Source organism: Schistocerca gregaria, chromosome 1 (genome assembly GCF_023897955.1).
Source record: "Schistocerca gregaria isolate iqSchGreg1 chromosome 1, iqSchGreg1.2, whole genome shotgun sequence".
Lineage (NCBI taxonomy): Eukaryota > Metazoa > Arthropoda > Insecta > Orthoptera > Acrididae > Schistocerca > Schistocerca gregaria.
Window position 1 is genome coordinate 1,108,485,240 of NC_064920.1, and position 121,896 is coordinate 1,108,607,135.

The 121,896-nt window shown below is 43.6% G+C and overlaps 1 protein-coding gene across 2 annotated transcripts; it reads left to right on the plus strand.

Annotated features, from left to right (window-relative positions):
- Positions 1-34,770: 34,770 nt before the first annotated feature.
- LOC126283252 (hornerin-like) lies at positions 34,771-110,824 on the plus strand. 2 transcript variants are annotated; one of them, XM_049982257.1, is made up of 5 exons: positions 34,771-35,008; positions 82,596-83,721; positions 91,237-91,508; positions 98,671-98,823; positions 108,362-110,824. In XM_049982257.1, exons 1-5 carry the CDS (start codon positions 34,961-34,963, stop codon positions 108,539-108,541), a joined length of 1,779 nt encoding a protein of 592 aa, XP_049838214.1. In that variant the 5' UTR covers positions 34,771-34,960; the 3' UTR covers positions 108,542-110,824. The 2 variants fall into 2 exon arrangements, with proteins under 2 accessions (XP_049838214.1, XP_049838215.1); XM_049982258.1 differs by having other exon boundaries at positions 34,945-35,008; positions 82,596-82,896.
- Positions 110,825-121,896: the final 11,072 nt, after the last annotated feature.

The following is a 121,896-nucleotide window of genomic DNA, read 5'->3' on the forward strand; positions in this document are numbered from 1 at the left end:
AGTACAAGAACCAAAAGGAAACAATAAGATTGGATACCAAGAATTAAGTGCTCCGAATAGAAAAGGTGTAAGAGAGGAATCCAGTCGTTCACCCCACCATTCAACCTGTACATTGAAGAAAGATTGAAGAATGGGATTAAAATTGAGGATGAAAGGATATCGATGATAAGACTCTCTGATGAGGTTGCTATCCTCACAGACAGTGGAGAAGAATTACAGGATAAGACGAATGGCAGTCTAATGAGCTCGGAATATTGCTGAGAGTGAATAGAAGAAAGACGAAAGTATTGAGAAGCAGCAGCAATGATAATAGCGAGAAACTTAACGTCGAAACGGGTGATCACGAAGAAGGCGAAATTTAAGATACTCTTCTGTCTTGAAAGCAAAGGACACGCGACATACGAAGCTAGGAACACATAAAAAGCAGACTAGGACAGGCAAATAAGGCATTCCTGGTGAAGAGAAGTCTACTGGCGTAAAATACAGGCCTTAATTTGAGGAAGAAATTTTTGATATCGTATGTGTGGAGCACAGCATTGTATGATACTGAATATTGGACTGTGGAGAAAGCTGGAACAGAGGAGAATGGAAGAGTCTGAGATGTGGTGCTACAGAAGAATATTGTAAATCAGGTGGGCTGATAAGGAATGATGAGGTTCTCCGTAGAATTGGCGAAGGACGGAACATATGGCAAATACTGAGAAGAAAAAGGGACAGGATGATGGGACGTGTTGCGGCGTAAAAAAATAACCTCCTTGATACTACAGGGAGCTGTAGAGAAAGACAGAGATTGGAATACATCCAGCAAATAATTGAGGACACGAGATGCAAGCGCTACACTAAGATGAGGCCGCTGGGAACAGTTTTTTCCCCTATCAGATGTAGAAAACTTACAGCATTGTTCCAGAGATTTAGTAGCAATTATTTATTATTTACACGAATTGGCCAACGAAGGACCGCGTTACAAATTATATTCATGTTCACTTTTTTCTTTCTCTTTCCTCTGGCTGCTCTTCTGTCTGCTGCCATTTTTCCATATGTTCAGCTGTTAGTTTCCTGTTGGTCTTTGGTTTTGGAGCCTCCTGAAAAACCTCGAATTCACTTATTGCCTTTCTGTTTTTGTCGCTATTCACTGCTTCCATTTCTGTAAGTCCAAGTTCACCGAGGTCTTTCTTTATTCCTTGCAACTAAGAGTTGGGTATTTTCCTCTGTTGAATTATACTGAAGATTTTCTTCGTTAATCTGCCATCATCCATTCTCACCAGATGAGCAAAGAACATCAGCCTTCTCTTCCTCATTTCCGTTGAGACAGGTTTAATAAATTAGTAGATCTTCTCACCATCTTCGCTCATTTTTCACCAATTTTTTTGTGTCCACCAAGAATCTTCCTCAGAATTACTCTTTCCTTCTTTTCGAGCTCATCTACTAGTCCTTTGTTCTTGAGGGAGAGTGTTTCTGCTGCATATTGAACTTCTGTTCTCGTCACTATATTGTAGTGTAATAACTTTGCATTTCGAGATAGGCATTTTTTGTTGTACAGCTTTTGTGTTGAAATGTGTGGCCTCCTAAGTTTAGCTACTCGAAGTTTGACAGCTTATTTTTCTATGCCAGTATCCGTTATCGTTTCTCCAAATTATTTAAAGTGTTTGCTCCTTTCGATACATCCAATAATTGTGTGCAATTCTTTGATTTCCTTTTATTTATGGACATGAATTTAGTTTTTCTTGTGATATCTGTAAATCAAATTTAGCTGCATGCTTTGCTAAGATTTCTATTTGTTTCATTGCATCTGCTATATTTGTGGATAGGAGAGCAATATCATCTGCAAAAGCTAGTGCGTGTATCGTAAGGCCTTTAACTGATCCTCCAAAAGAAATTCCCTTTATTTTTTATTATGTGTATTTCTCCAATGCCTCCCTCATAATCTTTTCCAAAGTGATGTTGAACAGAATTGGGGAAAGTCCATCCCCTCGTCTCAAGCCCGTTTGGATTTTAAAAGATTTTCCATTCTTACCTCATCGAATGGTTTTATACTCTTCATCCAACATTCATTCTGGAGCGTTATTATTGTCGTTATTATCTATCTGTGTTTGTAATTCATTTCTTTAAACACCATTTTGAAAAACATGGAACGCTTGGGCAATTTTGGTACTTGCTGTGCCACCTGCCATCTGCTGTCTCATATGGCATTTTTTGTGGGTGTGTGTGTGTGCGTGTGTGTGTGTCATATGTTTATTCTTGCGTTGGACGAACTTCGTAGTTACAACTGCTAAATCTCACTGTTTTAAGTTTCTACGGCATATGATCAGTTTGGATTCCGTAGAAATATTGGAACACGTGAGGCAACACTAACCCTACGACTTATCTTAGAAGCTAGATTAAGAAAAGGCAAACGTACGTTTGTAGCATTTGTAGACTGAGAGAAAGCTTTTGACACTGTTGACTGGAATACTCTCTTTCAAATCCTGAAGGTGGCAGGGGTAAAATACAGGGAGCGAAAGGCTATTTACAGTTTGTACAGAAACCAAATGGCAGTTATAAGAGTCGAGGGGTATGAAAGGGAAGCAGTGGTTGGGAAGGGAGTGACACAGGGTTGTAGCTTATCCCCGATGTTATTCAATCTGTATATTGAGCAAGAAATAAAGGAAACAAAAGAAAAGTTCTGAGTAGGTATTACAATCCATGGAAGAGCAGTTGAACGGAATGGGCAGTGTCTTGATAGGAGGATATAAGATGAACATCAACAAAACCAAAACGAGGATAATAGAATGTAGTCGAATTAAGTCGGGTGATGCTGAGGGAATTAGATTAGTAAAGGAGTTTTGCTATGTGGGGAGCAAAATAACTGATGATGGTCGAAGTAGAGAGGATATAAAATATAGACTGGCAATGGCAAGGAAAGCGTTTCTGAAGAAGAGAAATTTGTTAACATCGAGTATAGATTTAAGTGTCAGGAAGTCCTTTCTGAAAGTATTTGTATGGAGTGTAGCCAAGTACGGAAGTGAAACATGGTCAATAAATAGTTTGGACAAGAAGAGAATAGAAGCTTTCGAAATTTGGTGCTGCAGATGAATGCTGAAGATTAGTTTGGTAGATCACATAACTAATAAGGAGGTATTGAATAGAGTTGGGGAGAAGAGGAGTTTGTGGCACAACTTGACTAGAAGAAGTGATCGGTTGGTAGGACATGTTCTGAGGCATCAAGGGATCACCAATTTAGTATTGGAAGGAGCGAGGAGGGTAAAGACTGTAGAGGGGGACCAAGAGATGAGTACACTAAGCAGATTCAGAAGGATGTAGACTGCAGTACGTACTGGGAGATGAAGAAGCTTGCACAGGATAGAGTAGCATGGAGAGCTGCATGAAACCAGTCTCAGGACTGAAGACCACAACAACAACAACAAGAACGGCATATGAAGGTTCGGTATCATGATTGTCTTACACGAATATGGTAGAACAGGATTTAGTTTACAGCCATAAAACTTCTTGTGACTTTGTGTTTCCTCTTTCTCATTTTTAATCCAGTATTAATTTTTAATCCAGTATTAATCTTTAATACATTAAATGAATTCGCTATTTCGAATAAGGACAACGATCAGCTGTAGAACGGAACGACGACAATGAAAACTTACCGAGACTCGAACCCGCACTTCCCCCTTATCGCGAGCAGTCGCCTTACTATTCGGCTATCCGTTCACGGCTCACAACCAGACCCAATCATCCACATTTTGTACAACATGCGTCTAGTACCTGTACGCTTACATCCACTATATATATATTCCCGAACATGTCAGACGTACTTGAAAGCTGCTTGCCTTGTATCAGCAAATACACACACTGAAGCGCCAAAGAAACTGGTATAGCCATGCGTATTCAAATAGAGGCATATGTAAACAGGCAGAATACGGCGCTGCGGTCATATAAGACAACAGGTGCCTGGCGCAGTTGTTAGATCGGTTACTGCTGCTACAATGGCAGGTTATCAAGATTTAAGTGAGTTTGAACGTGGCGTTATATTCGGCGCACGAGCGATGGGACACAGCATGTCCGAGGTGGTGACGAAGTGGGGACTTCAACCTACGACCATTTCACGAGTGTACCGTGAATATCAGGGTTCCTGGTAAAACATCAAATCTCCGGCATCGCTGAGGCCGGAAAAAGATGTTGCAAGGATAGGACCAACGACGACTGAAGAGAATCGTTGAACGTGACAGAAGTACAACCCTTCCCCAAATTGCTGCAGATTTCAGTGCTGGGCCATCAACGAATGTCAGCGTGCGAACCATCCAACGAAACATCATCGATATGGGATTTCGGAGCCGAAGGCCCACTCTTGGACCCTTGATGACTACACGACACAAGGTTGACGCCTCGCCTGGGCCCATCAACATCGACACTGGTCTGTTGATGACTGGCAACATGTTGCCTGATCGGACGAGTTTCGTTTCAAATTACATCGTGAGGATGGCCGTGTGTGGGTATGCAGACAACCTCGTGAAACCATGGTTGCTGCATGTCAGCAGGGGGCTGCTCCAACTGGTGGAGGCTCTGTAATGGTGTGGGGCATGTGCAGTTCGAATTATATGAGGCACCATATATGTCTAGATTCGACTCTGACAGGTGACACGTACGTAAGCATTCTGTCTGATTACCTGCATCCATTCATGTCCATTGTGCATTCCGACGGACTTCGGCAAATCCAGCAGACAATGCGACACGCCACACGTCCAGAATTGCTACAGAGTGGCTCCAGTTTAAACACTTCCGCTGACCACCATACTCGTCAGACACGAACATTATTGAGCATACCGGGGATGCCTTGCAACGTACTCGCCAGAAGAGATCTCCATCCTTCGTACTCTTATAGATTCATGGACAGCCCTACAGGATTCATGATGTCAGTTCCTTCCAGCATTACTTCAGACATTAGTCGAGTCCCTGCCAAGTGTTGGTCGCGGGGGCACTACTCGATATTACGCAGGTGTACCAGTTTCTTTGGCTCTTCAGTGTACTATATTTCAGTCCCTGTGTTATTCTGATTACGATGCAAAGTTCCTTTGGATATGCATGCGACCACAGCCGTTAAGAAGTATATTAAATGAATTCGCACCTACGAATAAGGAAGACCATCATCTGTAGAACCGAACAACGACAGTGAAAACTTGTGCCGGACCCGTTTTCGAACCCGGACTTTCCTCTTATAGCGAGCGATCGCTTTACCATTCGGCTGTCCGTGTACGCCTCATGGCCAGACTCAAATCTCCATACGTCGTCAACCATGCGTCTACGATCTGTACTCGTACAAGTTTCCATTGTCGTCGTAAATTCATTTAACGTTATTTCATAACGGCTAAGGTCACCGCAGTGCCTGTTCCTACTTTGCATCGTAATCAGAATAACACAGGCCCTGCAATATCGTACTTATTTAATACCTCGTGAGCTTGATTTACTCTACATATTAGTCTCGTTTCGCGTTTACGCCCGATCAGTATCTTATTCACATTCGCTACCGCTGCCCAAAATTTATCCATTAACATATCAGAGAGTGGAAGTGTACAGTCTGCTAGTATTTTCATCTAGTGCCTCACTCAGTATTTTTGCCGTCAGCGTCAGTGGTCACGCACTGAGATCAGTCAATTCGACAGTAATTTTTAAAAAAAGAAAAAAAATTCTCTCTTGCTCACACGTTCTCACGTCCTTCAAGTGGTGAAAGTGAGACGGCAAGCGTTTCCGACCGCTCCAAATACCAAAGCGCTTGCTAAATCGATAATCATGTCTTGACCGTTCCTAAGACTAACTTTTCCATGTGTCAGAGCGTCTACTTCAGCTTTTTAATTCATTAATACATGAGACAAAATCATTTTCAGCTCGACAGTTTGCTTTACAAACAACATGAACCATCTAGTTTGCAATCGTAAGTACGTGATTGGCTGAAAAGGGAAGTGAAACTAAAACTGGTCTAGCGACCCAGATGAGGACGAGGCTGAAGTTTAAGAAAATCGTCCGAAAGAACCGACGTGGTAGAATATGGGATAGTGAAGTACTGAGGAAATATGAGACGCATTTGAATTAACCATGGATAAGGACACTGCGATAAGGAATATCACTATAGGAAGTTCTGTTGAAGGGGAGTGTAAAGCTCTAAAATGGGCAATTACAAATGTTGGACAGTCGGAGATAGGTACAAGGAAGTTAACTCCGAAAACACCTTGTGTAACAGAATAAGAAACACTTCAACTGATAGACGATTGAAGGAAGTTCAAAAATGTTCATGAAAGACAGGAATTAAGCAGCACAAATTGCTTAGGAATGAAATAAATAGGAAGTGCGAGGCAGGTAAGGCGAAATGGCTGCAGTAAAAAGTGAAAAAATCGAAAAAGACATGATCGTTGGAAGGAATGACTCAGCATATACAAAAATGGAAAGAAACTTCAGTGAAATAATATGCAAGGATGATAACAGTAAGAGTCCAACAGCAATTCAACCGTTGAACGCAATGAAAGAACGGATAAGTAGAAAGAGTAGACTGGAGGCCCCTATTGAGCGGAAGGACTTGGCTGACGACTCGATAGAAGAAGAAACCGGAGCCGATAAGGAATACACAAGGGATCCAGTATTAGAGACCGAATTTAAGAGAGACCTTGAAGACTTCAGATCAGCCGAACCAGAAGGGATGGATAAGATTCATTCAGAATTTATGAAATCATTGGAGGGACGCAACCAAACAATAATTCAAGTTAGTGTGTAGAACCTATGACACTGGTGACATACCATCTGTCTTTCGGTAAAATATCGTCCATACAATTCCGAAGATATCAAGGGCAGATAGGCACGAAAACTATTGCACATTCAGTTTAACATCTCCTGCATCCCCCCAAGATAGTGGCATGAATAACGTACAGAAGAATGTAAAAGAAAGCTGACGATCTATTAGATGACGATCAGTTTATCTTTAGGAAAGATAAAGGCACCAGAAAGGCAGTACTGTTTTGCGCTTGACAAGGGAAGCAAGTGCCTCTTCCTACTTTGCATCGTAATCAGAATAACACAGACCCTGCAATATCGTACTTATTTAATACCTCGTTAGCTTGATTTACTCTACATATTAGTCTCGTTTCGCGTTGACGCCCGATCAGTATCTTATTCACATTCACATTCGCTACCGATGCCCAAAATTTATCCATTAACGTATCAGAGAGTGGAAGTGTACAGTCTGCTAGTATTAATACATGAGACAAAATTATTTTCAGCTCGGCGGTTTGCTTAACAAACAACATGAACCGTCTAGTTTGCAATCGTAAGTAAGTGATTGGCTGAAAAGGGAAGTGAAATTAAAACTGGTCTAGCGACCCAGATGAAAATTTTGGCACGCAGACATAACTCTTATCTAGTCAGTCACAGAGTTCCAGCACAAATGAGATAATAATTACCACAATGTATAACCAGATGGAAAAGAGTGTCCTTCACTAACTGCAGTATTGCAATAATATTAGCTTCTCTGGTGTGTGACGGTACGTCACATAAATGGACATTTGGAGAAAGGGAAAAGAAGTGTTTGCTATGCGGCGTGTGAACCATAAATTATCGAAAAACTAAGTATGTCTGCGCGATGTATAACAAATAGTAAAAATTGTAAATTATTATTATGCAAACACAAATATCGATGCAATTATAATCTCTGTGGAACATAGGCCATGAAGATCAGAGACAATGCTTTGATTCAATTCTCTCTCCTGTTTTTGTTTTGTGTAGAGGTAGGGCGCCATTGTAGCGCTGGATAATATTTAATGTAAGTTTCGTTGTAATTGTTATTAGAAAGTGTGTATTATTGACTTAGTTGTCACCTCTCATGATAGCAACCATTAATTGTAAGTAACAAAGTTTTTACAGAACTTCGTAGTGCAGGCATCTCATCTCCCCTAGCAGGACTTAGTCGGCCATCACGCTGACTGTATATTTAATTAAAATTTCATGTCATAATATCAAATGCAAATGCGAGAGACTTCTCAATTTTGATCTTTCATTAATTTCAAACTTAAAAAGAGTAGTGACAGATTTCATTTACTAAACTTCGCAGCACTGAATGAGTTCAGTATATTTCATGTTGGCCGCTTAACAGCCGATGAGATTCTTTCCAGTTTTGCCTTACAAATAATGAACAAGAAATATTGAAAACCATTCCATTCAATAAGCTCCGCAATATCTCAGTTAATCTTTGTGACATTTGGTACATAAATAACCAGTAGCCCCTGAGACCCATATTAATAATTACAGTTTGCGTAGGAATACGAATATTTTCTTTTCTAAATAGCAGAGCTCACGCAAACTATTTATTAGAAGGCGGTGAGTTGCGTGTTGTGTTTAAAAAATACTATATCGTACGTACTTCGGGGCAGCCGATGTCCGTAAGAGTGTTATCGCGGTATAAGTTAATTAAAAGTCTCAGGCTAGCACACAATATTTAAAGGCACCCCAAACAAAATCATAAAATATAATAATAAAAATAAAAATATATAACTATTCCGTGATACGGGACCCCACATCCATACGTACAGTTATACCGTGATTGGTGGTGCTATTGTATTTAACTTTGTACATGTGTGTTGGTAAAAGTAAAGTTCCGCGTCATGTCCCTAGACAGGCCAGCCGGGTCCGACGACCGCCATGTCATCCTCTGCTACTGGCGTCATCGGAAGTAGTATGAAGGGTCGTGCGGTCAGCACACCGCTCTACCGGTCGTTGCCGAGTTTCCTGATCTTGGAACAGCTACTAATCGGTCAAGTAGCTCCTCAGTTGGCCTCACGACCCTGAGTGCATCCGGTTCCAGTCCTCTCACCCAGGAAAGATCCCTGTATGAATGCTGTAATTCGCAAGTACACCTACTGTGCTCGGTTGGCTTTATATATATTTAACACATGAAGTAACAGATACCAGCACCTCCTGCTCTATCTGGTGGTACCCAGCAAAAAGGGAAAATAATTTTTGGTGGTACCCGGCAAACAGGAAAATTGTTTTTGTAAATTCTTGCAAGAAAGGATAACTATGAACTGAATAATAAGGCTGCGGTTTCGTCTTTTTGCCATGATTTATCTGACGATACATAGTCTCAGGCAACTGCCGTTCCAGATATGACAAGTACAGGGTACACTATAAATTATTTAAAAGTCTTTTCAATTATTTATTAGTCAAACTCTTTTACTTTAGCTGATGAATATTACTAGGCGAGAAGGAACGGAATGAGAACGCAATACGGCACTTGTATCTTTTTTCATCAATGAGAATTTCGGACTACCTGGAATAAAAGAAATGTGGGAATTTAAAATGGCCAAAATTACTTTTATAATATTTTTCGGTGACCAGCGAGCCGTGTCCGAACGTGACAGAGATTCATATTTCGAGGCTCAATTTCAAATGCACTGTTTGTTACGTTGTCTGGCGCATTATTTTTCTTTCAGCTCATAATGCTGTATCTTCAGTGAGATTTCCAATTTTATTTTGGTGATTGACATAAAACTGGCTATTGTCTTTTGTATATCCTCTGATAATGACGACACAAGAGAGTAGCTAGTTTCACTTATGGCAGAAAATTAAATTTAAAAAAAATGAGGAAAATCTGGAAAATGTTTTGTGAAATGATTTGTCTAAAAGCAAGAAATAAAATAGATTATGACGGGTCTTTGAATAATGCTCGATATCATGTACAGCTATTCGAACACTGAAGCAAAAATGTGGTTGAAATTGTTTTGCGTACTTAAATATTAAAAACAATAAGCAACGAACCATAGCGACTGGTACTTTCATACGTCAGTTAAGTAGAAAGAGCACTAAGTACAGTCCGCATTTTGCTTGGAACTGTTCTGTAATTTACGGTTCCAGTTTATTCAATTTATTGTTATTATTAAATGAATACGGATCAAGAGAAAGCAAATGATGGGTCGATAGGGAATTTAAGAATTAACTTAGAATTTTAAAGAGTGCTAAGGGGTATTGGCCTAGTGGAAATTTTCTTAACTACCCTGATGACTTTCAAGCGATTAAATCTTTTCCAGATTGAATTTTTTCCACTCTGTACTAGTGTTGCGCTGATATGAAACTTCCTGCTACTTTAAAAATGCCTGCAGTACCAGCATTCGAAGCTAGGACTTTTGTCTTTCGCTGCCTAGTGCTCTGCCCACTTAGGTACCCGAGCACGATTCACGACCCGCCTTCTTCACAGCTTTAATTCCGCCAGTACCTCGTCTCCTACCTTCCGAATCTCACAGAAACTCTCCCAGATACCTTGCTGGAACAGCACTCCTGGAAGAAAGGATATTGCGGAGACATGGTTTAGCCACAGATTGAGAGGATTGTTTCCAGAACGAATTTGCACTTTGCAGGGGAGTGTGTGTTGATATAAAACTTTCAGGCAGATGAAAACTGTGTGCGCCGGACCGATACTCGCGTGAAAGTGCTCTACCGACTTCTTTTGTGCTTCTTTTATTTGGGCCTCTCATTTCCCCTTTTAGCTCATCCGTTAGCTGTCGTTTCCATTCTACGGCTAGCCTTTTTGCTTTGCTATTTCTTTGTATAATGTAAAATTGTAAATAAATGTCTTCTTCTGTGAAACTAAGGAATTCGTCCTGAATCATTTCCTGTACTGCTAAAGCTAAGTCTTCTGAAAACTGAAATCTCTTCTTGGAAACAATTGAACTTCTTCATGGAAAACCCTGTAAACTCTTTTTGGAAATAAAGTTCAATAAAACTTTTCTTGAAAACCAATGAAAACTGATGTTGAATGCGCAAAAACCTCTTCCTGTAATAAAATAATCAATCCACTTCTTAAAGCAACAATAGGAGTGTTTCATGAAAATGAGTAAATCTACTTCAAAAAACAATATCATTCACCTCAAAGGACGATGAGTTTCCTGTATGAGGTTTGAGGGAGACTCCGGGGGGGGGGGGGGGGGGGGGGCTGGCGCCAGCTGGTATTATGATTGTAACTTTTTCTAGAGCCTCGATTTTTTCCTGACGTAGTTTTCTATAAACATCTAGAAAAAGTCTTTCAGTTGTGCCTCGCTTTTTTTCTAACAAATTTTTCTGAATTGAATACACTGCTTGACAAAAACGTAAAGTGTCCAGGAGAGTGGTCGGATGTCACCGTAACTACTCACAAGCATCAACCATCGGCGGATATTTAAGCAACATGCTGTTGTAGAGTTCTTTTGTTTCGAGACAGAGATACTAACGAATATTCACCTGAGATTGGAGAGGGCGTATTGCGATGACATTGTTCATCGCAGTGCAGTTAATCGTCGGCCAAGCAGATTTCCTGGTGAAAGTGGCCACGCCATTGCTGAGGGCCTCCAGTGGCATGCACCGAACACAGCGCAGATTCTTGACAGCGTGCAGCGTATTCACAGTCTGATTTTAGCTGAGAAACGCATTACAGTGAACGAACTGTCAGTCCGAGTGGGAATAGCCGAAGCGAGCGTGTACAGAATACTGAGACAGTTGAAGTTGAAAAAGGTTTGCGTCAGGTAGGTTCCCAGAATGTTGACTAATGCACACAAGGAAACGCGGGAGACGGTGTGCACCGGGGTTTTTGGAAGAGTAAGAGAATTCTGGAGACGACTTGCTCGCGAGAATTTTGTCAGGAGATGAAAGCTGACTGCATCATTAAAAGGTGGTCGATGGAGCAGCATACACACACTTCGAAGAAAACCAAATCCAAACTTGCGCCTTCATTAAGAAAAGTGAGGCTACATTTTTTTCTATGAAACTATGTGGTTCCAGACATTCTCAGTCTCAAACATCTATGCGTTATACGCAGACTGAAGTGACGAATGAATATTTGTGCCTATACCAAGATTCGAACCCAGGTCTCCTGCTCATTACACTGTCACGCTAACAACTACGCCACCCTGGCACATTGGTTTTACACAACTGTACGGACTGCCTTAGCACGCCTCCCTACTTAATCCAAACTCCCGCTAACGCTTCAGTCCACTTGGTATTCCCCCTGAACTCGAATAGCTAGTAGACTGAGGCGTGAATTTGGATCGCATATGCGTAGTTCGCAGGAGACATGGGTTCAAATCCCGGCCTTGGTAAAAAATTTCATTTGTCAATCCAGTCTGCGTACATACATCGTAGTTGTCTTTTATTTTCACCAGAGGAGGGCTGTAGCTTGTGGACGTTATCCTGTACGCACCCGCCAATAGTTCTGACGCTACGCACCAACCTTTACAAAACTCCATGCTCGAATGTGTCGGGCTCGACAATATAGGGAAATACACAGAGTTTTACTGGTGCATGATAACGACCGGCCATATTTCAGTGAGAAAACCACAACTGATATCACTAAGCTTGGGTGGACAACAATGAAACAACAACCCTACAGCCCAGATCTGGCACCATGCCGTTGCCAACTTTTCGGTAAATTGAAGGAATCGCTTCGTGGAACGAGATTTGAAGATGAGGATTCCCTTATGAAGGCTGCTAAACTGTGATTTTGACGTGTTCGTTCTGCCTTCTACCGTGGAGGTGTACGTGCCTTAGTTCCGTGGCGGCTTAAGGCAGTTGGATGAAGATTTTGTTGGCAAACAACATTTTGTCTCTCAACAAACAACAGCATTTTCTCTCTCAACAATCTATAAATAAACTGCATAAGTTTCAAAGGTATATAAAATAAATCGAATGTTTACAAACTATTGTTTGTTTCTTTTGGAGTATTCCTCATACACCTTGTAGGAGCACCATCGACATTTCGAGAGGCGCCTCCTCCGTACCGTTTGTTTATTATAATACTAGCTACTAAGTAGTGGAAAGTTTTTTGGTGTGTGTACTTCTGAAGTTTGTACGAATGGCTACTCGGAAAGTAAGGTCCGATCGATTGCGAAATGGAAACCACTGTGAAAATCAGATATACCTTCTAGCTACTTCTCTACATAGCCGCCGCTCCGACTAAGACGTTTTTGTAGCGTTGTACCAACTTTCCAATACCTTCACCAGAGAAGCCAACCGCCTGTGCTTTCCAATTCTCTATGGTAGTATACAGCACGTTGTCTGTGCCAAAATGTCTTCATAGCAGGTGGTTCATGGAAGTAGAGATGAAACTTTGGGGGAGCCAATTACGGACTGTATTGTGGTTGATCAAATTCGAGGGTGGTTTGAAAAGTTCTCGGAACAGAATAGAAAAAAAGTCGTTACATCACTGCAACGTTTTTTTTGTTTTGTTTTTCTATGTTATCTCCTTGTAGATTAATGTACTTGGCCCAACGATGTTCCAATTCCTTGATCCCATCTCGAAAATGAGCCTGCAAAATACTTGTCAACTCCAGCTATCAATTCTCTGTTTGAAATGAATCTTCATCCACCAGAAAAAATTTCAGTTTTGGGATGTGATGTAAGTCCGACGGAGCCATATAAGGTGAATAGCGCGGGTGTGGCCACAATTCATACCTTAGTTCGCGTAATTTTGCCACGGCGACGGCACATATGTGCGGGCGCGCATTTTCTTAGTAGAAGATGACTGTCTTCCTTGCCAAACCCGGCCTTTTTTCGCCTACCTTTTGTTGCAATTTGTCCAGGAGGTTAGCATAGTTTTCTCCAGTAATTGTTTGCCCAGTGGCGAGATAATCTACAAACAGAACCCCTACGCATCCCAGAACACTTTCCTTTCTTTGGTGCGGAGAATCAGTATGTTTCCACTGCTTTGATTGTTGTTTCGTCTCTGAGTTATAGTAGTGCACCCAAGTTTCATTTGTGGTCACAAACCGGCGCAAAAAATCTTGTTCGTTTCTCCTAAAATGGGTCAAACATTGTTCCGACATGTCCATTCTCATGCCTTTTTGATCCAGTGTCAAGAGTCGCGACATCCATTTTCCACATATTTTTTTCATTTCTAATTCTTAGGTTAAAAATTGATTTATCCTTTCAGATGACATCTGGCAAGCGTGAGCAATTCCATGCACTTTCAATTGGCGATCCTCCATGACCATTTTGTGCACTTTTGCAATGATTTCTGGAGTAGTGACACATCTTTGGCGACCGTTGTGCGGATCACTATTTAAGTTCTCCCGACCAAATTTAAATTCATTTGTCCACTTGACAACAGTTGAACATGAAGGAGCAGAGTCCCCCAGTTTATTCTGGAAATCGGCATGAATGTCCTTTGTTTTCATAACTTTCTTTACGAAGTACTTAATCAGTGCTCGAATCTCGATTTTTTTCCATCTTCGCGAATCAGTATGCGAGAACAATAACAGAGCCACGTCACCGCCGCAACTCTGTTCCAAGAGCACTGACGTGGCACGTGTTTATAGGCAACAGTCCAATGAATATTACGTGAACAACTCGTTGCGCTAGCGCTGATCTTCCGTGGTGATACCGAGAACTTTTCAAACCACCCTCGTACTTCCCATCGACAACGCTGCAGGAGCATCTTCATTACCCCCGCAATTTCGGCCGAGAATCGTCATGAAGAAGGAAACGTGTGACAGTTATGTTATGTAAGCTGCGTGACATCAGGCGAAATCTCTCACCAGGCCCTCATACTTGGCAGGAGACACTGTCTATCTTGACATTTTTATGTGTTCGCTGTGCGCTCGGAACTGACAAAACGAATGTGAGGCTATCGACGGGCGTACTGTAGACACTCTTCATCACATCTGTGCAAAGCTTCATCGACTTTTCACTGTGGTTTTCATTTCGCGACCGATCGGACCTCACTTTCCCAGTTGCTCTTGTATGTCGAAAGGTGTAGAAAATTGGAAATTTGTGTAAGGTCTTATGGTACCAAACTGCTGAGGTCATCGATCCATAAGCTTATGCACTACTTAATCTAACTTAAACTAACTTACACTAAGGACAACACACACACACCCATGCCCGAGGGAGGACTCGAACCTCCGACGGAGGGAGCCGCGCGAACCGTGACAAGAGGCCAAAGACCACGCATGGCTACCTCGCGCGGCAAAGGCGTAGACTTACGTTTATTAACGGATCAGTCTCGATGTACATCGTGTCTCGAGTGCAGACTGTGATGGAGTCACTTCTCATACAGCTCCAGGCAGCGCTGGCATTGATCGCATAGGTTGGGCCTGTTACCAATGGATATCGAAGGGGGGAGTGGGTGTGGAGGGGCGGACGTGGCTACTACCAGCACCTTCCACGTGCCTTCGATCGTTCAACGGTTATGTTTAGCCCTATTAATGACCGCGATAAGGTTGATCCCTCACTCGTGGTCGAAGACATCGTAAGTTTTCTTATAAAAAGGTTTCGGGCTCTATCTGTGACTGGTAATGATCGTTAGAGAATTGCAGTCGTTTGCGCGCAAGCTCCGGAGATTCACAGAGGATGGAATTATTGGTGGTTACGTGTTCCAGTATTAGGCGCGTCATGGGATATGGCTGCCAAGAAGAGTGACAACTGCAACCAACTGTAGGTGGTCGCACATGTCGCTACCAACGATATGTTGAGATCTACGTCCTGTTCATTTTATTTGGCATTATCTCGAGACTCCCCTAATAATAACGTAGACGGCTCCCCCCGTCGGAGGTTCGAATCCTCCCTCGGGCATGGGTGTGTGTGTTGTCCTTAGCTTAAGTTAGTTTACGTTACATTAAGTAGTGTGTAAGCTAAGGGACCGATGACCTCAGGAGTTTGGTCCCATAAGACTTTACCACAAATTTCCAATAACGTAGATTCCCAAATCCGCATCTTACTAACCTTGTAGTCGTTTGTTGTTCAGGACTGCAGGTCTGCGGCTTTTTACTCGTATGAGCACTGTGAAACTCAATTAAAGAATCACCCTTTGTCTCCCACCGCAACGCCTATGTTTGAAATGTGGGTCAATGGTGCCTACAAATTGCTTCTGTAATGGCGCAAAAGCGTGGCGCCCTGCATCTCATCCCCGGGCTTGGAGATGATTCAGTGAGGTTGTGAGAAAAAGGCCAGAGCTCAGAAGTTCACGTGAGCTGCAGATTTTCTTAATGATGTTATATTGGCACCAAATTTCACCAAAACTCTGCCCAACGCCATCGCGAACGTGTCACACTATAGGAAAGTCGTCACATTTCCTCTTACCCACATTCCACCTCTACTCTTGATGCCGCCGCGATGAAGGTCATAACCGCGACTCCCAGCATTAGAACCACGTGGTTTTCGAATAAGTGTCCAAGGACAACGTTTCAGACACAGCGCCGGTCAGAATCGACACGAAAAGGCCTTGGAAGGGGTTAAATAAAACCACCCTTTCCTTTGAGGCGTTGATTCTCACGTTTCACAGTCGAAAGCGACAGTTGCTGAGAATATTGCATCCCGGACAATTCGACCTTTCTGTAAGGACATCGTGGGGGCTTCAAAAGCACTGAACATGATCTGACCCCTTTTAACTGTTGCGCGATCGGCCGGCCGCGGTGGTCGAGCGGTTCTAGGCGCCTCAGTCCGGAACTGCGCGACTGCTACGGTCGCAGGTACTAATCCTGCCTCGGGCATGGATGTGTGTGATGTCCTTAGGTTAGTTAGGTTTAAGTAGTTCTAAGTTCTAGGGGACTGATGACCTCAGAAGTTAAGTACCATAGTGCTCAGAGCCATTTGAACCATTAAAGCGAGAACGCAGTTTTTGCTCTGCTGTACAGGGTGGAACCACTAGGGACCTCCTCCCCCAAATCACCCAACCAGCCAACCAACAAAAACGTCGACGGCTGCTTTCTACATCTACATTTATACTCCTTAAGTCATCCAGTGGTGTGTGGCGGAGGGCACTTTACGTGCCACTGTCATTACCTCCCTTTCCTGATCCAGTCGCGTATGGTTCGCGGGAAGAACGACTGCCGGAAAGCATCCGTGCGCGCTCGAATATCTCTAATTTTACATTCGTGATCTCCTCGGGAGATATAAGTAGGGGGAAGCAATATATTCGTACCCCATCCACAAACGCATCCTCTCGAAACCTGGGCAGCAAGCTACACCGCGATGCAGACCGCCTCTCTTGCACAGTCTGCGAGTTTTTTAAACATCTCCGTGACGCTATCACGCTTCCCAAATAACCCTGTGACGAAACGCACTGCTCTTCTTTGGATCTTCTCTATCTCCTCCGTCAATCCGACCTGGTACGGATCCCACACTGATGAGCAATACTCAAGTATAGGTCGAACGAGTGTGTTGTAAGCCACCTCCTTTGTTGACGGACTACATTTTCTAAGGACTCTCCCAGTTAATCTCAGCCTGGCACCCGCCTTACCAACAATTAATTTTATATGATCATTGCACTTCAAATCGTTCCGTACGCATACTCCCAGATATTTTGCAGAAGTAACTGCTACCAGTGTTTGTTCCGCCATCATATAATCATACAATAAAGGATGCTTCTTTCTATGTATTCGAAATACATTACATTTGTCAATGTTAAGGGTCAGTTGCCACTCCCTGCACTAAGTGCCTATCCACTGCAGATCTTCCTACATTTCGCTGCAATTTTCTAATGCTGCAACTTCCCTGTATACTACAGCATCATCCGCGAAAAGCCGCATGGAGCTTCCGACACTATCAACTAGGACATTTATATATATTGTGAAAAGCAATGGTCCCATAACACTTGCCGGCCGCGGTGGTCTAGCGGTTCTAGGCGCTCAGTTCGGAACCGCGCGACTGCTACGGTCGCAGGTTCGAATCCTGCCTCGGGCATGGATGTGTGTGATGTCCTTAGATTAGTTAGGTTTAAGTAGTTCTAAGTTCTAAGGGACTGATGACCTCAGAAGTTAAGTCCCATAGTGCTCAGAGCCATTTGAACCATTTTTTTTGAACCCATATCACTTCCCTGTGGCACGCCAGAGGTTTTTTTAAAGTCTGTAGTCGTTGAGGAGAATTGTGCTGAAATTTGGTGCCCCCTTACATTTCACATGACTTCTGAGCTTGACCTTTTTCTCGCAAGCTAGCTGTTCATATTATCGCCGACCCCGACTATGACGTCGCAGGCCGCCACATTTTTGCACCATTACCAAGGCGGTTGGCAGGCAACTTCGAGCACGATTTCAAAGTTATGCGTCGCAATGGAAGACAATTATGCGAAACAGTTATCTTTTAATTGTGTTACACAGTGCGTGTTTATGGTGATCTTTTAACTTTATAAATGAAGAATAATAACTTTAAATCTTCTTCATTCGCGGCAAAAATAGTGCAGCACCGTCTTGTAAACACACGCACGCCTGTCGTCTGCTCAAATATCTGCCAAGACTGTGATCACGACAACCGCCAAAACCAGAGCTACCCGCCAAAAACGCTCTCACTCTCTAGAGCTGACGACGCTGCTTATATTCTAATGGCTTGTGATGTTATTCCCATGGCGTCAGACAAGTCTATCGTCAGAATTTCGATATGTCCTAATATTCAAATTAAGCAAAGTGTAAATTTCAGTTGTGTTGATGGCCAATAGTACAGGTAGTTCAGTCCACCAACATGAAGTTGGAAAACACTCGCCAGTTGCCGGTCCCGTTCGCATGTAAATCGAAGGCGTCGGCTGTAATCAGTGGTAAGAGAATCCGATTGTTTTGAGAAATTGCTCAGAAAAGTTTGCATAAAATTTCATAAATAAGATACTTCGAGTGCATCCATAAAGGACTTTTTATTATTCAGTTAAGTCATTGTGTTCAAACATTTCTAGAGCAACAACATATTTTTAAAATCATAAGTTCTGCCCAAAATTTTGTTCTTTAAAATACGACAATGGGCACATAACATTGTTTACTTGCAAACTGACAGCACTTTACATGAGTTGCCATTGCCTTACCACTGTTTAGTTGCTGCACGAGTGAACGAAACATTAGTGTGAAACCTCTCAAAGATACAAATTTAAAAATTCAGAATTGTTTCAGAGTATGGTACTAAGATTTGAATTACCAGGTTTTGAAATAATGAAGTAGAGCATAACAAATCCAAAAAGAATCTGTGATATTAAGGACAACCCTTAATATTTCTGCCATCACAATGTGAAGCAAACTCACGTAAACTATGGTAAGGGACTCAACATTGCTACATTGCTTAAAGAAGGATTGAAAGTCTCCCGATTAGTGACAACGTTTGAAGCGTATTTGCGTTCAGGAACATGTACAGCATCTTTATTTGAGTCGTTTCTCAGAATCGAAGTATATTGACTTCCTGATTTGATTGAAATACGGCAATTTCTTCGGAAATTTTCAAAATTACGGTGAGAAGTGGTCTCGTAGCAGGCTTTGTGAATATGTTGACAGAAGACATCACCCATAAAACCTCTTATGTCATAGCGAAAAATGTGGTTCTGGCTTCCAAACATGTTGGTAAATCTGGGTCTAATTTCTTAAAAAAAAAACGAAAACCTGCACAACACGAAGAAAGCTTCCAAGATGCTACTGCAGGCGGGTGTAAAAATGAATGTGCGCAACGGAGCGGAAAATTCTGAACGCGAAAATCAAGATTTGGCTGTATCTGACTACCCCCTGAAGCAGATCTTAGCATTGTGATATTTTCTCCTTTTTGCTCTTTAACATATAAATTACAACATGAACTTAAATGAATGGTTAAGGGAACTAGTAACTACAAAATGATAAATGTTGTTTGTGCTTATACGTTTATTGTAGATTAAAATCCCTTTATATATTACAAATGTTTATATATCAATGTCCAGTGGACGTAAAGAGATACAAATTAATTTCGTAACTAATGTGATTGATCAAACTGCCCAAATCCGCCCCTTTTCATGGCTACGCGATCTAATATAAGTAGCGCGAGATGACTGACATCAAATATGTGTCAAACACTAGAAGACAATACTTTCGAAGATGAACTACAGTGGTGTGCAACCTCAGTGGAAATACAACTTACGTGATCACAGCTGTTTAGCTTTATAACCCTAATAAGCAGAAGCAATTAGCAATATCACCGTATGTACTGCGTCTAGTGTGTCCGAGTGATGGTTCTCGTACACGTCTGTGGCGATGGAAGATCTCCAGCCACAAAATAAAAAAACTCTTTCAAACACTAGGACGGCAGAAGGCGGTCCTCTGACTACTACACTCTAATACTCTCTTCTCCTCTCTGTGTTCTACAGACGAGAAATGCCAACTCCCAGCCACAAGGACGGAATTCAGATAACGTCTTAACGTGAGTATAGACAGAAGAAGAGCTCTCATTCACTGTACGCTGCGTGCTCAACGACGAAACCTTACCCAGAGGCGAAGTCCAGTATCGTTTAAGTCCGCAACAGTACAGTGCCTAACCGTTCTAACTATAAAATCTCCTGAGAGCAAAGACAGCAAGTCCGTCTGTACACAACAAAAGCTAATACTGAGCGACCGTCAAAAAACGGTGCTCAAAACGGAAGACTACTTTCTCTCCACCGCTGGCTTCCCAGCAAAGCTCGGATCCCCTCCCTCGTAACTGCAGAAAGCGAATCATATTCTCGAAACCATGGAGTATTCTCCCTCTCTCCAGATTCTTCGGAGCACCTACCAACCATATTTTAGTCTTTTATCGTCCGGCGTGGAAAGTTTGCGAGGAAATAGCTAACCCCGTTAATTAGAAATACATACAATGGTACGTTTCTCAGAGTAAAAATCCGCATACGTAACCCAGCCTGAGTGATTTCCGAGGTAACGCTTCCTTGTTCCTCTCTGCTGCGTCCAAGTTTTTCAGAGTTTCTGGTTTTCCTATTGGCCTAGCTACAATACTGGCCAGCCGCCACTCTATCGTGCTTCAGCGCTCAGGTGCCCAGATCGTCCGTTTTGGGCTACTTCCTGCTTTTAGCAGGACCAACACACCTGTACGGGCTTTTCCACCCAGGGCCTGGGTAACGCCTGCCTTTTCATTTCCACTGGCGTTCCAACCTCTGCTAGTCTAGGCAATCATTCATTACGCCGTTTTGACAGCAAAGACAATACATCACCTTTCATGCAGTAAGCGTTAGAAATTATTTACAAGGTGTACATGACAATGTCAGTCTTCCTTAAATATTCATATATATGATGTGCAACCTATCAAATAACACCTAATACCGGTTTTAAATCACGGCAAGGTATGTAGATGAGTGCTTGTAAGGTGCGAAATTATAGCCGCCTTACAGGCTGATAAAGTAAATACACGCGTAAGTTTATTGACACGCCGGCCGGAGTGGCCGAGCGGCTCTAGGCGCTACAGTCTGGAACTGCACGACCGCTTCGGTCGCAGCTCGAATTCTGCCTCGGGCATGGATGTGTGTGATGTTCTTACGTTAGTTAGGTTTAAGTAGTGCTAAGTTCTAGGGGACTGCTGACCTCAGAAGTTAAGTCCCATAGTGCTCAGAGCCATTTCATTGACATTTGTTCCGTTTTGCAACTAAATGAAAGGCAGTTTTGTTTGTATGCCATTAGCGTTTCACTTCTTTTTCTTATAAAGTATCTTCAGTCGCCCTATAACATGTTATTTTTACTGTATAATAAATGAATTACATAATAGTTACAAATTTGTTACTATATGTATTACGTTTTCCCTTGTTACTCCCTCTTTTTTAAGGTTAGGAACAACTTCTGCAGCGCGATTTTCATGGGGTTAAATTATCATTTGGTGTTACTTACGGTTTGTGATATTGATCAACGTGTGTCGTCCTGGAGATGTATTTAATCGTTCTGTATATTCCAGATGGCCGATTTTCGGCGCTTTTTTTTCTATGACATTTATTTCAACATTTCGCATCCACTTTTCACTGTGTGCTGAATGTGTGTGTTAACAGTATGTAGTGTTGTGAACTGTCGCTGTTCATCTTTTGTTTGTGTTGTGTAAGTGATGTTTGATATTTCTTCATTGTGTGTGTGTGTGTGTGTGTGTGTGTGTGTGACGGAGAGAGACCGACCGAGGGTGAGAGAAAGAGGCGAGGGAGGGAGACGAGAAAATTAATTATTTAGTCTTGTTGTGGTTTAGATTTCTGTTAGTTATTGTTTTAGTGGCGAACATATTCAGTGAGTTATTGCTTGTATTGATTTGGTCATTAATTACTTTCTTTTAACAAACAGGAATGTAAAACATAGCCAGACTAAATAATTAAGTACTCCTCTCTCCCTTGTTCTCTCTCTCACACACGCAAACATACACATACATACACACACATACACATACACACACACACACACACATATCAAATCACAGACACAACTCACGCAAAAGACGAAAGATAACCACACAGCGACAATTGGCAACACTACACAATGTGAGAACACACACAGTCAATGCACAGCGAAAAGTGCATGTGAAATGTTGAAACAAATGTGGGCGAAAAAACGCCGAAAATCGGCCATCTGGAGCATAGCGACCGTGTAAATATATATGTCCAGGACGACACAAGCGTCTAAAGATGCTTCATAAATAAAAGAAGCGAAACGCGTTTGGCAAAAAACAAACTGCCTTACATTCAGTTACAAGGACGAAACATAATTCCTTGAATTTTGAAGCAACTAAGGAACGACGTAAATCGAAAAATAGACGATAAATATAAGTAAATAGATGAATATGAAAACGGGAGATTTTGTGTACCGACCGAATGTGTCTGTTATGTTACGTCAGAACAACATTTACTAGGTGGAATTAGAGCTATGACGAACAAAGCAGCTATCTGAAGAAACCGATTTGCAGTAGATCGATTGGTTACAGTCTACCTCGCATTTTCGGAAAAGCGTGGCACGTTGAAGGGAACCATATCACAAGAGTGTCGCTTCGTAGCACAAGAGATTATCTCTGGTCACTGGTGGCTTTGATGTGGTAAGGACAGTCAGTCGTGCAAAATGAATATAGAGCTCACCGTCTGCAGCATAGCTGACAGGACCAGTTGCGAACATTCAATACAGAGCCTAGTGGTCGGTCTGGCTCAGTGGCTCAGACTGTTCTGTGAAAGTGCAGGCCGCAGATTCTTGACTTGATGGAGGGGTGTCGGGATCACGTTGACAGATCAGAGGTCCACTACACACAGCAGGCACAAGGGGAGCTGTGTGGACACTACAGAGCTGCTTTTAACGTTAGCAGTCCATCTTCAGGCCACGAGTGGCCTACTGGGACCATCCGACCGCCGTGTCATCCTCAGCGGAGGATGCGGATAGGAGGGGCGTGGGTCAGCACAGCGCTCTCCCGGTCGTTATGATGGTATTCTTTGACCGTAGCCGCTACTATTCGGTCGAGTAGCTCCTCAATTGGCATCAAGAGGCCGAGTGCACCCCGAAAAATGGCAACAGTGCATGGCGCGTAGATGGTCACCCATCCAAGTGCCGGTCACGCCCAACAGCGCTTAACGTCGGTGATCTCACGGAAACCGGTGTATCCACTACGGCAAGTCCGATTAAGGTTAGAGGGTCTCGTAAAAATGCAAACAGTGGTACATTCATGAAGGGAGCATCTTTAAACATTGGTCATGAAATATCGAGGGAGACTTAGAAAACTTCGTTAGCGGAGTTGTAAATTGGTAAATAATCAACGCTTCAAGCGCTCGAAGAAAACACTGAAAAAAATTGTTATAAGTATTGGCCGGAGATAAGTTGAGCCGAACTTTCTACACAGGACCTAACGGTGTACAGATAGGATGACTAAATTCAGCTGGTGGTGTCATGTTCGTTGGCGTTAGTAATTTATCTTCTAGTAAAAGTAAATAGTTACCGTGAGTTACTATGAGTTGAAGCCATTGCTGCCATGATATAGTTAATGATATAGTTACTGAATGGTTAAAGGAAAATTGGAGTCTCATTCCGAATAATTGTAATAATTATAGTTTAGGGTGGTTTCAGTCTACCCTCCATATGTTGGCGAAAATTTATATGTAAAGAGCGTGATAGCCATAAAACATTGACAGATACTGTACTAAATGCTTTTTTCCGGGAACTGTTTTAAGCAGTTAGTTCAGAGACTCACACGAAGTCCGGTAGCCAGACGCAAAGCATCCTCTTCCAGCACACATTTACAGTTCCCATAAACATTGGTACTAAGTAATGGCCGCAAAAGGAATTGATATCACACAGTGATATGTGACAGAAATTTCACATACTTAGAAGCAAGCAGTAGAAGACATTCTCTCAGAACAACTGGGAAACTTGGCAGATCATGACAAAACTGTTTCATCTGGTATACAGCGTATATGAGACAAGCGAAATATAATCAGATTTCAAGAACAAACAAATAATTCCAATTCCAAGGAAGGCACGTATTGACACGTGTGAAAATTAGCGAACCATCGGTTTAATAAGTCATTGCTGCAAAATACTGACCTGTATTATTTACAGAAGAATGGTAAAGCTTGTAGAAAGCAGTTAGGGTTCCAGAGAAATGTGGGGCCACGCGAGGAGATGCTGACTCTAGACGTATCTTAGAAGATAGGTTCAAGAAAGACAAACCTCCGTTACTAACATTTGTTGATATCGAGAAAGTTCTTTGCCATGAAAGACCAGACTGCAGTAATAAAGAGTCAAAGGACATGAAAGAAAAGCAGTGGGTGTAGTCCAACCCCGATGTTATTCAATCTTTACAATGAGCAAGCTCTATAGGAAACTAAAGAATAATCCGGAAAGGGAATTTAAATAAAGAAAGGAAATACACTACTATCCATTAAAATTGCTACACCACGAAGATGACGTGCTACAGACGCAAAATTTAATCGACAGGAAGAAGATACAGTGATATGCAAATGATTAGCTTTTCAGAGCATTCACATAAGGTTGGCGCCAGTGACGACACCTACAACGTGCTGACATGAGCAAAGTTTCCAACCGATTTCTCATACACAAATAGCAGTTGACCGGCGTTGCCTGGTGAAACACTGTCGTGATGCCTCGTGTAAGGAGGAGAAATGCGTATCATCACGTTTCCGACTTTGATAGAGATGGATTGTAGCCTATTGCGATTGCGGTTTATCGTATCGCGACATTTCTGCTCGCGTTGGTCGAGATCCAATGACAGTTAGCAGAATATGGAATCGGTGGGTTCAGAAGGGTAATACGGAACACCGTGATGGATTCCAACGGCCTCGTATCACTAGCAGTCAGGTGACAGGCATCTTATCCGCATGGCTGTAAGTATCGTGCAGCCACGTCTCGACCCCTGAGTCAACAGATGGGGACGTTTCCAAGACAACAACCATCTGCACGAACAATTCGACGACGTTTGCAGCAGCATGGACTATCAGCTCGGAGACCACAGCTGCGGTTACCCTTGACGCTGCGTCACAGACAGGAGCGCCTGCGATGGTGTACTCAACGACGAACCTGGGTGCACGAATGGCAAAACGTCATATTTTCGGATAAATCTAGGTTCTGTTTACAGCATCATGATGGTCGCATCCGTGTTTGGCGACATCGCGGTGAACGCACATTGGAAGCGTGTATTCGTCATCGCCATACTGGCGTATCAGCCGGCGTGATGGTATGGGATGCCATTGGTTACACGTCTCGGTTACCTCTTGTTCGCATTGACGGCACTTTGAACAGTGGACGTTACATTTCACATGTGTTACGACCAGTGGCTCTACCGTTCATTCTATCCCTGCGAAACCCTAGATTTCAGCAGGATAGTGCACGACCGCATGTTGCGGTCCTGTACGGGCCTTTCTGGATACAGAAAACGTTCAACTGCTGGCGTGGCCAGCACATTCTCCAAATCTCTCACCAACTGAAAACGTCACAATATGCCAGTCGCTACTCTTGATGAACTGTGGTATCGTGTTGAAGCTGCATGGGCAGCTGGACCTGTACACGCCATCCAAGCTCTGTCTGACTCAATGTCCAAGCGTATCAAGGCCGTTATTACGGCCAGAGGTGGTTGTTCTGGGTACTGATTTCTCAGGATCTATGCACCCAAATTGCGTGAAAATGTAATCACATGTCAGTTGTAGTACAATATATTTGTCCAATGAATACCCGTTTATCATCTGCATTTCTTCTTGGTGTGCCAATTTTAATGGCCAGTAGTGTACAAAGACTTTGATGTCACTCTATCAGAGACGGCAAAGGAGTTGGAGGAACATTTAAAAGTAATGGATAGTGTCCTGAAGAGAGGTTATGAGATCAACATCGAAGCACATACAGCAAGGATAATTAAATGATACGATGCTGATGGTATTAGACTAAGAAATCGGATACTAAGAGCAATAGTTGCGTTTCGTTGTTGAAGCAGCAAAATAATTTACGGCGGACGAAGTAAAAAGGGTATAAATACAGACTGGCATTACTGAAAAACGTAAATTTGTTAAAGTGGAATATAAGTTAAATATTAAGAAATATGATCTGAAGGTATTTGGTAATGGAGGAAAGTGTGAGGGGGTACAAATGTTTGAGTACATTAAGCAGGTTCACACTGATGTAGTTTAAGGTACTTACTCAGAAATGAAGAGACGCACAAGGTGTATCAGCGTGGAGAGCTGCACCAAATCAGTCTTCGTACGGAAGGCAGCTATCATCACTGTTGGATGCACATAGCTTTCTAGATTCTGCCGTTACGAGTCTTCAGATTTTTGCGACTTCGTGACAGTGGGATACGTCGGTGTCGTCGCCATGTATCGCTACCTAATGATTCCATCTCCATGTGATCATACATGTAAATTTTAACCACCTTGCTCTCTCCTTCACCAAGCAGACAAGACAGGTTTAGTTACCTTTTGGAGACAGAAAATAATATAAAATAAGAAATCTTACCTATTTTTGAGACACTTCACTGAATTAAGATCAAGCATTCTAGTGGTTGACGTTAGAGATGTCCAGTTTGGGTCTCAGATTCCATATTTTCGATTTCAAATGCTAATTTTGGTATTTAACCTTTGCCCTCTACAAAACACGACGCATTTCTGACGAAAAGCTTTCGGGTTTCCAGCCAGGTGGCAGCTATCTTAACGTTTTATTTCTGTAAAAATATTATTCAAAGTTCTGTGTTGATTTTCTGTTTTATAAGCTATAACAAGCGCCTTTTTGCATTGTTTTGGCTGCGTATCTAAACTGCATTAATTTTGAACATGGACTTTTTCCAGGTTGACTTCCTGTTATGCTTTTTATGCATGGACAGCCCGTCATCTACTAACTTATCGGGAGAGTTTGCTATTACCTTTGAATGCGTCTTTTGAGAGGAGTACTGAGTTCTGTCGTATGTTCAGTACCAACACGATTACTACTGTCTGTATTGTATCGTAGCTACAAACTTTAAAAGTTGCTTGTGTACCAGAAGATTTCATTACATCGTCCCCCATGTCTTAGCCAAAGTCGCACTAGATATATTCACTAGTTGTAGATGTATTTGGGGCAAGAGCGCCCGTACGGTAGTTTGTGAGGGTGGGGGAAGGGGACGACGACTACACCTTGGAGTATGGAGTATTTTTAAGATTTTGGAAGACGAATGGAGACCTGTAAGCAACCGGAAGGAAGTTCCACTGTGTTAAAAACCTACGTAATATAGAATTTTAGGCCATTTTCTTGAAAGAAAAACACCTCAATGTACTGTATTTTTTTTTCCTTTCTCTTGGACCTGGGGGGGGGGGGGGGAGGGGGGACGACCTTTCCCCCAGGCCATGGGTGTCCTTGATTTGGCATAATGTGTTTTAGCATTCTGTCCAGCGTGGCTGCAGTTACCCTTTGTGATATACACTCCTGGAAATTGAAATAAGAACACCGTGAATTCATTGTCCCAGGAAGGGGAAACTTTATTGACACATTCCTGGGGTCAGATACATCACATGATCACACTGACAGAACCACAGGCACATAGACACAGGCAACAGAGCATGCACAATGTCGGCACCAGTACAGTGTATATCCACCTTTCGCAGCAATGCAGGCTGCTATTCTCCAATGGAGACGATCGTAGAGATGCTGGATGTAGTCCTGTGGAACGGCTTGCCATGCCATTTCCACCTGGCGCCTCAGTTGGACCAGCGTTGATGTTGGACGTGCAGACCGCGTGAGACGACGCTTCATCCAGTCCCAAACATGCTCAATGGGGGACAGATCCGGAGATCTTGCTGGCCAGAGTAGTTGACTTACACCTTCTAGAGCACGTTGGGTGGCACGGGATACATGCGGACGTGCATTGTCCTGTTGGAAAAGCAAGTTCCTTTGCCGGTCTAGGAATGGTAGAACGATGGGTTCGATGACGGTTTGGATGAACCGTGCGCTATTCAGTGTCCCCTCGACGATCACCAGAGGTGTACGGCCAGTGTAGGAGATCGCTCCCCACACCACGATGCCGGGTGTTGGCCCTGTGTGCCTCGGTCGTATGCAGTCCTGATTGTGGCGCTCAGCTGCACGGCGCCAAACACGCATACGACCATCATTGGCACCAAGGCAGAAGCGACACTCATCGCTGAAGACGACACGTCTCCATTCGTCCCTCCATTCACGCCTGTCGCGACACCACTGGAGGCGGGCTGCACGATGTTGGGGCGTGAGGGGAAGACGGCCTAACGGTGTGCGGGACCGTAGCCCAACTTCATGGAGACGGTTGCGAATGGTCCTCGCCGATACCCCAGGAGCAACAGTGTCCCTAATTTGCTGGGAAGTGGCAGTGCGGTCCCCTACGGCACTGCGTAGGATCCTACGGTCTTGGCGTGCATCCGTGCGTCGCTGCGGTCCGGTCCCAGATCGACGGGCACGTGCACCTTCCGCCGACCACTGGCGACAACATCGATGTACTGTGGAGACCTCACGCCCCACGTGTTGAGCAATTCGGCGGTACGTCCACCTGGCCTCCCGCATGCCCACTACACGCCCTCGCTCAAAGTCCGTCAACTGCACATACGGTTCACGTCCACGCTGTCGCGGCATGCTAACAGTGTTAAAGACTGCGATGGAGCTCCGTATGCCACGGCAAACTGGCTGACACTGACGGGGGCGGTGCACAAATGCTGCGCAGCTAGCGCCATTCGACGACCAACACCGCGGTTCCTGGTGTGTCCGCTGTGCCGTGTGTGTGATCATTGCTTGTACAGCCCTCTCGCAGTGTCCGGAGCAAGTATGGTGGGTCTGACACACCGGTGTCAATGTGTTCTTTTTTCCATTTCCAGGAGTGTATAAATACTTGGCTGAGACACTTCCAGCGCGTCTACCTGCTTGAGTTTGCTGTGAAAGTTGAATAGCTAGCGTACTCGCAGCTGGTCGTTCCAATGAACCTCGACATTCCGAGTCTTCAGCGCGGCTGACAGCCATGTGAGGGACCCTGGTTCGATTCCCGGTCGACCTGAGATTTCATCCGCTCTTGTACTGGGCGTTGTGTTGTCCTTACTATCATTTCATCATTATCGACGCGCAAGCCGCCGAAGTGAGCAACAGGCGACCGAATAACTTCAGGTGGTATCTTCCGGCCAAGAGCATCATTTCATTACATTCCAAGTAGTGTGCATTCAGTAATATGACATTAAGTCATCAAACTGTTGTTTGTGCATCTTGACGCGTCAATACCCGTAAATAGATTTTAAAACTGAAATTACTGAGATTTGATACAAATTGGGAAATAATTTGTAATAGTGGTGGACATCATCGGATGGTTCTTTCGCGCATATTGTCGTCATGTACGACTCAGCGTAAAAACAAATACAACAAAGAAAGGGCAGGGGTCCACTATCACATTCATTTGTGGTGGCCTGTGTCCGACTGATGTAGCCAGTGCGACAACATTCACTGTTAGAGAAATGCGTGAATTATCCGATGTATGGCTTGCAAGCAAAATTCCACATGGTACAGGAAATGACCGGTACAGATATCTCAAAGGCGTGCTGCGTAATACGCAACGAAACGCAATGACGGAACACAATGAGTGTTCGGTGGTTAACGGCCACTAACAGTGTGCCGACGACTCCTCTGTTCCAGCCGCGCCTCTCTGAGAACACATCACATGAATTAAAATAAAAAAAAAAACATAGAGAAATCGAGAAGTTTAAAATATAATTAAAAGGCTGAACAACTTTGATGCTGTGCTCTATTAAGAATATTTATATAAGATTTCCATAGGAATTTTTACAAGAGCGCAGCAGAATGGCTGCTGCGTCTTACCAAGATAACACACGAAAGACGACTGCAACAAGATTATTCGAAACATCTGAAGAACAAAAATGACGGACGGACAGAATTAGTCCAGTGTTTCCATTTATCTTGTAGACACGAGGTTTTAAAGGTCGATACAGCAAAATAGGTGAATAAATTCAGAGTAAGTTCACAGGTGCATCTTTTCGTAGTTATAGCTGAAAAATTCATAAGTGCAAGTTCTGGTAGAAAAAATGTAATAGCACAAGCTCAAAAACGAATTAAGCATTAGAAACAGCTTCGGAGGAAATAGTTTTACATTGTTTTGTAAAGCTCTACGGCGCCTATATTATTTTTTCTCTTTATTTCTTTGTTTTGTTTGTTATATTGAATACCAAATGTCAATAAATTCAAATAATAGAACTATCATCGTACATGTTTCAATGTATGTTTCTTTGCTATAAGAGAGTTTGTTTTCGTCTATCGAAGCAAAACAATCGAGTAGTACGGCAGAGAGCAGGGGACACCGATTGCTGACCTGACACCTTGGCTGGTGTCCTGGATATCGAGTTCAAAGAAAAGGAAAAACATTTAAATCAACCGTATGAAATGCTGCATCAACAGCTGTTAAGATTGATTAAACTGTGGACTGTGCGTACTGATTTTAAGCGTGGTTGAACTATGATAGTTTTCACGTTTGCAACGGACGCATGTCGATGAGTCGGCATTGAAACAAAGTGTGTGCACGATATCAAGTTTCCACATTGCGAAGACTATGCTTTAGTGTGAATAAGCCCTGAAATTCTGTCAGTCAGTCACCAAACTGAAACTGTTTAGCAGGTGCCACGTAGTACATACTCCGCAAGTGCCTCAGTGCCACGTATTTCAAATAACGCACATTCTGGAACAACAGTCCAACGATACATAGCTCACGACGACAGCGGCAACAGTACAACAGTCTTATTGTTACCTGCAGCAGATACATTATGCACCACGATACATTATTTTCAACCTAAAAGCGTCAAATACCTGCATTACACGTCTTAGTCACCACACTATCTCGGAATCCCGGAACGAGGTTAGACGCAGCCAGAGAGAAGATTTTTGTAAAGGGTCTCAGTTTCGAAAGCAATATTGTACCTGTCTTCTCTTTAAAATAAAATGTTGTTCCAGTCGTAATATTCTATCGACCACAAAATTGCAAATTGCAAATTGCAATAGTATGAACATATAAGTATAGTGCTTGATCCATATCCTTCCCTACAACTTTTCTACTAATTAGTAAAATAACAATCACACCTACTCCCATTCTTTTGGTGCATTACCCACGTTTCGTAGATTCTGATTTCTCATGTAACAGATAACGTTTGTGATATTAAGTAATTTGCAACCCACTGTTATACACTATGTGATCAAAAGTATGCAGACACCTGGCTGAAAATGATTTACAAAATCGTGGCAGCCTCCATCGGCAATGCGGGCCGCTGTGGCCGAGGGGTTCTAGGCGCTTCAGTCCGGAGCATCTCTGCTGCTACGGTCGCAGGTTCGAATCCTGCCTCGGGCATGGATGTGTGTGATGTCCTTAGTTAGGTTTAAGTAGTTCTAAGTCTAGGGGACTGATAAACTTAGATTTTATGTCCCATAGGGCTTAGTGCCATTTGAACCATTTCCATCGGAATGCTGGAATTAAACACGGTGTTGGCCACTCTTAGCCTTGACGACTGCTTTCAGTCTCGCAGGCATGCGTTCAGTCAGGTGCCGGAATGTTTCTTGGGGAATGGCAGCCCAGTCTTCACGGAGTGCTGCACTGAGGAGAGGTATCGATGTCGGCCGGTGAGGCCTGGCACGAAGTCGGCGTTCCAAAACATCCCAAAGGTGTACTATAGGATTCAGGTCAGGACTCTGTGCAGGCCAATCCATTACAGGGATGTTATTGTCGTGAAGCCATTCCGCCACAGGCCGTGTATTATGAACAGGTTCTCGATCGTGTTGAAAGTTGCAATCCCCATCCCCGAATTGCTCTTCAACATTGGGAAGCAAGAAGATGCTTGAAACATCAGTGTCGGCCTGTGCTGTGATAGTGCCACGCAAAACAACAAGCGGTGGAAGCCCCCTCCATGAAAAACACGACCACACCATAACACCACCGCATCCGAATTTTACTGTTGGCACTATGCACGCTGTCAGATGACGTCACCGGGCATTCGTCATACCTACACTCTGCCATCGGATCGCCACATTGTGTACCGTGATTTGTCACTCCTCACAACGTTTTGTTTTTTCACTGTTCAATCGTCCAATGTTTACGCTCCTTACACAAAGCGAGGCGTCGTTTGGCATTTACTGGCGTGATGTGTGGCTTATGAGCAGTTCCTCGACCATGAAATTCAAATTTTCTCACCTCCCGCCTAACCGTTATAGTACTTGCAGTAGATACTGATGCAGTTTGGAAGTCCTGTGTGGTGGTCTGGATAGATGTCTGCCTATTACACATTACGACCCTCTTCAACTGTCGGCGGTGTCTGTCAGTGAACAGGCGATGTCGGCATGCACGCTTTTGTGCTATACGCGTCCCTTCACGTTTTCACACCGGTATCACATCGGAAACAGTAGATCTAGGGATGTTTAGGAGTGTGGAAATCTCGCGTACAGACGTATGACACAAGTGATACTCAATTACCTGACCACATTCGAAGTCCGTGAGTTCCGTAGAGCGCCCCATTCTGCTCTCTTACGATGTCTAATGATTACTGAGGTCGCTGATATAGCATACCTAGCAGTGGGTGGCAACACAATGCACATAATATGAAAAACGTATCTTTTTGGGGGTGTCCGGATACTTTTGATCTGATAGTGTACGACGTGCATGCGAACCTATCGTAAAGTGTGCTTTGTTCTGATTGACCGCGCAGTACCCGAATTTGACGATTGGCGTACAAATGTTTGGTTTGTTTACAATCGTACGTGAATTGTGTGGAATGGGTGGGATGGGGCCTCAGTATATTTCGAGGAACTGAGTGCTTTCCTGCGTGCTTGCGTACTTATTATTCAACACTGGTACGATGCAGGGTGCCCCAGGAGGAGTGGTCAGTATTTTGAGACATGACAGGAACGAACATTCCAAGTAAAAAAAGTCTAGTAAATATAGACTCGAAAATTCGGACTTTCACAGCTACGAGAACTTCATCCTCTTCCAAATACTGTGAAACAAATCTCTTCTACTGTTAGCTGTTTGGTTTCCATATAGGGACCAAAACAAGGAAAAAAGTCCAAACTTGGGCTCTAAAATGCGTACCTTAAGAGATGTGGGCACTTCTTCGGTAGAAGAGATGTTTCACAGTAGTAAAAATGAACGAGGTATGATGGAATTGCGAGATGGTCTATCGACAGATAAGTAGCCAACAACTGTACTGCGGAAAACGACGCGTTTTTTAGCTCTGAATTTCAACTCGTGTCCTAACCTAATCACAACCTCGTGATGTGCAGTGTATCAGAGAGAACGGCAGTCAATAATCAGCAGCAGAGCTAAATTCACGATCGCTTTCTTCACGACAGTTAAAGGTAACCTCGACGAGCAGACACAAGATAGAAAAATGTCAGTTTCAGCGCTAAATAACAAACCGTAATTTCTCGCTATTATTCGCTGGCTGTCTGAAACTGTCCTTACAGACGAACTGCCGCTTTACCAATCGATGAGCAGTCATTGTTGGCACTTGATTGTAGATTGCAGACGATACATACAGATTCCAAACGACAAAAAGATGTAAAACAAGGCCGGCCGGAGTGGCCGAGCGGTTCTATGCGCTTCAGTCTGGAACCGATCCTGCCTCGGGCATGGATGTGTGTGAAGTCCTTAGGTTAGTTAGGTTTAAGTAGTTCTAAGTTCTAGGGGACTGATGACCACAGCAGTTGAGTCCCATAGTGCTCAGAGGCATTTGAACCACTTTTTTGTAAAAAAACTTTGTCGACACAAAAATAGTTTCAGTAGCTCTTGCTTCATCCTCTGTGTACAAAAAAAGAAAGCCATCTCAAATCAAAGCACCCAAGCCTTACAGGGACGAAAGTATTCACCGCCAAAGCAGTAAACATAAGCCTATTCACTCACCATCTAGAGGACGTGCAATTTACAGTTCAAGAAAAATCCCGGTGCTGGTGTGGATGTGTTTAGTATGGTTCAATTGGCTCTGAGCACTATGAGACTTAACTTCTGAGGTCATAAATCCCCTAGAACTTAGAACTACTTAAACTTAACTAACCTAAGTACATCACACACATCCATCCCCGTGGCACGATTCGAACCTGCCACCGTAGCGGTCGCGTGGTTCCAGACTGTAGCGCCTAGAACCGCTCGGTCACCGCGACAGGTTGTGTTTAGTATGGAAAGTACCTTTCTGTCTGAGAGCAGGTAAGAACTGTTTCAAATTTGAAAGAAAGTTGAACCATCAGCTGTCGGACTTCTGTACTGTAATGGAGTGATGGTTAGCTGCGATGACCTCATTTAATGCAAATATTTTGTTCTTGTTAGGGAGAATTTTTACAAAATTACTGTAGAAAACGTATCACAATTATAAAACTAAAGTGTTAAAAGTGGATCAAATGTGAAATATGTAAATTAGTTTTCATGCCATCCTGGCGTAAATTTTTATGTCGTTTACCTGCCCCTCGAAGAGTTAAGAGTTCAGTAAGTTTAATTTAATTCTTTTCGCTACTATTGGAAGCAATCACTCTGGATTATCAAGTTTAAGTTAATTCCGAGCAACATAGTGAGAGTCAGTTGCTACTTGATTTCACGACGCTTTGCACTGTTTAGGCGCCAAGCTGCGCACACGAGGATGATCTCGTCTGCCCGGAGCCAACGGAGTCGTCTCCCCGGTGGTATGCAGATGTGAGAGGCCAGTCGCAGAGACACCGGCTGCTCCCGGGGCCCACGGGCAGGAGGGGGTCCTCCCGTTATAAGCGCGGCGCGCGGGCCATCGCCCTGCAGTCCGCACACCGCAGCCATGGCCACCAGAAGCGGCCCACCGGCCGTGCTAGCGCTCCTGTACGCGGTGAGTGCCAGCATGTTTACTGAGTAATCGATCTGTTGAAAACCGTTGAAAAGCCAAGATCGCACGAAATACTTTTTAATTCAAGACAGTTTCGACAGTCTTAGCTCTCATCTTCAGGTATTGAACATCTTTCTTGTAGTAAAACACGTTCATTTTACACTGAACCTCATATCAAGCGCATAAAACTCAGCACATTATAAACGTATGTCATCGCCAGAATATTTAAAACTATACAGCACCATGTATGTTAATAAATATTTTACCCTGACTAATGTTTATAATGTGCTGAGTTTTATCCACTTGACAGCTTGTGCACGAGATTCAGCGTAAAATGAACATGTTTTGTAACAAAAAAGTTTGTAAGACCTGAAGACGACAGCTAAGAATATTATCTTGAATAAAAAAGAATATCTTGTGCGATCTTGGCTTTTGAACGGTTTTTGTCAATTAAAGCAGATGACCCTTCAATATTCTCATAATGAGGAAATTCAATTAACTGATCTGTTTTGAAATGAAAATGTTTTGTCTTACAAAGTGAAGCCATGTTTGCACTAGCTATATTTTTTTCTAGATGGCAGCTGATTACTGAAGCGCCTATGCATATTATTCCGGCTCGCCCGTCAAGAGTGGTCTTTTTGTTTACGAGGTGTGTTCAAAAATGGCTCTGAGCACTACGGGACTCAACATCTGAGGTCATCAGTCCCCTAGAACTTAGAAATACTTAAACCTAACTAACCTAAGGACATCACACACATCCAAGCCCGAGGCAGGATTCGAACCTGCGACCGTAGCGGTCGCGCGGTTCTAGACTGAAGCGCCTAGAACCCCTCGGCCACACCGGCCGGCTTACGAGGTGTGTGATAAAAGAAACCAAAGTTTCTATTTTTTCAAACAACAATATTTTCCCCTTCAACGTATCTCCCTTCGGCAACTATACACCGGTGGAGTCGTTCCCAGTCATGGCAGCAGCGCTGAAACGCTTCAATTCGTAGAGCCTTTAACACGTCGGTCACATTCTTTTCAATGTCCACAGTCCCAAAATGATGCTTTTTGAGACATTTCTTCACTTTCGAGAAAAGAAAAAAGTCCCAAGGACTCAGAACAGGTGGATACGAGAGACTGTGGAAGAGCACGAATGCTTGTTGAGGTCAAAAATTCCGTCATGGAAGCTGTAGTGTGACATGGGGCGTTGTCATGATGCAGCATTCACTTGTTCGCAATATCTGGCCTCACTAGCTTCACTCTTTCCTTGTACCTTACAAGGACATATTTGTAAAACACTTGGTTGACAGTTTGTCCTGGAAGAACAAATTCTGTATGAACGATATCCCTAATGTCAATAAAGCAGATCGTCGGTCGCGGTGGCCGGGCGGTTCTAGGCGCTTCAGTCCGGAACCGCGCGACTCCTACGGTCGCAGGTTCAAATCCTGCCTCGGTCATGGATGTATGTGATGTCCTTAGGTTAGTTAGGTTTAAGTAGTTCTAAGTTCTAGGGGACCGATGACCTCATATGTTAAGTCCCATTGTGCTCAGAGCCATTTGAACCATTTTTGAATAAAGCAGATCAGCATTGTTTTGAGATTTGATTTGCTTATTCGAATTTTTTTCTGTAGAGGAGGTCTCAGTGTGCCACTTCTCACTTAGCCATTTTATCTCAGGATGCACTAAAGTATCCCAGACACGTCACCTGTAATCACACGACTGATACATTCTTGGTCATTGCCAATTCTTTCAAGAAGATCTACGCACACGTTTCTTGGATAGCCCTTCTTCTCAGTCGTGAGACTTTTCTGCACAATTTTGGCACAAACCTTTCACATATACAAAACTATGGTCGGTATTTGATGTACAGTGACAGCGTTTATCAGGTTACCCATCGTCTTTATTATTAAACGTCCATCTGCTCACACAAGACCCTCCAGGCGTTCGACGTTTTCGTCCAATTTTGAAGTTCAACGTGTCCCTGAGCAAGACTCATCATTGAAAAAATGATATGTGCCAGCGAAAAGTGGCCGTCTGAAAAGTCACGTGGGCTTTGTACGGAGCTGAAACTCGGACTGAGCATCCGGAAGGGATGAACACACTGGTCTACACAAGCAGAAAAACAGTGTTGCCAGATCGCTCACAGTATTGTCAGCCTCATTACTTTTCTTACAATCCTCCTACGCTTTAGCATCAAAACTGCGGGTGTCGCGAATTATGACTATATGTACATCTACATGTGGCCTCTTCAAACCACACTTGAGAGAGGATACTTCAGCTGATATTACTTTTTTGGATTTATTCCAGTTCCTGTCACTTGTGCAGGTCGTTAAAATCTGATTTACATCAAGCGAACACATGCGAACGAGAAATCTCTGTGATACAATCGGTAGGCGAGCGCGAACGAACTGCATTTGGTCGTTTTCGGTACGAACTCGCCAGTGTTCGATCGCGGTCCGCTGAATGTCTGGTCTTTTAGTGATCCATCAATTTAAGTTCGCGTCCTCTCCACTTCGGCCGTACAGCAACCTTTCGTCTCGTGCATTATTTATTTGTTATTGAGACGAGTTGCGTTAGCCATGAAGTGGTCTCAAGAGAATATATGACTGGCAGAGAATTGGCAAACCTCTCAGGGAAGGAAAGAAGGAAGATTAGTGTTTTACGTCTTCCAAAAGGAGACAAGAGAAAGACGATAAATTTATTAGACGTCCGAGAATGGAGTGAATAAGCACAAGATTTGTATTACTTTCTATTAAAAAGGAAATGCATAATGAATTTAATTGAAAACAACACGTGCAAATTTCTGTTACGCTGATTACAATTAAAAATATACGAAAGACGTCATCGTACTTGTTTCTTACGTTCATCGTACCTGGAGCCACATGACTGATGTATTACTGTTATTTTTGATGATAAGTAAAAACGATTTATTCGGGATCAAGCAATCTGCCCTCCAATAACCTGTGGCATTCTTAATCAAGTAACCTCTGTAACAAGTCGTATGTACATTTCATGCTTCATTAATCTTATTTTATTGACGTTATCTTCCTTATACGTGCTTGAATAAAATCCTTGACGTGCCTGGCATATGTCACTGCAAACATCAGAAACTGAGATACACTTTAAGTAGCAGCTATTGAATTGCGAAACAAAGACTAAAACTAAATTTTTTGCAATTGCTAATTACCATAGGGTTGCCTTGGTCGTCAGCGAATAGTGTCCTGTTTTAAAATTACTCCTCAGTTGTAATAATAAGGCAGTGAAAAACGTCAACTGGCATATGTACAAAGTTTGGGAATACTGCTTAGGAAAGCAGACGCTCCAATACGGCATTAAGTTCACTACGTTCATGCATTTCACACTGTCGTAGAAGTTCAGACACCCAAGTTCTTCTTTTCCTACATCACCTTCCTTACTCCATGAATGCAGTGTGCTTGCTACGTAAAATAATCTTCTTTACTATATAAGTTTTCCATCATGGCTCTAATTAAACAGGGTGTTCCATGAGGAATAGTCTGTATTCAGGGATACAACAGAAGGATCGTTCGAAGCAAAAGAGTCTAGCAAACATGGCCTCTAAAATGCATACCTTAAGACCTATGGACGCTTGTTCAATAGGAGAGATGTATTCACAGTATCGACGAAGAGCAAGTATTCGTAGCTCTTAAGGTATGCAATTTAGAACTCATGTCTACTGGACAATTTTTTCTTGTTTGAGTCCATACTACCAGTCAGAATAGGGAAAGCAAAGAGGTTTCTGTAGAAGAGATTTGTTTCAAGCTACCGAAGATGAAGTGCTCACAGTTTTTAAAGTATGCATTGAAGGTCCATGTTTCCTAGCCCTTTTTGCTTCAAATAATTTTCCAGTCATATCGCTGAATATTCATCATTTCTCTTGGTGCGCAATGTATGGTTGTTGAATCTTGTTTGCCAATTATCATCCCCTAAAAGCAGTAACGCAGAATTCTCGGACTATGCTAGTTAACTACATCAACATCAAAATTCTGCAAACCACTATGAAGTGCGTGGCAAAGAGTACAGCCCATTGTATCCGTTATTAGGGGTTTTTCACGTTCCGTTCACGTAAGGAGCTTGGGATGAACAACTGTTTAACTGTCTCTGTGTGCGCTGTAATTAATTTAATTTAAACTTGTACCGATACGTATTGGGCTGTAGTGTATTCCTAGAGTCATCATTTAAAGCCGATTCTTGAAACTTTGTAAGCAGGCTTTCTCGGGATTGTTTACCCCTGTCTTTGGGAGACTGCCCATACAGTTTCTTCAGCGTCTCTCTGCCACTCTTCCAAGGATCAAACAAACCTCTGTGACCATTCGTGCCGCCAATCTCTGTGTACAATATACCCTTCTAGAATCATATTTGGTACGAGTCTCACACACTTGAACACTGGTTTAGGAATTTACGCACGAATGATTTGTAAACAATCTCCTTTGTAGACCGCATTTCCTTATATTTTACCAATGACTCGAACTTATCCCGCGTTCTCTTCCGTTTCTTCTAGTGTAATGCTTCTTGGCACATACAAGAGAAAGGTAGTGAACGCTGACTATATTTTTCCAGTATCCTGCCAGTGAACCGAAGTATGGCACCTGTCTTAGGTACGACTGACCCTATCAGATCATTCCATTCCATTTCCCCGCAAATTCATAGAGCCAGATATTTGTATGAGTTGACTGATTCTGTCAACCATTTATATTTTAATCATAGAATACTACGTTTGGTTTTTCTTTTTCGTTTTGTGAAGTTCATAATTTTACGTTTCAAACAAGTTGCCAGTCTTTGCACCACTTTTAAATCTTATCGAGATCTTACTGAATAACTCTGTAATTTCTTTATAGATATGTGTATCGACTGCGAAACGTCTGAGGATACTAATAATATTGTCTGCCAGTTCATTAATGAACAACCCGGTTCTAAACACTCTTCCCTGGTGCACACCTGAAGTTACTCATACGACTCTCCATGACTTTCTATCAAAGATAACATACTACGTAAATTTCCACAGTAATCTGTTAATAGACTGCTAGTAACTCGTAAAACGTGCTACATGGTTAATACCTCCATCACACGTTAAACTTAAAAAATTTGCAGGGTCTCAGGGAGCATGATAACGTATTACTAAAATGTGAAAATAATTCCCGCTCGTATCTGTACTCAATAGAGTTATTAGGCACATCCGCACAATAATAATCAGAAGCTATCGGTTTCCGATCAGAGGGCATCGTTGACATACTACCTTTCGACGAGTGTCACTCTCAGAGTCCTATATCGAAATACAATTAAAAGGAAATTTTGAAGAATGTACCATAGTCTTTTGAAATTAGCATTATAGGAAACACGTTTCCTATAATGCTAATTTCAAAAGACGATGGTACATTCTTCAAAATTTCCTTTTCAAAGGCTTAGCTGTCGTTTCCACTACTGGATATATCACATTTAATAATGAAAATACTGGCATTAGGCAAACTATTTTGTTACATTACGTATTGTTGTCTCTGCCGCCTTAGACAGTAAGACATCCTTCCTGTTAAGACCCCACCTCCCATCTTTCACTGCACCAAGGTTTACTTACGGAAATTCAAAGATTTTTGGGGAGTAACCTCTTCAACAATGATTTCATGTAACTGTATACGAAATAAAAATTGTACTCGATAATGAAGTTCAGCAAATTGATTTTTGAGCAGAGCGACAATTTTTCGAGAAACATCGACACACTTGCACAATACCAGAGAAACATCACAAAATTTCCAGTCTTATCGTCTAATGTGTGTTCAGTAAGCAAATATAACAATTATCTGTCATATACATTTTGTACTGAATCTACCTAATTTAAAAGACGTCATGGCTCCTCTAAGGCAGTCTTAGTTGAATGAAATTGCTCACTATTGCTATATATATATATTGTTGTAGTCTTCAGTCCTAAGACTGGTTTGATGCAGCTCGCCATGCTACTGTATCCTGTGCAAGCTTCATCTCCCAGTACCTACTGCAACCTACATCCTTCTGAATCTGCTTAGTGTATTCATCTCTTGGTTTCCCTCTACGATTCTTACCCTCCACGCTGCCCTCCAATACCAAATTGGTGATCCCTTGATGCCTCAACATATGTCCTACCAACCGATCCCTTCTTCTAGTCAATTTGTGCCATAAACTTCTCTTCTCCCCAATCATATTCAATACTTCCTCATTAGTTATGCGTTCTACCCATCTAATATTCAGCATTCTTCTGTAGCACCATATTTCAAATGCTTCTATTCTCTTCTTGTCCAAACTATTTATCGTCCATGTTTCACTTCCATGCATGGCTACACTCCATACAAATAATTTCAGAAATTATTTCCTGACACTTAAATCTATAACAAATTTCTCTTCTTCAGAAACGCTTTCCTTGCCATTGCCAGTCTACTTTTTATATCCTCTCTACTCCGACCATCATCAGTTATTTTGCTCCCCAAATAGCAAAATTCCTTTACTACTTTAAGTGTCACAATTCCTAATCTAATTCCCTTAGCATCACCCGACTTAATTCGACTACATTCCATTATCCTCGTTTTACTTTTGTTGATGTTCATCTTACACCCTCCTTTCAAGACAGTATCCATTCCATTCAACTGCTCTTCCAAGTCCTTTGCTGTCTCTGACAGAATTACAATGTCATCGACGAACCTCAAAGTTTTTATTTCTTCTCCATGGTCTTTAATACCTACTCCGAATTTTTCTTTTGTGTCCTTCACTGCTTGCTCAATATACAGATTGAATAACATCGGGGAGAGACTACAACCCTGTCTCACTCCCTTCCCAACCACTGCTTCCCTTTCATGTCCCTCGACTCTTATAACAGCCATCTGGTATCTGTACAAATTGTAAATAGCTTTTCGCTCCCTGTATTTTACCCCTGCCACCTTCAGAATTTGAAAGAGAATATTCCAGTCAACATTGTCAAAAGCTTTATCTAAGTCTACAAATGCTAGAAACGTAGGTTTCCCCTTTCATAATATAGCTTCTAAGATAAGTCGTAGGGTCAGTATTGCCTCACGGGTCTCAACATTTCGACGGAATCCAAACTGATCTTCCCCGAGGTCGGCGTCTACTAGTTTTTCCATTCGTCTGTAAAGAATCCGCGTTAGTATTTTGCAGCTGTGACTTATTAAACTGATAATACGGTAATTTTCACATCTGTCAACACCTGCTTTCTTTGGGATTGGAATTATTATATTCTTCTTGAAGTCTGAGGGTATTTCGCCTGTTTCATACATCTTGCTCACCAGATGGTAGAGTTTCGTCAGGACTGGCTCTCCCAAGGCTGTCAGTAGTTCTAATGGAATGTTGTTTACTCCTGGGTCCTTGTTTTGACTCAGGTCTTTCGGTGCTCTCTCAAACTCTTCACGCAGTATTATATCTCCCATTTCATCTTCATCTACATCCTCTTCCATTTGCATAATATTGTCCTCAAGTACATCGCCCTTGTATAAACCCTCTATATACTCCTTCCACCTTTCTGCTTTCCCTTCTTTGCTTAGAAATGGGTTTCCATCTGAGCTTTTATATTCATACAAGTGGTTCTCTTTTCTCTGAAGGTCTCTTTAATTTTCCTGTAGACTGTATCTATCTTAACCCTAGTGAGATAAGCCTCCACATCCTTACATTTGTCCTCTAGCCATCCCTGCCTAGCCATTTTGCACTTCCTGTCGATCTCATTTTTGAGACGTTTGTATTCCTTTTTGCCTGCTTCATTTACTGCATTTTTATATTTTCTCCTTTCATCAATTAAATTCAGTATTTCTTCTGTCACCCAAGGATTTCTACTAACGTTCGTCTTTTTACCTACTTGATCCTCTGCTACCTTCGCTACTTCATCCCTCAAAGCTACCCAGTCTTCTACTGTATTTCTTTCCCCCATTCCTGTCAATTGTTCCCTTATGCTCTCCCTGAAACTCTGTACAATCTCTGGTTTAGTCGGTATATCCAGGTCCCATATCCTAAAATTCCCACCTTTTTGCAGTTTCTTCAGTTTTAATCTTCAGGTCATAACCAATAGATTGTGGTCAGAATCCACATCTGCGCCTGGAAATGTCTTATAATTTAATACCTGGTTCTTAAATCTCTGTCTTACCATTATATAATCTATCTGGAACCTGTCAGTACCTCCAGGCTTCTTCCATGTTTACAACCTTCTTTCATGATTCTTGAACCAAGTGTTAGCTATGATTAAATTGTGCTCTGTGCAAAATTCTACCAGGCGGCTTCCTCTTTCATTTCTTAGCCCCAAACCATATTCACCTACTACGTTTTCTTCGCTCCCTTTTCCTACTCTCGAATTCCAGTCACCCATGACTATTAAATTTTCGTCTCCCTTCACAATCAGAATAATTTCTTTTATTTCATCATACATTTCATGGATTTCTTCGTCATCTGAAGAGCTAGTTGGCATATAAACTTGTACTACTGTAGTAGGTGTGGGCTTCGTATCTATCTTGGCCACAATAATGAGTGCACTATGCTGTTTGTAGTAGCTTGCCCGCATTCCTATTTTCCTATCCATTATTAAACCTACTCCTGCATTACCCCTATTTGATTTAGTGTTTATAACCCTGTAGTCACCTGACCAGAAGTCTTGTTCTTCCTGCCACCGAACTTCACTAATTCCCACTATATCTAACTTTAACCTAGCCATTTCCCTTTTTAAATTTTCTAACCTACCTGCCCGATTAAGGGATCTGACATTCCACGCTCCGATCCGTAGAACGCCAGTTTTCTTTCTCCTGATAACGACATCCTCTTGAGTAGTCCCCGCCCGGAGATCCGAATGGTGGACTATTTTACCTCCGGAATATTTTACCCAAGAGGACGCCATCATCATTTAATCATACAGTAAAACTGCATGCCCTCGGGAAAAATTACGGCCGTAGTTTCCCCTTGCTAACAGGCGTTCGCAGTACCAGCTCAGCAAGGCCGTTTTGGTTAGTGTTAAAAGGCCAGATCAGTAAATCATTCAGACTGTTGCCCCTGCAACTACTGAAAACGCTGCTGCCCTCTTCAGGAACCACACGTTTGTCTGGTCTCTCAACAGATACCCCTCCGTTGTGGTTGCACCTACGGTACGGCTGTCTGTATCGCTGAGGCACGCACGCCTCCCCACCAACGGCAAGGTCCATGTTCATGGGGGTGTATATATATATATATATATATATATATATATATATATATATATATATATTCACGTTGCCTGTCTAATGGCTTCTAGGGGCAACAAAAATTTGATATGCAGTCATTATTTCTTTATTAAGAAGTATGATCTTACGTTAAAGTTTTAACACACTAAGTCAAAGACTGAAGTTAGGAATTATGTAGATATCTTGAGGCAGAGTAACACATGGCCGCAAATTAGCCAGACTGCACTCATCTAGTATTTGGGAATGAGAGCACTTTGCGACTTCCAATAAACTTTATACATAATTTCATCAACCTCAGCGAAACCATGGCGACGTCTAACCAATGTTTGATGGTTGTGGGGCCCAAGAACAAGGAAAACTACTTACTCCTTGCATTAATGATACACATTTTATGTGAGTTGCAGTTTTCCCCGTCTAGGTTGTCTGTTCCTTTGTTGTTTTACGCAATCACTCTGGCTTCATATGTCACTGGGTATCAGTATTTGACCGATACAACGACTGGACTGACTTCTCATAAAGTAATCACGGTTTAAGATTGTCGATGTACCTTATCAACGTGGGAGTCACATGGCGGGGACTACTGATGGCCGATAACGTCGTGTCGGTGTTAGGCTTATGCATGTACATCACCACGTCTCGTTTAAGTGTTTTCCAGAGGGTACATAGAACCATTTTCATATAATTTTTTCACCATTCCAATCTCTAATAGCACGTGAGAAAACTGGACGCCTAAATCTTTCAGTGTGACCTCTGATATTTCTTATTTTATCACGATGATCATCTCTCGCTGTCAGGTGGGAGTCGAATATGTATTTAGGCATTCTGAGCAGAAGGTAATGGTTGAAACATCGTTGAAAGGTCTCACCCCAACTAGAAACTCCGTAGTCGTACTGACTGCAACCCCAACTTGCTTATGATATCCGTCACTCTCTCCCGCATTTCACGATAATACAAAACGAACTGTCCTTCCGAAATTGTTTCGATGATTGCCGTCAGTTTTGTCTGGTAAGGATCCCACACCGCTTAGCAGTACGCCAGAACAGCATAGACAAGCGTCACATAGCCAGTGTCTTTAGCAGATAAACCACAAGAAGCAGGTACTTGAAATGGTTACACCAGTTTGTCACTTGTGAGCCGATGTCGTGAAGTTAATTGCCCATGCCATAATTCGATTGTCGGTTATAAAGGTCGGTGCTTCTCGGAGTATGAGAACAACGGATAAGGTTCAGTGTCCCGCCAGTACTATCAATATGCCTTGTGATCTTGTACAAATGTTTCCAATTGACGCAACTTGGGCGGTTGTTTGTAGGGTGTCTTGAGGGCAACTGTCTCGCATAGATGACACTAACGAGCGCACTGATAGCGTAGTATCGTGTTCCTGATGATAAAAGAAACGAAAAGGTGAACTCGGCAAAGGCACATCCTACCCGTCTCGAATGGCCCCAAAAGGGTCGCCGCGCTTAACGCCCTCTTCCCATAGTCAGCCACTAGCAACAGTGCCATATGTGCTCGCTTTATTAGACCCAGGGTCCGCCCCGGTAGCTGAGTGGTCAGCGCGACAGACTGTCAGTCCAAAGGGCCCGGGTTCGATTCCCGGCTGGGTCGGAGATTTTCTCCGATCAGGCACTGAGTGTTGTGTTGTCCTAATCATCATCATTTCATCCCCATCGATGCGCAGGTCGCCGAAGTGGCGTCAAATCGAAATACTTGCACCAGGCGAACGGTCTACCCGACGGGAGGCCCTCGTCACACGACATTTCATTTTCATTAGACCCAGGGGAGAGGTTTACAAATAACCAAGGAGTTTGGCGCAATGTCCTGTGATCAGATATGGTAAACTACCATTTCCCTTCCCCTTGCCACCTGACAAGTGGCAATGAAATTCCTTTCGTAGCCAGATTTCGAAATATAAGTACTGCCACCGAAAGGAATACCATCGCACAAACATATGCTACAACCTCGGCTACATTCACATTTCTGTAGATCGTACGAGGTACAGTGTTAAGAGTAAGTATCAGCTCCGCGTTTCTTTCAAAGGACCATCTCCCGAATTCTCTAAGCTGATTGGTACGTGGAATATCTGAATCAAAAATCATGACATGAATCCGAATCCAGCTCTTTTGCGTAAGTTTCTAGTGTCCTAAATAATGCTGTAGCGTCACAATTATTATTTCAGATTGGCAACATTGCTATACTGATTCTCCTCCCTTGTCCTGTGTAATGGTAGAGTCACTTTTTTAGTAGCGGATAGTATTGTACCTGTGCGCCTAGGAACACATGATGTTTCTTGGTCGGTGTTTCAAACTAGTGGTTGATGTTAGAATCACATGAAAGTGACTAATATTAGAATCACATGAAGGAATGAGCACGAAAAGTCGCTATATGCAGATTCCGGAATTTTCTGTTGTTTTTGTTGCTATGAGCATTTGTAAATATTAGAAGCTCTACATATTTAAGTGCTGTATATAGATATTTGAATAATATTGATAATTCTTCAGTTACAGAGTTTACGATGAATAAATTCCAGTATATTTTTAAAATTAATTACATATGATGAGGGCAGTTAAGCCATACTTCATCGATCATGCATCATCTTGTACCCTCACATGGAGGAAAGTCTCATACCATGCAACAGGTGATATTTGTAAATGAACTGAGTTTCTTTAAAGCCTCAATAATTTCCTCTATCTTGAAAATGGGAGTAACTGTTACTTGCCAGTAATTTTTAACTTTTAACTGGTTTTTGATAATACTTCTTAATTTGATTTCACTTACTGGTTATTGGATCGGTGTATAATAGACTAATAATGTAACGCACTATTAAATGCGGTAATGACAAGATAGTTTCGACTCCAACAATTTTAAATTTGAATAGAATATTTGTTCCTAGGTACATGACAGTATTGCACGTTGGAACAGTTTTTCACATTTGGAAGAACCTTGATTTAACGCAGTAATTTTAGTCGTTTCAGAAGAGATTGCACCACTGATGAGCCAAACGTTATGCCCACCTGCTTAATAGCTTATTTTTCCGTCTTTGGAATGAAATACATCACTGATTCTCCGCAGCAAAGATCCGACAGTCTGTTGGTATGTTTGTGGAGGTATGTGGCATTAGATATCTACGCACAGGTCATGTAATTCGCGCAAGTGACAGGCCGCTGATTTACCTATGCGATAAAGGCACCCGATACCGACCAAGATGGGTTCCATAGGATTTACATGAGGCGAATTTGGTCGCCGAGACCTCAACGTGAGTTCACTATCACTACGTTTACGTGGGACATGTATTCCGGACGACGAAAGTAGAAATCCGGAAACCGTTTTTCGTTGTCGTGTTTACATGTTAAGGCCTGGAGCGGATTTGCTAGCCCAGTCAAATATGGTTACTGGAAAGCAGCTTTTCCCATTTCCGATTTAGTTAGCACATCGCTATTTCTCTTCAATTAAATATAAGAACTAGATAGTTTCATGTTCAATGTAATATTTCTACGTCTCCTTCACTGTGCAATAAGTCAGTCCTTCCATATCAGCCTATTTGTTTTTAATCAACTCGTAACTTGACAGCCCAAGTACGTATGAAAAATGGTTGTGCCTTTACACGGTAGCGGAAATCGATTGTGGATGTGGAAAACCGGCAAAAAGAATCGAATTTGGAATGTTTACATGACTAACCAAATGCCTTATTCGGAAATCGGTATTCGAAACCCGGTTATGGGAGCCCATATAAACATGGTGTATAATGCTCCTCAAACCACTGTAGCACGGTTCTAGCGCCGAGACACGGACAATTATGCTGAAAGATGACATCGCTGTCGGGGAAGACATCAAGCATGAAGAGATGCAGGTTGTTCGCAGCTATCGCCGTATCTTCGAATACTGCCACAGATCCAATGCATGCGCAGCAGAATATCTCCCATAGTATAATATTGCTTCCACCAGCCTGCGACCGTCGCGCGCTGCACGTTTCGAGCCGTCGTCCATCTCGATGACGGCGTTTGGAGAGGCGACCAGTGACCTAGTGTAGCAAAAATGTGATTCACCAGAAGAGCCGACCACCGGTCGAATCCTGGTCAGTGCAATCGTAATTGATGACGTCGTTGGGTCAAGATGTATACACATAAGGGTAGTCTGCTGCAGAGTACCGTGTTCAATAACATACGACAGACGGTGTGCTCCGAAACGCTTGTGCGTGCACCAGCACTCTGCTCTTTCGAGAGGGACACCACAGATTACCAACTTTCCTACTTTACAGAGCAGACAAGCCTCCGAACCCCACGTTCTGTGAGCAGTCGTGGACATCCAACCGGTTAGCGCCTAGCTGTAGTTTCATTGTCCTACCTCTTTCCGTGGGTGTTCACACATTGGCACGCGAAGATTCGACCAGCATCGCCGTTTTCGAGATACTCGTTCACAGGCTCTGCGTGAAAATAATCTGTCGTTTGTCAAAGTCCTTATCTCAATGTATTTCCCCATTTACAGTCCACATCTTCGCTTGGATGATCCCCCGTCCGTGTCTGCTGCGCTTAGTACTTTTTTTACCGCGTCACGTGCCTGCAACTCCACCAGGCGGCGTCCAACGCTGCGGTGAGCAATAGTCGTAGTATTTTGCCTCATCAGTGTAAAGTGAGTGCTACCGTTTGATAATGAAAGTAGATAATATATTACACTTCTATTACAGGGCTGAGAAGAGGCGGAAGTGTGAATAGTGTTCTACTCTCCTTAATTGGTGGTTCAGCTTTTATTCCTCTGTCCCATATCAATTGCCACAGGTACACTACTCTCGCTTTGCTTCTAAATTTTAAACTGGACGGGAGGATCTGCTTTCCTTTGCCTGTATTTGGCGCCCTTTCTTGTGTTACACAGCATTAATTTCTGGGCATCGTAAGAGCACCACCCGATCCGCACCAAGGAACAGGAAGCGCAGCTGCGACGCCAGCAGAAAGTCGTATCAGGTGCCGGCGGCTTTCTCCGGGCAGACGAGGTAAAACACAATAAGAGTACTCACAGACCTGCGGTATTGGGAAGTTCCCACTAAGATTTGTCATCACTGAGTCGTTATCAGCTCTGCAGCCGAACTGTGTGATGGCTCTCGACTAATCCGGTGCTAATCTTGGTGCAGGACAAACTGTTTCGTCACCAGTGTTTGGCTGGTAGTTCCTGAAAACCAGACCTCGCACCGATATCGTGGGATACATTCAAAACATCAAGGCAACGACTCACAGAGTTAGGTCTGTGACATTATTGTTGATAATCTATCAGTTATTTTGGGGTGTTTTGCTTGGCAGTGTAAATGTAATGTGCAGTGGAGAGGATATACACCAGGCAATAGTATACAGACCTTTTACAACTCTACCATCCCTCAAAAAACGTAAAATAACCTCTCACACCCTTGGTCTGCATCAATAAAAGACGTCTGTAATCTTCACTAACAAAAATGTCCGCTCCCGGTAGCTGAGTGGTCAGCGCGAGAGAATGTCAGTCCTAAGGGCGCGGGTTCGATTACCGGCTGGGTCGGAGATTTTCTCCGCTCAGGGACTCGGTGTTGTGTTGTCCTAATCATTATCATTTCATCCCCATCGACGCGCAAGTTGCCGAAGTGGCGTCAAATCGAAAGGCTTGCTCCAGGCGAACGGTCTACCCGACGGGAGGCCCTAGTCACACGACGTTTTTTCTAATACCAATAAACAACTCTCCACCTGAAGATGATTGTGTGAACCATTCGAAACGCGTAGTGGCAAAATAGACACGTGACCGACGCAGAAACTGTTTTATTTGTATCCTTCTTTATGTTGTCGTCTGGCATCTTATGCTTCCTGTCACTATTCATTCTTGTCAGTTGTGCGATTGTATTCGTGATTTCCTGTCAGAACGTCACAGAACGTAGTAATCTTCGAGTAAAACAGAAGTGATATCTGACATTCCCCAAGGAAGTGTTATAGGCCCTCTGGAGTTTCTGATCTACGTAAACGATGTAGGAGACAATCTGAGCAGCCCTATTAGACTATTTGCAGATGATGCTGACATTTACCGTATTATAAAGTCATCAGAGGATCAAAACAAATTGCAAAACGATTTAGGCAAGATATCTGTATAGTGCGATAAACGGCAATTGACTCTAAATAATGAAAATTGTGAAATCAATCTACATGAGCGATAGAAGGAATCCGGTAAATTTCGGTTACAGGATAAAACACACAAATCTAAAGGCTGTAAATTCTACTAAATACCAAGGGATTACAAGAACGAATAACTTAAACTTGAACGATCAAATGGATAATGTTGTGGAGAAAGCAACCAAAGACTGCAGTTTATTGGTAGAACACTCATAAAATGTGACGTGGTTACTAGAGAGACTGCCTACACTATGATTGTCCACTCCCTTCTGAACTAATGCTGTACTGCGTGGAATCCGCATCAAATAGGATACAAGGAAAACATCGAAGGCGTTCAAAGAAGGGCATCTCCTTTTCTACTATCGCGAAATAGGGGACAGAGTGCCACGGATATGATTCACGAAATGGGGTGGCAGTCGTTAAAACAAAGGCGTTTTTCAATGCGGAAGGACCTTCTTACACGCTTTCACTCACCAACTTCCTTCTCAGGGTGCGAAAATATTTTGGTGCCGCCCACTTACGTAGGGACAAATGACCATCATACTGTAAGAGAATTCAGAGCTCGCACGGAAATATTTAAGTTTTTCGTTTTTTCCTGCATGTTGTTCAAGAGTGAACTAGCTTGAAGGTTGTCTGATGAACCCTCTACCAGGCACTTAATCCTGAATTGTAGATTATGTACATGTAGCTGTAGATGTAGATTCTTTCTGCTGCATCCTTTCTTGCCGGCCGTTGTGGTCGAACGGTTCTAGGCGCTTCAGTCCGGAACCGCGCTGCTGCTACGGTCGCAGGTTCGAATCCTGCTTCGGGCATGGATGTGTGTGATGTTCTTAGGTTAGTCAGGTTTAAGTAGTTCTAAGTGTAGGGGACTGATGACCTCAGTAGTTAAGTCCCATTGCTCAAAGCCATTTTTTTTAAAAATGATGAACAAAACTCTAAATGACAAGACTGGTCTCCGCAGTGGGCGGACACGTGTGTGGGGAAATGCTGACACAATCGTCGCTACCAACAGAAACTGCAGTGTTGAGCTTCACCGCGCAATTTTGAGCTTCACCACGCAGTTCTGACACTACAACTGCTAGGCCGCTAGCGTTGGCAGAAATGAAAAAAAAAACAAGGAAATCGGTATTAAGTGCTCCTTAAAAATCCGATATGTGACTAAACCGAACGATGGACCCACCGGATACATTTTATTGTGCCACTTACATGCAGTTCCCATTGTTTGGAGAGTGATTATCGCCAAGCGTGAACGTGAATCATTTCGCTTTCAGTTCTTGCTCTAAGGGGATAGGTACGCTGCTAGGTTGTTGATGATGTACAAGAGATTTACGATGTGCAAGCGATATTTTTTATACGAAGGCGCTTCGATATTCACCGAGCGAGGTGGCGCAGTGGTCATCACACTGGACTCGCATTCGGGAGGACGACGGTACAATCCCGTCTCCGGCCATCCTGATTTAGGTTTTCCGTGATTTCCCTAAATCGTTTCTGGCAAATGCCGGGATGGTTCCTTTGAAAAGGGCACGGGCGATTTCCTTCCCAATCCTTCCCTAACCCGAGCTTACGCTCCGTCTCTAATGACCTCGTTGTCGACGGGACGTTAAACACTAACAACCACCACCACCACTTCGATATTCTTTCCGTCAATAAGTCGATTCATCGACAGTCCTCTCGTCATATATCGATAGCCTACTGCGGTATTTCTTTGAATATCGATATATCGTAAACCCGATATTGTTAAAGATGTCAATAGTCCTAGTAGCAAGGTAAGTATAGTGGACGATGGTACAGGGGTGACGGCGGTGGCGGGCAGAGAGCGCCAGCGCCAGGTGAGCGGGCTCCGCCGTGGTTCTCCGCCGCTTTCGCGCCTCTGCACGCCAACTCGTCCCACCGGCGCACATTGTGTCTGTTCCGCTCCAGCGGGCGAGGAGCCGGCGGCGCAAAAAGCCGAACACGGGAAAGGCTGGCTGCTCGGCCGCGCGCGCCCCGTCCCACTGCGCTCCACCCTTTCGCGGGTGCTCAGCCTTCTTCGCGCCGCGCCGCGCCGCTCAGGAATGCGAGTGGACTTCCTGGTAGGAACCGCCGGCCGGCTCCTCTCACCTTTTCTTCGACGGCTAGTTCCTCCGGCGTTTTGTAACTACGTTGCGCAACTACACTCCTGGAAATTGAAATAAGAACACCGTGAATTCATTGTCCCAGGAAGGGGAAACTTTATTGACACATTCCTGGGGTCAGATACATCACATGGTCACACTGACAGAACCACAGGCACATAGACACAGGCAACAGAGCATGCACAGTGCCAGCACTAGTACAGTGCATATCCACCTTTCGCAGCAATGCAGGCTGCTATTCTCCCATGGAGACGATCGTAGAGATACTGGATGTTTTCCTGTGGAACGGCTTGCCATGCCATTTCCACCTGGCGCCTCAGTTGGACCAGTGTTCGTGCTGGACGTGCAGACCGCGTGAGACGACGCTTCATCCAGTCCCAAACATGCTCAATGGGAGACAGATCCGGAGATCTTGCTGGCCAGGCTAGTTGACTTACACCTTCTAGAGCACATTGGGTGGCACGGGATACATGAGGATGTGCATTGTCCTGTTGGAACAGCAAGTTCCCTTGCCGGTCTAGGAATGGTAGAATGATGGGTTCGATGACGGTTTGGATGTACCGTGCACTATTCAGTGTCCCCTCGACGAACACCAGTGGTGTACGGCCAGTGTAGGAGATCGCTCCCCACTCCATGATGCCGGGTGTTGGCCCTGTGTGCCTCGGTCGTATGCAGTCCTGATTGTGGCGCTCACCTGTACGGCGCCAAACACGCATACGACTATCATTGGCACCAAGGCAGAAGCGACTCTCATCGCTGAAGACGACACGTCTCCATTCGTCCCTCCATTCACGCCTGTCGCAACACCACTGGAGGCGGGCTGCACGATGTTGGGGCGTGAGCGGAAGACGGCCTAACGGTGTGCGGGACCGTAGCCCAGCTTCATGGAGACGGTTGCGAATGGTCCTCGCCGATACCCCAGGAGCAACAGTGTCCCTAATTTGCTGGGAAGTGGCGGTGCGGTCCCCTACGGCACTGCGTAGGATCCTACGGTCTTGGCGTGAATCCGTGCGTTGCTGCGGTCCGGTCCCAGGTCGACGGGCACGTGCACCTTCCGCCGACCACTGGCGACAACATCGATGTACTGTGGAGACCTCACGCCCCACGTGTTGAGCAATTCGGCGGTACGTCCACCCGGCCTCCCGCATGCACACTATATGCCCTCGCTCAAAGTCCGTCAACTGCACATACGGTTCACGTCCACGCTGTCGCGGCATGCTACCAGTGTTAAAGACTGCGATGGAGCTCCGTATGCCACGGCAAACTGGCTGACACTGACGGCGGCGGTGCACAAATGCTGCGCAGCTAGCGCCATTCGACGGCCAACACCGCGGTTCCTGGTGTGTCCGCTGTGCCGTGCGTGTGATCATTGCTTGTACAGCCCTCTCGCAGTGTCCGGAGCAAGTATGGTGGGTCTGACACACCGGTGTCAATGTGTTCTTTTTTCCATTTCCAGGAGTGTAGATCGTCCAGTGGTGCGCATCTTCATTTCTTCTCAACTTCCAGCTTTTGGCTCCGAACTTTTTTATCGTCTGGACAGCGACTGCGAACTGGTCTGTGCGGTTTTATATCAGACTGCCAATATGGTTCCCAACTGTGTATATTGAATAGGGCTTGGAAAGTCCTCAATGTACACTACGTTTTCCTGCGTTAAAATGGTTGTTATGCGCGTCACTTAGGAAGGCGGCCCAGTTCCGAGTCACTCTGCGCGTCCTCTTCCATTAACCACAGCCAGCCAGAAAGATACATTCTCCTTCCATGTGGCTGTACTGTGTTCATCATAAGGAAAAAACCTCATGTATTCTCCCGCGTTTGCCGGCCGACGTGGCCGAGCAGTTCCAGGTGCTTCAGTCTGGAACCGCGCGACCGCTACGGTCGCAGGTTCGAATCCTGCCTCGGGCACGGATGTGTGTGATGTCCTTAGGTTGGTTAGAAATAAGTAGTTCTAAGTTCTAAGGGACTGATGGCCGCCGCTGTTAAGTCCCATAGTGTTCAGAGCCATTTGAACCATTTTTTCCTCCCGCATTTGCTGGAATCTCACTGGATTTCGTTTCCAGCGGAGTGGAAGCCAAGCTTTCTGGAGTACTATCAAGACGGTAATAAGGATACGTTTTATTCTGCGCGTTACGTGCACATCCACCGAGCGATAATGTGGGACAGCAGCTCTACCGGCGGATTTATCTTGGGCAGCAGTGGCCAGCTAGCTATTCCAACTAACCTGTAGCGACGTCGGTAACTGTACGTAAAAAAGACGAGAGAGAAACAATACACATTCGAATGTCATTTAATTTTTAAAGAAAATAAAATACACTATGGCCATTAAAATTGCTACAACACGAAGATGACGTGCTACATACGCGAAATTTAACCGACAAGAAGAAGATGCTGTGATATGCAAATGATTATCTTTTCAGAGCATTCACACAAGGTTGGCGCCGGTGGTGACACATACAACGTGCTGACATGAGGAAAGTTTCCAACCGATTTCTCATACACAAACAACAGTTGACCGGCGTTTCCTGGTGAAATGTTGTTGTGATGCCTCGTGTAAGGAGGAGAAATGCGTATCATCGCGTTTCCGACTTTGATAAAGGTCGGATTGTAGCCTATCGCGATTGCGATTTATCGTATCGCAAAATTGCTGCTCGCGTTGGTCGAGATCCAATGACTGTTAGCAGAATACGGAATCGGAGGGTTCGGGAAGGTAATACGGAACGCCGTGCTGGATCCCAACGAACTCGTATCACTAGCAGTCTAGATGACAGGCATCTTATCCGCATGGTTGTAACGGATCGTGCAGCCACGTCTCGATCCCTGAGTAAACAGATGGGGTCGTTATTCAAGGCAACAACCATATGCACGAACAGTTCGACGACGTTTGCAGCAGCATGGACTATCAGCTGCGGTTACTCTTGACGCTGCATCACAGACAGGAGCGCCTGCGATGGTGTGCTCAACGACGAACCTGAGTGCACAAACGGCAAAACGTCATTTTTCGGATGAATCCAAGTTCTGTTTACAGCATCATAATGGTCGCATCCTTGTTTGGCGACATCGCGGTGAACGCACAATGGAAGCGTGTATTCGTCATTGCCATACTGGTTTATCACCCGGCGTGACAGTATGGGGTGCGATTGGTTAAACGTCTCGGTCACCTCTTGTTCACATTGACGGCACTTTGAACAGTGGACGTTACATTTCAGATGTGTTAGACCCGTGGCCCTACCCTTCATTCGATCCCTGCAAAACCCTACATTTCGCAGGATAATGCACAACTGCATGTTGCAGGTCGTGTAAGGGCCTTTCTCGATACAGAAAATGTTCGACTGCTACCCTGGCCAGCACATTCTCCAGATCTCTCACCAATTTAAAACGTTTGGTCAATGGTGCCCTACCAAGTGGCTAGTCACAATACGCCAGTCACTACTCTTCATGAACTGTGGTATCGTGTTGAAGCTGCATGGGCAGCTGTATCAATACACGCCATCCACGCTCTGTTTGACTCAATGCCCAGGCGTATCAAGGCCGTTATTGCGGCCAGAGATGGTTATTCTGTGTTCTGATTTCTCAGGATCTATGCACCCAAATAGCGTGAAAATGTAATCACATTTCAGTTATAGTATAATATATTTGTCCAATGAATACCCGTTTATCATCTGCATTTCTTTTTGGTGTAGCAATTTTAATGGCCAGTAGTGTAATATTTTGCAAAACGCCAGCAATTCCACATGCTTATCTGCAGATCAGAAGGAAAGCATAACATGCTCTACTTCTTAGCAAGCGAAGTACCGTAATTAAAAACACGATTGATGAAAGTTAGCAATTTAAACAGAGGGTAATTATTCTGTGCTAGATATGTGTGACATGACACAACAGCGTATTGCAGGGATTTCACCGTACAGTTAAATCTTGCAGCCACCGAAGGTATTGCAGTCAGTCGTCCGGTAATCTGTTTCTTCCATATCCGAAAACGCGAAATACATTTCAGTACCGCAACTGTCATCTGCTACACTGATAATGAGTCGATCGACAACTGAATCCACGAAGCCAGCCAAGCGCTCCATTTTCTCCTCTTCTTTTATTATATGTTGTTCTGTATCCCGCCAGAATTCGACAGTGACCTGTGACAAAGCTTCTTAGTTACTACATCCGGCAGCTTAAATGTCTTGCTATTTCTCGCGACAAATTCCTTAACTTGGCTCCAGATTAGTTCTGCTGGATTCACATGTTACGATGGCAATTGTAAAACTGCACCATTTCTATGGTTTGCTGAACGCTGTGAAAATTATGTTTGTGCATGTTTCCACAACGCTTATCATTCCTGCTCCTGAGATACCACATCTACGCTATAAAACAATCGACATAGTCTGCATAAAGCCGGCAGCGGTGGTCCAGTGGTTCTAGGCGCTCAGTCCGGAACCGCGCGACTGCTACGGTCGCAGGTTCGAATCCTGCTTCGGGCATGGATGTGTGTGTTGTCCTTAGGTTAGTTAGGTGTAAGTAGTTCTAAGTTCTAGGGAACTTATGACCACAGCAGTTGAGTCCCATAGTGCTCAGAGCCATTTGAACCATTTTTTTCTGCATAAAGAGTATTTGATTTTTAATTTTTGTCGTATAAATTTAATTTATGCTTTCATAGTTTAAGCAACATTTATTAACAATCTTTTATAAAATACTAATAATTAAGAATTTATACAGGGTGCGTCACCTAACATTACCACTGGAAACACCTCCCAAACCACATCCAACACTGAATAACCAATTCTGCAAACCGAAAGTGAGGAGAGAGGCTGTTTAACTGGTTAAGACAAACCATTGAGAAATGCACGGAATTCTGATTTTCAACGAATACTTGTGTTTCTTTAAATGGAAATCTGTTATTATTTTTAGCACAACTGAAAATAGAAACAAATACTTAATCAATGCCGTTTGTTACATTCTGCAATGTTAAGTATATCCAGAGTAATTTGTAACGTTAAGTTGACGCTTGAAGCCTCAGACGTTCAGTCGCGTGTTGTAACAAACATCTGCAGGGGTATGTTTACGAAGACTACAATGTTTACGAGTTTGGCTGTCTCCGCGTCTGCACGTAGCGCTTGCTGAATTAGTCCTCGTAACTGTAGTACACTGTGCTATCGGACGTCTGTGATAGTGTACTGTACACAAGTAAGAACAAAAGTACGCACAGTAGGAATGTGAGAAGGTCGTAAGTACAACAGTGGGTACAGTTCTGTGAAAATGGTTTATTCTAACTCAGAAAATGCAGAGATGACACTCATCTATGGCGAGTGTAGACAAAATGCAGCTGCAGTTTTCAGATTGTATGCAGAAAGGTACCCTGACAGAGATCATCCGACGTTCCGCACATTTGAAAAGATTTACACAGTTGTATGCATCAGGTATAGTCGTAACACGCAAACAGATCCGTAAAAAACTCATCACATGAGAAGCAGCTACAGTTGGTGTGTTAGCTGCTGTGCCGTCAACCCACACATGAGTTCAAAATGGCTCTGAGCACTATGGGACTTAACTTCTGAGGTCATCAGCCCCCTAGAACTTAGAACTAATTAAATCTAAGTAACCTAAGGACATCACACACATCCATGCCCGAGGTAGGATTCGAACCTCACACACACACACACACACACACACACACACACACACACACACACACACACACGCAATGCTATCTATGATTTTAAAGTTCCCATACGAAAAGGTTCCCGGGTAATTACTCTAAAAATGGTTCAAATGGCTCTAAGCACTATGGGACTTAACATCTGAGGTCATCAGTCCCCTAGACTTAAAAGTACTTTAACCTACCTAACCTAAGGACATGACACACATCCATGCCCGAGGCAGGATTCGAACCTGCGACTGGTAATTATTCTGCATGTTGGCACTTCTTCTGATTTTGTTCATTAGAGGAACCTTGTATTTAGGAACAAGATAAAGAGAAGTGATTATCATTCAGAAATAAACTCTGTCGCTTTCAAGAAGTGATTCAATGAACAATTCTTGCCATAGCTTGCTCCGAAGTCGGTCACTGCAGTGGGCAATGCCAGTTATCATTCAGCCGTTGTAGAGAACTTTCCAAGTACAAACACACACCAGGAAAGCGGATAATGTTCTCTGGCTTAAAAATAAAGATATTCCTCACAGTATAAACCAGACACACGCCGAACTAGTGCAAATCGTTAATTTATACAAGTCGTGCGACAAAACGTACGAACACAACTTAATTGCGCTTGAATTTGTCACACAGTTTTGCGTTTACCCCCACATCACTGTCATTATAAACCGATAGAATTAATTTGGGCACAGGTTAACGGCTATGTGGCAGAAAAGAGCAAAACATTCAAGATATCAGACACAGAATGGCTTGTAAATGAAGGAAAAAGACATCTCCCCTTCAGCGTGGGTAGACTGCGTGCGGTGTGCTATAAAGCTTCAGAGAAAAGACTCATGGAGGTGAATATCTGGATATACGAGGTGTTCGTAAATTCCCATTACAAACTTCTATGACTTTTAGAGAGGAGTGAGTACATAAAGTTTTGAATAGGAACCCATGTCCGGAAACGAAGGTACATTGGGTTTACGTCCTGTCGATATCGTTGTCGTTGGAGACAGAGCACAAGCTCGAATGATGTCAAGTATGAGGAAGGAAATCGGCCGTACTCTTTCTAAAGAACCATCCCGGCATTTGCCTAGAGCGGTTTAGGGAAATCATGGAAAACTTAAATCTGGATGGCCGGACCCCGGTTTGAACCGTTGCCCTAATGAATGAGAGTCCAGTGTGTCAACCACTGCGCCATCTCACTCCGTGACCGGAAACCTACCGTTTCATTTCTACGACGGTTTCAGTTGAGATGTTTAACTCATCCACTTCTGCTTGAGGAAGTGAATTAAGCGTGACTCAGTACAATTATTAGGTAAAAATTCGAAAGGGAACATAACGAAACATTCATTTATCACTTAAGCAATTTTTTTGTACAGTCACTTAAGCATTACGGGTTTGCATTATTCAAAAACAAAAAATAACCCAGCATACTGTACCTACAAAACAGTATTGATGCATTACAACTGCCTCTCGATGCTGCGACCAGCAACGTTGTTACAGACATTGTACTTACGAAGGATGTTCTGGTACGCATTCTCCATCCCACCTGGTGTCTCTTCAATTTCCAGTTGAGCGACCACAACTCTTCCTCTATCTCTTCAGGAGTCTCGTAAATTAAACAGTGCATAAATTGTGATAACTGGATTTTTCGTTATGTGTCCTTTCGAATTGTACTACGCCACGCCTAATTATATTCCTCCAGCAGACGTAGAACGGAAACGGTACGTTTTCAGACGTGGGTTCCTCATCAAAATATTATATACTCACTCCCCTCTACAAGTAGTAGAAGTTTGAAACGGGAATTTCCGAACACCCTGTAGACCTTGAACCTATCATCTTAAATTTACAATCAGATAGTCCGAACGTAGACTCAAATAGCACTGATGATGATATTACTATGTAGCATACAGAACGAAAGCAAGGCAATAGTAGTTCTTGGTTTTCAAGACTCATGGCTTAAAGTTTTTTTTTTCATTGTCAACACATCAGCTGCATAAAAAGTATATGAGAATTTTCTAGCCTTTATTGAATGAGAATTGCCGCGCGGTATGAAGCGCCTTGTCCACGGATTGCGCGACACCACGTGCCACAGGTTCGAGTCCTCCCTCGGCCATGGGTGTGTGTGTTGTTCTTAGAATAAGTTAGTTTAAATAGTGACCTCAGCGGTTTGGTCACTTAGGAATTCACACAGATTTGAACATTTTTTTGATTCACAATTTGTATCCTAAGAAGTATGCACACATATCTTGTTACGAATGACAGAAATATAATTTCAACGTATTTCCGACGTAGAAGCACCTAGCTAGTTAGTTCTGAAATTTAAGTTTTTTCTAGTGTTTAACTAATAACTCGCGAAAAGGCGGCAGAATAAATTCGTCAGAAACACCGAAATTTCGGAGGTAACCCCCTGTCATTCTGAAGGCACAAACTGGAGACTGGCTTAAAAAGGTAGAGAGGGTTATCTGTTCAGATATCAGTTCTTTTCTATAATATCAAGAAGCACCCTCTCGAGTTATTCGTAGAAGATAGTTTGTTGTTTGCTTGTTCTATGGGTCATACATGCTGTCTCTGAATATAATGTAGAAAGAGTTAAGGTACAGTGATAATGCTCTTTGACAGCGAAAAATACGACAAAATCTGACCATTTACACGATAGTCTTTAGACTCAGTTTTTGCTACCAGTAATTCTTGTTTACACGCAGTGATCGACAGCAAACTATTTTCAAACATTCCACTCATATACATTATAATTTTTTTTTAATCAGTCAAATAGAAGTAGTTGAGAAGCAAATAATTTAATGATAACAGCCTGTGTCTGAAGTTAATTTTTGTGCGTATCACACTTTTACTTATTTTACAATCAAAATCTTACTAAAATTACAAAGAGAGAAAATTGTATCTGTGGTCTCCACAAAGCGTTGTCAGCTGTTCTCGACTTCCTACGTGACGCGGACTGTAACTGTGGATCTGTGGACGCAACGTCTCTCATGCAGACGATTAATCGAAATAGGTTTTAAAACTTATAGTGTTATTCCCCTCCCGGAGTTGAACTTATAATACGATGTACCGTTGGCTAGTGAACCTGACTGCTCTTCGTAGCAACACAGTTCGGCAACGCAGACATTGTGAAGCTTCCTGCCGCTATGCTTATTCAAACCTCACCCCTTCCAGGCTTCCATATAGCTCCACCTCTCCGTGCGGAACTGCCTTCCCAAGTGACGTGGACTTACACAGAAACTAGCAAGATCTTTCGAAGCAGGGCATTCGGGAGGTGCGTAGTTCCACCCACTGTCCATAAGTCCAAACTTATGTTTCCCTTAGTTACCCTAAATCGAGCAAAGCGAATGCCGAAATGTTTCCTTAAAAAAAGACCTGGCGGACTTTCTTTGACATCGTTATCCTATCCGAATCTGGATACTGACCTTACCGTCGACGGAACGTCAAAACCTAATGCCCTTTATTCGACGTCATTCTGACCATCAAGCAGTGAGTTTTCCATGTATGAGAAGCTACAATGCATGAAATACCCGGAAGAGCAAAGCGTAACGAAATTAATCTTCACGGTTTGAGAGGATGTGTAATGATATCGTCAGTATGAGGCCACTTATCAGCATGACGTTACACCCCCTTTGGCCAGGAAGCATACACTGATACGAATGGCAAGTGTGTCATAAAGACGTTGTATATTCTCTTGATGTAAGTTGGCCGACAAGTGTCGTAGCCACGCTATTGCAGTGCCTGTGTTATTCCGAATTACGATGCAATGTGCCTAAATGCATTAAATGTATTCGCAGTTGAGAATAAGAATAACCATTAGCTGCATAATAGAATGACGACATCGAATATTTGTGTCGGCCCGGGACTCGAACCCGGACTTTCCCGCATATCGCGAGCGATCGCCCTACCATTTGGCTGTATGAGCTCGACTCACGACCATACCGAAACTTCCATATGTTGTCAACCATGCGTCTACAACCTGTACTCGTACATCCATTGTTTATATTCCCATACAGGGAAGACATTTTATTTGAAAGTCGTTTGCCCGCTGTCGACGGATAAATACGATATTGCAGTGCCCGTGTTATTACGAATTACAATGCAAATTTCCTTCGGACTTGCATGCCTGAGTCGTGTTCCAGTAGCCAAATGGTAAGGCGACCGCTCGCAATAAGTGGGAAAACTAGGTTCGATTCCCGGTCTGGCACAAATTTTCAGTTTTGTCTTTCCCTTATATATGTGATGGTTGTCCATATTCGGAACTGCAAATACATGTAATGTATCCATTAAAGTGTCCCTTATCCCATCCTCCCTGAATTGCATCCTTGTAATGATACCGACGTTAAGAAAGGAACCAGGGAGACTATAACGGCACTATAAATAATTGTACAAACATGTAACAATAATGTTATGAAAAGGATAGTTGCTACTCACCATGTAGCGGAAATGCCGAGTCGCATATAGACACAACATAAAGACTGTCACAAAATAAGCTTTCGGTCAACAAGGCCTTTGTCAAAAATGGAGGACAGACACACACACACTTCTGGAGTTTCCATTGTTTGATTTTTTAGCACGAATTGGCATGAAAAGGACAACTTATGTGGCAGTCATTAACTTTTTGATAAAATGTTCTGGAAGATAATGTTTAGGGAACTGAAAATTGTTAAAATAGACTGAAGAGATTAAAAAAGCCGTACAAAAATTAGTGTAGAGAAATAATAACAATGACATCAAGAAAAAGCTTAGAATAAGAAGAAGTGTCTCTCTCTCTCTTTCTCTGTATTTATTTACTTTATTTATTTACAGAAAACGCAGAACAAACAAAGAAAAGTGGGTACAAAGGTATCAGAATGAGTGGTTACGAATTACATTACATTCGAATTGTTGATTATGCTTTCAAGACTCTGCTAGAAGGAGATGACTTTATGTTAAAAATTTTGTCTACTGCCTTGGATAACAACAAACTAAAAGGAAATAAAGAAATATTATAATGATAGAGACAGATAAACTGAACAGACAACTAAGGGCCAACTTATGAAATGCAGTACTGATAAGTGAATTTTCCTGCCTGGGAAGAACTACAACAGATGTCAAACATAAATATAATGTACATTAAAAGAACAATTATAATAACCAACAAGCCTTGAGAAATAAGAGTAATTTATTAACAAACTATCAGCTGATGTGCTAGCGAGAAAGAAACTCATCACGACTTTTTTTGGAAAATTCTAAACTATAATTCTGAAGGTTGCAGATAGAAAAACCACTGAACAAACATTAAACGAAGTTAAAAATAAAATGACATTGATTAACATGACACTAGGAAGAAAAACAAAGGTAATTGGACACTTAATTAGACATAACAGCTTCGAAAAATGTCATACATATAACGCTTTACAAAACGGATATATATCCGTTTTGTAAAGCGTTGTTAGTGCAATAAACTGCATCAACTGTAGCTAAACGGTAAGGATGGCTAGAGACGGAGAAGGATGGCTACATCAGCATGTCTGATGATGAGACTGATGTATGAAACAAAATAAATGAATGGTCTGTTCTAAGCTGACAATTTATTTGACTTAGAATACCTCACTTTCACTTCCGAGAAAATGATTTTGATTATTCAGCAAAATCTCATGTGTCTGGCACCGAAGGGTGGATAAACCCGGGTTTCTTTTTTGGGTATTGAAGTCCTGATAGACATAAAAGGTGCGGTCGGACAATTTCTTGCGGTCGGTTCTCAGACCGCAACACCCGGCCGTTTACCAGTGCGTAACGGCGCGAGCCGTGCCTGCTCTGCTTTGCGTCATAAAGACGTCGATACTCAAAAAGTACTTCCGCCTACAGGAAACTTGAGTCATTGTTTAAAGTTACAGAACGTTTGCGTCATATTTCTTCTATAACAAAATCACCGCAGAAGTGTATAAACATTATTTAAAAAATCGTATCCACTGAAGATAGACATGATTTGTGTTTCAAGAGAGTTTAAGTTATACAGTATATTTAAATTTTCGTGTATTACCGCAAACAGGTAACTTTTATCCTTAGTTCGTAACTCATACGTTTAAACTAGTAGGAAGGTATTGTCAGCAAACATGACTCCTGTTAACCTGTGGTGCGCTGCAACATCCTCTCTCTCCTCCCGTTCACACAATACAACACATGGATGATCGCTGCTTGGTTTCCAATAGAAGGATGTTCGCTAATCAGGTACTCCAGTTTGCTTCTTCATTTTGTTACGCGCGATCTTCCTGTGTTCTCTTCAACTACTGTTTTTTGTTATTTTCTATCAAATGAAGGAGATTGGCCTGTTGCGGATGCGAGCCAGTATAGACCCTCGACTTCTGTCAGTCATGGGTTGTGCGGAAAGATGAACTCGGACTGCAGTTTTCTCGCTGCAAGAAACTTCCGCGAGTGCGGTAACACGTCTGTACTTAACCAAGTGTCCACTGGCACTGAGCTAATCTGTTTTGATGAGATTTGTCACAGAGTAAGGGTAACCTGTAGTTTCAGGTCATTAAACTTTACATTTCGTAAAATAAGCCCGCAGTAATTCGAGAAATCTTTGCCTGTCTTTCTTTCGTTTTGTTTGGTCGATTGATCTAGGGGTACTAAGAGAAGAGCCCACTTCAACCTAAAACGTACGGTGCAACAAGAAGTTCTTGACGAAAATCGGGAGTGGATCCCGGAGACCCTCCTAATGTAACTTCGTAGGGTTGAGGTGACGCAGTGTCATGACATAAGCCTTTCGTGGGTCGAAAAACACAACGATGATTTGCTAACGACGTGAAAGGCCCTCTGTATGGTGGACTCCAGGTGAACCAAATTATCAACAGTGGTGCGGCCTTTGCGAAAACCACCGTGAGGTGCAACCAAAAGGCCGTGAGGCTCAAGGAGCCAACACAGCCGGTTGCTGACCGTGTGTTCCAGCAACTTACAGAGAACGTCGGTGAGGATGATTGGGCCATAATTGTTCATCCCTAGGGGATTCTTACCCGTTTTTTGCACCGTAAATATCTCGCTTTCTTGCCACTGAGATCGAAACACACCCTCGTTCCAGATTCGATTAAAGAGGGCAAGGATGTGACGCTGGCAATACATTGAGAGACGTTTCAGCACTTGGTTGTGGATATCAGGGAAATGGGATAGGGCACTGGAGAGTTCCCATTCACTGAAAGGAGCATTATATGGCTACAGGTGGCGGGTAGTAAAAGATAAGCGCATTCACTCCACCCACTGCTTTATGAACCGAAACACGGGATGGAAGTTCTCAGACGCATATGCACGAGTATAATGCTCAGCAAACTGTTCGACGACAGTTTCTGGATCAGTATAAATGCAACCATCCAAGGACATGTTTGATACACCTGTAGGGTCGTCGTAAAACGCCGAAAACAAGAATCCTGGGAACGGTACATTTCCACCAGTGGATCATATACCTCTCCATTACAGGTATGGCCAAAGATCAGATACCTTTGCGGCTTCCACTCCCCTGCAAGACGTTTGACATGACATTGCATCACCTCATCCTTACTGAATTACGTTAGTGGTGTCTCTGGGACCCACTCCAGTTTCTGTCAAGAACTTCTTGTAGCACGGTACGTTTTGGGTTCAAGTGGGTGCTTCACTTAGTAACCCATAATCCAAGAGAACGGGGTCCCTCAGAACTCTGTCCTAAGCGTTGTCCTCTTTCTGATGGCCATCAATGGTCTAGAATCGGTTGTGTGGTCTTCGGTATCGCCCTCCTTATATGCCGACGAATTTTGCTTTCATTATCGCTCCTCTAGTACGTGTGTTGCTGAGCATCGCCTACAGGGTGCCAAGCAAAAGGCAGAGCCATGGGCTCTCACACATGACTTTCGGTTTCAGCAGCCAAAACGAGTGTCATGCGCTTCTGTAGCCATCGCACTGCCCAACCTCACGCAGAGCTTTGCTAGATGAACAGTTACTTCTTGTACTGAGTTCACACTGCTTTCTGGGACTGGTCTTTCATTCGCAGCTGATGTGCTTTCTCCACCTTCTCCAACTTAAGCGAAAGTGCTGGTGGCACTTCAATACACTTCGCTGCCTCAGTAACACTAGCTGGCGTGCAGATGGCTCTACCCTTTTGCGGCTTTACAAAGTCCAGATTATGTCCCATCTTGATTATATGGGTCTTGCACCTGGTTCAGCATCGCCCTCAGCATTGTGGGTGCTGCACATCATCGATCATTGTGGGGTCTGACTTGAAATAGGAGCCTTCTGAAGTAGTGCTGTGAATAGCTTACTAGGCGAAGCTGGATTCCCTCCATTACCTGTCAGGCTGAATTACATTACAAGCATTTGTAGCTTCCCTGAACAACCCAAATACCGCGTCCTTTTCCTGGAAGGAAGCTCCACCTCCCACAACAGCGACCCAGACCTGGGTTTATAATTGCCGCACGCCTCTAGTGTCTCTCTTCGGAACTGTAACTTCCTCCAGTGTCGCCTCTGATCAGGGAGACATTGCATCTGCCTCCATGGCATGTGCCCTGACTTCGAATTTGTCTCGCTGTCTCCTTTAGTCCAAAAGATTCCATTGCCATTGCGATTTTTCACCGCCTGTTCTTGGCTGTCCTTGAGGTGTATCTAGGTCCAGTGATGGTATTCACCAATGACTCAACATCGACGGACAAACAATCTTTGCATTCACACATGCATGCTGCAGCGAACTCAACTCTTTGCCAACACCTGCAGTGTCTTAATTGCTGAACTGACATCCATTAAACTACCCTTAGCCATGTTTGTTCTTGCGCTGGCAAGTGTATCCTAATCTGTAGTGATTCCCTCTCCTTATACACTGGTTACCGCTATCCAGGATCTTGTATCTGACGTCCATCAAGCTGGATGGTCAGTCGTTTTCGTTTCGACCCGTGGTCATGTTGGGATTTCAGGAAATGAACGAGCCTACCGGTTGATCAAGCGGGCCCCCACCATACGAATTCTGGGACCTACATATAATTTGCCACACATATTGCAGGAAATCTTATAAATCAGACTCTGCACTTTATGGGCAGTTTCTAGTGTTGTCGTGTTTCAAACAGTCTGTTTTTTTTTTAATATCAGCTAACGATGTGTATAGTGGAATAACCATTAAGAATGGTACTACGTAAATGTGATAGATGGTTTTATGACAATGGCCAAATGCCAGTTAAAAAAGTAAAGAAAGAAAAACATACGTACACTGATAAACCAGAACATTATGACCACCTATCTAATAGTCGATATGTCCACCTTTGGCGAGGATAACAGCGGCGACGCGTCGCGACATAGAAGCAGTGAGCTGTTGGTAGTTCGCTAGACGGAGTTGGCACCACATCTGCACTCAAACGCCACCTAATTCCCATAATTCCAGATAGAGGGTAGCTGAGCTCTGACGACACATCCCAGATGTGTTCGACTCGGTCAGGTCTGGCGAGTTAGAGAGCCAGCACATCAATTGTAACTCGCCACTGTGTTCTTCGAAGCACTCTGTCACACTCCTGGCTTTGTGATACGGCTCATTATCGTGGTGAAAAATGCCCCTGCCGTGGGAAACCCGATCGTCATGAAGGTGTGTAGGTAGTCTCCAACCAGTGTACGATACTCCTTGGTATTCGTGATGCCTTGCACGAGATCCACTGGACTCATGCATGCCGGTTTGAATGTTTCCCAGAGCGATGTGGAGCCGCCGCCAGCTTATTTCAACACCGCAGTGCAGTTGTCGACTGATCCCCAACCTCCCCATTGGCATGATGCAGAAGGTATCGGGGTTCATCAGACCATGCAACGCTCTGGCACTGCGCCAACGCCCAATGCCGATGATCAGATGGCCATTTCAGTCGTAGTTGCCGATGTCGTGGTGTTACCATTGGCACATGCATGGTTCGTCGGCTGCAGAGGCCCATCGTTAAAATGTTCGGTGCACTGAGTTCAGACACATTTTTATTCTGCCCAGCATTAAAATCTGATGTTAGTTTCGCCACAGTTCGCCGACTGTCCTGTTTTACCAGTCTGCCAAGCCTACGACATTCGACATCTGTAATGAGGGGTGGCCGTCCGACACCGCGACGTCTAGACGACTCACCACAGCACTCCGCAAACACCCGACAAGTTGTGCACTTTCCGAAATGCTCCTGCCGATCCTCCGGGCTATCAGAATCTGCGCGCGCCTTCCCCATTCTACACACGCAAAGCACGCTCGCTGATGCTGCATGCACCATAGGTGTGTCTATCACCTGCATGGGTTTATATCGATAGTACATCAGTTCTCGTAATGTTCTGGCTAATTAGTGTATGTTGAGTAAACAAAACGAAAAAGAGAGAGGAAAATATTTCTCGGGTTACTGTGAGCTTATATTACGTAATTTAATTTATTGTACATGGAAGCCAGAGGAGCATCTGATCTTTGCCCATACCTCTGATGGAAAGGTGTGTGATACAATGGTGGAAAAAATTCCGTTTCCAGGATTCGTTGTTCTATGAGGTAGAGGAAACAGAGACAGAGCAGTTTACAGATTTTCCAGCGAAGGGTGCCGGAGTTGGACAATCCACCTACGATCTCTAATAGCCGCAGCGATCTCTGGGGTCCTCCAGGCTGTCGTCTTCCGACAGGAAGATCCTGGGGAGGATGGGTTGGCTTGGTTCACTGCCAAAAGAATAGCTGCTGTTATATGCTGAACAGCTGCAGCGATACTGCCTTCCGATGGGGAGCTAAGGATGACAGCAGAGGTGAACCCATCTCAGCCAGCATTACGGAGAGCCATGTGGGTTGACGTCCAGAGGAGCGACGCTGAGGGAGGGACAGGAACATCAGGAAGGTCATCATTGACTCCCTCTAGTAGATAGACGGCAGAAGACTGGGACTGCAGAAGGAATGATCAATTGCTATACACTGAAGTGTATGGGGCACAAGAGTTCAAGAGACAAAGACTGAGCTGTGCTTCGATGACTTTACCATGGCAAGTCATCATTGTTGCGCCAAACAAAGCGTTATGGACGGTGGCGTCATCCAAAACTAGGAAGATTTGGAGGGGGGGAATGAGAGAGTAATGCAGACAGTGCATTCTGGGACATGACATCATCAGGAGGGAGGTAAACATTACAGATGCTAAAATCCTGATGTGTCCTTATCCAAACCGCCAAAGCCTCCAAAGGTGTATCAAGAGGCACAAGGTCACTAACATAGATACAAATTCCACGCAATATCGTCTCATAGTCGGTACAATTCTTAAAATAACTTCAACAGCCACAAAGGGCAGGGGTCGGACTTGCTGGAAACTATGTTTCCTGGATGGAAATGCAGAATGCGGGAAAAGTGCTTAAAAGCTGTTGTTAAAACTCAACTGGAGGATCAGACTCTGAACACTGTGGGGACATGAAGCGACCAGAGGAGCGGGGCGGGGGGGGGGGGGGGGGTTCATGTGCTGCCACCAGTTGAGGCGTCAGGGGCATCTTCTATATATCCTATCAAATTTTTGCACATGACGGTGCATCGCTTCATTTCATTTTGGATGTCCGCAACCATCTCAGTCCTGTATTTCCTGGTCGCTGGTTTCGAACCCCTATATTATTTTTATGGTGATATCTAAAGTCATTTATGTAGCAGACCCCATTGGATACGGATAGGGAACTAGTTTCCAGAATTGCAGCTGCCTGTGATGTAATTTGAAACAGACCACGTCAGGGTGCGTCAAAATCTTGTCCGCCGATCTCATGCTTGAATTGAGGTTGATGGCCGTCGGTTTCAGCACATTTTGTAAGATGGTACAAATGGTACGTTCATTGTGTCAATAAGGGCTTCTGCTGTTAACTGTAACTAACGTAAATGAAAAAAATACAATAGTGTGTTTTGATTCCCCATCTTAAATTGTTCAGTGGCGCATCCTGTATGTCCTGTCAAATTTTTGCACGCTCTTACGGAAACAGCCTGTAGACATTTGGCAGCACCTCCCGAAACGTACCAACGACTTGAAAAATCCACGCCACACAGAATCGCCGCTGCATTGTGTTCCGTAGATGGACCAACACCCTACCAAGGAGGTGATTATACTACTTTGTTTCATCAGTGTATGTTGTAAGTAATACCAGCCGTGTAGCCTTCTCTCGTTCAGCGAGAAGCGCAGCGCTTGCTTGATGAGCAAAATGATTTCAGATTAAATTGGTATTTCGACATTTTCCAAGTTTTGCTAGTGCACCACTGTGGCGAGTGGGGCGGTCTGGGACGAAGATGGTGCTCGCCTATCGCCCATCGTGGGCCGCGACGAATTTGGCCGCATCTGTAGCCTCAACACCAGGAGTAAACGCACAAGAGCCGCGAGAGAGGGACAAATTGAAGACGATAATTCCATGTTGTTATCTAAACGTCCTTACGCCGTATTTTAATAATACAGCCATCGTGGGTTTTATCCTCATTTTAGAGAAAGAAAAGAGAAGATCTGCAATATAGCTTTCACATACTTGACCGTAGAGGAAGAAGTCACATTAAGTTCTGCGTTGTATGATTTCGAGCCACATGTTAATTTGTTTCCATTGTCACATTTATCCATTTTATTAGTTTAGAAATTTTTTTACGAAATAACTCTACGCTTAACACGAGAAAATGGCATATGCTAATCTGAATGTTAAATGGACCCGTTTGTTTGCACTTAACGTCACCTTACGGCCGCAGAGCTTTGTTTAAGTAGTCCGCCTCACTCAACAGCACAAGTCTGCGGTATAAATGTACCTGAGAAACGACAAGATACAATTTATCGAGATTTTTTAAATGTGGCTCGCTTCCGTTTTATTCTATGTCTGTATTACTGTAATATTAGAGCAAATACAGCTGTTTGTTATCTGATAGATACTGATGGAGGGTGTGGCCGAAAAAAGTTAATTAAAATAAAAAATGCTATCTAGACGGACAATTATATCAATTTCAATCATTCCTTCGACCGCCCCCGGTAGCTGAGTGGTTGCAGGCACGGCAGCTTAGCGTTTCCGGTCAGAGAGCTGGTTGGCCTCTGTAATAAAAAAAACTGAGTAGAAGGATCAACAAACGAACTTTAACGGATGTCATGTGACGTCCGCAAGGACCTAACCTAACTATAAAACCTAACGATAAAAAAGAGTGGTCAGCTCGCCAGAATGTCAATCCTAAGGGCCCGGGTTCGATTCCCGGATGGGTCGGAGATTTTCTCCGATCAGCGGCTGGGTGTTGTGTTGTCCTAATCAACACCATTTCATACCCATGTCGCACAAATCATCGAAGTGGCGTCAAATCGACGGGAGGCCCTAGCCACACATTTTATTAATCTTTCCATCAATGATTTTATATTATTTATAGACTCCCGAAATAACTATACTACCGTCGATTTCGTCTCGTTAAGAACAATGTGTTGACTTCTACTTGTTAGGACCTTTTGAAACTCATCACAAATATGGTCCGATACTCGGTATACTTGTATTACGCCCATTAACGATAGCACCGAAGCGTAATTTCCCTTCGTTTCTTTAGTGGAAAAGTACTGTGTAAATGACATGAATTCTTGAAGCAATGACAAAGAACCAAAGTTGATGTGCAAGAGGCAGGCCGCAGGCCGTAAAATAAAAACCGCTGAAGGTGCATTCCGCTTGACAGCGCAGAGGCCGCAAACTCGCCTCTAGAGACACGCGGTTCACCTCCACGAGCGAACACGTGCGGGAGTCGACCGTCCACTACATTCAGTACTGTTGAAAACAGAAAAACAGAGGCTTCAAAAGAAGAGCAAAGGCGTGCATTGTGGTTTCTTACGGTGGAGGGAGTGCGGGGAACGAAAATTCGTGGAAGACGGGCACAACTGTACGAAGAGCACAGCATGTTCTTTGCAAGGGTCAAGGCGTGACACAAGCGATTCAAGGAGGGACGGACGTCAAAGGCCGATGAGGCACGAACTGGAACGCCACGCCGCATTACCGATACCATTGTCCAGCACGTGGATGACGTCATTACTGAAGACCGGCGAGTTACGTTGGCAGCTATTGTTCCAGAGGTCGCATTGAGCATCGGCACTGAATCGGTCGTGCAGTGCTCTACGTGCACTTGTGCCATTCCTCTATGCATTTGCATTCCCCATACTCCATGCGCTGTAAGGGAACGCACTACACCTCTTCATTCTTCTTTCGAACCCTCCATTTCTCTGTTTTCAGCACAGCTGAGTGCGGTCGTTGGTCAGCGCGCGCTCATGATCGGACTGTGCGTCACGTAGGTGTGCGCCCTCTACATCTACATGTACATATAAACTCCGCTAGCCAACAAGCGGTGTGTGGCGGAGGGCACAATTCGCGCCAAAGTCATATTCCCCTCCTCTGTTACACTCGCGGATCGTGCGAGGGAAAAACGACTGACTGATCGCCTCAGTACGAGCTCTAATTTCCCTTATCTTTGAATGGTAATCATTGCGAGATTTGAAAGTTGGTGGTAATAATATATGCTCTACATCCTCGGTGAAGATCGGATTTCGGAATTTAGTGAGCAGCCCCTTCCCTTTAGCGCGTCGTCTATCTGAAAGTGTGTCCCACTTCAAACTTTCTATGAGATTTGTAACCCTCTCGCGATGGCTAAATGTACCAGTCACGAATCTTGCCGCCCTTCTCTGGACCTTCTCAATCTCTTGAATCAGACCCAACTGGTAAGGATCCCATACAGACGAACAATAAGACTGGAAGAACTAACATATTGTAAGCTATTTCCTTTGTTGAGGGACTCCATCGCTTCAGAATTCTACCAATAAACCGTGATCTAGAGTTTGCCTTAGCCATTACTTGGGTAATCTGATCATTCCATTTGAGATCATTTCCGACAGTCACACCCAGATACTTGACGGATGTTACCGCTTCCACAGACTCGGCGTTTATTTTGTACTCGTACATTAATGGGGATTTTCGCCTTGTTATACTCAGTAGGTTACACTCACTAATATTGAGAGATAACTGCCAGTCATTACACCACGCATTTATGTTTCGCAAATCCTGTGATATCGTGTGATACTACTTTCCTGTAGACTACAGCATCATCGGCAAACAGTTCTAATGCCGCTGTCAATACCATCAACTAGATCGTTTATGTAAATCGTAAAAATCAGCGGACCTATTACGGTGCCCTGGGGCACACCTGAAGTTACGCTTGTTTCTGTTGAAGTCACCCCGTTCAAGACGACAAACTGCTCCCTGTCTGTTAGAAAACTTTCTTTCATACCACATATGACATCGGATAGACCGTAAGTGCGCACTTTTTGGAGCAAGCGACGGTGCGGAACTGAGTCGAATGTCTTTCGAAAGTCGAGAAATATGGCATCAACAAGGGAGCCGGTATCTAGAGCCTGCTGTATAACATGCACAAAGAGGGCCAGCTGTGTCCCGCATGACCGCTGTTTCCTAAAACCGTGCTGGTTTCTGCAGATGAACTTCTCAGAGTCTAGAAAGGTCATTATCTCTGAACACAAAATATGTTCCATGATTCTACAACAAATCGATGTCAGTGAAATTAATCGGTAACTATGTGCATCCGTTTTTCTATCGACGAGTCTGGGGCCTCAGCACTCTTATAGGAACCACAACTTCCTCCGTAGGTAATGGCATTACGATCAGTTCAGAGGTTTGCACTTTACAGCCTCCGCCTAGTTGCTTTTAGAATGCACCTGACTTGTGCTTACCATCCACACAGAACACAGCATTCGTCGCCCAGATCGCCTCCTGCGTGCTTTGCTTTAGTCAAGGTTCACGCTCTAGGTTCTAGACCGCCCTCACTTTCACATTCACGGGCAGCAATTGTATCTAAACACCCTTCACCCGTCGCGCCCGGTAACCATAGCGTGAACTGTCTTTCTCCCTGATAGGCTGATCACCGTCTTCGGTTCTCCCTAAGGATGCAGAGTGGAGTAATAACAAGTTCACATGGTCTGTCATTTGTAAACCAATCGCCATTGAGGTTGTGAAGTCCTTGTGTTGTCTAGTGAAAGTGCACAGTTCACAGCGGATGAGCTCTCCCTTTCTGTTGCGTCTCTCCTTCCCTCCCCACTGCTGCCGTGAGGAGGTTGTTGTTTCCAGCGGGTTTCTCCTACTTCCGAGTCCAAACCATTAGCTAAGCGTCTTTAAGGATTAGCTCCACTCGTACAGGCATTTGCTAAGGCGACTAGCTGGAATTTACCTACCAGTGCTATTGTGAAATCGCGTCGATTCTGTCCTTATGCGGGCCTCCAGAGAGGAAATTCGCCGCGTCATGAAAACACCGAAGATTTGTTTCGCTTGTGACTCTATCCAACATTGCAAGGTTGCTTAGAGTGAACGTTCGAGATAAAAGGGGCGTTTCATAAGTAATGCAACAGATACGGCCTTACACCAGGTTACTGGAAGGTCCTGTATGCCCGTATGGTAGCACTCTGTTAGTCGACGTCGGAGCCAACGTCTTGCTGCATCAGTAACCTTTTCACTATGCTTGTACTGCTTTCCGCGAAGTAAACCTTCATTAGGCCAAACAAATGGTAGTCGGAAGGTACGATCCGGCCGAAGTGGCGGAGCGGTGCTAGGCGCTACAGTCTGGAACCGCACTTCCTCTACGGTCGCAGATTCGAATCCTGTCTCGGACATGGATGTGTGTGATGTCCTTACATTAGTTAGGTTTACGTATTTCTAAGTTCTAGGGTACTGATGGCCTCAGATGTAAGTCCCATAGTGCTCAGAGCCATTTGAACTATTTGGAAGGTACGACATCTGGGCTGTGGGATGGATGAGGAAGAGCAGTCCAGTGAAGTTTTGTGAAGTCCACTCGGGAGCGCAGGCTTGTGTGAAGCTTGCTTTGTCATGGAGAAGGAGAAGCGCGTTTGCATTTTTGCGGCAACGAACGCACTGAAGTTGTTCTTTCAGTTTCCTGAAGGTAGCACAATACTCATCAGTGTTGGTCATTGCAACATGAGGGAGGACATCAAACAGAATAACCCCTTCAGAGTCCCGGAAGGCAGTAGCCACGATTTAACCAGCTGAGGGTGCGGCTTTGAACTTTTTCTTCGGAGGAGACGTGGTATTGCGCCCCTCCAAGTATTGTCATCTGGTTTCCGGTTCGAAGTGGTGAATCCATGTTTCATCGCCTGTGACGACGTTCGACAACAAATTGTCACGGTCAGCCTCGTAACGCGTAAGCAATTTCGCACAGATGGTCCTTCGCTGCTCTTCATGGTCTTCTGTTAGGCAGGAGGAACCAAACGGGCGCATGCCTCTGAGTACTCCAGTAGTTGGAATAGTGTGTCAGCACTAACAACAGACAGGTCCTGGTGAGCAGCGATGTACTTCATTGTGATCCGTCGATCATCGCGAATGAGTGTGTCTGCACGTTCCAACATTGCTGAAGTCGTACCTTGTGCGGGATGGCGAACACGTCTGCACGACTTTGGTGCTATAACGATAGACGCCTCGCTCGATGACTGACCGTGCTTCTGTTCACTGTCAGGTCTCTGTAGACATTTTGCTAGCGCCTATGAATATCTTTGATGCTCTAGTTGTCCGCCAAAAGGAACTCAATGACAGTTCTCTGCTTGGAGCGCACCTCCGTCACAGACGCCACTTTGAAAGCTACGTATAGTGCCGCCGCCTATCGGAACTTCATGAAACTGCAGGGGCAGAGGCGGGAATATTCTCACAACAAATTCCGCATTTGTCACCAGAAACTGGCTGAAATTAAAAACTGGTGCATTATTTATTGAACGCTTCTCATACATGATGAACCGAACTCCACTGACAAAATTTCATAGGTTCTCCAGGAACATTTTCTGAGTATTTTGGTATAAGAGACTCGTGGTACCGCTGGCTCGTTACAGAGTAAATACACACATCAAAAAAAGTTTTGCATCACCCCGGTTCCCACAACTCCTGTAGATAGCCGTTGACTGTGGATATTGTGTCACAGACACAGTTCCGTAGACTGTTCAGAGATGTCACTAAACTCGCCCAAAGATGTAAGCAACCATGCATGAGCAACGCCTATTAGAAGGAGGGGTCCGACAGCCAATCATTTCCAGTCATTCAATGGGGTAGTTCAACCATGCCGCAGTTCGATTGCGTCCGCATTGTTACTTTCTGCCAGACAGGGCTCTCAACATGGGAAGTGTACGGACGTCTTGGAGTGAACCAAAGCGATGTTGTTCGGTCATGCAGGAGATACAGAGAGACAGGAACTGTCGATGATATGCCTAAGGGCTACTACCACAGTGGATGACCGCTACCTACGGATTACGGCTCGGAGGAACCCTGACAGCAACGCCAACATGTTGGATAATGCTTTTCGTGCAGCCACAGGACGTCGTGTTACGACTCAAACTGTGCGCAATAGGCTGCATGATGCGCAACTTCACTCCCGACGTCGATGGCGAGATCCATCTTTGCAACCACGACGCGGTGCAGCGCGGTACGGATGGGCCCAACAACATGCAGAATGGACCGCTCAGGATTTGCATCATGTTCTCTTCACCGATAAGTGTCGCATATACCTTCAACCAGACAATCGTCGGAGATGTGTTTGGAGGCAACCCGGTCATGCTCAACGCCTTAGACACACTGTCCAGTTCAAACTGCACAATTGGCCGCGGGGCATGATGGGAATTAGTATGCGGTTGCGCACGCGCCTTATTATTGTCGCCCATTTGCACGTGAAAATGTCTGAGCGTATAGCGCCTGTAAAGGCCTAATATGTGAACAATATCAGCCCAACTACGGTTCAAAGGAAGTTTGCGACCGAGTTCAAGCTGAGACAACCGGTCCAAGTGTGCTAACAATCAAGAATTTGAATCGCAAGGTTGAGAGAAGGGACAGTGTGATGACTGTGTTGGCAATGTTGATCGTCCAAAATGGGTGAAAACGGCTGAAAACACCGAGAAGACACGCGCTGTGTTACAAACCAGGCCCAGGAAGTCGATCAAACGCGCTGCAGAACAAGTGGGCATCAACCGGGAGACACTGCGACAAATTGTTGTTGAAGACCTGCATCTCTTCCCATACAAAACTCAAACCCATCAGCTATTAAGCCCCAGGACCGTGGAACAGCGGTTGTGTTTCGCCAACACTGTTGTCCACAGAAATGACAAGCAAGACCTTCATGTTTGTGTGGTTTGGTTTAGCGATGAACCACAGTTTCATTTGGATGGGTTTGTCAACAAGCAAAACTGGCGCATTTGGAGGACTGAGAATCCGCATTTTGCGATCGAGAAGTCTCTTCACTCTCAACGGGCGACTGTGTAGCGTGCAATGTCCGGTCACGGAATAATCGGTTCGATATTCCTTGGTGGCACGGTGATTACCGAATGGTACATGAAGGTTTTGGAAGAAGATTTCATCCTCATTATCCAAAGTGACCCTGATTTCGACAAGATGTGGTTCATGCAAGACGGAGCTCGACCCCATCGAATCAGAGAGTTTGATGTCCTGCAAGAGCACTTTGGGAAACTCGGTTGGCTGCCATATTCTCCAGATCTGAACACAAGCGACTCCTTTTTGTGGGGTTGTATTAAAGACAAGGTGTACATTAATAACCCCAAAATCATAACTGAACTGAAAACAGCCCTTCAGGAGGTGATAGACAGTATCGATGTTCCAACACCTCAGCGGGTCAGACAGAATTATTCTGCGCCACATCATCGCCAATGAAGGCAGGCATATCGAACATGTCATAGCATACGTCCGAATATTTGCAGTGAATTTTACATAATGAATAAAGTGTGTGCACGCCATACTTTGGAACTAATTTACGTTTTCCTTCGTATAGTCCAATAATTGTCACTCCGTATGTATTGTATGGTCGCTAATAGTGTGTCCGCAGCCAAGTGTGTAGGCACATATTTTCAACAGCGCGAGGACAGTGGATCGAATCTCACGGCCACCAATCCTTTTTTTTCATTTCTCTGTAATTCTACCAATAGAGTCATTATTACTTTGCAAACAACCAATATACAATCTTAAATTATTATTTCATAATCTTATTCTAAAAAATGGAGTAAGACATTTACGTAAAAAGGGTTAAAATTAAGAAAAAAAACGATACACAAGAACTTTGAGTGGAATCAGTATACTCATTTTATTTATGGTACTGGTGGTACAAATATTCTAAGCAGTAATTATTGCAACATACAGCCGAATCTGTGCATGTGCATGGTCTTTCAAAGTGTCTGTTGCATTACAAACTTGGGTTACATTCGTAAACGGTTCCTGGTCATCACACAATTTCGCACCGTACCACGCATTACTGGCATCAGAATTACGTGGTAATAAAAAAAGTTACTGGCATTGGGATTCGATCCATAGACCTCGGCTAGTCTTTCGACTACGAAATCCTTGATTACTTGCGATCATGCAAAGCATATAGCTGCTGGTATATTGTTCAATCTCGATTTTCTCGAGAGCTGTTGAGAGTTGCGTCTTGCTATTTATTCATGTTGAAGGTTTAGTAGTGCGCTACACACCATGTCAACGAGCGAGTTGGCGTAATGGTTGGCACACTGGACTTGCGCTCGGGAGAACTACGGTTCAAACTCGCTGCGTCCGGCCATCCTGATCTAGGTTTTCCGTGATTTCCCTAAATCGCTCCAGCCATTTGCTAGCATAATTGTTTTGACAGGGCACAGCCGGTTTCCGTCCCATCCTTCCCTAATCCAAGCTCGTGCTCCTTCTCTAATGACCTCGTTATCGACGGGACGTTAAACACTAATCTCCTCCTTCCCTCCTCCACATCCTGTCAGTATGAAGTTCGCGTGGTTCCCCTGTCAGCTGTTCCCGCAGCTGCAGCAACCATATCACAGTAGTTTTGAATATTTACATAACCGAATTCATTCGCATTACTACGTTGTTAGAGTGTATTCACAGAAATAAAGAAAATTCTGGTAACAAATACGAATAAATCATAATTACATGATTGCCCTGCACCACCGGACCCTGATATGAAAATATTCAAAATATGTCCATAAACAACGGCCAAAATTTAGTCGGAGGAGTTCTGGTTCACCTTATATATTAAACACTAGTCATGATAAGTGTTGTTCCTTGCATCCATTGTCTTATACTGTACATCTACGTCTACATCTAGTACACCGAAAGCCAGCTTATGGTGTATGACGGAGGGTACTTCTCGATTTCCAGGCGCCTTACCGATACATCATCACCCCCGACTGTTTATTGATCATTACCTTTTTCCATGCTATTGCCATTTGGTTATTTAGGCCCTGTCTTAGATTTTTCCTTCTTGAATAACTTCTTGGCCCTTGATTAAGTTTCATTCATTTTTGCCTTAGACATAATCTACTAGTATTTCCCGATAGTACAACATTATACACTCCATTTCAAACAGTCACACCCAGCAGTTTGCCGAAATAACTCAATTTAACGTAATTACGAACTACTGACATGGCGATGTCATGGTTCTTTTGTCATAACGAAACTCAGTTACACACGCCGCAGTTATTTGGTGTAGATTAACGGCGTAAACAACAGAAATAGCACAGAACTTGCACAATTGTTGCATGTGAGTTTGAAGCGAGGCCAGATGTTCAAACCGAAAAAAAGAATAAAAAATGAAATAAATTTTTTTTAAAAAAACGAACTTGTACGATCGTGTGGGATCGGATGGAGAGAGGTACAATAATCACTTACCAAGTTGCTCTTTTGTTGAGAACTGACATTCTGAGCCCGTGGCTGTGTGCAAAAGACAGGTTGATTCTTGCAGATAAGATAACAGCAACCATCCCTCCTTGTAATGCTAATTACTTATATAAATAGCCCCGTTACCGGTTTCTAACCGACAGATGACTTGTCCACGTTAAGATTTACTTTTGTTGCAGTTTACATTAGCTTTCATTTTTTATTCCCCCATATGGTGGGGCGCGGTGGTGTCGTCGAAAATTCGGCGCCGTTACATTACACGTTTCAATATTCACTGCTTGAGTTCAAGCACTAGCGAAGACTATATAAAACACTTTTTTGATATGTACATGTCCACATAAAATGCACCATTCACACACACCAAAAAGTGGAGTAATACATTATGCATGTACAGGGTGTTTTAAAAATGACAGGTATATTTGAAACGGCAATAAAAACTAAACGAGCAGCGATAGAAATACACCGTTTGTTGCAATATGCTTGGGACAACAGTACATTTTCAGGCGGACAAACTTTCGAAATTACAGTAGTTACAATTTTCAACAACAGATGGCGCTGCAAGTGATGTGAAAGATATAGAAGACAACGCAGTCTGTGGGTGCGCCATTCTGTACGTCGTCTTTCTGCTGTAAGCGTGTGCTGTTCACAACGTGCAAGTGTGCTGTGGACAACATGGTTTATTCCTTAGAACAGAGGATTTTTCTGGTGTTGGAATTCCACCGCCTAGAACACAGTGTTGTTGCAACAAGACGAAGTTTTCAGCGGAGGTTTAATGTAACCAAAGGACCGAAAAGCGATACAATAAAGGATCTGTTTGAAAAATTTCAACGGACTGGGAACGTGATGGATGAACGTGCTGGAAAGGTAGGGCGACCGCGTATGGCAACCACAGAGGGCAACGCACAGCTAGTGCAGCAGGTGATCCAACAGCGGCCTCGGGTTTCCGTTCGCCGTGTTGCAGCTGCGGTCCAAATGGCGCCAACGTCCACGTATCGTCTCATGCGCCAGAGTTTACACCTTTATCCATACAAAATTCAAACGCGGCAACCCCTCAGCGCCGCTACCATTGCTGCACGAGAGACATTCGCTAACGATATAGTGCACAGGATTGATGACGGCGATATGCATGTGGGCAGCATTTGGTTTACTGGCGAAGCTTATTTTTACCTGGACGGCTTCATCAATAAACAGAACTGGCGCATATGGGGAACCGAAAAGCCCCATGTTGCAGTCCCATCGTCCCTGCATCCTCAAAAAGTACTGGTCTGGGCCGCCATTTCTTCCAAAGGAATCATTGGCCCATTTTTCAGATCAGAAACGATTACTGCATCACGCTATCTGGACATTCTTCGTGAATTTGTGGCGGTACAAACTGCCTTAGACGACACTGCGAACACCTCGTGGTTTATGCAAGATGGTGCCCGGCCACATCGCACGGCCGACGTCTTTAATTTCCTGAATGAATATTTCGATGATCGTGTGATTGCTTTGGGCTATCCGAAACATACAGGAGGCGGCGTGGATTGGCCTCCCTATTCGCCAGACATGAACCCCTGTGACTTCTTTCTGTGGGGACACTTGAAAGACCAGGTGTACCGCCAGAATCCAGAAACAATTGAACAGCTGAAGCAGTACATCTCATCTGCATGTGAAGGTATTCCGCCAGACACGTTGTCAAACGTTTCGGGTAATTCCATTCAGAGACTACGCCATATTATTGCTACGCATGGTAGATATGTGGAAAATATCGTACTATAGAGTTTCTCAGACCGCAGCGCCATCTGTTGTTGACAACTGTAACTACTGTAATTTCTAAAGTTTGTCTGCCTGAAAATGTACTGTTGTCCCAAGCATATTGCAACAAACGGTGTATTTCTATCGCTGCTCGTTTAGTTTGTATTGCCGTTTCAAATATACCGGTCATTTTTGAAGCACCCTGTACATTATATCAAAGAAGTGCTTCATATAGTCTTCGCTGCTGCATGATCACAAGGAGTCAGCACTGCAAATCTTTCTTTCTTTTCTTTTGATTGTGCCTGTGTTCCCGCGGAGACGCAGGGTCGGCATGGTTAATCAGATGTGGCAACGTTAGTTGAAGGGGTGGCTGGATGCCCTTCCTGCCGCCACCCCGTACCCCGTGGGAAGGAATTAGGGTACCCCAACTGTCTGCGACTAGTGTAATCCATGGAATAGTGCGAAAGTGTTCACATCTTTGCGAGCCGTGTAACTGAGGCGGAACGTGGGGACCAACCCGGTATTCACCTAGCGAAAAATCACATCCATACTGGCCGGCTCACCGGCCCTCCTCGTTAATCCCCCGGGCGGATTCGATCCGGGGCCGGCACGCCTACCCGAGTCCAGGAATCAGCGCGTTAGCGCTCTCGGCTAACCTGACGGGTGAGTCAGCACTGCAAGTAATGGTGCGGAATTTTTCGACAGCGCCACCACGCCAAGAAATTTTCACCATAGGAGTAAATAAAATGCGAAAATCGATGTGAACTACAACAAAAATGTATCTTAACGTGAACAAACCGTCTGATGATGAATCTGTCTGTTCGAAAACCGGTAACGGCGCTATTTATCTAAATAAATAACATTATAAAAAGTGGATGGTTGCTGTTATCTTCTCTGCAAGAATCAATCTGTACTTATGAAGACGCCGCCTCGACTCAACAGCCTCAACACACACGAACTTTCATTGTCGAACATGGCGGCATAGTGTCTGATGCAGAGAGCGGTTTTGGGGCTGGATGGATACCAGCATAGGAACGTCAGTATCCAGTTACGTTACTTCGCAGGTAGAGCAGTGTGCACAACAGGCCACGTCTGCTGCTCGATTCATTCGTATGTTTGCTTCTAGACATATTGACTCCAGAAAATTACCTCTCCGTTCGCTATCCACTGTTGCAGGCGGCGTTCTTGTCAGCTCCGACGAGCGCCGAAGAAGTGAGAGAGGAGACTGGCGGTGAGGGCCGCGGCCACTTGCTAGTGCCGTACCACCAGGCGAACACGGCGCTGCTGCACAGGGCAGCTGCCATCACTGGGGTCGTCCCAGACTCTGCGGCTGTGGTGGCGGCCGCCTCTCTCCAGCAGCGACCACAGACGCCGGACCAGGAGCAGCCGAAGCCGGCGGGTCCAGCCCAGCTGAACGACGAGCCGCCCCAGCAGCACTCTCAGGGTGGACAACTCGCAGCGAAGTTGGCATCGCACGGTAACCATCCAGAACTCACAGGAGTGATATTCCGCAATCATAATCACCAAGAACCGTCTTCATTGGCACCGGTGGAAGAGCCATTCCAGAAACAGCAAATCCCAGTCAGCGCCGACTCAACTGGGGCACTGCCTCACCATACTGTGCCCAATAGACCGTCGCCACATCACACACCACAACAGGCCCCACACCTGGCCGCCATAGCAGTAGCCCCACCTCCACATTTCCAACAGAGCTTACCAGAGACTGTGAAGGCTCCATACCATCATGTCCAGCACCAACCCGCACAGACTGTGCAAGCTGCACTTCCACCACAACACCCAATGTCGGCGCAGCAGTCTGTCCTGCAACTCCAACAAATTCTTGACCGCCAAACAGGAGCAGAGGTGGTACCTGGCAGGAGGACCCCATATCTCCCATCTCCTGCAGCGGCAGCGCCTAAGCAACTTGTCCATCGAGGGTCACCGGTAGGAGAAGAAGCACCTTCCAGACAGACTCCATATTTTACATCACCGGCAACTCTGGCTCAGAAGCGACCTGCTCAACATGTTCCACAAGTAGTGGAGGCAGAATCTTCATTCCTGCCACGCCGAACAGCTGCAGCTCTCAAGGAGCACGCCCACCATAATCGTCCAGCGGCGGGGGCCGCTTCGTTCCACCACATCCACCACATAGTGCCTGTTGCCGCCACTCTCCCACTCCATCACTTTTCACACCACTCAGCGTATATGGGAGCTGCGCCACTTCAACATGCCCATCACTCTGTACCTGCAGCCGGAGCAGCATCACACCATAAGGCCACTCACGCATCGTCTGGAGCACATGGTCAGTATCAAGTTTTGAAAGACACCTGCGATTTCTGATGATGTTACCCATCATTAATATAAGATTGTAGGTATCCGGTGTTCTACTGAATTAGCAATTTCATTTTGATGCACAATATTGGGATGAATTATCTTTGTCGAATACTATAAACATTGATTTCAGATGTTGTCTTTCCCTAATTAGGTCCTGGTAGCATGCACATCTAAGAACATTACTTCCACTGGAACTTCCTGGCGGATTAAAACTGTGTGCTGAACCGGGAATAGAACTGGGGACCTTTGCCTTTCGCGGGCAACTGCTCCCGAGTTCGACTCTCTCTCTAGTACACAGTTTTAATCTTCCAAGAAGTTTTATAACAGCGCGCACTCCGCTGCAGACTGAAAATTTCGTTCCGGAGACATCCCCTACGCTGTGGCTACGCCATGTTCCCGCAATATCCTTTCTTCCAGTAGCAAGTTTTGCAGGAGAGCTTCTGTGAAGAATGGAGTGTAGGAGGCGAGGTACGGGCGGAAGTATAGCTGGGAGGACGGGTCGTGAGTCGTGCTGGGCTAGTTCAGTCGCCAGAGCACTTGCCCGTGGAAGGCGAAGGTCTCGAGTTCGAGTCTCGGTCCGGCATACAGTGTGAATCTGCCAGGAAGTTTCATATCAGTACACACACCAGTGCAGAGTGAAAATTTCATTCTGGATTACTTGTACTACTTTTCAAGGGCCATAGGATGAGTCGTCCAAATATCATGCATTACAATGTACTCAAAAACCTAGCAGACATCATGCTGTAAATCTTCTAATCCCCTTTTATTTCTGGTACTGTTTAATAAATATGTTTGCTGAAATAACAATCGAAATGGACGTCTTTCCCAATGCAAGTTTTGTGCAAAGTTGGACACATCATCTGTGAGCCTTAATATTATTTTATATACAAATCTCAAAGCGCAGGATATAAGAAACCGACACATGGGAAACAGCAAAGCACATTACTCTGAAGAAATGGATACCACCCACAAAAGCAAATACGAATTTAATAAGAAATCTACAGTAGGAGTGAGCTATTGAACAGACAAGAACTATAGACAGAATGCCACACCTACAGCGCAATGCAGAAAATAACTGAGTAGATATGTAAACTCCCAAAAAATCTAAAATTTACAGAGTAGCAGAAGAATCTTGTCAAATCTCAATGGGTCGAACATGAAAGAACATCAAAATGGGTTATTGTTAACAATTCCAAGTCTGAAGAAGTCAAATTCCATATTGGACATCAGCAATTTTATCTTTTTCAGAAGTGGTTCTTTTGCTGTAGCCAGTCTCAATGTTACATCCAATCTGTTTTGGCCACCTTTATTTTGCTCCCTAAATATCAACACTCATCTGCTACTTTAAGTGCTTCGTTTCCTACTCTAATTCCCTTAGCATCACTCTGATTTAATTCGACTACATTCTACTACTTTCGTTTTGAATTTTCTAATGTTCATGTTATAACCTCTTTTCAACGCACTATTCGTTCAGCTCAGCTGCTCTTCCAAGTCGTTCACTGTCTATAACAGAATTACAGTGTCATCGCCAAACATCAGAATGTTTATTTCTTCTCCCTGATCTTCAATTCCATTTCCAAATTTCTGCTGGTTTCCATTACTGCTTGCTCAATGAATAAATTCAGTATCTTGGGGGATGAGCTTGAACACAGCCTCACTCCCTTTTTAATTGCTCCTTGCCTGTCAGTCCTTTTGACTTTTACAACTGCAGTCTGGTTTCTGTCCACGTTATAAATAATCTTTCGTCACCTGTATTTTATTCCTGCTACCTTCAGGTTATTAGAGGCTGTAGTCCAATAACCACTTTTAAAATTTTTCTTTGTATGTACAAAGGTAGGTTTGTATTCCTTCAATCTCTCTTCTAAGATAATATGTAGAGTTTGTATTTCCTCACGTATTCCTACATTTCACTGGAACCGAAGGTTCCTTTCTACCAGTTTTTCCATTCTTCTGTAAATAATTCGTCTCAATACGTTTCAGCCATGACTTATTAAAATGAGGTTTTGGCACTATTCACGCCTGTCAGCACCGTTCATTTTTGGAATTAGAATTATTATAGTCTGAAGATACTTCTCCGGTCTCATATATCTTTCACACCAGGTGGAACAGTTTTGTCATGGCTGGTTCTCCCAAGGATCTCTATAATTCTACGGGAATGCCTCCTACTCCAGTGCCCTTGTGTAAACTTAGACCTTTCACTACTTGGTCAAACTCTTCTCGCGTTATCATATCTCCTATCTCATCTTCTCTATCTGTAATATTTCAATCTTGTTTCCCCCATACAAACGCTCACTATTCCTTCCACCTTTCAGTTTTCCTTTCTTTGCTCAGTATTGGCTTGCTATCTGAGATCTTGAAATTAATTCATCTGCTTCTCTTGTTTCCAATGGTGTCTTTAACGGTACTAGAGATGGTATCTATCTTTCCCCTAGTCACGCGCGTTTCTAAAGCCTCGCATTTGTCCTTTAGCTTTTCCCACTTAGCCATTTTGCGTTTCCTGTCAGTCTCATTTTTATACATCTGTGTTTCCTTTCATCTGCTTCATTTGCAGTTTTTTTCATATTTTCACCTTTCATCAATTAAGTTCAGTATGTCTGTTATTATAGGTTATCTGTTTTGAGCTGACTGCAACGTAGCTAGAAAGAATTACACCAGACGCGTTTCGCTTTGATTTACAAAGCATCTTCTGTCGCGTTCTATAAATTGGATACACAAGTTTGTACATTTATTTTTCTGATTCTTTTAGGTTAAAAGCAGCTTTTCTTTATGAAGTTCGTATGCAAGCTGCTTACGGTGTTTCTCTACGTAATCTGCACCTTCATCGCCAGTAATGAATGAAAAACAGTTAAGAAAGTCAATTATAAATATTGCAGCGTAGGAAATAAAGTAAAATGCCAAAAACTTCAGATGTGTAATGAAGTCTGACGAGACCAATCACTGCTGGCAACAGGGGAAGGTGCAGATTACGCAGAGAAACACCGTAAGTAGCTTGCAGACAAACTTTATAAAGAAAACGCTGTTTTTAACCTAAAAAATAAAAAAAGTAGAAACGCGTATATCTAATTTATAGAATACCACAGAAGATGCTTTGTAAAAAAAGTGAAACGTGTCTGGTGTAATTCTTTCTAATTACATTGCAGTCAACTCAAGACCGATAACCTATAATGACAGACGTTAACAGCTGCTGTGGAAGATGGCCACACAAACAAAAGTATTAAATTCAATATGTCCTTCATTATCCAAAAGTTTCTACAAAGCCCTGTCTTTTTATCTCTGTGGTTCTCTGTTGTCTTTTATATTTCACCTCTCAAAGTTACCAATCAGTCTTTTATTATATTCCTTCCCCTTGTTTCAGTTCAACGTTGCCTAATGCTTCCTGAAACTCTCAACCACCCCTGATTCCTTCAATTTATCCACACCCCATCTCCTTAATTTTCTACATTTTTGTAATTTCTTCAGTTATAAACAGCAGGTCATAAATAATAATGTATGGTCAAAGTGCACATATACCCTTGGAGATATTTTGCCGTTTAAAATCTGGTTCGAAATCTCTTTCTTACCACTTAGACAATCAACATGAAACCTTTGAGTGACCGCAATTCTACAACCTTCTTTCATTATTCTTAAATCAGATGTTAGAGATGATTAAATTATGCTATATGAAAAATTATACCAGGCGACTACTCCCATTCCTTTCACCCAAGTCCACGTTCTCCTGCTATTTTTCCTTCTTTTCGTTTTCCTAGTACTGAATTCGACTCATCTGTAACGACTGAATTTTCATCTCTCTTAACTCTCTCAATAATTTACTTATTGTCATCATACACGCTTTTAGCCTGTTCATCAGCCACAGGGGTTATAGGCATATAAACTTGTAATACTGCGATGGGTGTTGGCTTAGTGTCTATCTTGGCTACAATAACGTGCTCAAACGCTGTTCAAAGAATTCCTATTTTCTTATTTCGTATTCGACCTACTCCTACATTACCCCTGTTTAATATTGTGCCGAGAAGCTCTACTCACCTACTCTTCCCTTCCCTCTTGTGGTTAGACCTCCGTTACGTGCCTCTCGATCTCAGGGCCTCTCGATCTGGACAAGGCCGAGGATTTTTCGCGCTCAAGACGGTGTGGTGTGTGTGTTATCCTCGTCATTACTTCATCATTGTCATCGAGGCGGAAGTTGCCGAAGTGGCGTGAACTAAAAAGGCCTGAACCAGGTGGACGAATTTTCCAGGAGGGGGATCCCAGCCACAAATGCCATACACATATTTCATTTCATGTCGGTTGCAGTTTCCTTTTACTTCCAGCTGTTGTCAATACTAGAGCTGGAAGATCATTTGGGCCAGTGTTACAAAGCCACATCAATCAATCATCGGGCTGTTGCCGCTGCAACTACTGAAAAGTCTGCTGCCTCTCTTCAGGATGGATTAGACTCGACTCATCCCGCCATTGTGGTTGCATCTACGATACAGCTATCTGTGTCACAGATGCAAGCAAGCAAATTTTACCTCAGCAAGGTCTATATGTATGTTTTTCTATGCTGTGTGCTAGTCTCGTCATATTTGCATAGCTACTACATCCAACATCCCTTATACAAAATCAGCAGCAGCCGCAGTTTGACATCTACTGCTGGATAGAGATCTCCTCCTCATTATGCCAACTACCATCTATTCACTTGGTTCTATGCAACGACCACCTCAAATTCATTTTCATTAGTTAAATTAAGACTCTGCAACCCACTCAGTATCCTGACCAATTTTTCTTGCATCTCACACGAATTACACTCTAACATAAAAAAAGGCAAAAAACGATGCACCACGAAGGAGTTATGCAAAACTTATATATATATATATATATATATATATATATATATATATATATATATAGACGGAAAATGCAAAACTGTTAACTTCGGCGCGCAGTGCGAATGTGTGACGTTGCCGCACAATTTCATCACACAGCTATCAAGGATAATGAAGAGGAGACATGTCGATACCGGGACATAAAGTCTTTTTGATTTGATTCTGTGTACTGAGTTGGACAGTAAATATGCCTCACACACAGGCTGCTGAACAGAATCCCCAGATGTCAGCATTTGAGAGAAGATACGTAATTGGACTCAAAGAATCCAGTTGGAGTAATCGGCGAATCTCTCGATATTTGAAAAGGAGCGATGCCACTATTCGATGATGGTGGGAGGATTGGGTAAACTGTGGCCGAAAACAGCACGAAGGAGGAAGTGGTCAAACTAGAGAGACGACCGAACTTGAGGACCGAGCAATTGTCAGAGAGACGCTCAGAGCGCCCAATTCATCACTATCATCAATCCCACGTGTAACTGGTGCTCCAGTGACGGCAAGGACCATTTGCAAGTGGCTCGAAGAAAAGGGGCTGGAGCTCATGTCGCTCCATGTGGCTACTACCATTAACCTCTGTAAACCAATAAGATCGTTTGCAGCGGTGTCAGGGCACAGTCGGCCTGGAATCTCACTAACTGGAGTAGAATTGGCTTCAGTGATGAGTCCCGCTTCAAACTGAGTGCCAGTGTCCAGCGAGGCCGCAGCTGTAGCCACCCCAGACAGTGATGTTATACCAACCTGACTGTCGCCCGCATATGGCCTGACAACCAGGAGTGATGATTAGGGGTGCCTTTAATCTCACAGCAGAGCCTCTTGGCACCTTTACAGCACAGCAGTACTCGACGATATCCTGTGCCCCGTTTTGTTGCTCTTCATGCCAAGCAAAGTCCGCCCCGGTAGCTGAATGGTCAGCGTGACGGACTGCCGTCCTAAGGGGCCCGCGTTCGATTCCCGGCTGGGTTGGGGATTTTCTCCGCTCAGGGACTGGGTGTTGTGTTGCCTTCGTCATCATTTTATCTCCATCCGGCGCGCAGGTCGCCCAATGCGTCGTCGAATGTAATAAGACCTCCACCATGGCGGCCGGGCCATGGACTTACATTTCAGCAAAATAATTCCCGTCCGCACAAGGCAGGAGTTTCTACTACAAAGCCCCGGATCTCTCCAGAATTGAAAAAGTTTAGAGTATTATGGACAGGGTTCTCCAACCATCACGGGATTTTGTCGATCTAACGCGCCAATTTGACACGAAATCCCTCAGGAGGACATCCAACAATTGCGTTAATCAACGCCATGCCGAATGACTGCTTGCATAAGGGCCAGAGGTGGATAAACACATTATTGACTTGCTTAATTTTGTGAGGCTCTCTCTCTTGAATAAGTCCTCAATTTTTTTCTGAAATTGTAATCATTTGTTTGCCTGTTCACACACGTCTCATTTACCGATTTCCGTCACATTCGCATAATTGCTTCGTAGTGCGTTTCTTTTTTTACAGAAAAATGGAAAAACTGAAAAAGTGGTGGAAGCCTACCTGAGGAATCGTGAAACTGTGTGCCACAGAAAAGTAGGAACATGCGAGGTAATATTAAATCGACGACTCATCCTAGATCAGTAACTGAAGAAAGGCAAATCTACACTTATATCATTTGTAGATTTAGAGTACAATTTGCTCAATGTTTAGACGACACTCTTTAAAAATTTTAAGACTATAGGGGTAAAATCCAGGGACCAAAAAGTTATTTACAGTGTATGGACACCAGAGCGCAGGAATAAAAGTCAAACAACTTTAAAGGGAAGTCGTGGTTGAGAAGGGAGTGACATGCGTTTGTAGCTCATTCTCGATGTTATTCAGTCTGTACAATAAGGAAGCAGTGAAGGAAAACATAGTGTAAATTAGAAAGAGAATTAAAGTTGATGGAGAAGAGATAAAATTGGAATGAATAGTGTCTTGAAAAGACATTATAGGGTGAATATCAATAAAAGTAAAAAAAATGGTAATGGAATGTAGTCAGATTATATAAGTAATATTGACTAAATTGCATCAGGAAATGAGACATTGAAAGTAGTAATTGAGTTTTGCTGTTTGGACGGCACAATAACTGACAATAGCCAAAATGGAGAAATGTGTCAGGAAGTCTTTTTCTGATGGTATTTCTCCAGAGTGTAACCTAGTATGGATATGAAATGTGGATGGTAAGTAGTTTGGACAGGAAGATAATAGAAGAATGCTGAAAGGTAGATAGATATATCGAATATCAAATGAAGAGGTACTCAGTCGAATTGGAGTGAAAAGAAGTTATGGCACAACCTGATTAAAAGAAGAGATCTGTTGATAGGACACATATGGAGCCATCAAGGAATCGTCAGTTTGGTAGTAGATGGAAGTTTGCTGTGCAAAATTGTAGACAGAGATCAAGCTGCGAATAAGTAAGCAGGTTCAAATGGATGATTTGCAGTAGTTATGCAGAGATGAACTAGCTTGCATGGCATATATTAGCTGTGCAAGGCCCATTTACGTCGTGTAGTATTTCTCCGTTTCTACTGATGATGTCAAAGGAAGCATACCAATTGCCTACTGCTGGATACATAAGCTATCGACCAGAACACTGCTCGACTTTTTTCTCAGGTGGAGGCGGCCACGGCGGGTCGGGCGCTGGTGGGAAGTCGAGCGGTGGCTCGTCGGGGAGCGGCGGCTCGTCACACCACTACAAAGAGTCGGGAGAGAAGGGTTCGTCAGGCAGCGAGAAGTCCCAGCATTCGTCAGTCGTGGAGAAAGGAGGCGGAAGCAGCCACAGCGAAAGCGGTGGGCACGCGTCACACCACCACAAGCAGGACGGTGGCGCGCACGGCCACAAGTACAAGGGCGGTGGTCACACAGGCGACAACGCCTTCTCCAAGGTCAGTAATGGCAACACAGCGGTGGCGCGCACGGCCACAAGTACAAGGGCGGTGGTCACACAGGCGAGAACGCCTTCTCCAAGGTCAGTAATGGCAACACAGCGGTGGCGCGTACGGCCACAAGTACAAGGGCGGTGGTCACACAGGCGACAACGCCTTCTCCAAGGTCAGTAATGGCAACACAGCGGTGGCGCGCACGGCCACAAGTACAAGGGCGGTGGTCACACAGGCGAGAACGCCTTCTCCAAGGTCAGTAATGGCAACACAGCGGTGGCGCGCACGGCCACAAGTACAAGGGCGGTGGTCACACAGGCGAGAACGCCTTCTCCAAGGTCAGTAATGGCAACACAGCGGTGGCGCGTACGGCCACAAGTACAAGGGCGGTGGTCACACAGGCGACAACGCCTTCTCCAAGGTCAGTAATGGCAACACAGCGGTGGCGCGCACGGCCACAAGTACAAGGGCGGTGGTCACACAGGCGACAACGCCTTCTGCAAGGTCAGTAATGGCAACACAGCGGTGGCGCACACGCACACAGTTCGAGGGCGGCGGCCACCGTGGCAACAGCGGCTTCTACAAGGTTAGTACCGGCAGTAGGGCGACATTGCGCCCGGCCGCAAGTAAGAGCGCTGTGGCCACTGCAGCTACAGTAGCTTCTACGAGATCAGTACCAGCAGCAGGGTGGCGGCACTCACAGTCACAAGCAGAAGGGTCGTAGCCGCCACAGTAATAACGAATTCTACCAGGTCAGTACCGCCCGCAAGGATGCAAGTATGAGGACAGTGGCCACTACACCAACAATGGCATCTACAAGGTCTGTACCAGCAGTGAACACCGATGACCACTGGAATTGCAACTCCAGTAGGCACAGCTTCTGTATTGCGCTCTGTTGTAGAGTATACTTTAGCAATACTTCCTTCTGACATTTGATTTCCAATCCTTGTTCTTATTTTCTGTTGTACATATAGATTATGTACCAGTCATCTCTTCTTCTAGTCTATTCTCTTCCTCCTAAAATATCCATCAGCTTATTCAATTGAACTCGGTCGAAAGCGTTTTCCAAATCAATTGGTGGAGTGACGACGTTGACGAAGGCCCGGATCAGACGCGGGGACGGAGTTATCCCAGACGGAAGCCTAGTTAAGCCGACGAGAACGCCGTTAGGTGGCGTAGAGCAAGACTGTCTGTTGCCAAGCCGCTCTTCAGCCTGTGCTGATGGAGTTCCCCTCCATGGTGAGGTACGACTCCAAACCTACTGAGTAGGGACGATTAACAGTAACACTATTAGCTCCCCCGTGAAAATTCAACTGCTGCGAGAGATGATATGGGCATCGGACGTCGACATCGCACTACTACAGGAAGTACACTTGGTCACACTTCCACATGTCGCGGATATAACACTTATCCTTCTCCCAGTGACCAACTGGGACGTGGCGTAGCCATCTAAGCCTACGCCCGAGAAGGCATTCCGGTGGCTGAAATCACATACCTTCCATCCACTAGAGGCACGGCGCCACCGTCATGGGGACGCGTATTGTCATACGCTCCGTCCGGCTCCACCCGCAGACGCGACAGCGCACACTTCTATTCAGAAGAAATCGCCACTTTGTTACTTGGGCGCTGTAACTGTTACTTACTTGGGAGAGATTTTAATCGTGTAATGCACCTAAGGATCAAATGCCCCACTACAACACCTGTGAAGAACTGCGTCTCGTCGTCCGTGATCTGTTGCTCCGCGACACTTGGAAAGTTTGGCACTGTGATGCACCTCGACATACTTACCTGAAGAGTCACTCCACGAGCCGCGTTGATAGTATTTACTTCTCTAAGGATGACACACGTGCAGTCCAAGGTGCAGAACTTTGTCCTTTGTCCTTTTGGGACCACTGTGCCTACATCTGCAACATTCTCCTTCCACAACAAGGGGTGCGGACCTGTGGACGTCGCTTACCTAAGTACTGCACAACCCTGACTTGGTGGCTGAAATGTGCCAAACCTGCCATTCGACGTACCTTGATTCAGTATGGCAAGGAAGTAGCTGCCTGACACCGGCACACTAGCGACTATTTCTACGCCGTTCTCCGCGGTCTGGACGCCCAGCCGCCCACCCCTGAAACCCAGAGGAAACGCAGTAGGATTAAGGCACAAATTGTAACGTTGACACGCCGTAGGCTGCAGAGGGTGATGGTTCGGACTCGACGTCAAGATTCGGCGGAACAAGAACATCCCACCAAGCATCACCACCGTCGATAGGAAACACCGACGGCAACAACTCATCACCGAGATCTCCACCTCTCGCACCCATCAAGTCACTTGCCAGGCCGAAATCATCAGTGCCTTTGTAGAAAATAGCTCCAACCACTATGGGACTTAACATCTGAGGTCATCAGTCCCTTAGAACTTAGAACTACTTAAACCTAACTAACAACCTAAGGACATCACACGCATCCATGCCCGAGGCAGGCTTCGAACCTGCGACCGTAGCAGCAGCGCGGTTCCGGACTGAAGCGCCTAAAACAGCTCGGGGACAGCAGCCGGCCGTTCTGAAAAAGAGGTTTAAATTATTTTGAGAACTTGTGAATGCATTTCGTCATTTTTCTTGAATTTTCAAATTGCTTCGGTATCGATCGTGTCTGGTAAACTGTCGGGATACTATAACAGTCTTATCGGCCAGACTGTGTGTACCATTATTTGGAACAAGCTTTCATGTAAGAATTATCACGGTTATGGCAAGCTTGTGTGTGATGCTCTGGCCTAGGTACAATAGCTTGAGTCCGTTATGCATTTTAAATTTTTTTGGCTAATTGTACTTAGTTTGGTAGGGAGCTCTCTCCAATTTTATTGCTCCAGTGGTTTCAACATTATGTACGTATTCCTGTGATCTATTACCTGTTTTGAATTTTTTGTTAGATGTATCGCTCTGGAATTTTCGCCTGATTCTGACACTAACAATTGTTTATTCCTATTGAGTGCGCAATTTTAAAAACAGTTCCCAACGGGGGAAATTCATTTTAAAATTCTTTTTGATATTTCATTATATGAAAAATCTTGAAAAGTATCGATCACTCACAATGCAACCCAGCCCCGCCACTCCATCTACGGCTCACTTATTCACCAATTAGAGAGCTCTTGGGTCTAATATATGAATAGTTTAAAGACAACATTTTCTTTTTGTGTGGCTTATTAACTGACAGTTTCACGCCGCGCAGGATTAGCCGAGTGGTCTCAGGCGCTGCAATCATGCACTGTGCGGCTAATCCCGGCGGAGGTTCGACTCCTCCCTCGGGCATGGGTGTGTGTGTTTGTGCTTAGGAGAATTTAAATTAAGTAGTGTGTAAGCTTAGGGACTGATGACCTTAGCAATTAAGTCCCATAAGATTTCCAACACATGTGAACATTTTTGACAATTTTAGAATACTACAGGCTGAGACAAACTCGTCTGCTTATGCGGCCTCGAGATACCGGACTAATTTTCTCATGCGTAGGTCACAAGGTGTAGATACTTTTTAGTCGTCAGTCTTCTGACTGATTTCATGCAGCCTGTCACGAATTACTTTCCTCTGCCAATCTTCTACATCTACATCTACATCTACATGGATACTCTGTGAATCAGACGTAAGTGCCTGACAAAGGGTTCCATTCTGTATTATTCCAATCTCGAACAACGCGCAGAGAAATCGAACACCTATATCTTTCCGTGTGAGCTCTGATTTCCCTTTTTTTTATCATATTGATCATTTCTCCCGATGTTGGTCGGCGTCAACAAAATATTTTCGCATTCCGAGGAGAAAGTTGGTGATTAGAATGTCGTGAGAAGACTCCACCGCAACGAGGAACGCCTTTCTTTTAATGATGTTCATCCTAAATCCTGTATCATTTCAGTGACACTCTGCACTATTTCGCGATAATTCAAAACGTGCTGCCCTTCTTTGAACTTTTTCGATGTAGTCCGTCAATCTTACCTTATGAGGATCCCACACCGCGCAGCAGTATTCTAAGAGGACGGACAAGCGTAGTGTAGGCAGACTCTTTAGTAGATCTGTTACATTTTCTTAGTGTCCTTCCAATAAAACGCAGTCTTTGATTAGTCTTCCTCACAATATTTTCCGTGTTCCTTCCAATTTAAGTTGTTAGTAATTGTAATTCCTAGGTGTTTAGTTGAATTTATGGCCTTTAGATTAGACTAATTTATAGTGTAACCGAAATTTAACGGATTCCTTTTACCACTCACGTGGATGACCTCACACTTTTCGTTATTTAGAGTCCTTTGCCAATTTTCGCACCATACAGAGTGCACATGCAGCCTTAGTTCCTGGATGTATCCCAGTCTCTGTCTTCCTGTAGTTTTTACCCTGTACAAATCCCTCTAGTAGCATGGAAGTTATTCCCCGACGTCTTAACAGACCAGTTCTTCTTGTCAGTTTTTCCCACATTTTCCCTTCCTTGCCGAATCTGCGAAGAACCTCCTCATTCCTTACCTTATCGTCCACTTAATTTTCAACATTCTTCTGTAGCACCACATCTTAAATGGTTCTATTCTCTTCTGTTCTGATTTTTACACAATCCATGTCTCAGTGCTATACAATGCTGCGCTCCAAACGGACATTCTCGGAAATTTCTTCCTCAAATTAAGACTTATGTTTTATTCTAGCAGACGTCTCTTGGACAGGAATGCCCTTTATGCCAGTGCTTGTGTGCTTTATATTTACTCCCTGAGGCAGCCATCGGGAAGTAGATGAAGTCAAGGAATTTTGCCACTCAGGCAGCAAAATTTCATGACTTAATCTACTTCCCGATGGCCAATTCTGATAAGTGTCTCGCTGTACTCATTTCTACTACTTCTCATTATTCCGTCTTTCTTTGTTTTACTCTCAGTTCATATTCCGTACTGATTAGACTTCATTCCATTCAACAGGTGCTTTAATTCTTCTTCAGTTTCGCTGACGATAGCAATGTCACAGCGAATCTTAACATTGATATCCGTTCACCCTGAATTTTAATCCTACTCTTGAACCTTTCTTTCATTTCCGTCATTGCTTCTTCGACGTATAGACTGAACAGCAGGGCTCTAGGCTACATCCCTGCCTTACACCCTTTTTAATCCAATAACTTCGTTCTAGGTCGTCCACTCTCATTGTTTCCTCTTGGTTCTTGTACATATCGTACATTGCCCGTCTCTTCCTACAGCCAACCCCCATTTTTCCAGGGCATTCGACACTATCGTACGCTTTTCGAGATCGACAAATCCCATGAACGTGCCTTGGTTTTTCTTCAGTCTTGCTTCCGTTATCACCCTCAACGTCGGAATTGCCTCTCTGGCGCCTTCGCCTTTCGTAAAAACAAACAGATCATCATCTAACAGGAACTCATTTAAAAGGAGAGACACTCTGACAAACAAGAAGCTACCAGTTACAGGAGAGGTACAAGCTGCAGACGCAAAACTACTATGAAGTGTTTGCCGTCGCCGGAAACAGCCCAACATAGTGTCGTACCGCTTTTCCATTTCATTTAATGGAGTGACACACTAGAAGCGGTCTCCATCACTAAACCTATGCATACTGTTGTGTATCGCTGTTTACGAACCCTAGACGGAAGCGAGAAGCTCTCAATGCTAGCTCGAAGGCGAAGAGTAAGGTGAGCGTTGTTGCCAACAGGAAAAGCCATGATTGAATGGAGTAAGGTCGTTCCCAGACAAGTCACACAGCACATTCCGTCGGCTCTTGCATTTTTTGGAGATTTTTTCAACGCAGACCGATATAAAAATAAGTGGCGGCAAGAAATTAAACAAAATGAAAATATTCTATATCGAGCCACGCGAGGCAACTAGTTCCGTACACCGAACATAAGAATATCACTGACTTTAACTCCACAGTCAGGCCCTAAAGGCCACACGATGTCGACCGTCCGCCATGTCATCCTGCTCCACGTGACATCATGGAGATGGAACATGGCATCTGCTGACCTGCTTTTTATGTCCGTCATGCCTTATTTTACTTCCTTCTCTTCGTCTACCAGGTGCTTCCAAATTTTCATGTTAAGATTATCGCTCTCATATTTCTGCTACTCCTCTTTACTTTGGGTTTTCTTCGGTTTACTCTCAGTCCATATTCCATACTCATTAGACTGTTCATTCCATTCACACGTGCTGTCGTTCTACCTTTTCACTGAGGATAGCAGTGCCATCAGCTAATCTTATTGATATCCTTTCGTCTCAGATTTTAACCCCACTCTTTAACCTTTCACGGACGTGTGAGGTTGTAAATAATGCTATGCGCAAAGTCATTAGTGTGTAATGTGAACTGCCGACCGCGGTGGTCTAGCGGTTCTAGACGCTCAGTCCGGAACCGCGTGACTGCTACGGTCGCAGGTTCGAATCCTGCCTCGGGCATGGATGTGTGTGATGTCCTTTAGTTAGGTTTAAGTAGTTCTAAGTTCTAGGGGACTTATGACCACAGCAGTTGAGTCCCATACTGCTCAGAGCCATTTGAACCATTTTTTTGTAATGTGAACTGCAACGATATTGTTATGTGCCTATTAGACACATCAGATAGAGACCCAGTGTCTGTGGATCAATCTCCAGTAAAGATAGACAGTAAAGATACGCCCTTCCAACAAGAAAAAATTTTGATCCAGTCGCAATTCGGATTAGAGATCCCATATGAACGTACTTTGTTTATAATGACATTCTGGATCAAAAGCTTTTCGAAAATCTTGAAGAACCTAACCAACCTGGTCTTCTCTTTCTATGAGAGTGACGATTTAATCCGTGAAAAGGCCTCATTGAATTTCACACGATCAATCTTTTCAGGACCCACACACAATTCCACGGATAATGTTATTTATTTTTAGGTAGAGAACAGTCTTTGAACACAGTAATTATTAGGTTTCTGCCAGCGTTATAACGGACGGTAATTTAATGGATCAGTTCTACTTTGTATTTCATCCGACTTGTGCTGTTTCTCCAGTCATTGGAATCATATTACAACCAAAGGACTTTCATATAAGATTCAAGCTTCGTACCTAACATCCGTACGAGTACTTATTACAAGATGCATCAATGTTAACAGTCCACTGAATAGCAACCTGGAGACGGTTGCTGATTTGTTGCGTGAGATCTGGAAGAAGAATCTTCCGTTACCGGAGACTGTTTTTTGTGTTCCAGGGATACCGCGACAAGTACCACAAGGACGAGCACCACCACCTGGACGACTTCTGGAGCAACGGCCAGGAGAAGGGCGGCTACCACAAGTACGGAGAGCACGGCTCCCACTTCAGCGAGAAGGGCAAGAAGAAGGAGTCCGCCAAGAAGGCAACGGTTTGTACTTGCTCCATGTTCCTTGCGACAGAGAAGCAGCTGTCCACAGATCAGCACACATTTGGAGTGCATCTCTAGTGCCGAACTTAGCTTACCCATTTCTAGCACGATATGCTGCGACCCACTGCTGAAGGACGACAGGCAGATTCCATATTCCTAGATTTCCGGAAAGCGTTTGATACGGCGCCACAGCGCACACTCCTAACGGAGGTGCGACCATGAGGAGTAGACACCCAGATGTGTGAGAGGCTCAAAGACTTCTTAAGCGACAGAACCCTGTACCTCGACGGCTAGCGTTCGCCATAGACAAGCAAATCCTCAGGAGTGCCCCACGGAAGTGTGATCATGTTGCTGTTGTTGTGATCTTCGGTCCACGGACTGGTTTGATGCAGTTCTCTGCGCTACTGTATACTGTGCGAGCCTCTTCATCTACTGCAGCCTACATCCTTCTGAATCTGCTTAGAGCATTCATCTCTTGGTCTCCCTCTACGATTTTAACTTTTACACATTTCCCTCCAGTACTAAACAGGTGATCCCTCGATGTCTCAGAATGTGTCCTATCAACCGACTCCTTCTTTTGGTCTTCTTGTCTCACCAATCCAATCAGAACCTCCTAATTAGTTACGTGATCTACCCATCTGATCGTCATCATTCTTCTCGGGTTGTGGCCGAGCGTTTCTAGGTGCTTCAGTCCGGAACCACGCACGGATATGTGTGACGTCCTTAGGTTATGTAACGCGTCCTCTTATATTATTACGTTTTCCTACTGTTATTGTTAGAAAAATCTTTATTCAATCGGTCGTCGAAATTTTCAAATAAAAGTTATTGTGAATGTCGCGTAATAAATATTTCGCGTGAAGTGATGTTGCGACGCAGGCAAAGATCAATTGTAGAAACTAAGCCACTGAACACTGAATATTACAAATAATGTTATTAAAGAATACGGCCGACGGACTACATCAAATAAGAGGGCACATATATTCGCCAATGAGGTGTCAAAAAACAAAAAAACAAAAAAGCGCTGATACTGTGTAGGAAATTAGTCTTAAATATAGTTACGCAGTACACACTCAGATGTATGCGAACATACGAACGGGATAGAGGCACGTGCATTTTGAGTGCAATCATTCCCCGTGGCCTGGATAAAAAGATTTACCGTTAAATACATTTATTCATTTTAGAACGTAAATGCGTGGACTTCTAAATTAAATGAAAAGAAAGACTGCAGGTTCTGAATGTCGCGGCAAATATTTTGAAATTGACGGTAGCGGCCACGAAAGGAAAAAAGATGAAAACATTCACGTACCTCTACTGCTGAGCAGCGTCGCCGTGAAGATCGTCGCCTCCATCTAAATTATCTGTATTAAATTAAAATAATAGTATTAATTTTGCAGAATTTCAGGAGCTGGGACGCATGGTATCACAAAAGATGAAATCGCTCTGCTTCAAAATCACTTTCATTATTTAACCCAATTTATCAGTAAGAAAATGGCACAACACGTCTTAACACTAGGATAGGATAACACCGAAAAGTAACTTATTCTAAAACTAATAAACGAAGAGGGCAAAGCTTCTTTTGTTCAGCAAATGCATTACGCTTTAATCTCTGGTAGTTGAACTAGTGTCTATATATTCATACAAAAATTTATATAATTCCTTTACAGTTAGTTAGATTTAAATAGGTCTAAGTGATGATCTGATGACCTCAGATGTTAAGTCCCATAGTGCTCGGAGCCATTTTAACCACTTGAATATTTCAAAAGCTTCTATTCTCTTCTTGTCTAAATTGTTGATTGTCCATGTTTCACGTCCACACATGGCTACGCGCCACACAAGTACTTTCAGAAAAGACTTCCTGGCACTTAAATCTGTACTCCATGTTAACAAATTTCTCTTCTTCAGAAATGCCTTTCTTCCCATTGCCAGTCTCCATGTTCTATCCTCTCTACTTTGAACATCATGAGTTACTTTGCTGCCCAAATATCACACCTCATCTACTACTTTAAGTGTATCGCTTCCTTAACTAATTCCCTGAGCGTCATCTGGTTTAATTCGACTACGTTCCATTATCGTTGTTTTGCTTTTGTTAATGTTCATGTTATATTTTGCTTTCAAAACACCCTCCATTTCGTTTTACTGTTCTTCTTAGTCCTTTCCTATCTCTCACAGAATTACAGTGTTGTCGGCAAACCTCAATGTTTTCATTTCTTCTCCATGAACCTTAATTCCTAATCCAAATTTTTCTTTAGTTTCCTTTACTACTTGTTCAATGCGCATATTGAATAATATTAAGGATAAGCTACAATCATGTGTCATTTCCCCTTCAACCACTGCTTCCCTTTCATGCCACTCGACCCTTGTAACTGCCATCTGATTTATAAACAAGTTGCAAATAGCCTTTCGCTCCCTATATTGTGTTCCAGTCAACATTGTCAAAGGTTTCCGTTAAGCCTAGAAATGTTATAAACATAGGTTTGTCTTTCCTGAACCTATCTTCTAAGATATGTTGTAGGGTCAGTATTGATCACATGTTCCTACGTTTCTCCGGCATCCAAACTCATCTTCCCATGGTCGGCTTCTACTAGTTTTTGCATTCTTCTGTAAGGAATTAGTGTCAGTATTTCGCAACCATGGCTTATTAAATTGATAGGTCGGTAATTTTCACACCTGTCGCCAATTTCCTTCTTTGTAACTGGAATTACTACATTATTCTTGAAGTCTGGTGGTATTCTGCCTATCTCTCACATCTTGTACTCCGGATGGAACAGTTTTGTCACGGCTGGCTCTCCTTGACAGAATATCGTTTATGACCGGGGTCTTGTTTCGACTTAGATAATTCAAGGCTCTGCCAAATTCTTCTCGCAGTATTATATCTGCCATCTCATCTTCATCTACGTCCTCTTTCATTTCCATAAAACTGCCTTCAAGTTCATCTCCCTTGTACAGACCTTCTACATACTCCTTCCGCCTTTTAGCTTTCCCTTCATTGCCTAGGAGTGTTTTTCCACCCGTGCTCTTGATATTAATCCAGCTACTTCCCTTTTCCCCAACGGCCTCTTTAATTTTCCTGTATGCGGTATCTATCTTTCCTGTAGTGAAGTATGCTTCTACATCCTTACATTTGTCCTGTAGCCATTCTAGTTTAGCCAGTTTACACTTCCTATCAGTTTCATTTTCAAACGTTTGTACTCCCTTTCAACTAATTCATTTGATGAGTTTTTAAATTTTCTCCTTTCATCTATTAAATGATGATGTTACTGTCGTAGAAAACCTCAAGTTTTATGAAATTGGTTCCTTTACACACAGCTGGTTTGAATCGTACTTAACAGAAAGCAAACGTGAGAGAGAGAGAGAGAGAGTGAGTCCCAGAGGGTTCAATTTTTGGTCCACTCCAATTCCTTATACATGTGAATGACTTTCACTTGGCACTCAACAAGCAGAAATGGTACCTTTTGCTATTACAGAGAAGGTAATAGAAAAGTTAGTAAATAATATTTTCCAAGGAATTACTAAGCGGTTCTATAAAAATGGACTCAGCCCAAATTTGAATGAATAAACACTACATTCAGTTCAGTACAACAAATACACTCATATAAACAACTGATGTAGCTCATGAGCAGAATGCTCCACATTTTTGGGTTTACATATGGACGAAAATGTGAACTGGAAGAAGCACGTTACTGAGCTGCTCAGGCAATTAGGTTCAGCTACTTTTGCTCTTCGTATAACCGCTAATCTTGGAAACAGAAGTATCAACCTCCTGATATATTCCATATATATTTCCACTGTATAATATTGTACGGAGTAACTTTCCACGGTTTCCCATCGCTCAGAAAGACAGCACTCGTTGCAGAAAAGTAAGCAATAAGAATAATATGTGATGTTCACCCACAGATGTCGAGTAGGTACCTGTTCAAGGAGCTAGGCGTTTTAACGGTACCATCTAATACATATACTCTCTAATGAAATTCCTTATAAATAATATGTCACAATTTGAGAAGAACAGTGATGCCTACATCTACAACATTAGAAAGAACAAAGACTTCTGTTACCCATCATTAAGGCTGTCAATGGCTCAGAAAGGAGTTCAGTACGGAGCACAAAACACACGAGCAAAAGCGGTTTTGCTGCGTTGCGCCGTGGTCGGCCGCGTGTTGCGACCGCGCGGACGTGACGCAGTTAGTGGTCTGGGTTTGTCGATGTCGAGCGAGGTCCTCCCTCGCTCCGGTCTGGTGCGGTACGTCAGTCGGCGGGAGTGGACGGAGTCGGCTCAGCTCGTGGAAGGGGGGCGCTGCGTCAACTGCCGTGGAAACTCCGCTTAATGTCCGCCGATATTATTAACGTATTGTTTGTTTCCTGTGATCGAATGTATTCGATCGACATGTTTAAGGCATGCGTCCATGGATTCGTTTTCGTGGCTCACCATTGCCTATTGCACTTGCGTAAGGAGCTTCGGGAAAGATCAGTTTGGATTCCGTAGAAATGTTGGAACACGTGAGGCAGTACTGACCCTACGACTTATGTTAGAAGCTAGATTAAGGAAAGGCAAAACTACATTTCTAGCATTTGTAGACTTAGAGAAAGCTTTTGACAATGTTGACTAGAATACTCTTCTTCAAATTCTGAAGGTGACAGGGGTAAAATATAGGGAGCGAAAAGCTATTTACAATTTGTACAGAAAGCAGATGGCAGTTATAAGAGTCGAGAGGCATGAAAGGGAAGCAGTGGTTGGGAAGGTAGTGAGACAGGGTTGTAGCCTCTCCCAGATGTTATTCAATCTGTATATTGAGCAAGCAGTACAGGAAACAAAATAAAAATTCGGAGTAGGTACCAAAATCCATGGAGAAGAAATAAAAGCGTTGAGGTTCGCCAATGACATTGTAATTCTGTCAGAGACAGCAAAGGACTTGGAAGAGCATTTGAGCGGAATGGACAGTGTCTTGAAAGGAGGATATAAGACGAACATCAACAAAAGCAAAACGAGGATAATGGAATGTAGTCGAATTAAGTCGTGTGATACTGAGGGAATTAGATCAGGAAATGAGAAACTTATAGTAGTAAAGGAGTTTTGCTATTTGTGGAGCCAAATAACTGACGATGGCCGAAGTAGAGAGGATATAAAATGCAGATTGCCAATGGCAAGGTTAGCGTTTCTGAAGAAGAGCAATTTGTTAACATCGAGTATAGATGTAAGTGTAAGGTAGTCATTTCTGAAAGTATTTGTCTGGAGTGTAGCCATGCATGTGTGAAACGTGGACGATAATTAGCTTAGACAAGAAGAGAATAGAAGCTTTTGAAATGTAGTGCTACAGAAGAATGTTGACGATTAGATGGATAGATCACATAACTAATGAATTATTGAATAGAATTGGGGAGAAGAGGAGCTTGTGGCACAACTATTGAATAGAATTGGGGAGAAGAGGAGCTTGTGGCACAACTTGACCAGAAGAAGGGTTCGGTTGGTAGGACATGTGTTGAGGCATCAAGGGATCACCAATTTAGTATTGGAGGGCAGCGTGGAGGGTAAAAATCGTAGAGGGAAACCAAGAGATGAATACACTAAGCAGATTCAGAAGGATGTAGGTTGCAGTAGGTACTGGAAGATGAAGCAGCTTGCACAGGATAGAGTAGCATGGAGAGCTGCATCAAACCAGTCTCAGGACTTAAGACCACAACAACAACAACAACGACGACGAGCTTCACAGCCCATAAAGTCCACAATGTGTGGTCTACATCTACATCTATACTCCACTAGCCAGCAAGCGGTGTGTGGCGGAGGGCATAGTTCGCGCAAAAGTCATATCCCCCCCCCCCCCCCCATCACCCCTTCTCTGTTCCACTCGCGGATCGCGCCAGGGAAAAATGACTGTCTGAACGCCTCAGTAAGAGCTCAAATTTCCCTTGTCTTTGAATGGTGGTCATTGCGTTATTTGAAAGCTGGTGATAATAATATATGCTCTACATCCTCGGCGAAGATCGGATTTCGGACTTTAGTGAGCAGCCCCTTCCTTTTAGCGCGTCGTCTGTCTGCAAGTGTGTCCCACTTCAAACTTTCTATGAGATTTGTGACGCTCTCGCGATGGTTGAATGTATCAGTCGCGAATCTTGCCCCTCTTCTTTGCGCCTTCTCAATCTCGTGAATGACCGAGCGAGGTGGCGCAGTTGTAGCACACTGGACTCGTATTCGGGAGGACGGCGGTTCAATCCCGCGTCCCGCCATCCTGATTTAGGTTTTCCATGATTTCCCTAAATCGCTCCAGGCAAATGCTGGGATGGTTCCTTTCAAAGGGCACGGCCGACATCCTTCCCTAATCCGAAGCGACCGATGTCTTCGCTGTTTGGTCTCTTTCCCTCAAAACAACCTAACCCAATCTCTTGAATCAGACCCAACTGGTAATGGTCCCATACAGACGAACAGTACTCTAAGACTGTACGAACTGAAGTATTGTAAGCTATTTCCTTTGTTGAAGGACTGCATCGCTTCAGGTTCAAATGGCTCTGAGCACTATGGGACTCAACATCTTACGCCATAAGTCCCCTAGAACTTAGAACTACTTAAACCTAACTAACCTAAGGACATCACACCCACCCATGCCCTAGGCAGGATTCGAACCTGCGACCGTAGCAGTCCCGCGGTTCCGGACTGCAGCGCCAGAACCGCACGGCCACCGCGGCCGGCTCGTTTCAGGATTCTACCAATAAACCGCAATCTAGAGTTCGCCTTAGCCGTTACTTGTGTAATCTGATCATTCCATTTGAGATTATTGCGAATAGTCACACCCAGATATTTGACTGATGTTACCGCTTCGAAAGACTGGGCATTTATTTTGTGCCGGCCGCGGTGGTCTCGCGGTTCTAGGCGCGCAGTCCGGAACCGCGCGACTGCTACGGTCGCAGGTTCAAATCCTGCCTCGGGCATGGATGTGTGTGATGTCCTTAGGTTAGTTAGGTTCAAGTAGTTCTAAGTTCTAGGGGACTGATGACCACAGCTGTTAAGTCCCATAGTGCTCAGAGCCGTTTGAATCATTTATTTTGTACTCGTACATTAATGGGGATTTTCGCCTTGTTATACTCAGTAGGCTACACTTACTAATATTGAGAGATAACTGCCAGTCATTACACCACGCATTTATTTTCGGCATATCCTCATTGATTTGTTCACAACTTTCGTGTGATACTACTTTCCTGTAGACTACAGCATCATCGGAAAACAGTCTAATGTCGCTGTCAATACCATCAACCAGATCGTTAATGTAAATCGTAAAAAGCAGGCATGAGAGGAATGTCAATTTGTATGCGTATTCGACACCATAGTTGCGATGGGTTCTCGTCACTTAAAACTTCGTCGCAAACGACGTGATACATTTTCTCATCGGGGAAGCGGGTGAGGCGACATAGATCAGTCTCGACTGTCTTGTATTTGTTGTCTGCTGGAGGGGTGAAGATAATATCACTTGTTGCCTCCATATGTTCTCCGACTTTGGTTAATAACGTGACGTATTTGACGTCGTTGTTAATGACGTCACTCGATTTGTAGATATTGTCCACAATGGCAAACCACAAAGTAGGGTGTTCTGGTCGTAAAGGCAGTGGTTTGAGGTGTGTCCTGTGGCCGAATGATTGCCTGGGTGATGGTCGCATTGTAAGAACTGTCGAGCAAACATTGTCCTCCGTAAGCGCCGCGACTTGCTGGATGGGAGACGGCATAGTGCGATGCAGCCAGTTGCACGAGTTCCGAAGCGATCTTATTCGCGCGTGACGCGGTTGTTCCATCGAAATCGATTAAACACGTCTCCACATGGTTACACTGCCTTGGCTTGTGTCTAGCCAGGTTTGCAAAAGAAACGGGGTTCGACGAGAAATCACAGAGTAAATTGTTTCTCACTTTCCGCTGTTTGGCATCGTTGCACACTAATGTAGCCCTATGGAAGAGATTATCACACAACCTGTATGTGAGGTGTTATCCATAGAGGGTGACGTGGCCGGAGAAACGTTGTCAATCAGTGAAACCTGCGCAGCACAATGCCAGTTGCATTGCCGTTGCACAATAGACAGATACGTTGAATTTATAAGTGATCGAGATCGTCGGAAGTCACCCATGTAGTTGCGCAGTTTACAGGAGATGGTCCTGATGGTCCTGATACTCTGTAAAACAATTTTATTGACGAAACGAGCTTTCGCAATACAGCTCCCGAACACAGTGAAATCCTCAGACCGACTGATCTGAAACAGTCCCTTGCACCTAAGTTGACCACCAGCGATGTTCCTTCGCACAGTAGTTTTCCCACATCCGCAAATAAATGCAGCACTTGTAATTAATTTTACCGTAAGTTGACAGATGGTCGGAACAGCTAAGAATCAGGGCCATTTCCATGCGTCCGAACAGAAAACCTTTACCAACACAGATCTACATCTATAATCTGCAAACCACCGTGAGGTGCATGGCAGAGGATACGTCCCACTGTAGCAGTTATTAGGGTTTCTTCCCATTCCATTGACGTACAGAGCGCGGGAAGAATGATTATTTGAATGCCTCAGTACGTAAAGTACGTATTCTAATCTAATGCTCACGATCTCTATGTGTGCGGGACGTACGGCGTTGTAGTATATTCCTACAGTAATCATTTAAAGCCGGTTCTTAAAACTTTGTTAATAGACTTTCTCGGGACAGTTTACATCTATCTTCAAGAGGCTTACAGATCAGTTCCTTCAGTATCACTGTGATATTCTCCCAAGTATTCTCTCAGGTTCTAATCTTAAAGTCATGTGAAAGCGAAGACAAGCAAACTTTATTGACAATGGTAAAAAACACTCGTACATATTCATAAACTAGAAAACAAATTCAAAAGCTGTATGATCATGAAGATGTGTACAATAACATCGCGCTCTTACAGAAGTTTTCGTAGAACATGCACTGTCCAGTCACATGTACACATCGCCGCAGCCGTCGTTCAATCTCGCATCTACGGCTCGCGTTACACTAGACTTCCCTGTGTGTTGGTTTTCAAATGTTCAAATATGTGAGAGTTCCTAAGGGGCCAAACTGCGGAGGTCATCGGTCCCTTGACTTACATACTACTTAAACTAACTTCTAGTCGATCTCATTTTTGAGACGTTTGTATTCCTTTTTGCCTGCTTCATTTACAGTTCCTCTTTTCATCAATTAAATTCAATATTTCTTCTGTTACCCAAGGATTTCTACTAGCCCTCGTCTTTTTACCTACTTGATCCTCTGCTGCCTTCACTACTTTGTCCCTCAAAGCTACCCATTCTTCTACTGTATTTCTTTCCCCCATTCCTGTCAATTGTTCCCTTATGCTCACCCTGAAACCCTGTACAACCTCCGGTTTTAGTCACTTTATCCAGGTCCCATCTCCTTAATTTCCCACCTTTTTGCAGTTTCTTCAGTTTTAATCTACAGGCCATAACCAATAGATTGTGGTCAGAGTGTAAATGACATTAGGTAAAGAAAAAATGAAATATCTAAACTAGCACAGAACAGTTCCATCTCACTGTGTCCCTTCGCCTTGTGTTACAGAAGGGCGGCTCGGAGGGAAAGCACGGGTCTGCCGGGAAGAGCGCCAAGGGCCACGCGACCAGTGACAAGAGCGGCCACGCCGCCCACGGGGGGCGCTCCAGCTCACACGAGCACTCGTCGCACTACGCCAAGAAGGGCGGCCACTCCTCGCACAAGAAGACGTCGGGGGGCAAGCAGTAGGCGGCGTTCTGAAGGACAACAGTTGCGCCGCCAAAGACTCGCTGTGGCGAGGCTCAAGAAGGTTCAAGCACGGGGTACCCAGGTCCCTAAGTGTAGTGTGATGTTCTGCAGTCCACTGGCAGCTGGATGGGAATGGGGAGTGGGGTCAGAGAACGGACTCACTGACGATTTAGTTTAAAAAAAGTAGCGTCCTGAATCCACCAAAAGCTGCTGTAATATGCTTGTATTTGGCAGCAAACAGTTTTCTTCAGGTCACCTAAACATTAAGGGAAATCTGTAAGTAATAGTAGTACATGGCAAAATAATTAAGGTGAACTTTTGTGTGTATCAGATACTCATGGATATCTCTACATCACGTTAATGGAAGACTTCTTGGCGTCAAGCACACAACTGTTGAGGAGCAGCATCTAAATTAAAGTTAAAAATACAGTATGCATAAAGACATTAAAAACATAGTATACATATAAAAACAAGTTATAGACACAGGAAAATATGACGTGAGTGTGTGTTAGTTATATATGGTGGGCAAAATAAAACTAGCCCGCAAAACTATTTCATGCACCTTAAGGTAGGCAGCCCAACTTACGTCATCCACCCCATGAGCAGATGTTATCAGTTGGGTTGCATATCTTAAGGTGCACGAGATAGGTTTGCCAGCCAGTTTTATTTTGCACACCTTCTACATGCCCCTGTTATCCTATTCGCTTTTCTGCTAGTTACTAAGTGTACAATTTAACAGCACATTGCACTGTTCCACATACTGTCACACAGAGGTTGTATGATAAACTGACGACTGAGTCAGCCGATGTTCGCTTTGATGTGAGTGCAGCGATATTGCTTATAAGTTACGACAATAATGGCAGCTTCATGAGAGATGCATAACTTATAATATCTGTGTCCTTGCTGGTGGACAACGAATAAAACTTAGAAAACAGAGAAAGCCACATTGACCTTCCGACCTTCAGATACACATGCTCCAATGTGTCTACATATATATGCCCCCCGTGTGTAAACGGAAGGCAACCTCCGAAGTAATGCTGCTGTCAGAAGATGGCACAGAGGCATGCAACATCAAACGGCCGGAGGTGCGATGACGGCAGTGAATTAGCAAGACTCCTGACCACAGCATCGGGCGGCGACATACAATGCAAAAATTAGGGTGCCTGGTTTCACAGGGCAAGACACGCAAAATAACCCTGTGCGCCCAGTGTGGATGAGATAGATCGTATCAGCATTGTCTGCCCCAACACGCAAAGGTAGGCAGTAAGAAGTTTGCCTACAGAGTGACGCCACAGGCTCGAACCGTAGTCGATCAGAGCAGGAGCCCGGCAGGCCTAAAGGTGGCCCATTAGTTGGCGTATGGAAAGTTGTCAGCATTTAGGTCAACGTGAAGAGTGGGGCCGCAACAACACACGGAAGACTCTGGAGGCGCAGACTGGTTGATCCTCCTTGACTGTCGTAGGTACCCCCTTGGGGCTGGTGGCAGACTGCAATCCTTCTCACCGGAAACTTTTACAGGCTCGGAACGTCTCTGTTTCGTTAAAGTACCACTTTTCATCACAAAAGCCACAGATGGGGCATGAAGCAACCGGGTCACCCACACTACCGTGGTCCTCCCTTTCCGCTGTGTCTGTGTTATTTCGGCTCTGGTCGCTGTACTTATCTGTTGCATACGGTAACTGTCTCGACGCCTCGCCTCGGAGACAGTACTTGTCATATCAGCAGATAGCCATCGATGTAACTTTGTCTGGCGGGCCTCAACTGATCGATTTCTGCATTGGCCATGGCAGGTGTCTAAATTTTACTCAGCCGTGTCAAGTAAATTAAGTGCAGCGTAGTAATACAAATGTATAATATTTTTAATGTCTTTTCGCATACAGTATTTTTGACCTTGATTTAGGTGCTGCAATTGATGATAATTATGTACTTGTCGGCAAGGAACCTTCCTTTAACCCATTGTAGTGGTATCCCCGTTTATCTGCTGTGCAGAGTAGCTCATCTTAGTTATTGTGTCGTGAACTATATCTTATACATTTCTGTTAATAGGTGGGTGACTTGAAGATTGTTGCTCTACCAGAGTTGTTTGTCGATAAACAAATACATATTACAGCGGCTTTTGATAGTTTCGTGATGCCGTTTTTTTTAAAATACTTTGAAACTGTGCGGCTCTATTTAGAAAATGATCTAGTTTAAGCTCGCGCTATCTCACCCTAATGGCGTTTAACCCAGTGGACCTTCATTCACGAGATATCGTCCTCGAAAAGCGGATGAATGAATTTACTAGCCTATAAAAGGCATCGGCTTTCGTGGTTGTGAACAGCCTGGCTTCTATGGAATCAGGCTGGCAAGGTCGGGGTTGTGAGTTCCACACAAGTTGCGTAAAACCTGTTTTTTTTAATTTTGTCACTGTTGAAATAAGTTGGTGTTTACTACAGAAAATTAAGGGAGAAAAACGCTGAATTTAGATTAGATGCTGATTTACGGCTGCAATATTACCGACTGAAAACCATGATTTCAGAAAGTTAATGAAATACGTTTCCCTCCTCAGTTTATTAAAAATTGACTGTAACTGTACAATGTCCATGGTGCAAGAGCGTTAGTAGTCCTAGAAACATTAATAACAAACCTGTAAATTGTAAATCGTATCATAATAAATAAATTTATAAGTGGCTACAACGTAAGTTACTAAAGATGAAATCAGTTGTTTTTATCTCACTGTCTTCGAGTGGATGCGGCAGTCAACTGTTACAAAAAGTGAATTACCCGAAGAACATAGAAAAAATGAGAAAAAATATAACTCGCCACGCACTAGAATCGAACCCACGCCCAAACAAGCAGTCAGCTACGGCGCTGTTTCGTGCGCAGATGCGATTTTAACGGTTGGTAAATCCATCCCGTCCGCTTTTCGATGGCGATATCTGCTGAAGATAGGCCTATCAGGATGACCAGTTTCAGGCTGATACACCTGACGCTTATACTACACCACCATTCAGTTCATTCTCCAGTCATCATCCCCGAATCCATTCCTCCCCCCCCCCCCCCCCCACCCCACCACCACTCTTTTGAGACTCACTCGTGCGTCCCATTCTCCTAGCTGCTAGTGGACCACTTCCTCTGTTCTAGAACAGTGTTACTGAATCGTAAGAAAAATATACTGCAATTTGTAGTGATATATAAAAGTGAGGATTCTGTGCTCACTAGCTGGATGGACAAGAAATGTAATGTGGCTTATGAATACACACACCTGTAGGAGAGGACATGCGGAACTATTTAGAGAACTTTTCAGCCCGAAGAGAAGGAGTTAACCAGACTTGAACCTCCCAATAAAAGCCAATAATATAATATAATGATAATGAACAACTGCAGAAACCACAATTGATATATTTAACTCTAGTAATACACATCTTGCAAATGATTTGATGTTATATATTCTACAGTTGATGCTCACCTCCTCTACAGCGTCCCAATTTCTGCATTGATGCATGTTTGTTATACGCTACGACCCCAGTAATAAGTTTAACTTACTGCAATATACATTTATCCATACGTTTTCTGCTCGCCTTTATTTCCTCGCTTCCAAGGAGGATGCCTTATGCAAATACAGCCAACCTGTCCCTTCTTCAAGTAAGAGGTTTTGATAGCCTTCCCTCCCTGCCCATTTTAATATCATTATTTGCCTTATGAACAACATACGTTTCTCCAGTTACCCAGACTTACTTCTCCACTTTTATGGCATCATCAGTTGGCTACCTGTCTGTTTTATTTTTCAACAAACAGTTAAATACATGGGAAAGCTGACAAAGTAAGGACGGAATAAAAAATGCTTGTGTGTTACAATGGAGCGCATGGGATCTGCAGTAGGTTTGAAGTTCCATTGCCGATGCATTGCAAACAGACGTTAAACATGTTGATAAACTGAAAGTAGACGACAAACAAGAAGTAAACTCAGTTGCAACGTGGGTTCATTCCCGAAATATTATTTCAATATGATCTCCAGTAATGGATCCAAATCCTTTCATTTACGTTTCATTACAGTCTATTTAAATTTTTCAACAGATATGTAAGTTGACTAAGGGCAATGCTTCAATACTTTGTATACTTTCTCTCTAATGAATCATATCTAATCAGTGATTCGTACGTGCACTTAGTATTTATTATTGACGACATTAGCCACATGGACAAACGATTTTGGTGTCATCCATCCCAAACACAGAGCTACCCTATGTGCACCCATCTATCCATATCCATATCTGTCTATCCACACCCTAAAACATACCTGTAATCCGCGAGTTGAATCTTAGTGCTGGCTGGTACCTTTTCGAGTTACTGTTACGTTAGTTTCGGTCGTGCTGGGTACTACTACATGAAAGTTAATATTCATGTGTACACTTGGCAGTGATAAAGCTGAGTATTCTTACAGCTTTCGTGTAATGTTTAAACGCAACCACATATCGTATTAGAAACCAAGTATTATATTTCACTATCACAAATTTTATAATACTACCTCAAAAAATATTGATATTCATACTTCCCAATACTGCAGGCTGGGGTATGCAATAGCTATCAGAAGACCGCGTTTCCTATATTAGGAAACGGATGAGAATCGGAAGTTGCTTTATTATGTATCTACTAACAGGGTCTGAGTTCATTAGTACTCCAATACAACTCCAAGGTATGTAATATTTTGAAAAAACTGCACTAATAATCTGGGCTTACGATGCTGATTGGCTTTGTTCCAAACTAAGGTATGTGTTCTCCTTAATGAGTGTGTATTCAGTGGTCCAGTTGTTTGTCCTTTTGAAATGTGTACACGTGTTCGACATGATAAGCTGAAATAGCAGTATTCTCAGGACTGCAACGCATGCGATATTCTCTTCGTTTTCATTTCCTTAGGTTTGACTGAATTACTGACCACCTTGTGTATTTTTCATAAACATATCTGATGTGCTTACATTGGAACACAAAATAAAATGTATTTTAATGGTAAAGATTTAGCTTGTTTATTTCCCACCTCCCAATTTCCTACCTACATTGTAGAATAGTTTTCTATGGTGTTTGTTTGCAACTGGTAAGCGTGGAGGAAAGCTTAATCAGCAAATAAAAGGTAATGTTGTACCAACCTGATAGCTAATTTCAACGTAAGAGTGCTTTACATTCAAGAGTGCTTACATTCTCAGCCAGTTTCAGGATGACCTAAAGTTTAAAGTTGAGTCCGAATACATTCTACGTATATACAAACTATTCGGCACGTCTATACAGCAAATAATTATAACAAAGAAACATAGATTTTACCAACTCTACTGCATATTCACGGTTAGATTAAATGTCAAATGAAACTTCGGATTCGTCGGTACATTTCTTGTACTTCATTCTCATAACACTTGCGCCACCATAGATTGGCATTTGAAGAGTGTTGTAAAATGCTATTACTGACAGCACACCGTTCCAATAACAATTGCCCCATATAACACCAATGTCCAAATAAACAAGACAAAAGTATGGGTCAGAATACTCCTTACAGTATATGTAAATAGAGATCCAAACGTCTTACATACTCGTTAAATTAACTGTATGTGCTATCACAATAATTATAAACAATAGCGGATAATAGCGACAGTCAAACATTAAATGAAAGCCCTCAAACATTCGTAAGTTGAAATTGCGCAGTTCGATTTTCGTTATATGGTCAGCGCTTTAAATTTATTAATCCTTGCTAAGCTTTAAGTATAGCACTGAAAGACTGTGAAAAAGTACCATCGTTCGGCATTTTCGTTCTCCCACTTACTAGGTTTGCCGAAACCTTTCCTTTTTTACGACTCTTTGAGTGAGAGACGATAAGGTATGATACCAACTGGTATTCGCGAGAATGGCCATTATTTCCTTAAATCGGTAAAGACGTCTGCCTACATGGTTCCTGCCTTCTTCTTTTTATGAAGTCGAGTAAGACTGTTAAGCTTTCTTACAAATGAATTCTTCACTGTGAATGCGTCTTGATATAAACCAAAGAGCAACACACATTCAAAAAATCATCATGCCGAGCTCGGGAAGCGTGCGTACTTCAACCATACAAATAGTCTTAACATAGTTTGAGCTTCCCTCCCAATGAATGAATGGACCTTGCCTTTGGTGGAGAAACTTGCGTGCCTCAGCGATACTGATAGCCGACCTTAGGTGCAACCATAACGGAGGGGTATCTCTTGAAAGGCCAGGCGAACGTGTGGTTCTTGAAAAGGGGCAGCAGTCTTTTCCGTAGTTGCAGAGGCAACCATTTGAATTATTGACCGAACTGGCCTTGTAACATCACCAAAACAGCACCGCCGTGCTGGTACTGCGAAAGGGCTGAAAGCAAGGGGAAACATTTAAAAAAGGAAATGGATAGGTTAAAGTCAGATATAGTGGAAATAATTGAAGTTCGGTGGCAGGACGAACAGAACTTCTGGTCAGGCGAATACAGGGCTGTAAATACAGAATCAAATAGGGGTAAAGCAGAAGTAGGTTTAATAATAAATTCAAAAATAGTAACGTGGATAAGCTACTACGAACAGCATGTTGTTGTTGTTGTTGTGGTCTTCAGTCCTGAGACTGGTTTGATGCAGCTCTCCATGCTACTCTATCCTGTGCAAGCTTCTTCATCTCCCAGTACCTACTGCAACCTACATCCTTCTGAATCTGCTTAGTGTACTCATCTCTCGGTCTCCCTCTACGATTTTTACCCTCCACACTGCCCTCCAATGCTAAATTTGTGATCCCTTGATGCCTCAAAACATGTCCTACCAACCGATCCCTTCTTCTAGTCAAGTTGTGCCACAAACTTCTCTTCTCCCCAATCCTATTCAATACCTCCTCATTAGTTACGTGATCTATCCACCTTATCTTCAGTATTCTTCTGTAGCACCACATTTCGAAAGCTTCTATTCTCTTCTTGTCCAAACTAGTTATCGTCCATGTTTCACTTCCATACATGGCTACACTCCAAACAAATACTTTCAGAAACGACTTCCTGACACATAAATCTATATTCGATGTTAACAAACTTCTCTTCTTCAGAAACGCTTTCCTTGCCATTGCCAGTCTACATTTTATATCCTCTCTACTTCGACCATCATCAGTTATTTTACTTCCTAAATAGCAAAACTCCTTTACTACTTCAAGTGTCTCATTTCCTAATCTAATACCCTCAACATCACCCGATTTAATTCGACTACATTCCATTATCCTCGTTTTGCTTTTGTTGATGTTCATCTTATATCCTCCTTTCAAGACACTGTCCATTCCGTTCAACTGCTCTTCCAAGTCCTTTGCCGTCTGTGACAGAATTACAATGTCATCGGCGAACCTCAAAGTTTTTACTTCGTCTCCATGAATTTTAATACCTACTCCAAATTTTTCTTTTGTTTCCTTTACTGATTGCTCAATATACAGATTGAATAACATCGGGGAGAGGCTACAACCCTGTCTCACTCCTTTCCCAACCACTGCTTCCCTTTCATGCCCCTCGACTCTTATTACTGCCATCTGGTTTCTGTACAAATTATAAATAGCCTTTCGCTCCCTGTATTTCACCCCTGCCACCTTTAGAATTTGAAAAAGAGTATTCCAGTCAACATTGTCAAAAGCTTTCTCTAAGTCTACAAATGCTAGAAACGTAGGTTTGCCTTTTCTTAATCTTTCTTCTAAGATAAGTCGTAAGGTCAGTATTGCCTCACGTGTTCCAACATCTCGACGGAATCCAAACTGATCCTCCCCGAGGTCCGCATCTATCAGTTTTTCCATTCGTCTGTAAAGAATTCGCGTTAGTATTTTGCAGCTGTGACTTATTAAACTGATAGTTCGGTAATTTTCACATCTGTCAGCACCAGCTTTCTTTGGGATTGGAATTATTATATTCTTCTTGAAGTCTGAGGGTATTTGGCCTGTCTCATACATCTTGCTCACCAGCTGGTAGAGTTTTGTCATGACTGGCTCTCCCAAGGCCGTCAGTAGTTCTAATGGAATGTTGTCTACTCTGGGGGCCTTGTTCCGACTCAGGTCTTTCAGTGCTCTGTCAAACTCTTCACGCAATATCGTATCACCCATTTCGTCTTCATCTACATCCTCTTCCATTTCCATACTATTGTCCTCAAGTACATCATCCTTGTATAAACCTTCTATATACTCCTTCCACCTTTCTGCCTTCCCTTCTTTGCTTAGAACTGGGTTGCCATCTGAGCTCTTGATATTCATACACGTGGTTCTCTTCTCTCCAAAGGTCTCTTTAATTTTCCTGTAGGCAGTATCTATCTTACCCCTAGTGAGATAAGTCTCTACATCCTTACATTTATCCTCTAGCCATCCCTGTTTAGCCATTTTGCACTTCCTCTCGATCTCATTTTTGAGACGTTTGTATTCCTTTTTGCCTGCTTCATTTACTGCATTTTTATATTTTCTCCTTTCATCAATTAAATTCAATATTTCTTCTGTTACCCAAGGATTTCTAGCAGCCCTCGTCTTTTTACCTACTTTATCCTCTGCTGCCTTCACTACTTCATCCCTCAGAGCTACCCATTCTTCTTCTACTGTATTTCTTTCCCCTATTCCTGTCAATTGTTCCCTTATGCTCTCCCTGAAACTCTGTACAACCTCTGGTTCTTTCAGTTTATCCAGGTCCCATCTCCTTAATTTCCCACATTTTTGCAGTTTCTTCAGTTTTAATCTACAGGTCATAACCAATAGATTGTGGTCAGAGTCCACATCTGCCCCTGGAAATGTCTTACAATTTAAAACCTGGTTTCTAAATCTCTGTCTTACCATTATATAATCTATCTGATACCTTTTAGTATCTCCAGGGTTCTTCCACGTATACAACCTTCTTTCATGATTCTTAAACCAAGTGTTACCTATGACTAAGTTGTGCTCTGTACAAAATTCTACTAGGCGGCTTCCTCTTTCATTTCTTAGCCCCAATCCATATTCACCTACTATGTTTCCTTCTCTCCCTTTTCCTACACTCGAATTCCAGTCACCCATTACTATTAAATTTTCGTCTCCCTTCACTATCTGAATAATTTCTTTTATTTCATCGTACATTTCTTCAATTTCTTCGTCATCTGCAGAGCTAGTTGGCATATAAACTTGTACTACTGTAGTAGGTGTGGGCTTCGTATCTATCTTGGCCACAATAATGCGTTCACTATGCTGTTTGTAGTAGCTTACCCGCATTCCAATTTTCCTATTCATTATTAAACCTACTCCTGCATTACCCCTATTTGATTTTGTGTTTATAACCCTGTAATCACCTGACCAGAAGTCTTGTTCCTCCTGCCACCGAACTTCACTAATTCCCACTATATCTAACTTTAACCTATTCATTTCCCTTTTTAAATTTTCTAACCTACCTGCCCGATTAAGGGATCTGACATTCCACGCTCCGATCCGTAGAACGCCAGTTTTCTTTCTCCTGATAACGACATCCTCCTGAGTAGTCCCCGCCCGGAGATCCGAATGGGGGACTATTTTACCTCCGGAATATTTTACCCAAGAGGATGCCATCATCATTTAATCATACAGTAAAGCTGCATGTCCTCGGGAAAAATTACGGCTGTAGTTTCCCCTTGCTTTCAGCCGTTCGCAGTACCAGCACAGCAACGCCGTTTTGGTTAATGTTGCAAGGCCAGATCAGTCAATCATCCAGACTGTTGCCCCTGCAACTACTGAAAAGGCTGCTGCCCCTCTTCAGGAACCACACGTTTGTCTGGCCTCTCAACAGATACCCCTCCGTTGTGGTTGCACCTACGGTACGGCCATCTGTATCGCTGAGGCACGCAAGCCTCCCCACCAACGGCAAGGTCCATGGTTCATGGTTCATAGTGAATGCATTATTGTAGCCAAGGTAGACACGAAGTCAGCGCCTACCATAGTTGTCCAAGTTTATGTGCCAACTAGCTCTGTAGATGCTAAAGAGATTGAAGACACGTGTGATGAGATAAGAGAAATTATTGAGATAGTAAAGGGGGACGAAAATTTACCAGTCATGGGAGACTGGAATTCGGAAGTAGGGATTGGAAGAGAAGGGAAAGTAATCGGTAAATATGGACTGGAGGTAAGAAATGAAAGAGAAAGCCGCCGTGTAGAATTTTGTACAGAGCATAAATCAATCATCCATAACACTTGGTTTAAGAAGTCTGAAAGAAGATTCTGAACGTGGAAGAGACCTGGAGTTACCGGAAGGTTTCAGATTGACTATATAGTAGCAAGACAGAGATTTAGGAACCAGGTTTTAAATTTTAAGACATTTCCAAGAGCAGATGTGGACTTACCACAATTTATTGGTTATGAACTGTAGATTAAAACTGTAGAAACTGCAAAAAAAGTAATAATTTAAGGAGATGGGACCTGGAAAAAACGGAAAGAACCTGAGGTTGTAGAGAGTTTCAGAAATAGCATTAGGGAACTATTGACAAGAACAGGGGAAATGAATACAGTAGAAGAAAAATGGGTAGCTTTGAGAGATGACAGGAAGTGCAAAATGGCTAAGCGGGAATGGCTAGAGGAAAAATGTAAGAATGTAGAAGCAAGTACCACCAGGGGTATGACTGATGCCGCTTACAGGAATATTAAAGAGACCTTTCGAGAAAAGAGAACCACTTGTATGTATATGAAGAGCTCAGATGCAAAACCAGTCGTAAGCAAAGAAAGAAAAGCAGAAAGGTGGAAGGAGTATATAGAGGGTCTACACAAGGGGGGATGTACTTTAGAGGAGTACTATGGAAATGGAAGAGGACGTAGATAGAGACAATATGGGAGATAAGATACCGCGTGAAGAATTCGATAGAGCCCTGAAAGACCTAAGTCGAAACAAGGGAGCGGAAGTAGACAACATTCTGTTAAAACTACTTATAGCCTTGGGGGAGCCAGCCCTGACAAAGCTCTTCCATCTGGTGCGCAAGAAGCATGAGACAGGAGGCTAAATACTCACGTACTTCAAGAAGAGTATAATAATTCCAATTCCAAAGAAAGCATGTGGTGAGAGGTGTGCAAATTACCGAACTATCAGTTTAATAAGTCACAGGTGCAAAATACTAACATTGAATTCTTTAAAGACGATTGGAAAAACAGGTAGAAACCGACCTTGGGAAGATCAGTTTGGATTCAGTAGAATTGTAGGAACACACGAGTTAATACTGACCCAACGACTTGTCTTAGAAAGTAGGTTAGAGAAAGGCAAACCTGCATTTATAGCATTTGCAGACTCAGAGAAAGCTTTTAATAATATTGACTGGATTACTCTCTTTCAAATTCTAAAGATGGCAGGGATAAAATACAGAGAGCGAAGGATATTTACAATTTGTACAGAAACCAGATGCCAGTTATAAGAGTCGAGGGACATGAAAGGGAAGCAGTAGTTGGGAAAGGAGTGAGACAGGGTTGTAGCCTCTCCCCAACCTTATTCAATCTGTATATTGAGCAATCAGTGAATAAACAAAAGAAAAATTCGGAGTACGTGTTAAAATCCAGGGAGAAGAAATAAAAACTTTGAGGTTCGCCGATGACATTGTAGTTCTGTCAGCAAAGGACTTGAAAGAGCAGCTGAACGGAATGGATAGTGTCTTGAAAGGAGGATGTAAGATGAACATCGACAAAAGCAAAACGAGGATAATGAAATGTAGTCTAATTAAGTCGGGTGATGCTGAGGGAATTAGATTAGGAAATGAGACACTTAAAGTACTAAAGGAGTTTTGCTATTTGAGGAGCCAAATAACTGATGATGGCCGAAGTAGAGAGGATATAAAATGTAGACTGGCAATGGCACGGAAAGCGTTTCTAAAGAAAAATTTGTTAACATTGAGTATAGATTTAAGTGTCAGGAAGTCTTTTCTGAAAGTATTTGTATGGAGTGTAGCCATGTATTGAAGTGAAACATCGACGATAAATAGTTTGGACAAGAAGAGAACAGAAGCTTTAGAAACGTGGTGCTACACAAGAATGCTCAAGATTAGGTGCGTAGATCACATAACTAATGAGGAGGTATTGAATAGAATTGGGGAGAAGAGGAGTTTGTGCCACAACTTGACAAGAAGGAGGTACCTGTTGGTAGGACATGTTCCGAGGCATCAAGGGATCACAAATTTAGCATTGGAGGGCAGCGTGGAGGGTAAAAACCGTAGAGGGAGGCCAAGATATGAATACGCTAAGCATATTCAGAAGGATGTAGGTTGCAGTAGTTACTCGGAGCTGAAGAGGCTTGCTGAGGATAGAGTAGCATCGAGAGTTGCATCAAACCAGCGTCTGGACTGAAAGCCAAAGCAGCAACAGAACATTCAGTCTGAAAATCTTATCCGTTCCAAGTAATCAGTTAATTCCTTGTTCAACAGTTGAGTTTGTAATGCAAGTCAAAGAGCACATGATCATTGTTATTTTGCTGTTAGAAAAAGTCTTGTTAATGACATTCTGCCACTAGATTCCACTGATACAAAGCAGTTGTATTATAGTTTCACAGAACAAACATATGAAAAACTTCATTTCTGTAAATCCGTGTTTAAATGTGGATGGATGATTAATACAATTTTGAAGGTGCATTGATTAAGTGACACAGATATGGATAAACGTCAAAACAGTCAAAATATAGCATAACTACCTCAGTACAATTACATTAAAGCCAGCGGCAACTACCGGTCCAATTAATATTGTTATTTATAACGTGACAATTTGGTAGATGTTGTGCCAGTTGCCTGCTCATTTTTAATCTGCCGCTGAGCTGATCGTCTGATGAAATTCTGTACCGAGCCCCCTCCTGGGGGGTAGCAGAGCATGGTTGATGTTAGCACATCGCAGAACAAGAACACTGTCAAAAAAATATAGCATTACAACTAGGAGGAACTGCATGATTGGTTGGTCCTTTTACACAAAGGTTACATTTATAACACACCGAGCTAGGTGGCGCAGTGGTTAACACACTGGACTCACATTCAGGAGGACGACGGTTCAATCCCGTCTCCGGCCATCCTGATTTAGGTTTTCCGTGATTTCCCTAAATCGTTTCAGGGAAATGCCGGCATGGTTCCTTTGAAAGGGCACGGCCGATTTCCTTCCAAATCCTTCCCTAACCCGAGCTTCTGCTCCGTCTCTAATGACCTCGTTGTCGACGGGACGTTAAACATTAACCACCACCACCACCACCTACATTTATAACATGCGTTTATTTACAAGAATATCACAAAAACTTAATTTAAATTTTCCGCACTCGTAATCCATTAAAATTTTTTCATAAGTCCAAAATTTATTTTGAACATATTATGCACAAAGAGTCAACAGCTGAACCAAATGACAACAAAAGTGATTACAGTAAAAAGTAATATCTTTGTCTTTTTGAGAAAAAT

Bases quoted from the DNA above. Each gene is read 5' to 3' on its own strand.
- LOC126283252 (XM_049982257.1), top strand. From the start codon at position 34,961: ATGGCCACCAGAAGCGGCCCACCGGCCGTGCTAGCGCTCCTGTACGCG. The intron at 35,009-82,595 runs GTGAGTGCCAGC...CCACTGTTGCAG, and splicing joins TGCTAGCGCTCCTGTACGCG to GCGGCGTTCTTGTCAGCTCC. The intron at 91,509-98,670 runs GTCAGTAATGGC...TTTGTGTTCCAG, and splicing joins GCGACAACGCCTTCTCCAAG to GGATACCGCGACAAGTACCA.